Raw genomic sequence first — 107,185 nt, forward strand, 5'->3', positions numbered from 1 at the left:
CATCTAACTGCTCTGCCAGATCACTGATGAGTTTTAGGGTGTTTTGGGTCTAGACCCTTAATCACTGATGGCTTATAGGGAAAGATTTTTTTGTGCCCTTTTATGTGAAGTTGTCCACACATGCACAGTGCAGGGCCAAGGTGTGTCACTTCATCTGATTATTGTAACTGGGTTACGATTCTGTAAGTGAGTCTTAATTTTTACAAGAAAGGACTGGGACATATTTTCTTTTAACCTTAATAGATAAATTGCAGGCAACAGCAATACAGATTTTTTAATATACTAGCTGATGGAGTAGATTGCATTTGTATTTGCTTGGCCTTCTTCACTTCTTTAGTCCGCGTGCTGATGTCTCATTCACTGTTCTCTCTGAAACAGGAAGCCAGATTTATCCTCCTGTTCAGAAACTCTGTCTCATAATGTGCCTGAAAATTCAAAGGAAGATGCATATTGGAAGTTGCTATTTTAGAGTTTATAGAAGATGACTTGCAATCATATGGAGTCTGCATGTTGCTGGAAGCTTCTGTGAAGCACACGAATACAGGATTCTGGACCTAAGACAGTGCTGTAACAGCATCCAATGTAACAGAGTTTGTACTGGAGAATCCTAAAATTCTAAATCCTAAAAACATGCTAAAAATCTTCTCCACTGATTGGTCCCCACACTTCCCCGTGTTTCAAACAGAAAATAGAGCAGAATAGAATAGAATAGTCTGGGTTGGAAGGGACATACAACAATCGTATAGCTGAACTGCCTGATCAAGGAGACTACTCAGTTTCTAGCATCTCCTTCCTCCTATCCGATAGACATGCTGAGTAGTAAGGGTGTCAGGATGGACTCTCAAGGACTTTTGAAAGCTGGCTTTCATAGCATTACAGGACAATCATTCAACAAAGTATGCTGATCCCATATCGTCCCTTTCTTTCATGATTATTAAGACCAGAGAGGCTTCTATAGCAGACTTCTATTACTGCCTGTGCCTCACATTCTCTCAGGGGTTTCATGACTAGGATCATGCAAATCAATTTAGACCTGGGCTAAAAGCAAACAACTCCTAGACAAATAGTAGAAATGGTGATAGTTTCAAAAGGATTTGTTGTTTTTTTAAGAACAACGCAACAAAAAGTTTTTGGCAGTTGGTTTCTCCCTCAGACATGCTATCCTCTTCTGTATTTTAATGTTTCTATCTAAAGCTAGCTTTTAAAAAGTCTGTTTGTATCTGTTAATATTTGCCCATATTAAAGATTTGCTTTTGTGTGAGACAAAAGCAAATTCTGTTCAAGACACAGGGCCAATGAATGAAAATAATGCTTTAAGGCTCTACTGGGCTTCTGGGCAAAGATCTTAGAAATGTAGCTTCAGTGTCTCTTAAGTCATAAAAATCTCAGTAGCAACAAGCTCTTTTCAATCCTACACCTAGGGTGCTGAATTGCTGGTGCAAATTCAATTAATTTCCTTCTCATGCTTTTAACACTGAAATGTTTGGCCAAGAGGCATTCCACAAGTGGAAGTTCATTACATTAATATGTAACTCCTCACAAGATAAAAACTTGAGGTGCTAATGTGTCTGTTTCTCTATTTAATTACAGCAAGAAATTAAATCAAGTTTTGTCTTGGAAGACCTTTTCTTGGTCTTTCCTTTAATTACAGTACATTCTTTATATAGAGAGATTGCATATAGATATGTATAAAACTTTAGGCTGAGTATTATTTAGAGACAGGGAATCTTAAAGCTAGCAGGATGACAGCCCCTGATGGCAGCCCGGCCATGGAAATACAGTTCCATTCAATACTTCTGCCAAGGCCTAGGGTCTGTACACGGTGTTCTAATCAGTAACTACTAGAACGGGTTATAAGAGGAGAATTTCTAGTGAATTGTCTCAGGTATCTTGTCAGCACAATTCTGTCAAATGCACAGACCTGAGACCAAAAGTCAGTAGCTGTAGAGGATGTTGGAGTGACTGCAGGTTATGGCCACTACAACAGAACTGGGTTAACTGATTGCCTGACCCTTACAAGTAACAGAGAGCTTGCATGGGGTCAGGAGTTGTCTTAAATACATCCCAGAGGTGGCTGGAGCTGATAAGAGGGGGCTTGCACTAAAAGAGATGAGGACCCCTCAGAATACTCATCTTGCTCAATAGCATGAGAACAGAAATCTTCAGCAGCAAACAGAGCAGCCTGGGAGAGCTACAATAGCAGAGTTTCCACAGTAAAGATCTAGCCACAGCCTTAGTTGTTTCACACTTTATGAGAAGGGGGATATTGGATTTCTATTTAGAAAGGGCCTAGAAAGGCCAGGATTTGTAGCAGTACCCTAAGACCCAGGATTTTAGCTCTGAAGCCGTTTATTTCAGAGTAAGAACTGAGCCATATGGACTGCATCAGAGACAATAATCAAGAGGATGACCAATGTTAAGTATCAAGGGATGTAAATCTCTTTCAGGTAGTAAGGCAGCATAAGTAACTCATACCATTTCTCCTTCTCCCACTTGGCTATGACAAGGAAGAAGTTAGTGATGTACTAACCAAGGCTTTTCTCAACATGGAATCAATACAAACTATTTCTGACCAAGAATACCATTCTACAAATAGCTTCTCATTGTATTTGACACAGTGGGTAGAACTCTTTATTTCCTATGCACAGAAAGACCAACGACTAGTGCTGAGGCGAGCGTGCAGTAGGAATTTGCTGAGGTGGTAAAGTTGCTAGACACTGCAGATTGGTGTGGTTGGGGAATTTACTGAAGTACCTTTTTCTCTCAAAAGTGCCAATATTCTGTTTTGCCTCAGTGTGAATTTAAAGCTAAATACTTCAGTGGGGAGAAGCAGCGATTCTGTTTGCTTCTCACAACAGTTATTTCTCCTTGGAATACAGGAAACTCCACAGAAGAACAAGTTGATAAAGCATCCTTACACCTGCCTTGTAGTCTTTTTGTCTTGTCCTTGAGCCTATTATCAAATCTGGGCCTGATGATCTCAGCCAACCCAGAGTCTTAACATCCATCTGTTAGCGCTAAAGCCAGTCTGCCTGGCTCAGTTATTAGGATTAGGGCAAAATATCTTGTGACTTCAAGTTATGTTCTCAAGTTAGTTGTCATGGGACCTGGCATAAACAATAACATGCCTTGCCCTTGCCCTTTCCTCCCACTCTAACCACCAGTTAGCCACATACTGGGACATTTCTGACCTGCAGGGCCAAATGTAGCTGCACGTCTTACCCACTCAGTAGCTGCGTTGCTGTTGGCTGGACAAAGTGGTGCATTAATTGTAGGCTTTACTGTCTTTTACTGGTAACAGTAAGGAAAGGTTATGAACCAACCTGCTGCAAAGGCTGAGCACAAACTAGTCCTTCATTTCAATTAACAGTGCTTCTGTAGTGAAAGGCCAAGAATTAAAGTCAACTTGAGACACTAGTCAAAATTCCAAATTTGTACCTTTGTTGTGGTTTAATTCCATCCGGCAACAAAGCACCACACAGGTGCTCACTCTCACCCCCCAGCCCCTACCCAGTGGGATAAGGGAGAGAATCAGAAAGTGAGAAAGCTTGTGGGTTGAGATAAAAGCAGTTTAATAATGGAAATAAATTAAAATAATAATAAATTGTAATGAAAAGGAAAATAACAAAGAGAGAGAAATAAAACCCAAGAAAGGCAATTGATGCAAATGAAGACAGTTTCTCACCACCAACCGACCAGTGGCCAGCCAGTCCCCAAGCCGTGCCCCTCTGCCAACCTTCCCCCTGGTTTTATTGCTGACCATGATGCCATATGGCATGGAATATCCCTTGGGTCAGTTGGGGTCAGCTGTCCTGGCTTTGTCCCCTCCCAACTTCTTGTGCACCCCCAGCCTCCTCGCTGGTGGGGTGTGGTGAGAGGCAGAAAAGGCCTTGACACTCTGGAAGCACCGCTCAGCAGTCACTAAAACATACCTGTCTTATCAATACTGTTTTCAGCACAAATCCAAAACACAGCTCCATACCAGCTACTGTGAAGAAAATTAACTACCCCAGGCAAATCCAGCACATACATGCATGTGCTATATAAGACACAAGGACATTAATCCTCTTAATTGAGCAGAACAAATATAAAGGCTGCACAGTTATTTTCCTGCCTGACGTTGTGGACACTCAGACAACGAGAAATGAGTGTCATTTCCCAGTGGAGCAAATCTCTACAGTAGATAATCTACTTCAAGATCCATATACTGGCCTATAGCTTCAGTGCCTCTGGATCAAGAAGGAATTGAAACCAAAAATGCAGTGTCTAACTTATTCTTGGCCTTTGGACTGGAATCTCAAAGCATGTCCTTGGTGCCTCTGCTGTGCATGCAGATGTACCTCTCTGATAGCTAGATGGATAGAGAAAGAGAGAGAGAGAGAGACAGAGAGATAGACAGAGCAAGCTATGCACTTAAGAGTGGGCTCCAAAACAGCTGATGTGCTGAGGGAGAAGGGCACTGCTACAGCTGGAAAAAAAAAAGTTGTTTTAAAGCCATCTCTTTCTGTAATTCCATCTCTTATTCCATGATTTAGGTGATATCCCTGATATACTTTTTCTTTAAAGTTAATCTTTCATATAAGAAGCTAGTTTACTTTGTGAGGCTGAGGCACTCCTTTCGTTTCTGTGCAAGCTAGGGCCACTGAACAGCACAGGTTTCCACAGCTGCCAGTCCACACAGACAGCACACAAAATGCACCCTGAGTCACTGGCCCTGGTGTTTCCACAAGTACTCTTTGTGAAGTTTTAATTTATAAATTAATTAATTTATAAATTAAGTTAATTAATAAAGCTGTTTCAGCAGCCATCGCAGCAAAGACTCGGGTTTTCCCCATCTTTCAGATTACATTTAAGCAAAAATGGATGTAAAAATAATAATAATATCCTTGGAAGCGATAACAGTCTTGTACAAGGATGTCTTCATCACAGTCTTCTCCAAAGCTCTTTTGATCTTCTTTCAGACTGTCGTTGCCATGTGACATCCACAAAGTGGGGCAAAGTGGGGCAAACACAGTTATTTAAAACATCGTCTTCTTTACAGAAGCTATCGGATTAGGCTGTTCGAGTTAATCCCATTTAATGTCTCTGGAGGCCCTGCTCAGAGCAGCAGGGCTGACAGGTGCTCTGCATCGCTGGGAGCAAGCGCTCCCACTCCAGCAGGGCACTTGGCACTTGCATAGCCAAACTCCATTCCCTGCTTTCAGCCCTTGCTTTTATACCCGAGGGTAATGGGATCTGCAGGGGGCTTTGGTCTACAGTGGGTGAATACAACACCTATTCCATATAGGTCACTACGTATGCTAAAGGTTATTTGCAGGAAGGGGAGCTCTGTCTTCAGGATGAGCGAGGCTCGAGTTAGTGAGCTCTTGCCTCAGAGATGACTTCCAGTGTTTTGCCCTCCGTGCTTCCTGGTGGGTGAGGCAGTGGTGGCACGTAGCTCCTGTGACAGGAAGAGATGATGACCCTGACAGGTACTGCTGGCCCGGTGGGTACGTGAAGCTGCCCAGTGCATGAGGTCAGTGCAGCAGTGAGCAAAGCATTTATAATGACAGTGCTGCACTGCCCCATGCTGCGTTCCTCAGCGGGCGCTCAGCAGGCCTCCAACATCGCAGCCATGAGCCAGGCGGGTGAGTAAACTCGTCCCGAGTGGCTCCTCTGAAACTGAGGGGGCGGGGGCGGCAGTGGGGGGCCAAGATGGCGGGGGGGGGCACCTCACAACTCCCCCATCGAGACACGGAGACCAGGGCAGGAAAGCATACTTAACGCTTCCTCAGCAGTGCAGTGAACAGAGATGGGCACAGTCGCCCTGAGGCTGCCCCGTTACCCGCCGAGCACAGGCGCCGTGCCCCGCACCCCCCGACTCTGCCGCTGTCCCCGTCCCTGAGGCGGCGCGGGGGGCGGGGCTGGCGCGGGGAAGGGGCGGGGCCCTCCCGGGCCGACGGGGCCCTTCCGTAAACACCACCCAGCTCTTCCCCTGCCTCCCCCCGTGCGCCGGCACGGCCCATTGCCAGCGCGGGGGAGTCCGCGGGAGCGTCTTCTCGTGTCGCCTCATGTTTCTCCATACTTAGTGCCCGGGCCTGGGTAGAACGAAGAGACGTGGATAGTTCCTGCCGGGATAGGCGGAGGTTGACCTACGTCCCTCGGGCTAGCTCGCCGCTGGCAGGCAGGAAGAGGTGGCGCGCCTCCCCCCCGCCGCTGGCAGCGATGGGCGTGCCCGAGGAAGACACTAATAGTCCGGGCTGGGTCTTTAAACCCGGGGGGGCTGTTCGGGGCCCCGGCGAGCGCCGCGCAGGACGGCAGGAGGGACGGCGGGCAGTGACCGACCGGGGTGAGCAGGGCAGGGCAGGGCTGCGCCGGCCGGCGGCCGTGCCACGCGGTGGGGTGTCCGGGCACTCACGGGCGCTGAGCCGCGGGGTGAGCCCGGGTCAGGGCTGGCCCGGGGGCTGCCGCCCACCTGTGCGGTGCGGGTGACTGGGGGGCGGCGGGCTGGCCACTCGCTCTGCTGCCCCTGTAGGGCACCCGCTGCAGCAGGTGGGTCCCGCAGTCCCTGCCCTGGGTCGGTAGTGCTCCTTTTGTCCCGTTTCTCATGGGATATCGCCGTCCGCTGGTGCCAGCCGGCACAGGGCACATCCGCGGGGTTCCCCCCCTGCAACCCCGGTCCAAGGGCCCCCGGCATCTCACCGGGACACTGAGGGGCGGGCGGCCGGGCTCTCCTTCGCTGGGGCTGACAGAGAGTTCTCGCTCTCCGCTTCTGCCCTCCCCCCCCCGGGCCTGCCCTTGGAAACGTTGTTTGTTTTGGTCGAGGAGTGCCAAACTCCTGCCTCTGGTAACTATTAAAAACATGGGGCCGGGGGAGGAGACAGGCAGTGAAACAGATGGAGGAAGAGGAGGAGCCGCCGGCTGCCCTCGGTGCTGCTCCCCCCGTCCCGCACAGGGAGCGGAGCGGGCAGGGCAGACACGGGCTGCTCTCGGGACCGCGGGCAGGGCTCGGGGACACGAACTCATCCCGCTCCTACCGACAGTTTTTAAGCCTTCCTGAAGAGAAGTCGCTGTTCAGAGGGAAGGGCTGCGGAACTAAAAAGCTAGAGGGGAGAAACGCCGGCTGTAAGCTGTGGAAAAACAAGCAAGTAACTCTTAACAAAGGCTCTTTTCTGCTCCTGTGCCGCAAGTGCTGGCAAAGGTGGAGTCAGTGAAAGGGAAACTCGAGCCCAGATGAGATTCAGTCGGTGCCAGCTTGAAGACAGTAAGAATGTGAGCCCAGCAGGATAAACAAAGTTAAGACCTTTATAGTGGTAAAACTAGACTGTGCACTCGTAAGTCCCTGCGTACATTCACACTTTCTTTGAACAAAGCAGGGCTGTGGAAAACCTTTTCTTGAAGATGGCATCTGCAGGAAAAAACCCAAACTGTTCCGAACAGTCTTTCCCCCCCCCCCCCCCCCAGGTGCTTCATAAAGTAACTTCAAATGCAATTCTTCAGGAATAAAAAATGTATGTCCTCTAAAACTAATCTGATTTTGCAGTCTTGATTGGTTCTAAGTGATCAGTTGGGTGAAGTGGTGACCATATGAGAGCAGGATGCCTTCAAGCATCTACAATTTTGTATTCATTGTATTTTTAGTAAAAGAATAATTCACAACTGTCTAAACAGCAGCAGAAACATGAGAATTTAGTTCTTCATTGTTAACTAGAATCTTGGTGTTGGTACATTTAGAAGATACTTGTAGCTTGGTCTCCCATTTAGAGTTTATCATTAAAAAACCTGCAATATAGTAACGAAGGCCTCTATGAAGATACCACCCAACCTAATAAGAATGTAAACATCAGTAGCTTTTAATGCAGAAGAGTAAAGCAGGTTGAAAACAGAGGTAGGATATTAAGCTTTGCATTAAAACAACAGCCTAATATGTAATACCTAATGAACAACTAAAAAAAAAAAAGTATTGTCTATTCAAGATGATGAGTTACAAAGAGATATTAAAAGGCTAAAGAGCTTTCTGAAATATTTTACATGGCCATTTTACTATTTTAAACTTAAAATTACTTATGAAGTTGGCCATTACTAATTAATGAGAAGCTCTATACTGTCTACAAAAGTGTAAGCAAAATCAACTCTTCCAGTGTATGCTATAAAGAAAGGACTGACTCAGTTGTCTGTTGTTGTAACTAATTAGAAATGCCTTTTTTGGTTTGTACTTGCCTTTGATATGCTCAACAGCTCTATTTTACCTAAGTGCTTTAGCTGTTAGGCAGCATATAGAAAAAAACCTGCAGTTGGCACGTCCAGATTCTGCTTGTATATTCATGTATGTTTAGTTTGGTGTGTTTATCTTTTAAGCTTAGAATTTAGCAATAATGTTCTGAATTTGCAGCATACACCCATTCTTCCTTCCCACTGTGTTTGAGGCATCCTCCTAGGAAATGTATTTACTGTGGCAAAAGATTGCAATAATTTTTGTGTGTCATCCCCTATTGCAGTGTTGAAACTTCTTATTTAAGTTAATCCTTCTGAATTCTGTCAGCTCTGCTATCTGTATGTGTGTGTGTATTGTATATGTATATACATATATATACACGTATATACTTATACATATGCAGCTATGGTCCTGTACATCAAGATATGTCTTGGGCCTCTTTGAAATGCAAGTATTCATTGCCAAAAAAAATCCTTTTCTGGGACTAATGTGTAAGGGCTTAATGTATGTAGACTTCTAATTTCTACCTTAACCATTTGCCCTTCTTGGGAATCAAGATTTGAGTGGAAGATGGCAATGCTGACTTGCCTTCATGGCTGGTTTAGTACTTCTCTTAGGAGCACCTTGTAAATCTGAATATTTGTTAGCGTTATTCCAGTTTTTAGGAAGTTTATGGAATGATGATGTATAAATTGTGTGAGAATTCGGGGGGTTTAATGGTCATTTAACTTTTTCCATGTACTTAACACCGGGACTGAAGCAGTAGACTCCTCTTGAAGTGCTCATACTAGGCGAGTGATTTACAAGACTCTTTGTGCCACTTCACTGCTACCAACGTTAATCAAATCTTTCGATGGACCACATGCAACATTAACCTTTTGGAGGTTAGTTATTTATGTGTAAATAAAGGGGTGTTATACATGATTGAAGCCTGGAAATATTGTGTTCTCATAATGATCCAGAAAAAAACAGTGGGAGGTTAGAGTGAACTTTGCAGGTTCTGTGGGGTTACTGAGTGATTCCACATCAAGAACCTGGAGTGTGTTCGACAGATGAGTTACTTGTCACAACTAGTCTCTGGTCAGCACTGACTTTGAGACCTGTAACACACATTTTAATTGAAGAAATAGTCTCTCTTCTGTAGCATTAACTAGTGATGACTCATTTCTAATTGTACCATAATACAATTCACAAGCCAAAATATCTCAGCCTCCTGGGTTTTTTAGGTTCCCTTGCAGCTCAGTCCTGTTTTAAATATCTGCTTCTTTTCAGTTGCTTGGTAGAAATTACAGAATTGCTGTTCTAATAAGAGTTATGATGTTAAGGATCACAGGTAATGCTTCAAGTCTTGAATGCATGACCTCTGTGTCCTAGTCTGTCCTCTGTATCCTACTGGCTTCTCCAGCAGGGTAATAAACTATTAGCTGTATTCTTGCTAACAGGATCAGTTCTTTTCACAAAGAAACAGCAAGAAGTATGACATAAATAAGGGGCTCAAGTGCATCCTCTTTCCTCTTGGGAGAGTAGGAAGAGTAAACATGCAGTTAAGAATTGTTAATCATCTCAATTAACAGGGAAGTGCTCATCACTGTAATAGCTTGTCAAGTTACAAAGGCCTGTTCAGGATGAGCTGGTACCCAAGAAGTCAAATGCTCTAAGCTGTAACTAGGTGCCAGCATAAAGAGATCTTCATTCTTACTACCTTTTGTCTATCCCAGGACCCCACAATATGTTGACTCACATAAGTACACACAAAGATCATCCTTTTATGGCCAAAAGTGACTTTTTCCAAGTTCAGCAGATGCAGAGTGCAGTATTCTCTGCTACTGGAGTTGATGCAGTTTAATCATAAATGAAATTATATTAGTTAAATTTGCTGGTGGAAGCCATTGTCGGCTATGTCTCTTCATAAAGTTTACTACAGAATGCTTCCTGGCCATAATTAGAGATGGACTGCTACTTTTGGTATCTGGGCCAAATTCCTTTGGTAGTAATTACATATGACTTCCAGCTTCTCATTTTAATAATATAATGAACATATTTTTCACTTCCTGTCATACAGCTGTTAATCATCTGTATGACACTGTGCAACTGTCCAAATTTTCTGCTATTGCAGATTATATGCCTGGAAGGCAGTTTCTTTACATAGACAGAAGCACTATGAAGTGTTACACTTCAGTGGTGGTTGTCTATGCTAAATATAACGTTAGAGGCTCAGAGTTGCCATTTGACTGAAAACAGAAAACTTATCCACCCTCACCCCTAGGAGGAGAGCTTTTTGGGTCTATGCCATTGTTGATCTGATTCTGAGCACAGACCCACCTAAAGCAGCAGACCAGACCTTCAGCTACACCCCGTCAGAAATGCAGTATTCTAAATTACTTGCAAATTCTCCCCCTGCAACTTCTGTGTTTGCTTCACAAATGTTACACTCGGTGCTGTCTGTGGAAGGAAGCTCATTGCTAAACATCACTTGGTGAAGTCAGATGGGGGATGGTAACATCATGAGATGCCTTTATGGACATTGAAAACTTAGAAAATTCTTGTAACAAGCAGCTTCAGGGGTTACTGTGGGTAGTCTTTAATTTTTTTAAATATAACCAATTTACAGACTATCTCTAACATAATCATTAAGGTATGAAACAGCTGAAGGTACAAAACTTTCTTACAGAACAGGTACAGTTTGCTGATAGCTGTAGGACTATGCATGTCAAAACAGATCCTTTCTGTAACATTATTCACAATATAGTGATGAGCATCTGACTGTTTTGAAAAACAAACAAAAAAATTAAGTGCTGGTTTTATGGGAATTGTATTTGTCTTTCCAGGTCTCGTTTACTGTTGCAGCTAAAGGGAATCAGAATGCCTCTCAATGATGACCAGAACAGTGATTCAGACTCTTCACGCCTCTCAGAAAGCACAGCAGCTTCTAGCGACTCGGAATATTCAAGGCAGAGCTTTAACAGTGATTCTTCCAGCAAACCCAGTTCCCCAGCGTGTAAGCCTATTTCAACCTTAGCTGCACTGTGCATAGACCAATAAGGCTAACTTATCTTGTTTCTCTTTGCTGTCATGGGTAGAACCTGGGATTCTGAATCTGTTTAAGAGTATTAAGAGAAAGGCACGGCTTTCTCTCTGCTGTGAAGCAGTGCATCTCCTTGTGTGTGGAACACCACCAGCAGCAGTATCCATGGGGGTCTCCCTGGGCACTCCTACCCTTCAGAAAGTGTAAGAAAAGTGTGCCACCATGAACATCCTATTCTTGAGCTAACCTTGGCTTTGATAGCAGTCTCCCACTCAAACAGATATTGCTTTGTGCAAAGGGTGGGTTTCCTCTGTTTGATCCCTGTGCTTAAAAATTAATTCTGTAACTTACAGATTTGTAATACTATATCAAGTTATATGAATTAATCTCTAATTCACATTTTTCTTTCATAAATATTAGAATCAAATGGAAAACGTACATTTGCACAAAGAAGATAATTTGAGTAATGATAAATAAAACCTTGGTTAAGATGTGGTTCATGTTTGTGTCTGTAAGCATTCTCAGACCATGCAAACTTTTTACATCTGTGTAAGTGAATCTTACATTAAAACAAGTCTTGTTAGTGGAGCTGCAGTTGGCAGCTGGCTCTTTGTTACCAGTCTTCCAAATACTAAAGTTAAGTGATAGAATTTTGGGCTTTAGAAACTTTGGGAATTTTCCCTTGCTTTCCAATGTAGTGTTTGTTTTGTTGTTACTGCTTGTTTGTAAAAAATGAGTGTAACTTAGGTTCAACAGAAGGTGAAAGATCTGCTGATCATAAGTGAGGGGTTCTCAAGTCAGTAACTTCAGAACCTTCTCAACAGGCGCAATAAAACCACAATATAGCCATTATGTGCTGAGAATTATAATGGACATCTGATATCTGTTATCGACCATACTTTTGATCTGGTAGATTTTACACAACAGTTAGTAGGAAATTTTCGGAATGCAAGATCCTGTTTTAAAGGGGAAATAAAGATACCTTAGTTCAAATGTGTAAATACGAAATTGCTTCACAAAATGTTTTGAGGTTTTTGTGGTGTTACCCCTACACACACCCCTGATAAGCTGGGAGTTTCCTGAATTAGTGTTCTAAGAAGATATAAAGACCTGGTAATCTTAGGTTGTGTCTTCTAGAGTCCTAGATTTCAATTAGCAAGCAGTAAAATTTCTGCGTTTCAGTATTTTTCAATTGCACTTATCAACTACAGATACTTGGCTTGAATTGATCTTGTTTATTCCAGCAGCAAGCCCTCCCAAGGTTATTACATTTGATGAACTGATGGCAGCTACAAGAAATTTGTCAAACTGGACTCTAGCTCATGAAATTGCTGTAAATGCAAATTTTTGCATAAAACATGAAGACTTCCCACAAAACAGGTAGGAACCTGAATTTTGCAAAAAGCAGCACTGGTATTGGGAAGAGAAATGAAGGGAGCATGTTTTGGGAGCTGTGATCCACAGCCCAAGAAAGATGTGGTTGCAGGGCATAATATCTGGTGAGGTGTTTCCCAACAAGTGAAGCATCTAAAATAGTTACCAAGGATGAAAGCTAATTGGGAATCTTTTCTGTATCTAATTGCCTTACTCCACAGCTTTGCAGGCACGGTGAAACAAATTGTACACAAGGCATTTTGGGATCATTTGGAATCGGAACTGAATGAAGATCCTCCAGAATATGAACATGCTATCAAGCTCTTTGAGGAAATTAAGGAGGTAATCCTCCTTCTCCATATTGTTTTGTCAGCTTAAGTCTGAGATCTCTTAGTTCACTGAAGGGTCTGCTTAACTTAGTCAAGCCAACACCTTCAAGTTTTTCCTTTTAAGATAAGCCATGGCTTGCATTTGATAGTGTATTTATATTAACCAGGAATATGTCCACAAACACACAGTGGCGTGTTCACTCAGCTTTCACTGCATGATGAGGAGTTAAAAATTACCTCTTTCCACAAAGCTTCACACCTCTGCTAGCCTATTTCCAGAAACATACTGTGAGCTTAGGGCATGAACAGAAGTATAAACGTGACTGCACCTGCCTGCTTAGACTTCATTGTTTGATTATCACACAGGTGAGCATACAAACCTTCAATCCTGGCACAATGCTAAATCTTCCAGAGTTTTAACTTAGTAAATGTTTGTTTTACAGGCAGCCTCTCAGCTTTTAAAGGAGTCTAGTTGTGCATTTGCTTTCTGTTTTACTGACTTTGAGCATTTTTGGAGAACTGTACTGTGTAACAGTCCTTTTACCCCTGCTACCTTAGATAATGTTCAGTCTTAAAATGTGTGGCTATAGTCTACATATACTTGACATTAGTATTAAAATCTCGCTTTTGTGTGTTTACTAAGTGATTTGGTTTTTATTAATAAGCTTTTCCTTTTCCCCCCCCCCCTCTAATTTAGATTCTTCTTTCCTTCCTGACTCCTGGAGCAAATAGGATTCACAATCAAATTTGTGAAGTTCTGGATACGGATCTTATAAGACAGCAGGCAGAACATAATGCTGTTGATATTCCTGGGCTAGCCAACTATATCATCAACACTATGGGAAAGTTGTGTGCTCCAGTAAGAGACAACGATATAAAACAGTTAAAAGCAACTGACAATATCGTAGAATTACTGAGGTTGGTATTGGGATGAGGTTTGAGGGCTTTTTAGAGGAAAAACCTCCTTCCTGAAAAAGTTCTGGGCAGTGGAAATGGGGGGTAAAGCCTTAAGTTTTAAATTGTATCAGTTTACATAACACCTGTTCTGACACCCTGGCCAGATTATGTATCTTACTTTGTAATGAAATGGGTAGGATACCTCTATGAGATTAGTCAGCTTTGAATATCTAAGCTAACAACTCTTGCAATAATCTGTGTTTCAGAAACTGTTTTTTTCTGTCTTGTTCATCCTTACAAAATGAAAGCAGCACATTTGTACTGTTCCTTCTTGAAGTGGTTGTTGCATTCTTTCTCTGGCAGGCCAAACTTCAGATTAAAAGCTCTTTAGTTAAGATCTTATTACTTGAATTTGAGTAAAACATTTGCATAAAAGGGCATAAGCCACTTTACTGCTCCTTAGGTACACGGAAATATTAAGAGTAAATGCTGGTTGTTCTTCTGTGGATGTGTAAGGACCAGGGCAACTGGTTCAGAAGGATTATTTATCTTGGTGCAATCAGGGTGACTAAAGGGTTAAAATATCTTTGTTTGGACTGGAATTGATGTAGTTTCTGAAAACCTTTCTCTTACAGTTACAGGGTTTTAGCTACATTTGTCCTGTCTCTGTAACTTAGACCAATCCCTATATACACTGCTCCTTCATGTATTCCAGATGATAGGTAACATCTGTTACTCTGAAATACCAATGAAGGAGTTTACTTCTCTCAGAAGTTAAAGTGCCAACGTACATATACTTCACATGTGCTGGTTAAAATCAATAGACTAAATTAAACTCTGAGATTTTAAATTCTTCCTTTCAGACAAATATTCCATGTTTTGGATCTGATGAAAGTGGATATGGCAAACTACACAATTAAAAGCCTTAGGCCATACCTCTGGCATAATTTGGTGGACTACGAAAGAACAAAATTCCAGGAAATTCTTGAAGAAACACCAAGTATGTATCGTGCTATATTTAATTCAAACTTTTCTCTAAAAAGAGGACCATTTAAAGACATACTGTGGAAATCTATAAGTTGCAGTTAACTGAGAGGAAAACTTCAATTTCTTGTCTCAAACTAATGCAAAAATTTTTTGACAAGCAAGCTACCACTGGGTGATTGCTTAACTTGCTATAACGTTTATTTTTCTGTAGTCTGGGGTATTTTCAGACAAACTTATATTTGCTAGACTGGTTGGTATCTGAAAAACAGTGACTCTTGCTGTCTGGATGCAGAAGCCCTACATAAGGATGACACTTTTCTCTCTTTCATGTGCAGCAATTCTGTTGTTAGTCTGAAGTAAACATGCAAAACCAGTTAGCGTGTCTGAAAATTGGATGGGGTAAGATCGTTTTTTAATAAACAAAAGGCTGGCTCTGAACAAAACTTCTTGGATGATGCAAAGTCAACTTGATCCACTATTGTAGGTTTTGTGTCATATGGTTAAATAGTGTTCAGAAATACATCTTCCAAGAAGAATAAGTAAGCTTGCTAAAATCTGGAGCAGGGGCTTCTAAAATGCGCTGAGCCACTGACGGGGCCTGCAGTGTTTGTATACACAGCCTGAGGAAAAACTCTATTAGCAAATTAAATGCTTTAAAGGGTTCTATTTCCTTTCACCTCTACTTTTCTGTCCTATGTCCCAACTTAAGTGGCTTCTGAAAAACAATGATTTGGGACCTCAAACTTTGATACTTTTTCTACCTAAAAATCTTGTTTGAAATCTAATAATTTATTGCTGGGTTTCTACAAACTAGCTGGAGTATTCAGGTGACCAGTGGAACATGATCAGTGGAAAAAAGTGAGGGAAGGAATTGACTCAGCTGTCGACTATATTTGAGTCTTCAGAAGTTCAGTTCTCTAATGTGTACAACTCTCTTTTTTTCTCAAGGTAGTGCTTATTTTGATGAAGGCATGCAGTAAATCTGTGCTATTTGCAATGCTTAGGTGCCCTGAATCTCACAACAGAATGGATAAAGGAATCCATAGAAGATGAATTGTCATCTATTTCTGATGAGTCTTCATCGTCCCCTGGTGCTGACAGTAGTTCAAAACCAATTATTAGTCCTACACTGGTGCTAAACAATGGCTACTTGAAACTGTTACAATGGGATTATTGCAAAACAATTCCAGAGGTAAGTGTATTTTGGTGTCTACAAATTGCCAGGTATACGAAATAATTGGTGTAAATAATAATCCCACTATTGAGTGACAATAAGTGGATGTTCTCTTGCACTCCTTAAATTTCTGCACAGTAAATTTGAAATTTGGAGATTATATGCTAGTTCAGTTTCTGAAATTTGAGACAGGCAAGTTAACAACTAGAAAAGAACAAGGTAAAGGTCGTTTTCCCTCTCTCCAATCATAGCTCACTAGCTCCAACCTTAGAGCAGTCTTGGCTGTGGTCAAAGGCCGGGCCTTATAGTCATGGTACTTGGCTCTCTGTATCTTCAAAAGAACTGACTGTAGCATCCTGTTTTCCTACCAGCAGCAGGAATTTGTGGGATTGCTCTTTAGAACAGAATAAGGAAAAACTTGAAGCCCTCTAAAGCAGATATTCATCCTTTCTCAGCACGTGTTTCAAGAACCAGTGTTCAGTTTTTCCCTTCAAGTCCTGATTACTGACCTCTGCAACTTTCCATAACTTTCCATAAAGCCAGTGTGAAATTTGCCATCAGTCAGGGCTAAAATTTGCATTTGCAGGGAGGGCTTTAGCTACACTTAGGATGGCTTGGCAGAGAATTTACTAAATACTTGGGGATGCTCTTGATGCTCTCAGTCCATGGTTAGAAGGGAAGCCACCTTATTCTTACCTTTCTGTGAACAGTTTTGAATAAGAGATGCACACAGGTGTCCTCTGGTGGATCTAATTTGCCAGACTATGAAATTGCTACCAGCTACAGTTGGATGTTAATGTCCTTGCTGCTCAGTGGAGGGATATGATTAGGATGAACTTTTTTTAACCTAAAATAAGTCACTGCAGCCACATCTCGCTGTGGGAATTACTTATGTTCTTGGTATGATTAACTGGCTTTTTGCCTGTAGCAGGTTATAATATCATTTGCAGAACCTGCTCTGGTTGTCAAGCACAGTTGTTCATCATTATCTGCCAGTTACAAATCCTGGCATTTTTCAAAGGACAGAAGTCCAGAAGACTGTTCTGTTTGTAACCCTGGTCACTGCAATGTCTTCTGGATCCTCTGAGCAGTCCACATCATGGGCTGAATTGCTGGTTGCAGGCTTATCAGCAGTGGTGAGGAATGAGATGCAATGGCCTCAGTTTGCTCTGCACTGAAGGCATTACTTTTCTTCCCACCACAGGGTTACTTCTGGTATTGTATATAATGCCACTTCATACTATACTACATATTTAGGGTATCTCACCTGCTGTCTCTTCTGGCTTTGCATATCTGTGATTAAAAAGAGTAATGCTTCATGACTACATCCTAGATCTGTCCTTTTCCTGTCTCTCTCCCTCGTTGTTCCTAAATGAGTATTATTGTTTCAATTCCAGACTCTAATAACAGATGAAGTTCGTCTTCAGGAGTTGAGAGAAAAGCTCAATCAATTAAAAATCATAGCCTGTATTTCTCTCATAACAAACAATATGGTGGGTGCAGCAATTGTAGATGTGCCTGATTTTGCAGACCAACTGAAAAGGATCTCTGTTCCTCTTCTTGAAGGCATGAACAAGAAGTAAGGCCTTGTTTTTATCACTCTTATTTTTTTAACAGGAAATAGTTGGAAACAATTCTGATGTCATAGCTTGTTATTAGTAGAAAGTTACCAAATTTTAATAATTTATGTATTCCCTTTATAATATAAGTCCACTGTATGTTAGACACATGTTTTCAAAGTTAGATTTTAATAATCTTAATCTTGATGTTGGTGTACAGAATTTGGAGCCTAGTAATAAAGTTAATTCAACACTCCTAATATTGGAGAGACTGTGGCAATACATTCACTAAATTGTCTTGCCAATTGCTTCAAACTTGTAGATAGTTCAAGTTACCTGGTTGCCTGTTTCTGCTGCTGCTTGCACTACAAGCAAGTCTGATGTTATAAAATAGTTTTCCACTCTGCTTTTTTTCATTAAATGCTATGCACGTGGCCCAGAAAAACACACAGGCACAAGGGCAAGGTGAACTGGTGCCACTGCTTGCACATTTGGTATTATTTTTCCCCACCATTTGAATCACAATTGGGTCCTTATTTTATTTTCCACATAGAGATTTTCCTGTATCTGTAGATGTACATAAATCTGCAACAGTAAAAGATAACTTCTCAAAATTCTCTCATTGCAGAGAGCAAGTTGAAAATAAAATGGAAAGGAGACAATTGAGGTCACCTTACAAGCTATGCCACAGAAACTGCAGAAGTTAATGCTTTTCTGTTTCTTCCAGATCTTTTGATTTGAAGGAGGCTCTGAATGCTATTGGTGTCCAGATTTGCAGCAAAGTGAACAAGTCTCTAAATGAAAGAGGTCTTCCCACTCTTAGTGAGGAAATGCAGAGTAATTTAATGGGTCAAATCGCTCATATTGTTGAGAAGAATAATCCTGTCTGTTCCTTGATTGGTTAGTAAGATACTACATAACTGTGTGTTAACTTACTCCTAGCAAGCTTAATCAGCTGTCTATCTTTTAAAAGCACTTTCTTACTGCATTAAAATACTGGCTCAACTAAGACTAAGGAAATGTTGTTCACCTATAGATGCTGTTCTTGGTGTGCTGCAGAGCATTTCTAGTTGCAGCTAGAAATAATTCTAAAAATGCTTGTACAGACAAGCCTAGACAGCCTGGTATTTTGGAGAAGAATTTGGGAAAATGAATGCTATTCAGTATCGTTTCTGTCCGTTCTGGGTTTACCTAATATAGAATAGACTCAAAGGAAAAAAACCCACTAGGTTTAATGTAACTTGTTGCAGTAGATTTATGCTGTGTCCATCTTGTAGTAGCCAAATTTAAGAAGCTTTCATTATTGTTTCCCATGCCAACATAGTCTTGGGAAAGAGTTATTGCTTACATTGTTGGATTTTTTTTTTTGCTGTGTTGATGTGCTTACAAAGCAACTATGGCTTCATCTTGCATTTACATTTGTTCTGAGCATACTTTCTATTCCATTTCAGACAAACGAATCCAGCTCTTCTTGAGAAGCTTGCTTGCTCTTCCAAGTGTCCAGAAGTGTATGCCTACTATGCCAGGAGGCCTTTCTGTAATTCAGACAGAGATGGAGTTTGTTGGATCTCAGTATGCAAGCATTGTAAACTTCAATAAAAAAGTGTATGGACCATTCTATGCAAACATACTTAGAAAACTACTTTTTCCTGAGGCACCAATAGAGAAAGCAGCAGCAGAAACAGCTGGCAATTAAAAAATGTACCCCTTTTTTTATTTTCCAAGACAGAGTAGGGAAGTCAGATCTCTAAGAACAGCCTACGCCGGTGACTGTTGATGAAAAAGGTCTTGTAAAGTGTATACAGATAGTTTCTGAGATTCACTGTAACAAAAATTAATTTCAAGCTCATATATATATATTTTAAGAGAAAAAAGTTTGTTTAATGGATTGTCACTTGTAATAACCAGCGATTTATTAATTTTCATGGCAAACATTTATTAGGATTTGCAGTGGGAAAGAGCTGGCAAAGTACTTACTGTTTTGCCACCAATAAAACAAAGTTATTTTTCAACTCAAATATATTTACATATAGCAGTGCATATTATGCAATGACAAAACAACTGTAGATAAAATGTACTGTGCTTACATTGTATTTTTGTAGAGTAACATCAAAGACAACAATTATGTTTCTGAAAATACTTCGAAGAAGAAAGTATAGCATAACTGCTTCAACCAAACCCAGGTTCATACTAGGCCAAGTTTGGGTACTCCTGCAGTTACTGGAACCAGAACTTTGCCTCTGTTACATTAAGGAATGCCAGTGTTATAAGCTGTTTGCAGTATAGCAGTTACAGAAGCAGCATTCACCACTTCAAGCAGGAATCATTGAGAACTTCTCAACTGTATTGAGGTTAATGATAAACACATAAGAAACATGATGTTGGGGGGGTGAAGTAAATTTCTGTATATAATGTTTATAAGCATTTTGTTTATTCAGTGGAGGTCATACAGATCTTTAATATGTGTATGTACTGATCTTTGATCTTAATGGATGGGTATTAAGTATTTTTAAGTTAGGTCTTTCTGACCTTTATTCCCAGAAGCACTTAAGGCTGACCTTACAATGTACCACAGAACACCTCTCCCTTTTATGCCCTCATCCAACAGAATATTAGTCTTTCGCAACAGATTCTTAGGTCTGAAAGGAAGAACCCAAATAAATAGTCATTCTTGAAAATGTGATTAGATTCACTTTTATGGAGTCTCTGAGAAATGCTGCTGTTTTCTTCAAATTCCTTTGGAATAGGCCCCAATACTTAGTTCCCATTTAAGGCATTGGGAATCTTGCATACAGAAAATTAATAGGCTTGAAATTGAGAAATGTGGAAGTGAACTTCTCCAAGTTTACACAGGCTTTATTTTGCATATTTCAGATTACTGGGATTAGACACTGCTGGAATACATAATATAGACATGTTCTTGTCTATAAAATTGAATAATTTACTTGAAAATGATATTTTAATATATTACCATATAATAGTCATTTTAAGATGTCGTATATAAAAAACCTCAATGTGGTACAGGTTATAGCTTGTTTTTAATATTTTATATTACAATCTATTTTTTATGAAGAGACGAAAAAATAACCTGTAAAAGCTTAATGTGTCACACAAATTGTATGTGTACATTACTATGTCTATCATAGAGGTCTAAAAAAAAACTGGGCATTATTAGCACTGTGGTTTTGTAGTCTGTTTTTACAGGATTCTGTACCCTTTATAGTAAGGGAAATTAATTCTAGTCAGTTGTTTCTCAGTGTCCAAGGACGTTGGTCACATGTACATGATATGGAAAACTTTCTTCAAAATGCCTTTTTAGAAAAATTTCACTAGTGCACTTCTGTTCTAACCCTTGTAAAAACATTGCACAAAATAAAGATGAATACATATTTTAAAGGGAACTGTCTCCTGGAAAACCTGAGAGAAAGGAACTCTTAGAATATAATAATTGTGCCACTAGTTAAGTCAGGCTTGCTCACGTGAATATGGAATTTTGATATGCAATTCACGATCACCAAGAGAAAAATGCATTTCAAAAGCAGTTAGGAGGAATTAAATCTTAGCGATTTGCTACATCTTGAGAAATACCTAAATGATTCTGAGCTTAGTCAAAAGCGGATTTTGTAACATTTGAAGATGATTGCTAACGTGATTATGAACTTTTTATCATAATACTTCATATATATTGTATTGTACAAATTAATATCAAACTATAGATCTTTAAGGAACTGGGAAAGCTGTCGTACTAGTTTTTACCAGTAAATACTCAAAAAGTAGGGTTCATCTGTGGGTTTTGGTGATTAAGATGACTTGCAAAGGGCATTTTATAGCATGGCCTATGTTTCAAGTGATTGTTTATTGTTTTTTAATGTTTCAAACATGGACATTGCATCTGTTTAGTGTCATATGTTGCATGCTGTTTCCGCTGCTGTGGCTGAAATGCACTTGCTTCTGCTCTGAAGTTGTTCTTGTGAAACAAGATACCATTCTGTAGCAGCTTTCTTTATTAAAAAAACCAAATATTTGAGGGTTTGGATGCATTAAATTTTGTTTGTGATACCATCAGTGGTGAGAAGTTATTTATATAAACTTTCTTAAATGCTGTGGATTGTTAAATGTCAAAGGTAAATGACTGCACTAATAATATGTTGTGACCCTTTTTCTGTAGCTTCTCGGGAGCGGCTCAGAGGTAGAGGAGTGACTTTAATCCAGCTGCACAAATAACATTCAAAACAGCTGCTTGCTTAAATCTGACTAATTGGAAGAAGAATGTATTTGGTTTGCATGGCAAAGTTGGAGGGGTTGTGCTACAGGGGTGGCTTCTGTGAGAAGCTTTCCCTGTGCCTGACAGAAGACTTGCCACGTACTAAACAAATTTTCCAGACTGTGCACTTTAGGCAGGAAACCAAATAGAATTGGTCTCAAATATTGCCATGCTTTATGTTTAACCTGTGCCTTTATGTCTGAGATGCACAGAGTGCAGACCCAACTCCGTGAATGTTACTCATGTAGAAACTGAGCCAGAGCAGACATCTGTAAGCACTGTTTTCACACTGCTTTTAAAGCGTATTTAGCAATTACTATATGTGAACTGGCAAAAACTTACTGCCATGGGAACTTGCAGAAATCACTGATGTTTCTCGTTAATCTTAAACTTGGAAAGAGGAGTAGTCCCCTATTTGGGATTTTGGTTTCTCCATAGCACTGGAGAGAAAGCAAAAGAGCTTGTAGGTGATCCAGCTACAGCATTCAACATTAAGATAAGAAAAAAGGCAATAATAATGATGATTATAATAATAATAATGCTAAAAGCATCATATGTGTTGCTTTACATGATAAAAATTGCAAGAAATGAGTTTGTACCCCAACTGCTCTGTGCTCCCTCTGGCCCTGCCGCCTCCTGGATCCCCGGCTGCGGCGCCGAGGGGGGCGGTGGCCGGCTCAGGGATTCAGGGAGGACCCCCCCGAACGCTGCCAGGCGCTAAAGCCCCGCAGGAGGAGCCCGGGCAGTGGGAGGGGGGCTCTGGAGAACCCTCACTGCTCTCAGGCATCGCCCTGCCCGGGCTCCGCGGGGCCGGAACCTTCGGGCGCGGCGCCGGTGCGCGGGGGGACGCGCTGGGGTGGAGCGCCGCGGTCCGTGGGCGGTGATGGAGGCGCTGGGTCTGGGGGCGCTCAGCCCGGAGCAGGCGGCGGCCCCGGTCAACACGGTGGAGGTCAGCGCGGGGTGGGGGGCGGGGAAAGGGGCGGCGGGCGCTCCCGGAGCGCGGCTGGGCCGGGCCGGGCCGGGGTGAGGTGGGGTGAGGGGGAAGGAGCCCGCCTGCCCACCGTGCGGGACCTGCGCTCGGCTGCTGAGGTGCCGCCCCGTCCTCAGCCTTTGCCCGGCTCGTGTCCTGCAAACGCGGGCACAGAGGTTTCAGCCCTTTAAAAATCCAGCCGATTGCCTCACGTGGGCACGGAGAGGAGATGAGGGCCGAATTTCGAGTCCCTTTGGTTCCACGGGGCTTTTCCTGTAGGAAGAGCACTCCAGGCGTGGAGCCTCCGTGTCCAGGGTGCCTGGCGCTGTGTTTTGCCATGAATTCCTCTACGTGCTCCTGCACCGTGAGCTACAGTGTCACATCACAGCCACGCCGTGGCCGCGTGCTCCTAAATGCTGGGTGTCGGAATTATGAGGTGTGGATATTACAGTGTACCCTCTGCAGGAGCTGAGTGATACGACCTCATTCTATGCTGTCTGGGTATCTCTTTTCCCAAATCTGGGATGGGCATCCCCATGATTTAAAGAGGTGTTCCCTGTGATCACTGAAGAATAGAAATAGGGGAAAGTCTGTAGGAACCTTGATACGCTTTGCACTTGTCAGCCTTGCTGAATCTTTGTAGGAGCCAGGGTTCTGGTGGGTTTTACAGAGACTTGTGTCTACAAGTGCTGCTGCCAGGACTGACATTCTTGCTTATATCTTGTAAAGTAAAAGTCATAGGAAGTCTTCCCTTCCTAGGAATATAATTTACAGTGTTGACAAAAAAAATGCTAGTTGATCTTAAATGAGGACATAGTAGTAAGGAATTTTCTAAGAAATATGTATTCTCACAGAAGTTGCCCTTGGAAAAGGCAGTGTGCTGAATAAATATTACTCAGTGCATCCTGAGTAAATATTGCATAGCACATATGGCTTACTAAGATGATCCAGGTAATTTTTATCCATCTATGTTGGCTTTAGAGAGTCTTCTTTTTTTTTTTTTTCTAAATGGATCTGATTTGAAATAATGTTAGTGACTAAAACCCAACAATAATAATAAAACAAACAGATAAAAAAGGTCAAGCATCTGAGGTGTTTGGTTACTCTTTGGAAAGATATTTCAAACTGTTTTTTGTTTTCAGGAAAAATGGAGACTTCTTCCAGCATTTCTAAAGGTTAGTGATACACACTCATTTTGTGGCATGAGTGTTTCACCTCCATTCTAACTTTACCTTTCCCTCTTCTAGCTTTTGCTGTTTTTTGCTATTCCCAGAATATCTGTTCTCACCTTTTGTGTGGATTTCACAATTATTATTTTTTTTTAGTTCTCTGCAGTTATGGATAAACTCATTCCATAGATCAGTTTCCTTGATAATTTACTGATTATTTTGTGGACACATCCTCTTAGAGCTTTGCATATTTATATGGCTGTTCTCAATGAACAGTGTATATGTGTAATAGTTCCAGATTATTTTACTGTTTTACTGGCACTCAGAGACCCAATTCATGGTCTTTACACGAGACTGTGGTGTCAGGTTCATGGCTGTGTTTGTAATAGGCAGTGTATAGCCACAGACGTGGATTCTGCAAGGCTTGAACACATGTTTGTCATCTGAAAGAATTTAGCACACATCCAAAAGTACCTATAAATGCTTATATCTTAATTTCTGCCCTGTATGATTAACTTTATTGAAGCTGATTTTATTTGCTGCATGCATGTATTTTTCAGGTGAAAGGTCTGGTAAAACAGCACATAGACTCATTCAACTATTTCATCAACGTAGAGGTATGTGCTTAGCTGGTGGGAGGAGAGGAGCTTGCAGTACTCAGAAAAGGCACATGGTTCTATTTTATTTTTTTTCCCCTCCAGATAAAGAAAATCATGAAGGCCAATGAAAAAGTTACAAGTGATGCTGACCCAATGTGGTACCTGAAGTAAGCATGAAATGATTTCCCTATGAGTAGCAACATGCATACTATCTCCTGGGTTTGTTGTTGGTTATAAAATGTTTGTAGGCACTTGTGTAGGTATAAATCAGAGAGTAAATTCAGTGGCTTATCTCTTATTTGATGCAATGAACAATGAGAGACTTAAAGAAGACTCATGTGAAACAGACTTAATAACCAGCTGTTAAAAATACCTTATGTCACCATTATTCTGTAGTTCAATAATCTCAGATGACAGATTGGAGTTTCTCTTTGTCTATTTGCAAAGGTAACTTGGGGTTTATTGCTTATGCAGGTTAAATTTTAACTAACTAGACCACAACTCAAATACAGTGAGTTACTTTGGGAAGAATCATTGCTCATGATTAATCAGCCTGTACATCAGAAGTTACATCAAAGTAACTTCGTTTTTCCGTATATGTAAAATTTTTCTCCCTTCAGGTTACCTGAAAAACATTTGGCTCATTTTGAAACTGTCTGTATTACAGGTACCTCAATATCTATGTAGGTACTCCAGATGTGGAAGAAAGCTTCAATGTGACACGACCTGTATCACCTCATGAGGTATTAATGTTTGCATCTGTCTTATTTGTTTGTTTGATCTTGGGAATGTCGTGGATAGTAGCTGCATATCATTTTATTTTGAGTACATGCATGCTATGTTAGGTGATACAATGCCTGCCACTGTAGGAAGAAGCCTCAGCAATTTAAACATCGTGTAATAAAGTTTTTTGATTTAATTTTTTAATTATATTTTTTTCTGACAGGTGAATATAGCCGTATTCTGTAGTTCATAGTAGGTGAATTTGAGTGGGTTTCCATGAAAGTAATGAAAAGTACTTTGCTTGCTTAATCTTGTGACACTCCTTATGACAAAGCTTAAGTCCTCACACTACAATGTAGTGTTCTTTGATATTAACTTCTTTTTAATATTAGCCTTGCTGTTGTCTACACTCTAAGTCACTTCAGTCTCCCTTTTCCTTGTGGTCTTCTTTGGGAACATGTATCTGATTTTTTCCTCATATTTTTTAAGTCTGGGTCAGAAAACAAATATGGAAACTTTGAGCAGAAACAGATGAAAGTTGATAACATTATAAGAAGCTGCAGAAGAACATTAGCCTTATGGGGAGTATATTTAATTTCTTTGCACTGCTATAAGCATGTAGGTTAGCAAATGGACTGTGTACTTCTGGAATAAAGATGCATGTTGGAGAACAAATGCTGCTCTGACTGAAATTAGAAAGTCTGTTGGTTTTGACCAACAGGATATAAGGTAGCTTCTGTATGTGCAAGAAAACCATAAACTGACATAAACTTTGGACCTTTTAGGATTGTTTTTAGGTACCTTTCAGTTCTCTTGAGAGATTGCTCAGGAACACAGTATTTCTCTCCAGGTACTGTGCTTTGAGATTTATACCACTGCAGCAGAGGTGATGACAACCTCTTTTTGGCCTCAGAATGGGAACTGAGCTTGGGACTTGCTCTCATTTACCAGCGTACAGCCTGTTGTTAATCTCATAAATCAGCTCATATATAAGATGCTTTTTTCCTTGCTATATCCACTTGATACTTGAAGTTGAATTTTTTGGGGCTTTTTTTAATGTAATCTCAACTACCATGGAATACATTCTGTACTTTGGAGGAGTTCTGTAAAAACAGGTCGTTTAGTGGCTGCTGCAGGATCTGTCTCCAGTGACCTGACTCAGATCTCTTTGGTTCAATGGAAAGCTTTTAGGGCCAGTAACTCAGCCATTGACAGTGCAGTCAGATGTAACACATGACAGTTCATGCATCTCACAAATGTGTAGCTAATGTTAAATCAGTAGATATGAATGTGCTCAATGCAATGGGGAAGATTTATATGAATGAAATTGCATGCAAAATATTATTTGTGGTCAACAACTCATATCCAAGAACCCAGGTATTACAATGTTTGATTACTTTAGAACTAAAGTGACTGTACATGCAGAAGAAGGCAAAATAAATGCTTCATAGGTCAGATTGACCTTGAGTTTAGAATAACCTACTCTTGCATCTCAGATACATCCTCATTGATACCTAATGTAGTGCATCTTTTCTCTTTATTTTTCAGAGTGCTATACACACATGAAGGCCACAGTTATTTTCTTAAATAGGATGCTGTTTAGGTCAGGTCAGAGGTACAATTTAAAAAAAAAAGAGCATTGGATACGTATGAGTGTGCCTTTAAAATTTTCTTTTGAAGGCTTTTAAAATTCCTTCCCAAAGACACCTAAAATGATCAGATTTTCGTGAGGGTCTGAGTCTGTATCAAGTCAGGCCTATCTTTTACCTTGAGGTGCCTGTAGTAAGAAGGAAGGTGATACAAAAATGCAAGTGGTGGAATATTACACTGTAGTTCATAGTTCATATTTTATGTCTTGTGTCAAAAAAGCACACACAGAATCCCAAGGCCCTTTTTTGTTTTCCCTAAGTAGTACTAATGAGGCTGTCTAACTCTCCCTCTCTTGCAGTCCTTATGGGATTTTCATGAACTATTCATACAGATGAATTTAAAGTAATTAGAAAATGGAAATATTCTCAGTTACTTTTAAATTTTATGAAGTTGCTGTGAGCACAGTGGGACCTAGTTTCCTGCAAGTCACAGTTTGAAAACTGCTGGTGCAGTCAGTATTTTATTACCAGAGAAGTGGTTTACTTCTTAATGTGGAGAGAAGGAGCATCCAGTTTGCGACGATTCTTGGGGCATATTTTTCCATACAGTTGCATCTTCAATGCACAGCACAATCTTAGTTGCCTTTTATTACTGCATAATCAACACACTGAAGGACTACAGAACCATAAATGTGCAAGTCTGAACACTGATAAACCTATAATCCTGGAACTGAAAAGTATAAAATGCTCAGTGAGGTCATGAATGAGCTGCTGTGAGTGCTCTGTTGTGTTCAGCAGATGCAATAAGGCTGGTCTTGCATGAAGATATACAATACCTTAAGGGCTGACAACAGAGTCTTAGAGTGAGACTGGGGAACAGAAAGATCAGATTAGAAATGACTGAGCCTTGAGCTATATAATGTCCTAGATATGTATATCCTGCTTCTCTTGCTCTCTGAGGAACTGGCAAACAGATTCTGCGAATCTTTACAGGAAGTGATTCTCTATTGAGCCTTCTGTAAGTCATCTTTAGAAATGGTACTATATAGTGACATTTGCTCATTCTATTAGTAAGGTTACATCATGTCTCTCTTACTCTTCCACTCTGTCAAACTTCATGTGACAGCACAACTCTTCAGCTGTTGAGAGTCCTCATATAGAAATGTCCCTGAGCTGAGCACTGCTCAGACATTGTATGGTCTTTGTGCTGATTAGACCTGTTTGTTTAATTAAGCAGTTTGGAAGTCATGCTCTGCAGTGTTGTCTGCTGAGGACACAGATCTACTGGCTGCTTTTGAAACATCATACTAGTTGTGTTTGGATTTTCTTGGGGGTTGTTTTAAAAAAGAGAGTCTGTCAAACATAGTGCAGGTTCATGGTCTTGGTCAAGCTTTGCTTTGCTTGATTTCTTTGTGAGGACTTAGAGGACACAGGACAAACACAGGATGTTTTAAAAGAGATTCTTCAGCTTGTAAGTCAACAGATAACAATATGACTGTTCTCCTTTTAGTGCCGCCTGAGAGACATGACCTATTCTGCCCCGATTACCGTGGATATTGAATATACACGAGGTAGCCAGAGGATCATCCGCAATGCGTTACCCATTGGCAGGTAAGATACCATATATTGAGCTTCTGGTATTAGTTTTCCTTTTGTGTCATACTGGGAAGAGTTTTTACTGCAAAATACACGTAGGCTAACCTTACTTCCTTGTTAAAAGAATCACTGAGCAGGTAAATCTTGATAAACAGCTGTAGAGGATGTGATTTTTAGGTTCTAAGATTTTGTTTTGCAAAAGCGTCTGATAGTCTGTCTCCTTCCAAAGATGTTGTCTATGATTCTATTGATATAAAAGCAAGGAGGGAAATACCTGAAAGAGTACTGGAGCTTCAAGTTGCATTATTGTAAAATGAAATCAAACATGTTTGCTTTATAGCCAAATTACTCAGTCTTTCATACTTAATATGTAGAGATACATCTGTGGAAGTTGGATGGTAAAATCAGTAAAGCAAGCATTAGTCCTGCTGTACAAGGTTAAGCTCTCATTTAAAATTGGTTTAGTTAAAAACTATAGTTGTGTCATCAGGATGGTTTTAAGGGCATACATGCAAGAAGTCTTTTTGCTGTTAAAAACTGTTAATATCCAGTTATTATTTCCATGGGAAATAATTTTCCTCATCTGTCCCTAGTATTATGCTGATTTCCTTTTGCCAGGTGAGTATATACAATGCTTGTTTGCCATACAGTTCACACTGGGACAGGAAAGCTGTATGTTCTTTACACTCTTATTTCTATTGTTTGGCAGAGTCACTGATAACCTGTGTGTTTTAGAAACAAAACAAATTTAAAAAAGAAAGCAAAAAAGGCAGTATCTTTGGACCTTTGTGCCTTTAAAAAGGAATATTTCATTTGAATGCTTAGTAGCATTCCAAATTTTCTGTGCTTTTATGCACAGTGACTCAGTAACTATTTTTCTTTTTTTAGTTTTCTTCCTGATAACTTCTGATATTTTAAAAAAAATTAAAATATCCCCATAAAGAGAATAAATTGCTATTCTCTGTAATGTAGCATTAAAATATTTTATTGTGTGCAAGTGAAATAAATAAGATACTTTAAGACATCTGTTTCATTGGAGTTTTCAGTAATGGCATGTGAGTACTCCGTTTTGCAGTACCTTGTACTAACTGGTTCCTGCTTCTGATATAAGTAGCCAATGCACTGTGTGTGATAAAAGATTTTGCTTGTTATATGAAGCTTCTTGTCTCTAGGAAATACTTTCTCAGTGAAATGATTGGAGCAAGTAGGTTATCTGCATAGAGCACTGTAGTGACAAGATAGCTTTTTATACTCTGCAAAAATACAAAATTTGAGTTCATCAGGTTTTTTTTAATGTATAAGAATATGAGTATAGTAAAGAAATTAAAATAATTTATAAGATTTGAATACAAGAAATGTAGCCTAATCTTATATTTTATTGAAGTAAAATTGAATTAATTATCTCAGAGATTGCAGACAGTAGAACTCATGAATAAATTTTGTCAACATATGTCTTAGAAAAAAACCACCTGGAACGTAGATCTTATAAAGGCTGTCCAAGAAGTGAAATTCTGTAAGGTGGATCGAAAGTCAACTTTTTTGTAGAAGAGACTGAAGGGCATGGAGGTCTTTTGGTAGATGTAGTGATAAACTGTTTTTATCTTTTGCAAAATACAGCTTTCTCTTTGGAAGTAAACTATGATCTCTTTCAAAAGTTGTAATGAAAATCTGAGAGTGGAAAGGTACGCTATGAAGCTGACTATAAAAGTACACTTTTTAATAATAACTGCAAAATCATTGCTAGTTATTTGTTGAATAAGCCAAATTGAAAGTGAACATTCCCTGATTTATCTCAGGGTGGTAGAATAATTTGAATTGAAAGAGACCTCTAGTACAGGCTCCTGCTCAGAAAGGGGTCAGCTCTGTGATCAAACTGGGTTGCTCAGTGCTTTATCCTGTCAGGTCTTCATGACCTCCATGAATGGAGACTTCCTAGCTTCCCTGTGCAACTTTTCCACTGCTTGACTGCCCTCATGGTGAAGAAGTTTTGCCTCATATCCAGTCTGTGCATCTTTAGTTTCTCTTCTTTTTTAATTCCCTAAGCATTGAATTAGTTTTTAATTTCTTGGAATGTTTTTCCACCACATGTTGCGTCACAAAATACTTACTGCAGACTTCTGTGCTAAGACACCAGAGAAATCAAAGCTGCTACTGGGGAAACTTCATGCTTAGGTTATGTATTAGAGGCACTATCTGTCTGCAGCCAGAAGGTGTAATTCCTGTATGGGAAATGAGATATGAACTGGCTTTATGTAATTAAAGCTGGATCTGCAGGGGCACGTTCTTCACTGCAGCCTGTTTTCGGAGACCAGGAGTTTTTGCATGAGTTATCATTGGCCTTGGTGACTCTGCTTGTCACAATGCCTGTAGTAGCTGCATAACCTTTAAGTAGGAAGTCTGTGGTTTCTGCTAGTTGGTGTCCAGTTTCAGGTCTCTTTTCAATTACATGTTCAATGAAATAAGGTGGGTTTAAAGGAAAAACCTGTTGGTTATACCATACATGTGTTCTAATTACCTTAAACATGTTTTCTCCAGTTTGTTCAGTGTGATTTTTGTTCTGAATTTGACTCTTCTCTTTTACTCTGAATCTAGAGTAAAATTGTAACTGGTTTTCTTGCAGAATGCCTATAATGCTGCGTAGCTCCAATTGTGTTCTTACTGGGAAAACTCCAGCAGAATTTGCCAAGCTTAATGAATGTCCTTTAGATCCAGGTACATTTTCACTCCTGTTCTTTTTTTTTTTTTTTTTTGCTGTCTGTGTTTTTGTTTTAAATTATTTTCAGCAAACAAATACCCCTTTGGTATGTTTCCTGCCACCATGAAGTCATTGCAGAAACTTCTCAAGTGTATACTTGTAATGAACAGAAATCATCAGGCTTTTGAAAACAGTAAGACATGGTTGAGAGCATGGATAGTTTGTATTTCTAGATGAAGTTTTCAACCACAAAAACAATATACAAAAACTTTTAATATTGTATTTTGAATTTTGTGTATAGTATTGTATAGTGATTTGTGATATGGGAACAGAGATGGAGTTCATTCATGAAATCTGAGTGGATCAGGGAAGAGTGGAGTATAATGGTGTCCTCCAGAGGGGGAACTCTTCATTTGCTGCCTTTTGTAAATCAGGAATAAAGTGTTACATGGTAATATTTGATATGTACAGAGGAGATGAAGGTTTGATTTTTATCTACTACTTTTGAAGCATGCACTGGACCTGTGCTGGGCTTGCTTGTGGTGCTAAGCTACAGTGACATGTGCTAGAGGAGCGTTAATAGATACAGTTTAAGAGAGGAATCTAACATGGCTCATGTGCAGATTCCTTATATTGTCTTAGATACAACAAGGGTATTAAAATACATTTTTAAAAATAATACAAAAGTTTCTCCCTGGAGTGCTGAAGAGACCAAGTCAATAATTATGGAAGACTTATTCTCCTTATTCGATGTCCTTATGATATACTCTTCTGACAGGCAGTATTTTTACCTAATTTATCAAACTAACAATTCTGTTATGTCTTTTAATAATTATGATTACATTACAGTTTGGAGGTTTTTTACAGCTTTACTCTGTCTGTGCCTGTGAGTTCTTTTTGTCTGAGTACTTCCCAAATGAAGTCTTAGATCTCAAATACTATATGTGAGCCTACCAAAAGTCCTGTTTTGTCTAGTGAAACATATTTGTAGTAATCATAAGTTCCACACCAAGTTTGTTCATTACTCTTTTAAGGGAGAATTTACTCTTCTGTTTTGCACTTTGTGTATTTACTGTTTACTTTTTAGTAATTTATATTCAAAGACATATTGAAGGAGGCAAGTAAGGCACAATGGTACTGACATGTCAGGTCTTTCTTTTCTGTTGCCTAGGTGGCTATTTCATTGTTAAAGGTGTAGAGAAAGTCATTCTTATTCAAGAACAGTTATCCAAAAACAGGATCATTGTGGAAGCTGATAGAAAGGGCACAGTTGGCGCTTCTGTTACCAGGTATGGTAAATGCCTGCAATTACATAAAGGAGGTAAACTCAAAGCTTTAGAACTTCATTGTTGTAGTTGAAATAGCTGTGTAGGTTTCTTCCATGTATAGCTGAACAGGAAAAAGGTGTAGATATTCAATGTCCCTCTTTTGCTACTGTCATTTTGTTTGCTAAACATCAATCCCAAAATCACTTAGTACAGTATTCCCGCAAAAATCAGTGAGAGTTGCTCATGTGCTTCAGGATTTACCCCAGATTAGGAAAAGCAAGTTTGAATTTTTAACAAAGTGCACTTCCTAATTGATGGTGTTTGGTCTCATTTTGCAGCAAGTAACATGAAGTTGCTGCAGTGGGAATTGGGTGTAACCTTTTGTCTGCCTCTCTGCATCAAATTGACATAAAAACTTTTAAAGGCAAAGACAGTGGAGAAGGAAACAAATATTTTTGTACTGCACAAATTACTGAAAATAGCAAGGTAGTTTAAATTTGACCTTTCCTCCATGATTAAGTTTTATTTATATTTTGTTTGCCTTCTGGTTGGTTTCTTTTTAAGCTGCATCTGGTATAATATGGTGCTTGTCACTCGAATGTGAGGGCTGTTTTTTCTTCTCCAGAGGCCTCTCACACATCTCTCCTAACTACTTTACTGTTTCACAGTAAACCTAGATGAGGTTAACATACAACAGAGTACGGTTACCTCATTACTGTTGTTGCAGCAGTACTTGTGCACAGTTTGACCTTGCTGGTTACATCAAAATTGATGATAAAAGCATGCAAAGATGATTTTGAAAAGTGCAGACTTCTACTTGCCTAAGTAAGTATCTACTTACCTAAGATATTACTTAGGTAAGTATCTACTTACCTAAGATATTCCAAATAGTCCCCATCACAGGTGATAGTACTCTATTTCCTTGGAAATACAGGCTGATGTCTGGCTGTTTTAATATAATTTTTTAAAGAGGAGAGAGTGGGATTAATTCAGCTGAAAGATTGTTCAAGCCTGCTAAGTTTTCTATAAAAGATTTTAGGAGTCAGTGCAAACATTCTGTTGGACATAATATTATTTTTTTTATCTTCAGTTCCACTCATGAGAAGAAGAGCAGAACAAATATGATTGTGAAACAAGGAAGATTTTATCTGAGGCATAACACTCTATCCGAAGATATTCCCATTGCTATCATATTTAAGGTAATACAGCTGTTAGTTTGGGGGAAAAAAAAGGCAGAAAAAAGCTGTGCCACAGCTCAAGAAGGAAGATCGGCAGCAGCTCTCAAGTTAACGTGTACAGAAGGACTTGGCAGGGCTTAGAGATTGGTTTTTTTTCCCCCTGGAAAGTCCTCTTTATTGTACAGCAAAAAGGAGAAAAAGTGCCGCGTTTTTCTGCGAGGAGAGCACTGCTGTGCCAAGACAAATGCCTGCCACCCCCTCACTGCCTTGTAAGGTCCCTCTGTTGCTGCAGAAGGTCAGAAGGGTTTTGGTTTGTTACGATTTATGTTGCAAGCTCATGTTAAGGGTCTTTGGTTTTGGTCCCAGCTTGTTCCCAGCTGTGACTTGTGTAATGCTGAGTAGTTAAACACCCTTTGATTCGGATTCAGGGATATGGCATAGCCATGAGCTCATTTATACATGACTTCCAGTCATAGCTGTAAACAAAACTGATAGCCTGTGGGGCAGTCCTGCAATCCTTAGACCTATTCCTAAATCCGATAAGATGACTAGAGTGGCTGCATTTCCTGAGCAGTTTACTTCACCTGTGAATGAGCCTTGCCTCGATCCCAATACCTCAGAATCCCTGCCTTTTCAGGGAGACTCACCAGTATCTTCAGGGCAGTGAATGCATGGACAGGCATTGTAGCTTTGAGGTGATTTCTGGTGGGACTGACAAAGGGCTGTGAGAGGCATCCTATTCTAATTCTGGGCAAGAACTGGGGAGTATTTGCCCCTCCAGCTGAGCTGGTGACAAGGCTGTGCCTTGACCCTGATTGCCTGTGAAACTGCCAGAACTGCTTTCTTTCACTCTCTACTTCTCCCTTTCATTTTAATTCACTCAAGGGTGCACATACTGAATGTGTGATCAGTGTGACATAACGATGACTTTTCCCTAGCTGCCTAGCAGGACCAGGAGCAGGCTGGTAGCTCATCTGTCTGTGGAGTCAAATGCACAGACTGCAGCCACGGAGGTTTTGGGTGGACATGCACTGTCCAGCTGCTGGAGAAAAAAGGAGGGCATGGCTCATGGGACTTGTCCTGCCAACAGCTGGGAACTCCTTCCTGTCCTATGATGCTCTGCTACTGCCTGTGGGTTTGCAGCCTGATACACTGTGTGTGCAGAAGGAAATTGGGCAACAGCCTTAGAGTCACTGTTCGCAGGGAAGGTGGCTTAGGGCACAAAAATACCGCTGCTTGGATCTAGGAAAAGCCCTCTTTTTGTCTTCACTGTAGTGTTTTACAGCACAGGTTTGTAGCGGTAGTATCAGCTCGAGAAAATGATTTGCCAGGAGAGGGCAGTACGTGCTCACGGCATCCGAACAGTCTGTGCCCGCAGCGCTGATGTGTTGGCATCGGCAAGTGCAGGCTTGTCAATGTGACCACAGCTCTTGGGCTGGGTGAGAGCTGTAAGAGTCGGTTTTCACGTAGAAAGTGCTTTGGTACTAGAAAATAGTTTAATAATTGAGTTTAGACTTGAGAAATAAATATCTATTATCTCTGATGAAGCAAATCTCTTCGAGTTGGAGGATGTTTTAGTGACAGTGTTAAAGGAGGTTGAGAAATTATTTATGGACAGAAATGCATGTAAAAGTGCCAGAATTAAGTTAAAACCTTTTGTGTTTCATCAAAGTGTTAATGTGGCTCTTAATCCATTTGCTCCAGTACCAAACAACTGGATTCCACCTTCACTTACAGACTTTTATTATATTTTGTCACCCCATGCTGGTACAGACAAATACCTGCTCATGTAGAGTAACTGGTCTAGGTTATTAAGTCTGAGGAGATTGTTATTGGGTTATTTTTCTGAAGCAGGATTCTTCTGACTATTTGATCACCTTCTGACAGTGCTTGCTATAATTATCTATATATGTATCTTTTATATTTTAAATAATCTTGCATAGTTTTTCATCTATTGAATAAGAGGTTACAGTTTTTAGGAGCTCTTGGCTGTACTGCTTTTTAATTGTTTATGTTGATTTAATGTAGTAGCAAATTAGCTGAGTGTTCCATTCTTGACTGGTACTTAACTGTTCTCATGAGCAGTCATTTTCCTTACCTTCCCTTTAATGACATGAAATTCGTGGATCTTCTATCCACTTTCTGTGAGTCTCCATCTGGAACCTATAGCAGTCACGAGTCTCTGATCTTTCTTTCTTGGGCATTGCTGTGTTGTGGTATTGCTTTGTTCTATTTAACTACTAAAAGCAAGGTTACAAACACAATAGCCCTGAAACTGGAGAATCCCTAAGTTGGGGATCCCTGTCCAACCTCAGCTCTCTCGTATTGGCGGTATTGTAAACAAGAGATTTGTTGGAAAACCTAGGAAAATAATTCCTTTCTGCTGACACCAAGCCTTGGGCATAAAGCCTGTGTCTTGTTTTACTAGTAGATATTCTGCTTCTTGTCATGTAGAGATCCACATCTGCAAGGGCAGAGTTAAGCTGCACAGACAATCTTAAGTGCTGAAGTTTTGATTACCTTTGAATCCTTGCCTTTTACTGTAGCCAACTTCATGTATAATTTCTAATTAAAAATAAACTGAGAAAGCAGTGGCAAATACTGCTCTGCATTTCCTCCCAGACCAGCATCCAGGCTCCGAACAAGTTCCACAGACCTCTGCGTTTTGACTAAGAAAACAAATAGTTATTGGTAGAGGGCTGCTATGCAGTGCATGGGCCACCTAGAGGGGACAGTGTTGTCAGGGACTCCCTGAGAGTCAGTGGGAGAAAGCTGAGCAATTTTAAATTGCCTTTCTAGTCCCAATAGCTTTAATTGACCTGGTGTTCCTGCAAATCACTTAAGAAATAGATCAGGTGCAGAAAACCATTGTAATATTAGAGAAAAGAAAGCAAGTATTGGAGATCTGTCATCTACTGTGGATTTAAAGCTACTGCAACTGTAAAGTGGAGGTGCACTAATATATCCCTTAGACATATTTGTCAAAAACAAGGGCTGTGAAATACAGAGCATTAGAAACACCATCTACTGACAGAGCTGACACCTAAAATTCCTAAAGAGCTCCCTAGACTGCAGCATAAGATCACCCTCATGTTCCAGGCATAAAGTCAGGGAAGACTTAAGGCAAGACCTGAACATAGTATTCCCTGGCCTTTCTTTTGGTGAGGAAGCTGTGGGGAGGCGTGGAAATAGGGTGGATCTAAAGATCCCTTGATCTGGATATGTAGGGGGACTGGATCATGTAGGATCACCCTGAAGTTCATCCTTATCTGTAACTGCAAGCCTGAATGACCTTGTTCTGCTGCTTTGATTTGCTACCATCCAGACCTGTAAGGATCTTTGGGGTTGGCACATTCAAATGTTTTACAGCCAGTTGTGCCAAACACATATGAGTTGTGGTTTTGTGAAGTTTAGCACATTGACCACAACTAACTGAAATTTGATGGGCTACAAAAGGTATAGTGTCTGTTGTAGGACAGACTTGGAGGATCTGCTCTTCAGATGTGGAGTTGTTAGAGACTTGTAGCTGTGCTAGCTTAAGCAATCTTCCCTAACCTTTCTTCTTAGGAGTGACAAAAGCATTTGTGCAGTCCCTATATATGTAAATGCAATCTTTGGTTTGAAGTAGTGATATAAATTGGACAGTTTTGTCCCCAAAGTATGTATTCATTGAGGTTTGAAAGGGCTATTAACTGCCTTGTAATGGGAAACAGACACAGCTAATTTGCTTCCTGCTTACTTTGTAACACTTCTTCATTAGTTAATATAAATACACAACCGCAGTGCTATTTAGGATGTCCTGAGTTGACTTGCAACCCGGGGAGACCTTTGTTTTAGCTGTGCCAGTTGTGCACAGCTCCTGGGGCTGTGTGAGCTGTGCATAGTGGCTTTTTGAATATGTCAGGCTGTGAGATACACATGCTTTACCTGGGGGGCTTGAACAGGTAACAGTGAACATTAGGGGACATATGGAATATTTGTGTAGTATGTAAGGGTGTTTCTGTCCTGAAAAACATCAGGATTACAGGTGAGATGGTGTTGCTGGTTTTGCAGGGAGCTCACTACATTGCAGTGAGTTAGAGCTTCTCGAAGGTAAGGGCTGTTTTTCTCTTGTGTTCATGCTCTTGATTTGGTAGACTTGAGTGAGTCCTGGGAGCTGAAGTAAGTGAAGGTTGCATGCTGCACCAAAACTGGTGAGAGAAGGAAGAGAATTATAAGTAACCTAGAGGGACTTGAATGTTGAATTTTACGACCTGAGTCACTAGATGAAGTATCTTTAGTTCATGTTGGAGCTATAAGGAGCTGCTCTAGGACCTGCGGCAAAAGATTTGAATAGCAGGTCGAGTTTCATTTTTACAAACCTGTGTTAGTCTTGGAGCTGTTTAAGTGCAGCTCTAGAGGAACAGCTGAATGGTGGTCTTACTGAATCTGCAGGATTATGAGTTCCCATGGCTGTAGTTTCATAGCTCGTATCTTCTGAATTATGAAAGCTCCAAACCAATTCTGTCTGTGATTTCAACCTTGAACTTCCCTGACATCTTTTTAATCCAGTCATCTGCCTGTCTCCATTCTGTAATTTAGCCTGATGGACTGCAGAACTACATTCTAGGGAAGTGCCATGGAAACGCCTAGACATCATCATTAAGACACCAGCTGGGGGAGGAAGAGCTGGGCTCACACTCTCTCATGCAGCGCTCTCCTGTGTACGTGTGTGTGCACACACAAATATCGATGTGCACGCGTTTTGGTCAGTGGGAAGCTCTCTAGTCCTAAGAAGTGATTGGCCCTATTTGGACCACTTTCCCACTTGAACTCAGGATGATCTGAATATTCTGAGTGCTTGCTTTGACCTGTCTGTTTTATGTCCGTTGACGACTGGCCTTCAACCACGCTCTTCAGCAGCCTGCTGCCATCTCCCTCCTCATCCTTTGGCTGCCACTGTCAACTTATGCCTTTACAATGACTCCTTCTCCCCTCCTCTGTAAAATTGTCCCTATGTGGCATTGCCTTCCAATCAAAAAGAAACAAGACATCTTGTCTCCTGGTTTGCTTTTATGTTGATTCCCTTTCCCTCAGCTTTGTTCTGGGACCGTAAGTGCTTTAAGCTTAGGGCCCATTCCCACATTGCACGTCCTCAGTGTTTCTGTAACACAAGCAACAACCAAGGAATATTTTGTTGCTTGTTGCTAATGTTTTGTTGCTAATGAGGTTACAGGCTAATTCTGAAGTAACTTTTTTGTTTTAGTTTGGTTTTTTAGTTGTTGGATTTTTTGGGGTTGGTTTTTTTTTTTTTTTTAGAAGTGTAACATCAGGGCCAAATTTACTGAAAAACTAAGTGTTAACATTACAAACTGTCTGATAGCAGCATGGGCCTGTTGCTTGCCCTGTTAGTTTTGCAGGTAGGTGTATTTTTGCATGCAAGTTTGCTCAGGATTGTTGAGATTATAGAGGAGAATAAATAGGTCTACTTTTAGGCTGTTGTATCAGCACATCATCTTCAATCATTTGCCTAAGTTTTTAGTCATTACTCATAAATTAATTTCTCCCCATTTGCACATATCTAACATATATATTTGGTGGCAGATCCTAGCCTTTCCCACTCAGAAATTCAGAATTCTCAAGTGAATTTGCTGCTACACAGTTCAGCTAGAAAATCTGTGCTGGTGTAATGAAACATCCTATTCTCATCTTTTGATCAGCGAATCATCAAGTTAGAAAAAATTATCAATCCTCTTTAATTTACTGTGCCTTTCTGTTTTTTAGTGGACAAAAGAGCATAGTAAAAATGAAGACTGACTTTTTTTTCCACTTGTTTTTTTCACTTATTTTATGGCACTGTCTGGTTGCCATCCCATAATTAACCTGATGGACAGAAATAGGGTGATATCAGCTTGCAGTTGATGTGCTTTAGATAAATACATTCGTGGTATATGTGCCTAGAATGGCACAAGAATTTTGTTCTTCTGTAGGCTAAGTGCAATAATTTTATGAATCCAGTTGTCTTTCTAAACTAGTTTGCTGGTCAGCTATTAAGTCCTAGACACATGGAAAAACTACTGTTGTGAAGCTTCCATGCTTTTGTAGACTTTCTTACGAGTCTAGCTCTCGGGCAACAAGGGATTTTGTTAACTTCTCTGCTGAGGTTTTTTAACTACTGTGTGACCTTATTTAAAAGGGTGAGGAAGTGTAGTAATACTTGAAAAACAGAGATCTCAACTGCAGTAATATCACATGGGCAAATGCTGGTTCTGAAAAGAGCCTTGAGATCAGAGGGGTAACTACTCAGTGGGAACAAATTGTGATAAAACACACTTACCCAGTGAAGTAATGGTGTCTTGATTTGGCACTCAGCTCTGTCTGAGATGGTGGAATTGTGATCTGTGCTTTGCACTAAAAGAAGAGTGTCCTTACCCTGTTATGAGCGTATGGTACTTTTTCACTCCTTTTAATTTCTAATAAACCACAAGGTGAAAAGACAGAGTTTGAGTTTAAAGGAACTTCAGCCAATCACTTCTTTGTTGAAAAAGAAAGAAGTGAAAGAAAAAAAGAAAAAAAGGAAGCTGGATACTTCACAATTAGAGCAACAGTTTTGCAAGGGAATAGCATTAGCTAGGTGTTAAGCAAAGTGACACTCAATGAAGGCAAAAAGAAGAGAAGGTATTTCTGCATTTTTGAGGAGAATGTGACTTTTTGGGATACTGCCAGTTTTTAATGAGAACCAGAATACTAGGATCTACATAGGCCATTATTTACAATGGTCTTTGTGGCAGGCAGTTTGGAGAATAATGTGAATGCAAACGTAACTTCCTCACAAAGTTCTGAGAAACATATTATAACTCAGCCAGAAGAGGTTTAGTGAGATTATTCCATTTCTTGGTATGGCAGTGCTCCAGGCAAATGTGTGAAGGGGGGAGCTTTAGCACCATCTGGAATCCACAAAAGCCTTCACTGCTGGCTGCCACCTTGAAACACTTACTGATAGAGAGATTTTTCTAAACCTGTTAAGAGCTTTCTTAGTTTATTAAGCTCTTTTCCGCGGTATAAAGTCTAACAAGGTGTCCAAGGATCAGTGAAATAACAGAATGTCTTTCAAGTGGAATTGTGAAGTCATCTTCTAAATGCAGAGAGCTGCAAAGGAGGTAAATTGTAAACGTTTCTCAAATATGATGTGCTACATCACAGTCAGCTGAGTTTGCAGAATTGCTTGTGGTAAGAGACTGTGTGTACTCTTTCAACAAATTTCATCTTCCTTTCTTTATTCTGACTTGGTTTTCATTGTTACACACGTTGGATTGTTATTACCTAGTTTCTTTTTTTCTTAAGAAAAAAACCATAGAATTTAACTCTTATCAGTGAAGGAAAAAATGGTTCCCCAAAAAGTCTGTGTGTTCCTGCTGCTTATCAAGATTTCCATTTAACTTTCTTCCATAGCTAGAATATGTGCTGCCAGTGCCAGATGGCACAGTTTCTTAGAGAAGAGCTAGCTCTTGCTTAGTAGTAATGCAGACAAACAATACCAAATTAGCATAAGCAAATGTCAGTGAGTTAACATAAAGCCTTGTTATTTCTGTCTTTTCTTCTTTTCCTAGGCCATGGGTGTTGAGAGTGACCAGGAGATTGTACAAATGATTGGCACAGAGGAACATGTGATGGCTGCATTTGCTCCTAGCCTGGAAGAATGCCAAAAAGCTCAGATCTTTACACAGATGCAGGTGTGTCTTTTCACATGGCCAGAGGCCATAAAAATCCAAAGACAGTGGGTATTGACCACTTTGCTGTGTCAGCAGTGGACATACACTTTTGTTTTAAGGTTTGTTTTGGGGGGTTATTTTAAGCTGTGGCTTTTTAAGGGGTCAGGACTTGTCAAACATGAGACTTTGCTCTCATTACTTAACTGGGGAAAAAAAAGTCAAAGTGAAGAAAGGCTTTGTTTTCAGAAGCCTGGTGTTATGTTTTAATGGCATAAGCCTATATATGACAAGTAGCAATGTCCGTAAAATTAGGGGTTTTTTCCTGAGGACTATTCCCATTTTTAAATAGGAATTGCACACCCCATTTCTCAGAAGCCCTATTAATGTGGGTATGACCATTTCATTATGAGTAGATGTTCTCCTCCAATTCTAATCTCTTGTATGAAGCCCATAATAGTAGCCACCCTCTGTCCTGCTAAAGACTAAGCAGAGTTCTCTTAGCTCATGTACTTTTTTAAGCAGCTGGAACATGGGCCATTTTTCTGGGAGCATTTCCATCATGTACATATTAATCTGCTAGAAGAAGCTTTTGAAGATTAATCTTAGTTTGCTCTTTTGTTGTAAACTTTGCCAAATCTTTCCCTGTGTGATGCTGAGTGTTGTAAAGTGAACATCTTTCTGGGTTTCATCTTCTGGGGCTTTTGAGGGTTAGAGGTAGCTTAAAGAGCTCCTAATTCAGAGTCAGAAGAGTGAAATGGTGATGCTAGAGGAACACAGATGAATGTGAAGCATCCAGGAGGGTAGAAAAACAGAAATACAGAAGTTACTCTGTGCCAGAAATGTCAGATGAAATTAATAGAGAGTTAGCTATTTGTGGAGGAAGGTAAGAGATGGAAAGGATAGTCTGTCATTTAGTAGAGAGGGTAATTCTTTTGCACAGCTTCATGGCTTCGTTTCCAGGCAGGAACTTCCTGTGTGGGCTTGGATAGTTTCTTGACTCTGAATTCTGCAGATTGATTGACAACTGGTAAGAGTAAGAATCCATTAATCACTGTAGAGTACTCCAGGAGACAGATGTGGATGCCACACAGTAGCTTTTGTGGATATTAAACAGTGAGTGCTACCTCATGGTTTAATATCTGAATGAAACTTAGCAAGTACACAAAAGAACCAGAGGTTAAAATTCTAATAAATTAACTAGGTATCTTTTGCATTTATAGAATTCTTATTTCTGTATCTCTACAATATTCTTTTAATATTGTAGTATTTATGTATATTCACCACTTTCCATTCCATATGTCATCAACCTATGATAAATATGTTGTATATTTAATTATAGTAAATTGTGTGAATTTTCAAGAGGTTTTTTTTATTAGCATCACTTACATCTTTGCTGGTTTGCAGGTTGCTTGGAGTTTGTATCATCTGTGGCTGGTGGGATTGCACATGTTGAGGAATACATACAGATCTCCGTATGTGCATATTTGTGTAGGTTATAATTCTGATATTAACTCAGGTTAATTCTGTTTCTTGACAGGCATTGAAGTACATTGGAAACAAAGTAAGAAGGCAAAGGATGTGGGGAGGCCCAAAGAAAACAAAGATGGAAGAAGCCCGAGAGCTGTTGGCTTCAACTATTCTGACCCATGTTCTTGTATGTAACGTTCTAGTTTTTTTCTAAACTGGGATACGGTCGTGTAATTATTTATGCTGTGAGCTTTGTTGGCAGAGAAAAATGTCTTTGATGTCTTTGTAGCTGAGATAAAGTAAATCATCCTCAAAATAAAGGGGAAGACTTGGATTGAGTCAAAGAAATCTTTATGAAATCCTGTACCACTGAACTACTTATCATACTATGCATTTTTTTTCTGCACTGCCAGGCAGTATCAGCTCTTAGTTCAGGACCTTCATGTCATGACCTATACCTTTATTCTGATTTACTTTCATTTGCTATCTGTTTCAAAGTCACTAATGTATTTTTTTTTGCATTTTTTAAGAAAATAAAGCTCACAAATCCCTTTTGTAACTCCTCAGTCTGCCCAGATTACCAGTGATTTAAATGGATGTGTTTGTCTGAATACGAACTAAGGAATTGATCCTGAAACATTGGTATATTTTTGTTTTGTGAGGGTTTTTTTGATTTTTTTGTTTACAGGTGAAAGAATTCAATTTTCGTGCCAAGTGCATATACACAGCAGTGATGGTACGCAGAGTAATTTTGGCTCAAGGAGAAAATAAAGTAGATGACAGAGACTACTATGGAAATAAACGTTTGGAGTTAGCAGGGCAGGTGAGTTTTTACTTCAGAGCAAAATGTTGTTTTGGGGTTTTGTTATTATCTACTTTTAAAAATGCAGGATAGGGAGCATTTGTGTCTTCTCAGTTGAAGTGTTTTTCCTCTCATTTTATTTTTGTTGGCTTTTCTGTGTTGACTCACAGATATGCTTCCCCAATTGAGACTAATAAATTATATCCTCACTTCTGTATTGCCTCTTTATACCAGATAAAAGGACAGAGCAGTGCAAACAAGGCATCACTTCTAGTTCTGTTGTAACACTGTTAGTGCTAAGAAGACAGCATTAAGATCCATCTTCCAGTGTTCCCCTCTAAGCAGCTGGGTAAGGGAATAAACTGGGAACAAGGAAGTGCCTGCATGTCAGGTCCAGGCTGTGGAGAACCCAGCTTGTGTAGCAGCTCACAGAACAGGCACTCAAGCCTCCTGTAATTTGGAGCCCATAAGATTGCTTATTTGTTGTCAGCTGCTTTTCTGGCCTCTAGAGTAGCATGAATTAACAAAGTAAGTGGTTCAAGGTTAACTGGAGCAACTAATGAAAGTGGATTGTGTGGACTTCTCTGCTTGCAAAATTTTGGCACTGGAAGTGGTGGAATCAGTAACAAATGGCTGTGAAGGAGGGGAGTGGTTTGAGGTCTCTGACTGGCACCATTCTTCTGCAGAGAGGGTGGCAGTTCTCAGCTATTGGCCAAACTACATTCCCCTAACGCTGTGGGAATTTGCTTATCAGATGAAGGAACTGCATGGATTTTTCCTTGCCATGTGTGGTTATTTGGTTAAACAGTTTGTATTAGGATTGGACTTACTTGCTGTGCTCAGTGTTAATGTAAGTTGGAGTTTTGGTATCATCCCTAGTTGTTGATCATGATCAGAAATTCAGACCATATACTAAATGTACCAGATTGCAGAAACTCTGCGTCTCTGCTGCCCACACCATTTGTATTGGGTTTTCTGTTGCAGCACATGTAAAAATATCTGTTGCTTTTTGTTCATATCCCATGAAAATTCTCATTTTATTGTACTTTTTAAGATGTGTGCTTGCATGTTGTCTCACACTCTTCCTTCCCACCCTGCCCTGTCCTCCATGCACACATGTGAACACACACACAGAGGGCATGCAGTAATTTTAGAGTAAGAAACATGTGCTTTGCTTCCTAGTTTTCTGAAGAAACTAAGATGACACTCTTGAATGCATTGAAAGCGCAAATATAAGGGAAAAAAGTCTTCCTAAGCTGTTAGGAAAAGAAATTAATTCTTCAAATTAGTATGTTTACTGTAAATCAAATTTTTAATCTTCTGCTAAGGCAGAATATATTTCTAAAGTGTAAGGGGTAGTAAGTGGATATTAGGGCAATATTCTAATGGGATAAATATTTTAAGCTGTAATGGATTTATTTGGTTTCAGGTGTAATGTTGTTGCTGTAGTTCAGTATGACTGTAATCAATAAAATTAGTTGTTCCTATGTCATTGTATTGTTCTTACTTAACTGGATTAAAGGATTAAAGGAGTTTTTCCCTGAGATTTTTAGGGGCAGAAAGTAGAACAGGTAAAAAAGTTTTCTACAAGCTGTAAGAAGAATGCTTCTGCTCACACAGGTGTTAACAACCAAAATAGTTTTAAATTAACTGGGAAGAGGTTTTAAATGTAGAGGGTCATCTTAAGGAAGCCAATATATTTCTTTTCTACATCAAGAGGAACTATTCAGGGGTTGTAACATTTGATTAAGAGTAGTTTTTTCTCTCTTGTCGTATTTTAAACTCTAATTTCAAGCTGAACACTTGAATTCCTCTTTGCCACATTATTGGTGAAATATTAATTTGATTGGATTACAGACTAAAAAGTGTGGAGATTTTTTTCCAGTTTCTAAATGTTTATGTTTAGCTAAAATTTCTGTGGATAAAATGGTTGGTGGTGGTTTGTTTGTTTTGGGCTTTTTTTTTTTTTAATGCCAACATGTTCCTGGCATAAAAATCCTGTTGATTTACAATTTGAATAAAGAAAAAAAAAAAAAGAAAGTATTCCCATGCGAGAAGAAAAACATAGCGGTCTAAACAATGTAAAGACATAAAAGGCATTGTGTTTATAAAAATGTGTGAAAACAATAGCTGCTAATTTCACACCCCATGGGACAAGAGAATACGAAATGTGCTTTAGCTTTAGATAACAGAGTTGTATCCACTCGCCAAGCTGGTTTACAGAGCTTTCTCTTAGTCTTTCTGTCACTAGAGGCTCTGTAGGCCAGGTGCCAGCTGAGGTGTTAGCAAAACCTACCGATTTCAGGCTTAATCTTTTCACCTACCTTTTCTCTTTCCTTAATGTGTTCATTATTTGCTAAGCATTACTCTGTTCTTTGTCCTCATTTTTTTTTTGTTTCTAATGCAGCTTGCTTTGTATGGGTGAGATATGGAACAGCACCAAAATCCGGCACCCTGGAAAGCAAGGGATTTCTACCCTGTGACAAAAGAATACCGCCTTGACTTCAGAGATTGCCTAATCCCAGCTGTTCTGATAATATAATTAAGGCTGCCTAATGTCTTTAATTTTGCAACCAGTTTGTGTGAAAGGGAGAATTTGGCACTCTAAGGGCTTAAACGCTAAATAGCAATCTCAAGGCGCCTAATTAGAATTCTCTGACATTAAGCTAATTGCTGAAACTGTATTTCAGCAGCTTAACTTCTTTATTAATTTTTCTTAGGATTTTCAATGAAAATCAATTGATGAGCTGTCAGTATTTTTTTTCCTTAAATATAATTTGCTCTTTCGTGCTCCTTTCTGAAGCAGGCTGAAAGACCTTGGACTAACTATGAAATCCACTGAATATTATCAGTGGCATTCCATCCTTTTTCTTTAATCTCTTGCTCTTGACCTAGATAATGTGGTTATTGTGAGATTCTTCTTTGCCAGATAGTCAGAGCTCTTACAGAGCAAGAATCTGTGAGTGAAATTGGAAAAGTATGACACTTAGCAAATAGTAGCAAGTTGCTGTACTTGGGGTATAACTCACGTTATTAGTTCAGGGAATGGGAAGGATAGTGTGGCTTTATAATCCCGATGGCATATGGAATTATGACATTTTTGCAATTTTGTGATCAAGGAAACAAATATGTAGACACTTTCTCAGTGATTTTTAAGTGTTCCATTAAATGTTTTGTTAAATGTTTAAAGCTTACTCAAACTTGTGGAGATCAAATGGATGCCATGGTTTATTTCAAAGGAGTCTAGTTCTTATTTAACAAGACTAACGGACATCTTAAAACTGTGCAGGTTCCTTCCTTTTACTTTTTCTCTACTTTTGAAATTCTTCCCTCATAATCTAGTTTTTGGAGACTCCAGTGGGTTCTCCTTCCTAATACAATGCTTCATAAAAGATGCTTTTATTTCTGATGGAAATCTTACTTAAATTAACTGTGATATCACAGATGAGTTGCAAGTGACTGGATTTCTTTTGACAGTGGTGACAGTATAACTTTTTAGCTGTTAAGGGTATTACAAACATCAGAAGGGAAAGAAGGTCTGGGACAACTTCCTTTAATGCCAAGATCAGCACTAAAAACCCCATTTTTCAAGCAAAATGTCTCTGTTCAGAGTGGTAATAGAATTCCATTTTTGTCAAGGGTTAGCATACAGCGTGTGTTGTCAATGGTTTTACAATTTAAGTGTTTCTTGTGTCTTAAAAAGTAGACTGTCAAAGATAATCCAGTCTTGCTCTCTGAGAAGGCCAGTGGGAGCATTTTGTTGCAAATCAAGGATCTGTCTTGAGTTTCCCAGTGTTATTTGCTGTACTTATATTCTTAACTGCATTTGTGATGCCAGTGAGGTAGCTTATAATTTAAGTTAGCTGCTTTACAGTGTCATTTGCCAAATGCTTTGGTCAGCCCAGCTGGGGAATGTAGGTAGAGGAAAGCAAATGAAAGCTAGTGGACAATCCCAATGATAGGGGAATGAGTGGTTTGCTTCCTTGTCTCCAGAAGGTGAGGAACTGTGGTGACTATGTCTGACAGAGACAGTTACAATTCAGTTTTAATTCTGCATATACAGAAGTTAAATGGTACAATTGATTCCAGAATGTCTTAGCTGTGATGGATGAATACATGGATTGTTCAACACTACAGTATTTGTACGCTGGGAACTACCCTTTCTGGCTTTGGTAGCTACTGTGTTTTTAGTTCTTCTGGCACTTGGAGCTGCTGCAGAGTTGAGTCCCAGGACAGGACTGCTAGGCTTTCGAATTTACCCTGTTTGTTTGCAAAGCTAAGCATTGCGAACACTTAAAATGTATCATGTAATGCAGATTTAAGTGTTTTGAAAAGCTGTTAATGTCTGCAAGGATAGGCTGAGCAAACTGAAGAAGCAAAGCAAATTGGAGAGTGAAAAAACTCAGATCACAAACTTTGGTAGCCTTTTCTTTTCATGGCTATTTTCACAACTAGAAGTTATTAATATACATATACAGGAAATAATTGGTTTAAAAAGCAGCACTTTTAAATGGTTCTATTGCTGGGTTGTTTTATTTTAACTGACAAGAAGGATAAAGGCAGAAGTATTAAATGTGTTTCCCCTCCCTTTCTCCATTTCCCTTAATCCAGCTGTTTTGTATTTCCAGCTTCTTTCTCTTCTGTTTGAAGATTTGTTCAAAAAATTTAACTCTGAACTGAAGAAGATTGCTGACCAGGTAATCCCCAAGCAACGTGCAGCTCAGTTTGATGTCGTGAAGCATATGCGTCAAGACCAGATCACCAATGGCATGGTCAATGCCATCTCCACAGTAAGTGGTTTTGTTCTCATTTTGGTATGTGAAGTTTTTTCACCCTAGTGGAAAACGTTATGGAAATGTGCAAATTCTCTTCTGATGAATCTACTGGTTTTTGTTTGAAGAGGGCATCTATTTAACATCCTTTATAGATTAAAGTTACAAAACTCTGTCACGGGCAGGGCTTTTGGAATTCACTGAAGAATAAATAATCATCAAGCCACTTTTATTTCAAAGTGATGTTTTTGTGTTTGTGAAGGAATGGTAGAAACAAGCAAATTTAGAATAGTGATCATTGTATTTATCCAAGGTGCTGTCTTCTAGGTTCTACTTGACTGTGGTATGTTTTTTTATTATTGTCTGAATTTAGCTAGAGTCTGGTTACATCATTTGTCCACAAGATGGTTGGAAAACAGCGTGAAAACAAACAGAACCAACCGACCAACCAAAAACAAATAAACAAAATAAAAACCCAAACAACACCAAAACCCAAAACCAAAAAAAAACCCCACACCAAACAAACCAAAAATCACAACCTTAAATTTGAGCTCTTTAAGGGCAGTGCCTTTTTATTTTAAAGTTGCTACTATGAACAAATTTTCAACTTACAAGTTAGTATTTCTCTGCTAATGATACTGAACTATTTAACAGGGAAATCTGCTGCATGCTATAGTATTGAAAAAAAACCCCTGATAATTAGCCTTTTAAATATTTTTCTTAGTTGGATTTTAGCCTGTGTCTGCCTTCTGCTGGAATGGATATTTTCATTCATGCCAGTGGACAAGAACAATAATAGTTACTAACTTTGTATTTTACCTCAGACATCTACTAGAGCAATTTGTGAGATTGTTCCTGAAACCTGTCTACTCACTTGTAAATTACTTTGAAATCCATGATTTTTTAAAAGAAATTAGATTAGACTTAAGTATTTTAAGAGCTGGTAAAAATTGTGGAACCTAATTTTTAATCTTTGGAGCTCTTGAGAAGGCTTTCCTGCCTAGCATGAAATTAAAGTTTTTCTTTTTTGGTTCTTGTGAACAAAATTAACTCCACGAATTGCATCCAAAGCCACCAGCAGTCTGTAACTTACAAATCCTGGTGTTAAAGCTTATCACTGTTTAATTTTATGAGTGCCTCAAATGTAGTTAAATCTCTACAGTGCACGTAACCAAAACAATTGACAGATTTGTTTCTCTAAATGCTGGGGCTTTCTTCTAGCTGTTGCCAGTTTTTCCATTTGGACTGACAGAGATAAATCTGCAAATATTCAGTACATATTCAGTAAAGTCTTCCTTCTTCCACTGTCTTTGGACTTTTTTTTACTGCCACATAAGCAGTTAAACACCATCTGCTCTTAAGCATTGAAAAATAATTTATCAGGAACAATGCCCAGTGCATACTATTCAAGAGATTAAGCAAATACCGTAAAAATCATTCTTGGAAATGACAATCTCCAATCTCACCAGAATGCTTCGATGATATTCTCCAGGAGCATGAAATAACTCAGCAGATTCATAATTACACCAGTAACATGCAAAAGAATTCATAGCCCTGCTGCATCAACTACAGTGATGTTCAGTGATATTTCCTACAGGTTGTCTTCTTACCTTGGAAAATACCAGAAGAGAGGGTAGGTCAGGCAATAACGCCACAGACCTGATAGAAATTTCAGCATCTGAAGAATCATCTGATGCTACTGGGGGAGCAACTTCCCGTTCACAGGAGTTCTTGATAGGGAGTTCTCAACTGAGGGTGGTCTCACAACTGCCCTGGGCCCATTTTGATTTGGGATTTTGGGCAAGTTTTAAAGGATTCAGCACAAAGAATTTTTCGTAATGTTTCTTCAGGCATCATTTTTACCTCCTTTTTCCTCTAGTCTTTTTGATTTCAGATTCTTGTGGGCAGTGAAGAAGAAACCACATGGTAATTGAAACTACAGATGCAATAATTTCTAGTGTGAGGAAAAAAATACTCATTTATTTTGGTCTTCCACTTATATTCCCATAATTCCTAGTCTTTAAAGAATGAAATGGTCAGTGAGTGAACCCTTCCCAAGAATGCTGAGGGAATGAACAGGTTTCTTTTGACTGCCTTACCGTTGGGCATTTCGTCTTCCCATTTTCTGTTACAAATTTGAGACTATTTGATAGTCTCTTCAGTAGAAGAAAACAGCAAAATCAGTTGTATCGGTGGTGGTTTCTCGCTGTTCATCACTAAATGGGATTGTGCTGTTAATGTGTAAATAAAGAAGCCAAGGAAATCACCTTCTAAAAGGGTTTGGTGTAGTATAGCAAGCAAGCTTCAAATTATTTGATAGTATTGGGTAGCTGAGTTTGTCAAAAAGGCTACAGGAATTAGTAGAAGGCAATCCCTGGGGAAATGTTGTCTTTGGACTGGCCAGTAACATGGTGCCTGGAGTAAGTAGTTGTATTTCAGACAGAAACTTTCTGTGCCCAGTGACTCAGGTGCTGAGAACTGTATCTGGCATAGATGTCATGAAGGCAAAACTTGTAATGCCAAATTTCAAGATTACAGTAGAAATTATTAAATCTGCTTGGCATTGAAACATATTTGTGTCCTAGAACATTGTCTGAACTCTCTTTTCCTAATTAAAACCGCAAGTGATAGTACTTGTGACAGTCCTGAAACATGAAAACTCTGGTATATGCATGGATCTTGCATTTCATACTTGGTTTAATCCTACCAGGGAAGTTGGGTAGACCTACTCCACACACACACACACTCTCTTCTGTGAGAAGACACATCAGTGAGGTTTTTTTCTCTGGATTCTAAAAACAAAAGGCTTCAAGAAAGTACAGAGGGCTTTGATGTCAGACTTCTCTAGCATAAATGCCTGTGCTTCCTACCAAAATAACAAATCACGACAAAGGCAAAAGTGGAAGCTGGTGGGATCTATTGTAAAAGTGTTACTTCACCCAAAGACCTTTTTTTACAAAAAAAAAACCCAACAAACTATAAAACGGGAACAGAAAACTCAATTTAGCTAAATTTGAGTATAGATTTATCTGTAAGGGGCAGATGAAGAAGAATCTTTTGTGATTGACTATATAATAGCAAAAGTATCCTCTCATCTGAAAGAGCAGTTCTTTTGTTTCAACTTTTTTTTAATACTTAGTACAGATACACTGTAACTAGGAGTTTATATGCAGATACGTAATTAGAAAGTTGTTTTATATAAATGGGCAACATTTGCTTTGCAAAGCTCCTCAGCTATCATTCTGTCTAGATACTGGAAAAATTCAAGACAAGGATAAACTGAAATAATTTTTTTAAAACACTAATTTTGTTCTACAGGGAAATTGGTCTCTAAAGAGATTCAAAATGGACCGGCAGGGTGTGACGCAAGTATTGTCCCGCTTGTCTTATATATCTGCTCTGGGAATGATGACTAGAATCTCTTCTCAGTTTGAAAAAACAAGGAAAGTGAGTGGTCCTCGATCACTACAGCCATCTCAGTGGGGGATGCTCTGCCCTTCTGACACTCCTGAAGGAGAGGTGAGAAATTGCTATTTTGCTTTCTGTGTTTCTTATCCTGAGGAATGGAGACACCTGTTTATTTTGAAGCAGGTGATCCTCCATCAGAGGAAGAATTCTGATGAGGAGGTTTCTGGAGAGGTAGATTGTCCTCAGCCTGAAAATACAACTTGTCCATCTTCTGACAACCCTCTTTACATCCTGGTCTTCCTTACTGTATTGCCTTCTTTCTCCAGAGTGGAAACAGTTCTGAAATCATTTAGCTGTATGAGAACAACATGAGGACCCCCCCAATTTTGCTGCAGAACTACTTATTCTCTTTTGATCAGAGCAGAGGGAAGGAAGTCCTAAACTCCTGTCCCTTTGTTCTGTAATAAAAGTTCTGGTTTGAAGTTACACCATCAACCTGCAATTTTTCTAGAAACATGTACTGTTATTTCTTTAGCCATTAGCTTGAGGAACAAAACCACCTTTGTATATTTTACATTAAAGATATCATCCAGTTATTTGAGCCAAACAGTTGATGCTGACAGTCTTTGGTTTGTTTTCCTCTTTTTCTCTTTTTTTTTTTTTTTTTGTTTGAATATACTGGAGAGGGGGGAACTCTGAACTTCCTGTGTTAGTATGTAGTCAATATGAGCTAGTCTCATTAAGCAGCTGAAATATAATTGCACTGTATAACATATTTGGATCTTTTTTCATTTAAAAGCATCAATGTTTGTGTCAGAACTTACAGAATATTTGGAAAATTGATAGATAGACTGATTTTGTATTTCCATTATGCTGCTGAGTAGCTGTTGCTTTGAAGAGAGAAATACAGCATTATACATATTTGGATAACTTAAGAACTACAACTTCAGTGCCTATATTTTTTATTATTTTTATTATTTTGTAAATGCTAAAACACTGGAATAGAAGGAATAAAATATGTGTGATGTGTTGCTTTTTTCTTTTTTTTTTAGGCTTGTGGTTTGGTTAAAAATCTTGCCCTCATGACTCATATTACTACAGATATGGAAGATGGCCCAATTATTAAATTAGCCAGTAATCTTGGAGTTGAAGATGTCAACTTGCTCTGTGGTGAAGAACTTTCATATCCAAATGTGTTCCTTGTTTTCCTTAATGGTATGTTACTTCTCAGCAGTCTTGACTCTGATTTGTTGTTGAGGGAAAGTTAGGCTTCAGAAACCCTCCAGCAATTTTTGGAACACGGTAGATGCTGTTTTCCACGTGTGAATAATTTCCTCTAAATATTTCGATAGGGTTGGGCAAAGTGGACAGGCCAGATCATGACACTTAGCTGCATGAAGTTGGGTCTTCAGAACTCTGACTGCAGATGTCTGTAGCTGAGAAATTGAAACTTTTTTTCAAATATCAGCCCTGTTTTTAAGCCCGCTTGCAGAAATACGTACATTCGACTACAGATTTTTTTGCTTCTTCAGACATAGGCCAAGGGTGGTGCCATTCATAAAGTACTTTTAAAAGAAAATAACTGCTAAATTTGTAATACATTTATAAATTCAGAGCTTCATTTACAGAAAGTCTTTAGTAATCTGTAATCTCTATTTGTTTTTATATGTATTCATGCACTTTAAAGTGCCTTTAAGAACAGAAGCATCTATTGTTTGCAAAGTTTAGCAATGCTATTCTCTTTAAAATCACCTTTTAAGGGACATGTTGCTTTGTGAATGATTAGAAAAAAATTAGACTTTGGAAAACAGGCCTCTCTTCTTTGTTAAAGGGATGATTTGGCACATGTGCTTTGCCTCTGCACGTTTGTGTTTCTTTTACAACTGATCTTGTAGTGTTTCAAAAACAACAGGTACTATGATATTAGATTTCAAAGTACTGACATTTTTATAACTACAACTGTGATTTAAAAATAGCCTTTTGTCAACAGCATCCACTTCCAGGGACTAGTTTGTAATGTCTGTCACCATGAATAAGTTCTCCATTTACCTTTGAATTAAGCAGAATTTGTTCTTCAATCCTGCCTTTTTCCAATAACATAAAAGCAGCACTTGACCAAACTGCATTCCTTTACTCTGCTTTTCTATAGCAGTATGTTAAAGATAAGATTCAGTCAAACCACATGCACCCTCTTCTGTCTTGTTTTATGGTCCAAAGGAGAGTGCAGAGCCAAAGTATTGTACTCTTCCTTCACAAGCTCAGTCTGTGGTATGGAACAAGACAGTGTTTTGTCAAATGTAGATGAACTAATACTAAGTGAGGCAAAACAAGTTACTGTTCAATCTACTAGTTTGTGGGTTTAATCCATAATAAAATTTCAGACTTGTGAATGGATTACTTGATCCTGATTTAAACCTGTGACCTAAGAGGGCAGAAAATCTGTTAAGTACAAATCCTTTAAGCTATAGAGACCTTTGTATTGTCTTATAAACTCCCCGAACTATCATCCTTTGTCTTCTGTTTTGAAGTTTTGTTTAGAATGTGACCATGCTTTTGTTTATATATTGAGATTACTTTGGTCAGGTGACTCTCTAACTGAATTTCACTCTCTTGTTTGTTCATCATGCATCAAAATACTTAAGTATGAGCTAGAGTGCCCTGCTAAGATAGCTAAGTTGAGCAAACTACCTGAAGGAGGAATTGTGGTGATGTTGTGTGTGATCATATATATCAAAAATACCAGGACTTTCTAAAATTTCTAACAAGGCAGCAGGACAGTTCCTTGGTCTGTTCTTGGAGACTTTGGATTTGTCTCAGTACAAGTGAAATTACAGACTTCAGAATTGTTGTTTACTTGTATGCCAGCTGGTAAATGGCCACCGGAGCAGAAACATATTTGAAGAACACTGGATGAAGCACATCATTTGGTTTCTCAGGCTATTTGGAGATGAGCAGGTAGATGACTTGTGAAATTCTGACAATTTTTTACTTAGAGGAAAAAAGAGCCAATTCTTATACATGTAAGCAAAGAGAAATTTTACAACAACTCTTATTATTTGCAGGAAGCAGGAAGTACTTCTATGCATGCTACACGTGATCAGAATTTGTAAATAGAGTTTTAGATGTGCAAAGGATGCACCAGATATTTATTCTCTTTCTGAATAGGTAACATCCTTGGTGTCATACGTGATCATCAGAAATTAGTCAACACATTTCGGATAATGCGTCGAGCGGGTTATATCAATGAATTTGTTTCCATCTCTACCAATCTGTCTGACAGATGTGTCTACATTTCCTCTGATGGGGGCAGATTGTGCAGGTAAACATCCTGTCAGAATTATCTCACTACTGAACTTACTGTAAGCACTGTGTTATGCACTGTACAGATACAAGCAAATTCAGTAAGACTTGAGCATCTTTTTTCTCCTTAAATAGCCCTCTTTCAAAACAGACAGGTCTGAAAACGTGCTATATAGTCAAGGAACTTATAAAACAACAAAGTCCAAATATATCCATTTTACCTGTAACCAAAAGTCAAACCAAAATGTTTCTTCTGTCTTCTTAAAAAAAAAAAAAAAAAAAGAGGGAAAGTAAAATCAATCTGACTGACAACTCCAGTAATGTTCAGTGTCCTTGTTCAGTGTTCCTTGGAGGAACATTTTGTAACTTCCTGTAAAGTGAGAAACAAGCAGCCACTCGTCTGATATTCCATGAGTGTCATATCACATTTCAGACTGAGAAGCTGCTCTTTATCTTCAAGGGCAAAACTTCTGGTGCAAAACTTCCTCAGGCATGTATACTTGTTTGCTGTAATACGAAGAAGTATGTATCACAATTTTGGGTTATTTCATTGCTTACCCTTAAGTAGGTAGGGAATTCAATAAGCCTGTAAGAAAGGTCACCACCTTGAGGTGCTTGTGGTCTTTATTAGATAGAAAGAACGCCTGAGTAACAGTCATGTCACAGAGGAAAGCAAAAAGGAATTGGCTGGCTAAGATGAGAAGGAGTAGAACATAACAATATTTTGAGGCAGAAAATCATGTTGATTTATAGTAGCAGCTAGAGACCCCAGTCAGATTATGACAGCACTGTGCTAGGTTATTTACAAGTAAAACATCTCCAGGCCCAAATAATCAGCCTGAAGAACAAGGCATAAAAGTTGAACAAAGCAGAGATTGGGAGGCAGAAGGAGTTAATGAATATATACATATTTTAACATGGACTAGCTGTGTGCATATTTTGTGTGTACTTTAGTGAAGCAGTAGTCACAACTGTAGGTGGCATTCCACCTTATCCATTAATTGAACCTCAGAGTGTGCTGAATACAGTTTGAGGGATGCTAGAGGCTCTAAACTAATAAATGTACAAACCATCAATTTATCATACCGGGTCAAGAGATCCAGAGTAGGGGCATATTCAGTGGCAGAGAAGTCGTTTTGCAGTCAGGGTTCATATCAGCCATTCTGTGGTTTTGGAGATGCAGCAAAGCTTACAATGTGTAATATAAAGATAAGGGAAATCATGTAGATTTTCAGGAGTTTACCAAGCTTACTTTGTGGCACCCCTCACCCTGCAATTGTTCAAATACCCTTATTAACCATTTTAAAGTGCTTATGAGTCTTCTAACCTTATTTAGACTTTGGAGGGGACTCCACAAGTATCTTGTAGCTATTTGCTCCTCTTTATAAAAGCAACTTGTCCAAATAGCAACAGCCCTTGACGTTTCATTCTTGCATGCCATCCTTTGTGTCAATGTTTTTGTTTGGTAAAGAAGCCTTCAGAGATCCATGTGCTGTTGAAATTTATGGATTCATCTGAGATCACCCTTAGTAAATGCCTGTACTTTACACCATGTAAGTAACCACAAAATGCATTCTTGCATGTGGACACTTGAGCACTAACTGTTCACTCAGTGTTCTGTGAAGTCCGTGCAATAGCCGCAGTATTTAATGCTGTTCTTAGCTTTGTAGATTTGGAATTCTCAAGTCTTTAAAGCTGTCATTAAAATCTGTGGGTAAAACTTAAAAAAAGGTTAGTTTAAAGATTTAAAGGGGAAAAAACCAGCTTCCACCTCAACATTGAAATCTTAATTTTTCTGGTACTCTTTTTTTATGTACTTCATAGACAATATGTCAAACCAAGGTCTGAATAAATACTGATTGTATTTATGTGGATTTATGAGTTAAAGATGAATAAATTTTAAAAGTAATTTATATAATAGGTTGTGGATAGGTTTTTAATAGAAGTGTAAATTAAGTTACTTGCCGAAGTATTTGCGATGACAATCCTTTTTTTTTTATTTGCAGACCTTACATAATTGTCAAGAAGCAAAAACCTGCAGTTACAAACAAGCATATGGAAGAACTGGCTCAGGGATACAGGTACACAACTCAAGTAGACTATATTCATCTTCAATAAGTAAATACTGTGTGGAAATACTTCAGCCAGTCAGTATTTCAGTCTTAGGGTTAACTATGAAGAGAACAAGTCTACTCTCCTCTATATTAATCATTACTGTAATGGAGATTTTCTGTTTAAGTCAAATTAAGTCTGCTCTTCTTGTATTGTTACTATGATGAAATTTGGTGATTATACAGAATAAACACTTTTGACAGCCTCATCTTTCTGCAAGTGGAAGGCGTGAGGCAGTGTCATCCTTCTCCTGACTGAAAAATCAAATACCTTGAGAAAATATCAACTTGACCATCCTAAAACAGGCACATTCAGAATTAGTTTTAGAAGTCCTTTAAAATTCTTAGTTTGTGTGTTTGAAAAAAACACACAAAAGTATTTAAATTTAGCTCTAACTAAATTTTACAAAACCATCACAAAAATTTGCGTGATTACCCCTATATTTTCTTACATTTATAGAGATGATGAGTACATACAGGAAGATTTCATTGCTTGTTCATATAAGTAACATTCATCAGTCAGACTGTGTGAAGCAGTGAATGGGAAACAGGATTACTTTAAAAATACATTTTTCTTTTAATATGTAATATGCACAGAAATTTTCCTGTAGAAGTATTTATCTGGTTTAACTTTACATATTACGTTTCTTTAATAGATTTACTATGATTTTATGTTATAAGACAGTACTTCTAGTGTAATTTTTAATTTATCTGTAGGAATTTTGAAGACTTCTTGCACGAAGGCCTCGTTGAATATTTGGATGTGAATGAAGAAAATGATTGTAACATCGCACTATATGAAAATACAATTAATAAGTAAGTAAGTATGCATTCAGACACTGACACAGGAAAAACTTTCATAGGGTGACCCTCTGAAATGCAAGCATATAAATAATGTTACTGTTTTCACATGTACACACTGCTCCCTGCGAGTGGTTGAAACCACTCCAGGTGAAAGCTAAAGAAAGAAGTCTGTTCACACACATCCTAAATTATCTACAGGATAGTTACAATAAATGATTTTGGTTTTGGGAGATCTGTTCCTGCCAGTAACTCCTAAAACAGTGGAACAGTTCAAGGTTTATCCTTTTTTTCTCTGAATATGGCTTCTTTTTTTTTTTCATTCTAATCATTGGGCTGCTCATCGTAAGTAATTTTATACAAGAGGTACCCAGAAAGCAAATGGTTCCACATGTTAAATGATTATCTTAGCATGTCACAATCATTGTTTGGAAATCTCTCTTATGTCTGTACAGTGACTCTAGACAGCCACCTTACAAGAAAAGAGGTAAGGGAGTGAGACCTTCCCTTTGACTGTTGGATGTATAATAGGCCCTGATAAAAATGTCTGTATCATTCTGTGTATTCTTTACCACATGTGTTAAAAACATTTTTGGTACGTGGTTTTCATTCAGAAAGATTTCCAGATTTGTTGTATTTTCCACATACCTGAAGGACCTGGTGCTTTTTTCCCCCTCTGATTGTGATTAAAGAGCCCACGTTAAAGGAAGAATTTTTAAGGAATTTTTAGGTCCTATCTTTTTAATTATTTTTTTAATGTTTCTCTGGCAATATCCTGTAAACTGAAGGCTGTGTATGAGATGTTAGAACTTATCTCCTGAAATGTTTGATCAGCAGATTTATGCAGAAAATGCATTTTTCAAATAATCTCTCCTGGTCAAGTACTCCTGGAAACCAATAGGAATACATCATTGATTTCAGTGGAGGTGGATGAGACCTTCAATTATCTTTAACCTTTGCCAGATGAAATGCATTAACTCTGCTAATTAAATTGCATTGCTCCTGCCCAGGCTTATGAAGACTTTATCACTTTAAGAACTTACTCTTACATGCTCTTGACTGACTTTTATATACATGAGTAAAGACACATGAATAAAGCACACACAATTGCTGTCGTTTGTGCCAAAATTAAATAATTTCCACAGAGCACCAGAGCTGAAAAATATAAGTTACAGGACACCTGACTCAGCTTGGAAGGTTAATGGGAGTGTATCCCATGAAATCAGTGCTTAGGCAAAAATAAGAGGAGACAGTGAACTCCAGTGGACTAGTGTGAGGAAATGACTCCAAAACAACTGGCAAAAAGTTGGGAGATTCTTATATTGTCTATTTTGAGTTTAGCTTCAATGCTTGTGGCTAACGTGCCATGAGTATCTGAGCTTGCATTGTATGAGCACATTGCTCCTTGTGTTTGGTAATGATATTCCCTACATCCCGAGTAGTTGATTTGTCCTCCCTTTCCCCAGATGACCATCTTGCATATGAAATGGCATGACCATGTTGGTACAACTTGTTCTCCACTATTGTGAAGTATCCCGTTAACATTCCTGCTTTTGTAATGTGGGCTTTTTTTAGCTACAGTATCCTCTCTTTACTTATCCAATCTAATTAGGGGGCTTTTCTTTGAAGGATTTGACTCTATTTAATGCATTCAGTTTCTTCCTTACACATCTGTAGCTCTGATTTTAAAACTCACAAGGTTACCTTCCTTTCTTGGGCCCGTTTCCAGCAGTGGCATTTTTGACCTGCAGAAATTGAACTGCTCTGTAAAGTTTAAAGATCTCTCATTACCACTGTGGAATACTTCATAAGATACCAGAATCTGCATGTGTTACATCATCTTTGGTTGAAATAGGATTGACCTCAATGGGAAAAGACTTGTGTTGAATATCCTGTCTGAAATATGTAGTTCCATGCACTTGTACTTTCTGAAGAGATTGTTGAACTTCACTATCAGTAAGTCTTAATTAAGCCTCTTGTTTTATTGTTTGAGAAGTGTCAGCAGGTCTGTGAACTTCTACAGAATAGGGGAACAGTCTCTGCTTTTAAGTTTGCTACTGGCTCTTGAGACCATTTTACTATTACTTGACTGCAGTTGGGATTCTACCATTTGTATTTTCTTAAGACAGGCTCTAGTTAACAAGTGAAAGAAAATAGTGGCTATTTTCTGCTAGCAGGTGATTTTTAGGTTGCTCAAGCATATTTGTGATTTATAAAGATTTCTAGGACTGATAGAGGGTTTCATTGGCTTACTTCTCAGGGTTTCCAGATTTTTTTTTTCACTTTTCAGATGGCATTTTTTTTCCAGTAGTACATACATTGTTTATATAAGTTCCTGCTGGCACTTGTCTTAGGCCTGTATGTACTTGTGGGTAATTCCTCAGCCTTTGTGAGCTTATAGTGCTCTCATAATAAAGATTTTTCCAGTCATTTCCTTTGCAAGGTTTCAAAGTTTAGTAAAAAAATGAATGCGTTTAAATAATTAAGGGAAAGTCTTCCAAAAAACTTCCAAGAGAAGTCAAACATTAAAGATGGGATTTTCAGAATGCACTGGGTTTAGATGTGTGGGAGAAGCAATGTATGCCTAAACCCAAGCTCTGTGTAATAAATCCAGGACAGGAAAGATAGGCTTTGAATAGGTTTGGTTATAATTATCTGTGTTTCATAATTCCCCATTTCCTAGTTACTTATCTTGATTTAAATTCATATCTGCTGCAGCCAAGTTTTATTGTACACTTCATCCTTAGTTATTAGTCACTCCACTTGCATCCCAATGCTTGCTATGATTTAATTGTCTTTATTGAGCATGGACTTTCTCCCATGAACCTCATACCAGATAGAACAAATTTTGTCATCTCTCAGTCTTTACTCCTTTACCCTTGTCTTTTTACTTCTCATCACTACTGTCTTTTAACAATACAATCACTTCCAAAACATTTGCAGAGCTTTTCAAATAGTGTTTCATTATGCCATATCAGCTGTGGCACTAGGTCTGGTTTGGACACAGATGTTTTCCCTTTAACTGATGCTATATAACTAACCTTGGAAAACCAAAACTACACTTCTAGTGTTTTTCAATACTGCACTCTGTCTTGCTCTTCATTCCTCCATCTCCCCAGCGGATTTCTGGATCTCTGAGGTTAGTAATCTAACAGGGAAGACTCTCATTACATGAGGAGACATTCCTTAATGCATTTTAGGTCTTACTGTATAAACTGATGTTTTATTGTCTTACTGAGCTCCCTCAGATTGTTGTTATCTGGAGGCTTTTTTTCCCATGATGGAATAAACCCTCAGTTATTTCTCCTTCATTTCTTTTCATATGGAAACACTTAGTCAGAAGAAAGTTGCTGTTGGGTTTTTTTTTAAATAAAAATAAAAATCCCATTATGAATCCATATCTTAAGGTCCTACTGACTTACATGTTCCTGAACAGAACTGGAAGTCTTATGAGATTAAATTAAATAAATTCTACTTGTTTGTTCACAAGCCTGCCATAATTAGTACTCTTTTTTTTAAGAGATACAACACATTTGGAGATTGAGCCTTTCACGCTTCTTGGTGTCTGTGCTGGGCTGATTCCATATCCTCACCACAACCAGTCCCCGAGAAACACTTATCAATGTGCCATGGGGAAACAAGCCATGGGTAAGACTTTATTTTCTTATTCCTTTTTGAAATGTTATATAGTTTTTGAAGCTATGTAGCAAAAGTGACAAACAGAGAAATTGTTAACGTAAAAGCTATGCTAGAAAAAGTAAAAGAGCACTTCTTTAGCTTTGAGGAAAAAAGAGTTTACCTCTGAAAGTTGGAAAAATTAAAATGAAAAAAATGCCAGTTAGTTTTACTTTTTGAAGACCATATCTGCAGGTCTTAAGACTTAAAAGAAAAATTGGATAAACTGGGACACTTCTGCTTTTTTTGTTGGATTTTATTGATGATCGTCATGACTTTCGAGTTTTTGGCATGGCTGCAGGATTGGAATTTTTTCTCTTTATGCTGTGATGTACTGTGTGTTTCCAGACAAAAAGATTTAAAAAGTGTACTCACAAAGAGAGACAGAGCAGAGATTGGGGAGCATTTCCCTGAGTAGTTGAGTAGGTGACCTAAAAATAAATATATAAATAGTTAACATTGACATCAGAGAGTAAGAAGAATCGAAATGTGAAAGAGAGTGATTAGTTACTTGAGCACTTTCTGCAACTGTAGTTTAGATTTTGGACTTTTTCTGTTTTGGATGAAGAGGGCAACTAATGCCTCAGCAAAGTGATTGAAACAAAATTAATTTCCTCTCATGTAATCTGACAGTGTCATATCTGGTCACTCAAACCCAACTGTTCTGTAAATTTGCTGTTGTGGGTAATTGACACCAGGTAAGTTCTAATCCTTCCTTTAAAACACAGCTAAAGTAGCATTAAAGCATCCAAGTCATACAGCTCAGAATCAAGCCAGAGCAAGTACCACAAAGGACCTGAGCAGTCATACGTGGTTCACACAGCTGTATTCAGACTAGTGCTGTACTTGCTACTTTCATGTCTTGTATTGATGGTTTGCTTGCAAGTTGAGAGCTACAGTGGCACAACTTTGTGTCATGAAGAAATTAACACTTCAGTTGGGTTTACTAAACCTTTTGTTTTGTTCTGTGTGTTCAAAACTGAAACACTGCACCTTTTGTGAGGCTTCTTCAGCATAATTAATAGCGAAGTAACTGCCTTATGCTGAACTGTCATGTTCAACGCATCAAAACAGAAGAAAATAGCAACAGATGTATGTTCTCCCTTTAAATTAAAAAAAAAAAAAAAAGGGAGGAGGGGGGGAAGAGGAGCAAGGCAGTCTTTTTCCTTACAGTTCTTCCCCGTCCCATTATCTTTCCCCCACCCCCGAGTCTCTATTTTATGACTATTAGTCTCAGAAGGTTTGGTTAGTTACCACACACAGTTAAGCAGGATCAGTGTGTACAGAAAGCCAATTCAGTATCTGTGGAGTTCTTTTGTAGTTTTCTGTGTGAAGGTTTTTTTCCCCGTTTTGTTTTGAGTGTCATTTGCAATTCATTGTCTGTGTTTTCTGAGGTTGGTGTATTCAGCTGCTTTGACCCTAGGTCTTGCACATTTAGCTCCTTGGATACAATCCTCTGACGTTCCTGCTGACGCGAGGAACACAAAAGCCATTGAATATCTTGAGCAATAAAAAAAGCCTTTGTTTCAGTTTGTTATGACAAAACACCTGACTGAAAGAATAAGCAGCTAGATAAAAGTACATTTTAAAAGTTGGCACATGACTTGAGCTATATTTTGCTCTGTCTGAAGTATCTGCAAACACCTGAAGCTTTTTTAATAACTGTTTTAATAAAAGCCACCATAAGTGGCAATATATAGGGGCAGAAAAGATTTTCTCTACACTTACTGACCAAATGAGATCTAGGGGATATTCCTGAAACATTGCACATACTTTTTTCTCTTATTTTTATGAAGAGATGCTTCAAACGCTCACCTTTAAGTAACCATCCACCTTTTGTGCTTTCTTTCCCCACACTGAAATTGCAGAGCAGGTCTTGGTCCAACATGTGGAAATTGATATGTGAGACCTCTGTGTCACTCCCTCAGCTGTCAAAACCTGGGGGAATGGAAGGAACCCTGGGGTTCAGACTGGGAAAAGAGAGCCTTGAGCTTCTCAACACTGACCCACCCCCTCTGACTACATCACAGGGCTGTGCCAGCAGCTTTGGACAGTCTTTGCTCTTTTTTAAGCAACATTAAGCCAGGGAAAGGTGTGAAAGCACAAGTACATGGACAGTGGACATCAGAGCTTGCAATGGGGTCTGAAATCTGGTATCCCCGACAAGTCCTAAAATATTAATGTTTCTTTAGGGTAGCATTAAATGTCCTGAAAAATACCTCCCTTTCATGGGTAGATGAGTGATCATCTTGGATGCACTTAGTGAGAAAACTGGATTTCAGTAATATTAAATTGAAATTAAATCCCTCACTTATAGCATAGATAATTTATCATATGTTGCAGGTTGAACTGTATGACTGAGGGGAAGTTAGGTGGCAAATACAACAACAGCTTCAAGGACCTCAGTTGAGTGTTGACATTTCAGTACAAGATTAACAGTTGTAGCTTAAAATCTCAGAAGTATTTAAGATTAAAATACAAGATGCTGTACTGTTTGCATTCCATGTGTTGCTAGAATAATGCTTAAGAGGATCAAGGGCTTCTACAGTTAGGGAAATAGTTTTAAATTGATATTTTTAATTCCATAGAAAAATAGAAGGTTTTACACACTACCTCTGTGACTGTGAAGTGTTATGATATTACAAAAAAAAAAACAACTCTTACTGTATCATGTACATTCTGCTTTGCTTCTGTGAAGTAGTAGAGCCCTTTATATACGGCTTTGCCTTATGCAGAATGTGTTAAAATTGAGTGGAGAAGAATAATGTGCTTCAAGGAACTGAGGGCTGGTGGTTTTTTGGTCTTTGACACTTGTGAAAGGTTTGTTGATGGACTGAGAGCCAGGGTCCTCCCGAATTTTGTACAGCTATCCTATGGGCAGAGAATCTAAACAACCTCAAAGCAAAAACAGCTGTTGCTGGTCATCACAGCTGGATCTGGGTGCATTGTGGCCACAGCTCTGTTCTGCCACTGCTCTTTGAGGAGTGTTTGTGCTCTGTGACAGTCTCATTTTGACATCTCTCCCTGGTAGCAGGCACAGACATGCTGAGACACAAATCAGCCAAACTACTTCCCCCCATTTACCCGTAATCTTTTTAACTTACTTCTTAATTTTTATACAGTGAAAGGAGAATTACTGATGTTTAACATCCAGATCATTTAATACATGTACTGTGAAAATCTTTCTGAGCAGAGTTGGAGCTCCCTCCACAAGGTTTACTACAGCATTTAAAAAGTGTACTTCTTCCTCTCTTGGTTTGTGCTCATATAAAAGGACAGAATAGTAGAAAATCCATGGTGAAAACAGGGAAAATACAGAAATACAGCATTTCTTTTCTTGGCATGTGCAGTAATAGCCCTTTTGGCTCAAGTAGGTTGATTTCTGTATCCTTGTTGATTGTGACTGTACAGTTTAATGTTGCTGTAAATAATACACCAGAGAATTGGATTAACACTCATTTTAGCTGGCTGTTTGTTCTGGTGTGTTCTCAAAACTTTCTGCATCAGAATAACAATGCCTCATTTATGCTAAATATCAGTAGATAGCACTTTTATAGTGATTACTTCACACTGAAGAATGATCAAACACTACTTTAAAAGAAAGAGAAAATCTGACAGGAAATGGAAAAAAAGGAAGGAATGCACACGTGCATTCAGAATATGTCAAGTACTGAGAAAAGCAAGAAAATTATCTTTGTTGTATTCAGGTCAACCTTGTGTGTTTTGCTTTAACCAGGGCTAATTACCAATGAAAAAAATTGGTTCTTGCTGTTGGGATAATTATAAATGCAAGTCATTGTGAGCAGGGTTTGTTATGGTGAACTTTAATTATACTTTACTTTTCCTTGACTGTTTGGCTGGAGCAAACAAGGGCTCTGTTCTTTCAGAGAGAAAACAGAAATAAAGCTGGTGACATCCTTCATTTCAGTGCCCACACAGAGGTCTCGTCCCAACACACCAGTCCTCAGAAGAGAGCTGCTGCTTTATTTTAAATAAGCAGATTGTGGTTTAAGGCTGTGGTTTGTTAGCCCAGTTTAGAGAGAACATTATTTGTAAAACCATTAAATCCTAGCAATTAGGAATAATATATGGCATGCTTTTTTGGTTAATTTATTTTACTTGTACTCTTGAATCATTCTCTAACCAGTTTCTTTCCTGCTAGGATATCTGTCATAGATATATATGTTTATGTTTTCCATTTGATATGGTATTTGAGTCCTGAAGAATTGCCTGAATACAGTTTATTACTGAGTCTCAAAATCTCAGTAATGTCAGTCTCTCCTGTCTCCTGAACAGTAGCAGTTCTCTTAAACTTACCTGAACCTCTGATAAAAATACAAGCTTTGAAATATGTGAAACATCTGAAGAGAAATCATTTGCATTACCTGAAATATGTAAAGGTGTCATCTGAAATCCTTGGTTTGGAGGAGACTTACACAGATTGTTACGGGGGTGTAAAGGACAAGTGTAGCTATCTGGTGCTCCAGACTTCATCATGTTGTAGCATCCCCAACCAGTGAACCGTAGCAGGTGCCCCATATAACCATCTCAGAGGAGAGAAGAATTGCAAGGATTTCAAAAGTGAGGTTTGGCATGACTTGCTCTGGAAAAGATCTTTCTCAACATCAGGAAAACGTACCTATCTTTGAATCATTTAAGATGAGCTTTACAGTAGACAACCTGTACTGAAAGCACACAGATTATTCATTCTAGATGCAGAGGGAAAAATGGTCTAAACCTTTAAGTTCTTAATTTGGAAGTAGATTTTCCTATCTGTATACTGGGAAAACCAGGGTTTTTTAATCAAAGTACAACAAAAACAATGTCTAATTGAATTCTAAGAGAATATTAGAAATAGTAGAGCCTTCAGACAGTGGGGTGACTGCAAAGGTCTTCAGTGTTGATGAATCCAGGCCCTACCAACTTGTGTCTTACTGGAGACAAAAAATACTGTTCAAGGATGGTTAATTTTCTTATCCAAGACAAAGATAGAAAAGCAACTGCTGAAAAGCAAGAAACAAGTAAAGCCTGTCAACTCTACCAGATTTTTCTTGTCATTTGAAAAAGCTGTTCCTGTGGCTTCAAATCTACTTTCCAGAACTAAAAAAAAAACAGGTGTGGAAGAGCCTGCTGTAACAGTTCATTTTCAAACAGTATTTGTTGAGCTGTCTCTCCGTTCTCAACCTTGGGAAGGATAGACCTATTGTGATTTGGGAGAGAGAGCTTAGTAGCAAGGACAGGATAGGTCTTTGGAAATACTCATAATGCTGCCTGGTTTTAGAGATTTGATTTTCTAGACATTTCATGTAAATACAGGCATTTGGAAGTTGCAAGTAGATGCATATAAAATGTGAAGCTGACCTATTCTATGGACAGATTTGTGTTCAGATGTGCTCTTTTCTGGCTAAGTGAAGTCTTCGTTATACACTGACTACTGTGACCTTTCCAAGAAAGCAACCAGAGTCTGAAATTGCAGGAGAAAATAGAAAAGCCTTTGAAAGACTTACATCCTAAGCACAAGCACTGCAGAATATTTAGCGCTTAAAACTTTAAAACAACTTCTCAGACTATAATTTCTTAATTGCTCAGAGACATAGCATAGTTGTGGTACAGCAAACTCTCATAACATACGATTGCCTTAACTTTTGTTCTGCCACACAACGGTTTATGTTTCCCTGCTGGGTGTTAATTATTTTCTCCTCAGATTTCAGAAGACGTTTTGGCAGTCTGATGGGACAGGGCCAAAAATTTCAGTCTCAAGCTGGGAGGTCTATACAAAGGGTTGAATTCTGAACTGTAAATTTAAAATTAATTTCATGTAAAAAGACAAATTTATTATGAGTGAACTTCTACTGTAGTCCTTTTAGCAATGATGTTTCTAACTTCAGAAAGTAAATCAGTCTTGGCTACTGCTAATGGTATGCTTTGTTCATGCTTTGTCACATTCTAACATAGGCTACTGTTGAACTAATTATTGCCCAGAAAAAGGAAGGAAATATGATGTGGAAGACGCAGAACCTGATCCACAGTTCCTCTTGAACTCAGTGATAGTCTTTCTATTGATTCTCATGAAATTTTGGATCAGGTCTCTGAAACACAAGTTCAACTCCACAAAAAAAAACCCCTCTTGTGGATATGAGAACAATAAAAGCAAACTTCCTACTTGCAGTATTTGGTGTCATGATTAAAAAAAAGTCTTATTTGCATTCAGTCAAATGGCTTTTTTTTGTTGTAGCTCTTTCTGTATTGATGCTTAGGTTTTCCCTTTTCAAGAAAAACTAAATAATTCTTTCTGGAAGCTTAAATGAAGAAACTACTTACATGTTTATTTAAATATAATAATGTAAAGTTGTTTTGATTTGGTCTCTTTTATAAATTTTTCCCCTTCTTTTCTTGAAGAATTTCTGTGTGGTTTTAGTTAATTTGCACTTAGGTAATTTTTTGGCCAAAACATTTCTAGAAAACTCACTAATGTTCACATACTTTTGTTTTTCTCTTACATGCAGGTACTATTGGATACAATCAAAGAAACAGGATAGATACTCTTATGTATCTCCTAGCCTATCCACAAAAGCCAATGGTAAAAACAAAAACAATAGAACTGATAGATTTTGAGAAACTGCCTGCTGGACAGAATGCCACAGTCGCTGTGATGAGCTACAGTGGTTATGATATTGAAGATGCTCTTGTCTTAAATAAGGCCTCTTTGGACAGAGGTAAGAACCATCACTTCTTTCCCACTTCTCTAGTGTGTGCTCCAATACATATTCTGATAAACTTGTTGTCTTGTAGTGCTATCCTGTAATAACTCTTATTGCAGTTGTAAGCATTAGATCTCCAGTTAAGAAACTGAATTCCAAAACTCGTTCGAATGCTTGTGTTTGTTTTCTGTGTGAATAGTGATTGTAATTCCATGCTTGCAGTAGTGTGGTGAAGTTGCCAACACTCAAATAGACTTCTGAGCCCAGATAGTATAAGAAAGATTACTAACTTCTGACCTCAAATAAAAAAGTGTAAATACTTAGTTTACAAAAAACCATAAGGTATTAGTTAGTCTGTTCTGTTGGGGTTGCTTTTTAGATGGTTACCTGAACCTTTGTTCTTTACTAACAGAGAGGTCTCATTATTTTCGCCAGTAACAAGCAATAGATGAAGTTAGACTTGTGAATATATTTAGGAAAGGAATAGAACCCAAGGCAGTTTGTGTTGTTGTGAGCTTGCTGCTCTGAAGGAGCAATAGCAGTATTGCCTACTTTCTGAGAGAAAATAATAGGATTGTCCAAAGCAAAATAATTCAGCATTTATTCAGAGTTAAACTAATGACCCACTTCCTTAAAAAAATATCAACTCTGCAGCACAGTGTATTTTAAGTAAATGTACATAAGCACCAAAGAGAAGGTTAAGTGAAACCCATGTGTGCTCTCTCTCCACACTTTTTCAGGGCTTTATGTTAATGCTGCTGGGGGTTGGAGAAGAGTTGCCTGAAAACTTAGTCTCTCTTCTCTCTCTTTTCTAAATAAATTCCTTTGAGAGCAGACCCAGTGCAGTGATCAAATTGGTTTTAGTTTTGGGTGGCCAAAATCAGATTCTTCCATCACTTCATTCCCCCCCCTCCAGCTCCCTTCCTCCTAGTTGCTAGGCAGCAATAATAGTATTCCTAGACATGTATCTTTGGCATTAATGTCTGCTGCATTTAATTTATGCCTTCTTTTCTAAAACAACAACAGGCATGATTTAAAACTGAATGTTTTCTGGTAGACTGGTAACATTTACAGGGAGAGCTGTGGTGCTTGTCAGGAGTTGCTTGACATAATCTAAAAATATAGATGTACTGTATGTGACCATAACAATCTTTCAAATAAGCTGAATTAACGCAGAATTACTAGAAAGCCTTGCTCTTGATTGTCTGTAATTCTAAATGTGATTAAAGTCTTTGGTATCATGATTAGTTGCTGTACTTGGAGAGAAATTCCAGAGATGCTACTTTTCTCATCTGAAGCCAAAAAACCCCTTATTTTATAACAATATATGTAATTCAGAATTCTTTCACTTGGGAAAAAAACAAGTGAGTAATGGGATGCTTATGTTAAACACTCAATCAGTACTTTCCTGGTAGACTAGCTTGTGTCAGCCACAAACATGAGTAAAAGTTCAAGTTTCTTAGAACTCATGAAAGGAAGAGATGCTATTCTTGTCCTGTTACAGTCTCTTCTTCTATGTTTGGTCTCACTGGGGACCACCAAAGGTAAGAGAAATGATGTGTGCCTGTGTGTGCAGAGATACAGAAGCAGATGAGCACAATTCAGAATAGGACTGTAGTCCTGTGTCTAAAAAAAGTATCATATGTGGTCTGATGTTTAAATTGTGAACCACTAGGTATCCAGGTACAATGTTATGCATATTCAAGCCAATGAATAATCTAACTAATTAAAAAATATTTTATGTTCTGTAGCTCAGTAGGTGGATCAGCCTTCTTGTTTGTGTTACATTTTAGGTTTTGGAAGGTGTCTTGTATACAAGAACGCCAAGTGTACGCTGAAGCGCTACACAAACCAGACATTTGACAAAGTTATGGGTCCAATGTTGGATGCAGCTACCCGGAAACCAATCTGGCGCCACGAAATTTTAGATGCTGATGGTATCTGCTCTCCAGGTATGTCAAACTGCATGTTCGTTCATGGCATGTTCAGAATCTTAGTAGAAATTAATGCTCTGTTACTATTTCTTGTGCGCCTGGTTTTACACTTAGTGTTTTGGGGTTTTGTCGTGAAGGTTGACAGTATTGTAATGGAAAATAAAAAAAGGGTCCTGAAAGCAGCGTGGTACCAGTCATTGGGGGGGGGGGGTATGCATTAGAAAAGGAAGCTTTATATTTAAGTAGAAGAGTGACTCTTTAGCAGTGAGAATCTGTCGAAGCATTAGAGCTTGTATTCTTCTTATATCCCCAAACTGGCAAACTTTTAGTACCGTAGTTTTTTGCAAGTTGTCTCTCGTGTTCTGTTGGTTTTTTAAGGATATAAATAGATTCCTTGCTATTTTGATTTCACGCATCAAAATTTCCTAGCATGCTGTCAGTTAATGAAGTTGTTTGAGGAATTAAAATCGTGTGGTTTTAACACTTTAGAAAGATGTTTGGAGAGAGATAAGAAAATAAATACAACTACATTTACGTAGGAGGATAGGTGTATAACTTTCCAATGGTAATGGATTTGAGAAGGAATCCTCCCATACTGTCATCCTTCAGTTAGAAAATGGCTTAATAGATCTGCTGAGATCCAGTAAGAAAGGTGTTGTAAAAGGCACTAAACTTAATTCCATTATATCTACACTATTGGGTCAGTTTTGCTCTTTAGCATATCACAATGGAGCTTTCAAAGTTAATTAAGAAAAAAAAAGGCAAGAATCTTCCGAAGTATTAGGGTATATAGGACTGGGTTGGACTCCAGACTGAGACTGTTGTCAGCATGTGGGTAAAAACCTATTTGAGATGGTTCATATGGACAGAAGAGGCACACACTGAAGTTTAGTGTAATTTTGCGAAGAAAATGGGAGGTAGGTACTTGGTGTGCAGTTGTATCACTGTGCATGTTACTGATTTGTTTTCTATGTGAGGGGCAGGATAAGGGAATGGAGTGGGAAAAAGCTATGTATGACACCAGAATGAATAGAAATATGTAAATGCAGGGAGAGATTGATGTCAGAAATTTAGATGTGAATTTCTAAAATTTGTTCATTAAAGGGTTGCTTGTTAATATTCTCCATACTTAAAACAGATGACTTCAGGTATTTTTTGTGCAGTCTTTTGACCAGAGTATGTTGAATAGCTGTTCTCTCAGTGCACCCAACATGCAAGCTGTTCTGTTTTGATTTACTAAAGAAAGCTAGTTTAATGATTCCCTTACCATACAATATTTAGTAAAATAACATGGCATACTTCCTGGGCATGTTCCTCGCAGTTTGTTTTGTAGCTTACCATTTTTTTTAAAGCTTAAAATGTATTTCTAACACAGGTAGCCAGATAGGATTTCATGGTGCTTTTTTTTTCTTGATCTTTGTAGGTGAAAAAGTAGAAAATAAGCAAGTCCTTGTGAACAAATCTATGCCAACTGTGACCCAGACACCTCTGGAAGGAAGCGGTGTGCCTCAGCAGCCACAGTACAAAGATGTGCCAGTAACGTATGTTGCAACATAACTTTATAGTTGGGGAAGGTACACGGAGGAAAAGTATCTGGGAAAATAGTAACTTCTAGAAAACTCAAAGGAATAAACTTCCCTCTGCAAATTAGATCGAGTTCTCTGGGCCTTGATTTTTCAGGGCCTTGGTTATTCTCAGAAGTGTGTGGCCACTTACTTAATCACTAATAAGTTAGATTCTGACACTTGGAACACTGGAATTGTGAAGAGAGGGAGGAACTCTCCTTAAGATGGATGCACAGAGAGGCATCCCTGAGTAGGTTTGCAGGAGAAAGTGAGGAGAGAGGTAAAATAGTGGAAGAGGGAAGAGATGTCACTCATGATGAAATGATGGAGAAACAGGAGAAAAGCAGGATGAGTGGGAGGGCAGAGAACATGTGTGTACTTAGGGAGGTGGCACATGTCCTCCATACTGGCTCCCACAGAAAATGGCCAGTGCTGGCTGGTGCTCAGCCTTTGCCTTGCCAGGCAGGAGACCAGGAGATGGAAATCTTCCTATCTCAGGGGCTGACAGTCAGCTCATTATGGCTATTCCAATTGGAAAGGCACCAGTGAATGGGAAAGAACAATCAGTAAGAGGTTTTCCCATCTTGTCCTGAAAGAACCAGAAAGGGCTTCTGAAGTGTGAGATTAAAATTTTGTGTTAAATGTAAAAATAAATAAATAATGAAGGGCTTGTCACTGTTTCGTCAGGAATAGCCTTGACAGTTTGGTAAATTAGCAGAGAGAAAGGCAAGCAAGTGGTGCCCAGATCAGAAAGGCAGAAATCGCTTTGCTGTACATTTTTGTGTTTCATAAACAATAGAAAGCTCTAGGTTTACTGCACAAACTTATTACTAAGAAGTGAGGCAACAATATAATTTTGTTCTTAAATATTCAAGGTATATTTTTTAAACTCTCTTCTTCAATTATAACTCTATATTTAGCATTTTTTTGTTTAACTGAAGATCAAGAAATTTAAAATACATAAGGAAGCTTTTGCTGTCAAGAAGTGCCCATGTGACAAAAAAATATACCTTGTTCTTTACAGGCTCAGCTTAATTCTCCCTTAGTTTCTGTTGTATCTCTTGAACCTTTTATTTTCCAGAAATATACTATACTCTGGAACTTACATGTAAACTTATGTATGGGTAGCAAAGATTTTATATATATATATATATAAAAGTTCCAAGATTACAGTTTGGCCAGAAGCTTACCAATACACAGGTAGTTGTTTGCAACTTGTGTTTGGTTCATTGAAGTAAAACTAATGTTTTTGGCTTCTTCTACTAGCTACAAAGGCGCCACTGACTCTTACATTGAAAAAGTAATGATTTCATCAAATGCAGAGGATGCTTTCTTGATCAAAATGTTGCTGAGGCAAACTAGACGTCCAGAAATTGGAGATAAATTTAGCAGTCGTCATGGGCAGAAAGGTAAGCTACACATTTAATAAAAATAAATTCATGTTGTGTATGCCCACTATACATACACAATATCATCATCCATGTTTTCATTGATTGGTTCAGGTCTTTTATGAATACAGTGACAGAAAACCATATTCCTTTTTTTGTTTGAGTTCACCTCTCAGTGGACTTATGAATCTGGAAAATAGAAAAAATAAAATAAAATAAAAAAAGTAGGTTGAGGTTTGGTTGGGGTTTTTTTTCCAAGGTGATAATTTGGGTTTAGGTGATAGGTTTGTCAATGGGTTATCGAGAGAGAAACTGGAGAAAAGAGTGAAAAGGCCTATTCTGAACAGACAGAAAAGACCAGAGATTAAATGGAAGGTTTGCAGTCATCTGTGCAGACATACTGCTCTAAAGACTGAAGATAGATAGCTCAGAGCAGCGGTGTGAAAGGGAAGCAAATCAGGAACACAACTAGGAGTGTATCAGCAGAGACCGCAAAGAAAATGAAAATGTTTTTAAAAATACACCTGGGACATGATCTGGAGCACCTCTGGATCTTCAAACCAAAAACTGAAAATGGGTTCCTGCTAGGAAGCTGCTTGGTGACATGTAACTCTCAAATTTAATGTCAGTAGTAAGATGAAAATCGGTAGCTTGTTTTCTTATCTACATTGGACTCCCTTTGACCCTAATGTCAGAAAAAATGTTTCAGATCATTCTCTCTGAATCTCTAAGGGTTGGGAAGTGTGAGAGGGATGTTAAGAAAGAAGTAACTGAAAACAGTCTGACTGTTACTAATTTAAAAACATGTTTTAATCCTGTTGGTCTCAGTGTGGGGACAGGTTTTGCATGTTCTCATCTCTCTGTACACTTGGAAAATCTAGATTTTTAGTATTTGCAGCATGACTTTCTGCCTTACAGTATGTGCTGTGCTCTTACCTGAATGTTCTAATCTTGTTACATTTTTAGGTCTTATTTTGGTTTGAGAAGATTGATTGGTGTCTTGTCAAATGTGGTGGGGAGGTAAAGAGTTTGATATTACCAAATCCTTTTAATTGCAGCACATACACCCCTTGTGATCCTGCCTTAATAACTACTACAATAAAAACTTACTTCCTTGCTTTGACTTCTGAGGAACTGGAAGCAGAACATTGAGTGTGAAGCACACTAGCCTCTGACATTTAGTGACATAAGTATCTTCTAGGCCTGTGTGGAGAGCAGAGGGAGGGAACTGAGGAAATAATGGAGGACATTGTTTAGATTTGAAACACTAATACTTAAAACTAGTTGCAGGTAATGAACTTTGCAGAAATACATCAAATTGCAGTACTAGCTAAGGGACATCTTGCAAACCAGCTGGCCTTTTGTGAGCAGTGTTCTCTTTGTCAGAAGACACATGGGAGAGAGTGTTTTTGTTAGGAGGAACTTCCCCTAAAGCATCCCTTTCAGCACCTTGTGACACAGTCCCACTCTTCTCCCAGCATCATGTTGGGTTTGATCTTGTGCTGATTCACCAATTCATTTGTTATGATCCTGTATTCTTGGATCAGAACCAAAGAACTGTGTGAGCAAATATGCCCTGGAGTCAGCAGAGATCTGGTACTTGACAGCGTCCATATGTAGGTCTGAGGCAATGATAAGAGATGAAACTGCAGCATATGTCACTAGTAGACAGGCAGTATGCAGCTCTGGAGCTCTCTTAAGTGAAGCTTAAACAGAATCACCTCCAGCATATTTAGTGCTTGCGTGATTGAAAGAGGTAGGCAGAGTGGTTGCTCACAGCTGACCCCAGGCACAAGCAAGAAGTGATTCCTATGGAATGTGACATTTTTATAATGTTCCATGCCACTGTTCACTTCTTTACTCATGTCTGTAGCCTGAAGTCAAACTTGAACTCCTTTACGACTTTCCAGGGCTATGGAAGTACAAGAGCATCAGTGGCAATGAGATGGCCAGGTGTAACTGAAGTGAAAGACTGTGTCTCTGTCATGAGATGCAGAGCTAACCACAGGAATCCACATTTCTGCAGTCTCCAGGTTAGGTGATCAGGACATCTACCCAGAGCAAGCTTGTCAATTAGAAGAGATAAAATGGGTGCAGAAGGCAGTAGTTGGTCACAATGTCAGCTGTTACCAGGTGTTGCCTCAAGTTTGTGTGTTATCTATAAGACTAGTGAATGCAGTTTTTCTCCACCTCTCTCCAAGGTCACCTGTACTTCACAGTGTCTTTCCACAGGCCCACAAAACTGGTTCTTGAAACGCTGTATTCTCAAGAAATACTTCCATTGTTTCTGTTGTCATTAAGAAATAGAAACTCTTTTGATGCACATTGAAACATTTCTCCTAATTGTATTTTTAAGATGGCTTTTGATCTAAAAGCAGGAAGTTATTCTCACTGAGTGCCCAAGCGATTTGGAAACCAGTACTGTTAAAGGTTTAAAAAAATTAAAGAAGCAGCAGTACATTCTTGACTTTCCTTATAAAATCCAGTCTAGTTCTTAGCCTTATAGGATAGTTTCGGTAGGTGATGAGAGAAAGATCATTAGCTTCAGAGGCAAACAGAAAGAGCTGAACAGTTGCAATGATTCAACTGTCCTATTCCTTCCTTTTCTCAAGGAGGGTCCTCCTTCAGGAAGATTTTGTTTAGAGTCTCTTTTAAGTACTTCTTTAGTCTGATGCACAGTGAAGTTGTGCAGTGCTTAAAAGCCTATGACTGCTGTTAGAGCAAAGCCTATTTCTTGATATATTTTGAGCTTCGCCTAATTAGACCTTTCTCCTTAGAAGTGATAAGCAGCATTTTAGCAGCAAGTTATTATATAACAATACAGTTGGTACTCTGCAGGACAATTTTTCTTACTAGAATTAAAAAAATACCAAACCCCTACAAATTATATTAAAGAAGCTGCTTGGTTAATCATGATAAATATTTATGGGGATTTGCATGAAAAAATTAAGCAAGTTAAGTTTTTCTCCTCATTTGGGCTATTGATGTGCTCCTATTGAAATAGTTAGTTGAACAGAATTTAAATGGAACTGATTTTCATATCTCTTCAAAAAGTAAGAGAAAGGATGCTCCTCAAATCTAGAACCATCAGAGAAGAGAAAGTGGAAGAATGACAGAAGCAAAATGAATTGTGTCAGGCAGGCTGCAGTATTTCTTTAGGGTGCAGAGGGCCTTCTATACCACTAAATGTACATAAGGCAGTCTAGAGCAAACCAATACCTGTGGAAATCCCATGGTCATGAAAAACAATATCCGAAATGCTGTAGGGAACTTTGAGAGCACCCATGATTAGTCTGACATTGCATCAGGAACATTGCAGCTGTTGTGTTACAGAGTTTGCAGGCATGTGCTTGTAGCTGTGCAGTACATCAGTCTGTAGTAATCCCTTGTGAGCAGGGGAGTGATCATATTCTAAAGTATTACATTCTACTAGGACACATAGCCTTCCTGGTAGTAAACCTCCCAGTTCACTGGCTTGTATTGTGTTATGGGAAAAGATGTTACAGTAAATGGGAGAAAGGAGAAATAAAGATAAGATACCTTTGATAGATACTAAGAAAAAATACTGACAAGAACAGTTCCCTGTTTTGCGACTTAAGTATACAACGAAGAACCAAATACTGACAATGACAAAACTGGAGAAAAGGTATGAAAAGGAAAGAAAAAAATCTCCTTTGATAGCTGCTTAAAATTATATCTAGTCTCAGCCTTCTCTGACATCAAACCAGGGAAGGATCAGTCATAACAGAAGAATATAGACAATCATGAAACAGAAATCATAGTATTAACAGTTTAACTTTGAGAGAATTTTTAATTAGCCCTGGATTCTTCTCTCATCCTTGTCTTAATGCAGGTGATTACCACTCCAAGTTTAATTTGTGAGTGTTAGCTTTAAGCCTGTTATAGGGCCATTTAAACCTATGATGAGCTTAAGCTAACAAGTACCATGGTTCAGTGAGAAGGAGAGAAAGCATATTTCTGTCTGTATTGTCAATCTTTTTTGTGAAATATTTTTATTTTCTAGAAGGAATGCATGAAGATGATATTTGATTTTATGGAATTGTAGTAGTAGTAGTAGTTTGAAAATAATTAAATATATGCAAAACAAGAGATTGCACAAACCACGTCTCAAGTTTTTTTATGGTCTTTTTCCTGTATTCCAAATTGATTTGTATTTCAAAGCTGTGCTCTGTCACTGGGGCAGAAGGAAGCAGAGCAAGGGAATTAGAAAGTGTCTGGGATACAACAGATTAAATCTCACAAACCAGCTTTAGCCTTTTGTTACAGAAAAGCCTTTCGTTAAATATGTAGGTAGATTTTGTAGGCCTCTGTAATAATACAGATCTATGTCACTGCCTCTGTGTTTGCTACCTTCTTTGTGTCCTCTCACATGCCAACATGGTATTGGCAAGGGTCACCACTTCTGGCGTGTCCACCACACCCTCTTTTCGCACGAGTCCATGCTTTAAGTGCACGCCTTCCAAACTGCCTGTAAAAGGTTGCCTTTCCTTCAAGGCCTGTCAAGAAAGAAGTATATGGGGAGAAGGAAAAAAAACTCAAACAAATGAGGCCACCATGTTGTGTTGCATGTGAAATGCAAATATTTTGCTCTATTTCAATATTCATCTTCAAACTGGATGTTGCTGGAAGATCTTTGGACTGGGACTGTCCCTGTAGTCTGTAAGTCTTTAAGCTTCTACCATCTCACAAATGAACAGCTACCTACCAGAGACGATTTATCCTGAGCTGCAGGACTTTGTTTTAACTATATTGCATCACATATTTTCCAGAAGGATAAAGAAACCTTTTTTGTTAATTATTTTGTTGTTTTAATCTTGTATTCTTCAAGCAAACTCACTTTTCAAAGCACAGAAGGCTAAAGAGTTGTTAAGCTAAAGAAGCTTCATCTGAGTTCCATACAAACTAAATTATTATATTTCCAGATTTCCTCTTGCTTTGCTACAAGTCACAATGAGGAAAAAGTTGGGCTCCTTTGATGTGAAAAAAGCAATATAACACTTCTCTGAAAGAACATTTCTCAGTCTCTCATGTGAAAAAGGATTAACACCTCCAACAAAGGTCCTGTAGATCACAGAACTAAGCAGCAATACTGAACAGTATTCCTGAGGAGTGGAAAAACTGTATTTAAGCAAGAGATTGTTTGAACTGGCAAACAGAAGCTTTTTAATAGCTGAAGATCTAAGATAAAGGATTAAACCTTTCTGAAGTATCTGCACTTAAACAACTCTAAAGACAAGGAAGCAAGTTTAAATTCATGAAAGATGGTCTTTGTTTTCCTAAATGAACCATGTTCTTTAGTGTCAAAACAAAATCCATTCACAGCATTGTCAACTACATAAACTTCATGACAATACTACTTATCTAACAAAGTCAGACCTTGCTTACTTTCTGAAATTTTTTGCTAGTTTGAGCATCTGCTTTCTGCCTGCCCAATTTCATAGTTGAGAACAACTTAGCTTTCTCCTTTTAATGGGCACTTGTGCAGTGTGTATAAGCAGAACATGTAAAATAAGATGTTAGTTTTAAATGGCTACTTGTGTCATTTTCCCCCATGTTACAAGTCGGACTTAGTACTTTAATAGAACATCAGTGGGTTTATAGTAATTAAATGGTTGAAGTGGCATTAAGAAGAATTTGCTGTTATCGACTGCAGGAATGTGTGATGATTAGTAGTTACTAGGCATCAGGAAAGGTAGGGATTTCTTAGCTTATTTTTATCTTCAGAAGTTGAATATGAGAAAATGTAAGAATGCTACTAAAACTTCTCATACCGTTTTTTCTATTTATTTTTAACAAAACCACTGCTTGGCTTGCTGTCTTAAGAAAATCACAGCATTTTTTTTATCTCAAGCAGCAAACAGGTAACCTTCTGACCTTTTCAGTAAATCCTCAACTGAACCTCTGAAATTAGGGTGATTTAGCGTTTTATGGCACAGAATAAAAATCTCTAATTCTGTTTCCAAATAGTGTATCCTGAACACACATTTTATTAAGCTCCTGACTCATTCAGCCATGTGTATTTTGTAAAGTTCCTATGGTTATTGTTTTACAATAGCTGCTTCCAGAAGCATTGTAAGGGTTTCAATTAATCAGCTCTTTGTGTGCTTCAGACTATGCAAATTTATCACATCAGACCATTCAGCAGCTCATGGGAAAGCAGTGTACAAACTGTATTGTCTTCTAGCACCTCCTCTCATTTAGAGTGATGTTTTTAATAAGAAAACTAATCAAGTTTACTTATGCATTATTTATCTGTTAATTTTAATTCTGTTCTTTACCTCTTATGTCAAATGGGATGTAGCAAGTGATATGATAGATCAGTGAATGATTCAATATTGAACAAAGCTGATGCGATGCAGCACTTTTTTCTTCTAGACTTGTTTTATGCTTAGTTAGCCAACACAGTATGTAATTAGAGAGTTTTGAAGCAGCTGTACTTTTTTTGTTTAGCCTTACTAATTTTTGCAGATCTGTTTGTCACTTGTCCATAATATACAGCGCTGTGTTACAGCTACAACTTCACTTAATTATGTGACGTAGTCTTATTTCTCAGGAGTATTCCCAAATTCTGGCAGATCTGGTAAACCAAAAATAGATGCCTTCCAAGTTAGTTTTAGTTCTTTTGACACCATGTCATTAGAATAAGTAAACAAGTGCATTTAGTAATGCTCTTCTTTTTATCTTGCTGATAGAAGCTGGTATTACTACTGCTTCTATTCACTTCGTCTCCTTTGCTCTCTAATGTCCCTCCTGCTGGTAGTAATTAGTTTTCTATATTAGGTTGTTTTGACTTATTTGATGATTTTTTTTTTTCATTTGGCATGTGTGTGTATAGAAGGCATCTTATCATAGCCCGGTGAAAAACTTTCCCATACTGTTGTGTTTTGTCCCTGCCCCCTTCCATCCACCCCCCTTCCCCCTCTGCTAAACTGGGGTTTTACAAGTCTGGGTATGTTCGTGGCTGTCAGCAAACTGTAAAACCAACGACATGAAAGGCAGCAATTCTGGAAACCCAAGTTTCTCCTGATTAGGAAAAGAAACTCTTAAAGGACAAAAGTACAGGGGTGAGGGGATCTTTATGCTCTGTCAGGGCCTTGTGGAGGTACATGGGTTTGAGATGCTGTCGGCATTGATGCTGATAACATGTGTGGGGCTGGGGGCCATCATGCATAGTCAGGGGGCTGTCATTTACTGGCTGGCATACAATAGCATTGAAAAACGCTGCCAATGGCTGTTTTATACTTGCATGTTAAACCACTGTAGATGTCTGATTTAGGTTTATTCTAATTTAAACTGTTACCCTTGCATTAAGCTGCCATGCTTATTAATGCAATTTTTTTTCTTTTTGATGTTGTAAAAATTTCGTAGCATTTTCACTGATTTTCCCTCTTAAGGTGACATTATGAAATTGATGTGCAAAGTTTTTTTCTAGAATTTAATTTGGTTTTCGGTTGAAAAGAAATGAGATGTTGCAAGCTGCTAGATGCTTTTTTGCTCAAACATATAACCTTCTAGTTAATCCACATTAAAAAAAAATTTTGTTTTTTGCTTTGTCTACAGCCTTTTCTGGTTGTTAAAATTTGATTCTTGTACTAGATGAGTCTCCAGAATGTATAAGTGAGAGCCAATTCAGGCCCACTGCAGTATAGCACTTATTGCTCGATTTCAGATGCAGCATATAAAAACTGTGAGAGGAAGGGAAGTAAATGCAAGTCAATTATTTTGTATGTTCTCTGTGAACGCTGGGGATCAATTTTCATGTGATGTCTAAATCAGTAACAGTTAAGAAATACTAGCCTGTAGTAAAGCCACAGAGCAAAATTGCCCACTAGTTTTAGTGTGCCCTATTTATGAATGTTGTATGAGGAGTACTTGGGCATCTCAGTTGTGAAATGTAGTTCATACTTGAACAGGGCAATATTTGGAATTTGAGGCTGTTTTAAATCCAGCCTCTTCCTTTCTCTTTACTGTTTTATTAGCCAGTTGCAAGTGATAATTCCACTTACGTGGATTAATTCACTTGATCGCTTTTTTTTGCAGCTGTTGGCTTGCCTGGTACTCCCTTGCTGCAAACCCAGCTCAGTGATCAGGCATGAAAAAGAGTAGCAAATTCAGGAGCTTAAAGTGCAGACCTGCAAGCATTAGCCTCTCAAAGAGCTTCTGAAGGCAAGCGATCACAAAATAAAACCAGGTTTACATTTTAAAATGAATTGAAGTTATTTGCTTCTAGAAGTAGTGTTGTGCGTAGGAAAGGTACCTTTCAGCTTTTTTAACAGTTTTTAATGAGTAAAAATGAACTTTCTTAAATCAGAGGGGAGAAAGAAGCTTCTCTCTGTCCTCTAAATACACACAGACGGGCTATAGATCTGTTAAAAACTCAGCAATTTCTTAAAATACGGAAGCTTAGAATTGAGGCTTTTTAGCTTTCCCTTTTCTCTTTCTTCTTTTTTTTTTCTCCCTCTGTAAAACGGAAAACTTTATAAATGGCCTAGTGAGCTTCACATTGCTGGATTCTGTCTAAATATTTTGTTTTTAACTTCTAAGCTCATTATGCTGTCTTTGTGTTAACTTGTATTAAAATCTGTCAGCTATGACTGGTCTCATAACCACAGTCAGCGGACCAGAATAAGTTAATTATTTACTTGTGTCACTAGTGCTCTTCATCTAATGAAATGCACAGCTGTGTTAGATCTGCAGTTGGGTGTGTAGGTCCTATTGTTACACAAGTCAGCGGAGGGTAGAAGCCGCTATGATGGAGAGCCCTCAGTTCTTTCTGCTGTTCTGCCTTTCTGTGTCGATTTCATGGATCTTTTATCATTCACTTTCACACAAAACAAACAACACAGTGGCTGTCTGCTATGGGAACCAGCTTGGCATATAAAAGGTTTTCAGAGCCTAAAGTAATTTTAAGTTAGCTAAGATTTAATTTTTGGCTTACAGGTGCCGTGAAGTCCAGATGCAACCTAATGCTTTCTTAGAAGTAAATGCAAATAAGACAAAATGTTTGCACCATAATACATATACAAGAAAGTATGTATAAAATTTTAGGACAAAACAAAAAACTGTGCACACAAGAGATAGGGTGTTGGTGTGTTGTTTTGAGTTGGTTTGCTTTTTTTTTTTTTTTTTTCATTTTTAGCAAATGATTGCTGCTTGGCAAGGGAGGGATGGAAGGATGTTATTGATTTATCACAGTAGAACAATGAAAATTAGTTTCAGTAGGTTTAAAAACTAAATACAACAGCACGCACACACACTCCTTTGCCCCAGACTTTCCAATCTTTTTTTTTCCTGCTCCCTTCCCCCACACTTACCATTCTCATTCCATTAACTACTGTCCCATACACCTATCCCTGTCTTGCTTGGACAGTGGAAGAGGAGCTCCCTCCTGAGCAGACGCCAATATCCCCCTGTGAACTGGCTGGTCGGGGGATGCCTTTTTAGGGATGTAACCAGTACTCTCAGTCTTCCAGGAGCCCCCTCCACTCCAGGACTGTTCCCAAAGTGTGCTCTGGCACAGTTGCAGTAGGCTGATCTCAAATAGCTTGCAGACTTTTTCAGCTCTAAGGGCTTCTGGAAGAAATTGTCCAGCTGAAACAGTAGCTTTGGTTCAAAGGAGTATGGGCTTAAGCAGCTGCATTTTAGCACCTGAATTTGAATGTCAAATCTCTTGATCATTTATAGCTGCAATGCACTGATCTGTAGAATTTACTGTAGAAACAGTTGTAAGGGTTGTAAGGAAAATCTTGAGATGCATGATAGACCATTTTAAATGAGTTTGTGTGTTTCTGTTTACTCTTTCCTCAATAGTTGTAGAGTATGGAAGATTTTCTTTGTTTTACATCCAATACTGATAGAGACTAAAAAAAGCTTCCAAAACTTTTAAAGGAAAAATTTGTGTTCATGGACTGACAAAATCAAAACAATCTGTGGAGTGGATTGTACTTTGTAATTCTCAAAAGCAGTCTTTGCTCAGCAAATGAATGTTACCTGAAAAAATCATTGTTGGTTTTTTTATGTATTTTCCCCTGCTTATCTCCTCTCAGTCATTGTCAAAGTCCCAACTTGGTATGTTTTTATTGACAGTATTTAGCAAAGATACATCTGATAAACACATTTCAAATCAATAATAATTTTGTATGTCCAAAGACATATTGTAAGAGGCCACCTTTCTTAATATTTTTCCCAGGAAATTATAGCATCAGCTTTAAAAAACAGATCTCCCTTGAGGTGTTCCAATCTGACTGGACAGAAGTTTCTGATTGCCTCCGAAAACTGGACCTAAACTTTCTTTCCTAATTTGCTAACTCACAAACCACTGAGAGCTTTATGTAAGCCTATGCTAATTTTGCGATTCCTGTGACAAGGGCTCTCTTCTAGTCTGCAGGTTGGGAGCACTGGTCATGGTAATGAATCTGGGTAAAAAGTGATCCATGAGAAAGAGAGGAGGAGGAAAACACTAAAGAAAATCTGGTGATGAGCGTCAGCCCTGCTGGTGGTTTGCTGTTTTGTGAATTGAAATGTTTTCTCTTCTGCAGGGGTGTGTGGACTGATTGTTCCTCAGGAAGACATGCCATTTTGTGATACAGGAATCTGTCCAGATATCATAATGAACCCTCATGGCTTCCCATCGCGTATGACGGTCAGTGGTTATGTTACAATTAAAGAGACAGTGTCGCCCAAGAGGGAAAGAGAAGGAGGTTAACCAGCAGAGAAAAAAAAGCTTGAAGCATGATTTCACTGAGAGTATTCTCCAGTCATCATGCCACACGCTTGCCCTCCTATAAGTATCCAGCCCTATGTTTTCACATGTTTTGAAACATCCGACTGTAAAAGGAGTAGGGATGCAGGCTGTTTGTGCATCATTCTCATTTGGTTCTGTATCAAGCTAAGAGGAATGGAATTGAATACTTCACTTGTACCCTTTCTGTTTGAAAATGTCTTCCTCTCCCTCCTCCTTCCCTATTACCTGTGCCCACTAAGTTGGCTGGGGCTGACTGTGAGGTGAAGGTTGAAGAGGAGTTTCGATTACAGTTCTAGGCCTATTTATCTATATATCTAGACTTATTCATTATACCTACCTCACTGGAACTGATGCAAGTCTTGCACCTGTGCTGCGGGGTCACACTAAATACCTCACCACCTGGCCTTTATAGGGGACCTCACTGATTACTTGGTACAGCCTCTGATCTTTATTCCTTTGTTGGCATCTTCCCTTCTGTTCCCCCTGCTGCACTGCAACGTGTCAGTCCCTAAGGCCGTTTCCTACAGCACACGCTGGAGGATGCCCATTTTCCAGACAACTGAAAAAAGTGGAACTGCTTGACTCTGGATCTTAAGAGGTGTTCCCAGACCCTACCATGAGTCCAGTTTTCCCCCTTCACACAGGTTCTCCCTTGTTCTTGGGTTTCTTCCACTCCTCTTGTTGCCTGTAATAACCCAGGTTGCCATGTCGGTCACTTTGCCTGACAAACTTATGTGCCCATACTAATGACCAGGCTGTTAACTCTGCTTTTCTTTGCACAGGTAGGAAAGTTAATTGAACTCCTAGCTGGAAAGGCTGGGGTCCTCGATGGCAGATTTCACTATGGAACAGCTTTTGGCGGCAGTAAAGTTAAGGATGTGTGTGAAGATCTTATTCGCCATGGTTATAACTACCTAGGGAAGGACTACGTAACATCTGGTATCACTGGGTAAGAATCTGCTGTATAGATTTAGATTTTTCAGGAGAGGTGGGAAATCCTGTTGGGACACATCTGAAAAATCTTCTTATGTCTCAGAGCAGGGACTTTCTCTTATCTGCAAACTGCTCTGTGAGATGGAGAAAAGAGGATGAAGAATGGCATGAGTTTATTTTTTCTTAGAAGTATTTTGTGGTTCCACGTTTTAAGAATTACTAGTGTATATGTTGCATAATGGGAATGGCCCTTGTGGTACATATGAAAATTTTCCAGCTTTTACTGCCTGACAAAAAAGCTAAAATCAAGGTTTTCTTTCTGACAGATTGTAAGAAATTTCAGGTTTCTGTTGGCAGAAAGTCTTATGTGCTTGGAATGAGATAAGTATTTTCATGTTGACTTTAATAATGCTGTAAATATGGATTTGGAGGCAAGCATCTGTTCCTTGGGAATATTTTGTGTGCGCTCTTTTTTTTTTCTTTCTTTTTTTTTCTTTTTCTTCTTTCAATTGTACAATGTTTCAGTCTGGCATAATACTCTAGTCTGGAAACTTCCTGCTGTGTTGATCAGACTGGCTTCTGAGAACAGAGTTCAAAGAACGTAAGATAGTTTAGGAACAGGAAAAGGCCATATGGCTTCACGTGCCTGCCCTTCCAAAATGTATCTTAATCCTACCTTCCTGCTATTTTTATTATCCTTTCAGTCCCCTTCTTCTCAAGGAAGGAGTTTAGGTCTCTTTTGCAAGTTTTTTTTATATACTTTTTATTTTAATTGCCTTTCCTACCAACTTATTCCATATGTTGCTTCTCTTATTGTTTCAAAGATACGATTTTGTTTTCCTTATTCACTCCATATTCCATAAATTGTATATTAAATATTCTGCTGTTGAAACACTTTCTGTTGATGTATCATGGTAGCTTTTAAAAAAATCTGACTAATCATGTTTCCTAGGGAGAATAAAATCATTTAGCTCTAAAAATCCCCCATCCTAAAACTTCAACTTTGTAGTACCCTATTTAGAGACTTTACTTAAGGATACTGATATTTTTTTCCAAGAAAATTTCACAGGCTTAATCTGTTTGTTATGAAATTTGAAGGCAGATTTCATAACAATGTGAAAGTTTGCAAATTTCAGATGTCTAGTTAACTTTTATTATTTTCTTCAATAATCAGCTTTTGGAATAACACTGCGTAATGTCAATAATGACTCTGGAAGGGAGGTGCAGTACTGTTGTCTCCTGCTTGTTTTTACATTGTACAGACATTTATTTCTTTTTTTAGATGAACCAGTGGCCAAGCTGAGTCTATCTGTGTTAAATCTGGTCATTCCTAGTTCTGAAGGTGGTAGTTGGGCTGAATGTGGTGGCTGGGAAATGACTGAGCGCTTTTCACTGTTGCTTTCTGATCTTTAGGCGCTTACACAGTTCTTACAGTTGGGGGTGTTTTTAACACAGAAATCTTTAGCCATTACTCCAGCTCATAGAATGGAGTAACACCCTCTATTGCTTACAGATGTTCCCTTGCTGATGCAAGTACCTAAACACGATCCTCAAGAGCCCTTTACTCGGCTCATCTGAGCCCCCAGTGCCAGCCAGGGCAGCGGTTTTTGTCCTGTGGATGCTGAGCAGGGCTGAAGGGGCAGCTGTGCTCATGCACAGCCACTCCAGGAGGGCTTTCACCCATCTGGATCTTGGGTTGTGCAAGGGGTGGAGTGCAGGGAGAATCAGTGGATGAGTACTGTCAGGCTCATAGTGCACCAGTGCTAAGCTATTCTTGCAAATGCAAATTTCTTAAAGTATTCCTACAAAAAGGGTGTTTTGAGCATTTATGCTGCATATATTTGTTTACATATATGCTTACCTTTGTGAAGGAGTGTAAATAGAAATACCCTAAATCACCTTCAGGGTCTGATATATTTACAGTCAGTGTTGGTTACTGATGACACTGTTGAAACAGTCTTGTACAGGGAGAGGAGGGACTTACCATGGTACAGCTGAGACAGGCACCTGCAGCCGTAGCAGCATGTCTGCCCAGCACAGGACCAGAGTTCAGGAGCTTGTTCCTCTCTGGAGAGGATGCAGCAGCATATGGTGTTGGAAGTGCTCAGAAGGATTCCCTGGGAGTGGGGTTCAGACTGATTGCCCAAAAAGCCCAAACACATTTTTGTAGGACTCATGATTTCCAAATTGTTTTGAATTTCTCCTATGCACGACACTCTTGTCTCTCTTAAGTTGGTGTGTGATAACTGTGAATATTGGTTTTCTTTTGATTTTTATTCTTTCAGGGAACCTTTGGAAGCATATATCTATTTTGGCCCTGTGTATTACCAGAAACTAAAGCACATGGTGTTGGATAAAATGCATGCAAGAGCTCGAGGACCCAGAGCAGTGCTCACCAGGTATTGTCACAGGCTAAGCACAAAATTCTTGTGTACATTCAGAAGTGTGCCCAGCTGACTGATGCATATAAAACAAAGTTTGTTTACCTTCTCATACTTGACAAAAAATGCTATGACCTGTTATTACACTGTTGCAGACTGAAAACTCTCATAATAGTCTGTGGCAGGAGTTTGTTCTGAATGTCCAGAATGTGTGGTCCAAAACTAAGTCTGCTTCTCAGACTTGTTAGCAGTTGTTAAAAATACCACCTGCTGAATCACAGTACACACTGTGGCCCCTTTCTGTCAGATTGCCTGTATCATAGGTATCTTAGGAGGTTTGTTTTTTCTTTAATTTTGTACTTTTACAAAATCAGTTATGAGTAGAAGGAAGAAATTTTTTTCTAATATTTCAGCACCCTTTGGTAAACAGCAGGTTAATATTGATGCAGCCCCTGGCTTCGCCTGTCAAGACAAAGTAAATGGATTGGCCCTAGTGTAGTGCAAGCAAGCATTAGAATAATGTGCAGCCCTGGTGTACTGTACTTTGCCTTGCAGACTCTTCCATTCAATTCTAAAACTGAATTTAGGCTTGTATGTGCCAGTTCACCATTATCATTCAATACCCTGCTGGAGAATAGCACTTTCACACAAGTAAATGGCAAAAGTTACAGAGATTCCAACAGTGAACCTCCATTTTTATTTGCCCAGTTATAGACATGTCCTCAGTTCCTTTGCGCTAAGCCTGAACTTGGTTTTCTCTCCAGCAAAATGATTACTTACCGTGTTGGTGTCTTCTGGTGTCAAATTTTGAAGTCAAGCAGGTATACTCTGAGTAATAGGTAATATAAGCTCCTGAAGGTGGAGTGGACCCTTTGGGGAATTTGAAGCCTCCTGCTTTTACTGGTGCTGCTTACTTTTTCTTCTGAAAGCCAAGCTCTGTGGCTGCTTGCGCTCGTGTTCTAAATTGCTGATACTCCTTACTCACAAAAAAGAATTTAGTGGCACAGGCTTTGGGGATGCTTCTAGTGGGTCATTTAGTTCACCTCTCTTCATCACAGTAGGATTACTTGCCAAAACTTGCCAGAAAATTTATTTCCAGCTAATCTTGAATATTCTAGCAAAGACTATTCCAAATGTCCTTTGCCATTCTTTCTATACTGTTATGTACACCGTTGTACCTCACCTGCTTGCATGGTGGTACTCTTTGACCAGTCAAAATTTGTACTGATTCTGACAGTAGAAATCTCTGTACTGTTTTTAAGATGTAAGCACAGCCGTGTCTATCCTGCCCTTACTCTTCCCTATAACAATCATCATTCATATTCTTTAATTCTTAATTTATTTTTATGCCTCTTATCATATGCATGGATCCACTTCCCTTGCTCTGTCTGTCTGCACAATAAGTTAGCAAGTCTGTCCTCTTAATGGGTGCAGCTTCTACTTGTTGATGTGCTATTAGAGAATGGAGGTGCAGGTCTCTGCTGTACTTGATACAGAGGTGTCTTTATCTTTTGCTTTTCATTGCATATTTCCTATGCCTTTTTGCTTTCCAACCTCACACTGTCTGTAGGACAAACTGAAGTTGTCTCGCATTGTCCGTGGAAGTAAATACCAAGGAAAGAAATCATGACAAGTGCTCGTAGTTCTTGTCTGAACTTTTCCATCAGCCACACTGAGAAAAGCAAGTGTAGCACAACCATTATTTCCTACCACAACTGCTTGCTTATATGAACATAAATGATATTCCCAAATAATAGCCCATCTACCCCATTTTCTCTTCTTCAGCGTGTTAGGCATCTTATTGGTGCTTCACATGAAAATTAAAACTCTCTGTCTTAGCTAACAGTGCACAGGGTTTACTGGACCTCCTGGCTTACCCAACTCCCTTGCTCTGCTTTTGTACTGTTTCCCCAACTTGTCAGCTGTTTAGAGGTACTGAATTTAAATGAAATCTAAATTCCAAGTCAGCATAATGTTTATATGTAAAGATGAAAGTGGTGTTATTTCCCCCACCCCTTACTTTCTGCAAATTCTTTGTTCCAGTCAGTAGCATCATACTGTGTAACTCCAGCTCTTTATCTGACTTTCAGGAAAGCTAGTGGATGCTCAATTTATGCTGCCTCCTGACTAGTCTTTTAGGAATTTTCTTTTTTCTCCTCAACTAATTAAACATTTGTTATTGCTACTGCCTCTGCGGAGAAAGTCTGCTTTGCCAGCTTTCATACTCACTATTGTTTTATCATCCATTGCACTTCCTGGAGAGTAGATTGCATCTAACATTCTTTTTTGATTTCAGAAGTAATCCTGTAAGAGCTTCCAATGTGGAATTTGGCTGTCACTGTCTTGAAAAGCATTTTGTTATATATCAAATGTACCTTAACTGACAGAGCAAAGCTATATTTCCATCAAGACTTGAGCTTCTTGAACATCACTGATTCTAGTTATTGTCCTGATTAAAACAAGACTTTGTAGAATTACAAAGCAACACTTTTTGTCAACACAGTCAAAACCCACCAGGATGTTGCTCCTGAATTGGTACTTGTTAAATGAACCTCAATACTTAATTTCAATGCCATGAGTAGTTGACAATTAATTTATAACATAGTTCAATATATGGTGTTGCCCAGATACCCAGTCCTGCTAAACCTTTGTAATAGATAAGCTGGTTTTAATTTTTCTTACAAGAGAGCAATATAAGCTTTCTATACATGTATGGTTGTTCTGATGGACATTGTCAGAGCCAGTTCCTGTCATACTGCAGGGAAGCAATGTGATGACACTGGTCAGGGCTCCTCTCTGTGCTCTGGGGCTGGGAGAGGACAGTACTCCCTCCTGCTTCAGGCAGTGTTTTTTAGATAATACTCCACTTCTTGGACATCAGTGTTTCAGCCAACTACTCCATTTCGAATTAGCCGCTGGTTTTCCCTAACAGACACAAGGGAGATCTGCTGAGACCTACAAGGCCTACTTTTATTCATGGGGGTAGACTTATTTCTCTCCACTGGCCAATGAAATAAGGAACAAGACCATTAAGCTGAACGCACTGTTCTTGCAGAAAATGCAGAATTAGTGCAAATGAGTTCTTAGTGTGCTTAAAAACACTGAAATTAATTGTTTATGCTTTTTTCTAAAGGCAGCAGTTAAGTAGAATGAAGATCAATTGGCCTTATTTTTTATTTAAAGAGTCACTGTGGGTTTTTTAGCATTTAAGGATTTTACGAACTTACCTTTTTTTCTTAATATTAAAAATACCTCTTTTTAATGATATTCCCAATCTTGTTTTCAAGAGTCTGCTTTGTTTTCTGATGTTATATTTAGAATAAAGAAAGAAGTTAGTTGCCCAGGGCAACAGCTGCAGTGTACGTGTGTATAGAGGGAAATGGGAAGCTCAAATGCTTTATAAATACTGTTTAAACATAATCAACAACTTTTGGTTGTGAGGAATTTTCAAACTCATGTGAGCTGGAAGAAGAATCTAATAGACTTAGGAAGCAGAAGATAGACTTCTTTCAAAGGCCCAGTCTCAATACTGAAATTTTTGATACTTAAGAAAAAAATATTTTTTAGGTAGGGAGGTTTTTGTTTTCTTTTCTTTTAATGAGGTCATACTGACAGTGGGAGTGAAACATAAAAAAGCTTAAGGTTCGAGTTGTTTTTTTTGGGGGGGGGCTTTTTGTATTTTTTTAATGGGATTTCATCAGCCTTAGAAATCTTCATCCTGTATCTGTTGGAAAACCCATGGCATATCAACCCATGGAGTTGAGGCACCATAATTTTTCAAGAGGTTTTATCTTCCCACAGTTGGATTGAGGCTTTATTTGGGCTCATGTTTATATAGCTATTTTGCCATTTTATCCTGTGGAACAGCACCTGGTGAAACTTCTAAAAGTAGGCTAATGCATTAAATAATATTGTAAAAATCAGTTTGTAAAAAGAAGTCGGGCACTTCTAGCACTGTAGCAAATACCTGTATCATTGGAGGTCCAAACTGCTTTTAAAATCTGCCTCTTGGGACTTCAGAAGAGAAACTGCATTCACCACAGGGTTAGTCCTTTAAAACACATCTGAACAGTGATGGTGCCATCCTCTGGGGAGGGGGCCCTGCAGAGTTTAATCAGGATGTAAACAACTTCCATCCATTCTCCCAACAGTGGGAAAAACAGAAGGTTATATGAATGAAAAGGATGATTTGAATTACAAGCAGATTAGTTTTAAAGTTCCAGTGTGGTCAAAGTAAGAGAAACTACTTCTCCCTAAAAACAAATACAACTTATATCTTTAGAAGATATTTTGGTCTGGTAATTAGATGTATTTTTTACTTGTTACAAAAAATTATTAGATATTGAAAACTTTTATAAATCCGTTTCTCTGAGTTGCAATAAGTTGGCAAAGCCTTTTTTTTTAATGTCTTCAAAAATTCAGTTGTTTGAAATAGTATTAACAAAATATACTCCAAAAATTATAGGCCAGATCTGTCATTGAATATTCTAGGTGAAGTGCAGTGCTACAGGCATCGGAAACAGCCCGGAAACAGGAGGTTTCGTTGAGCAGTTAAGCCTCAGTAACATTTTTTAAATTTCTTCTCCTTGCTGTCACATTTCAGGAAATATATGAAGATTGAAATATTTAATAAATATATAATAAATGTGTTTAATATAATAGTGCTTCAGGAATTTAGGATTGGTTTTGCCTCATAGTTTGCTCTGATATTTACAACTTAAGTGTTACAGCATTGTGCTAGTACATGAGAGTAGAACTGATACTGTACAAAATTGCAGTAAATAATATATTGTACCTTACCTTTTTACCTCAACATCTTTAGTATGTACTTACATTGCTTTGTTAAAACTTTCCTCTAGCACTATAAGGACAGGGAATCTTCCCAAACAATAAATAAGAGTTTGACTTGTGTTGAGGAACTAGAAAACCAGGAACCTATACAACACAAAAATCAGTCTATTAGCCATCAGACATGAAAAAAACCCCAAAAACAACTAAATAAATGCTACTTAAAAAATAAAAAGAGTAGGATTTCATAATGAGTTAACAATATGTGTACTACTTGTTTGCTGATTTATTTTGGTATTCTCTCCCAGATCAGAAACATTTTTATTTTAAGAATTTAGGTTTAGCTGTAGTTCAGCTGAAACATTAGGTTGATGATTGATTTATTAACTGGTGAATATTGATTCATCATTCAGCTACGAACTATAATGAATATCAAAAAAGAATGCCAGATCTGTGTCCTGATTGTCTTGGATACTGTTCTATCTCTTCTTGTTCTCACTGACTCAGCTACATTCTGTGAGGTGGAGTTGGGGCCTGATGCTGCAGTTGCTGTTCACAGAACTAAACTACATCATATTGCTAGTGCAGGAGCAACACATTTGTGAGATCAGCAACTCTGGTTTGTAGACCGCAGTTGTCCATTGATCTTGTACTCTTCCTGCAGTTTGAAGACAGTCATTCCTAGAGTGATAGAATGTATGTTCTGGAATACTTACTGCTTTTTTTCAAATATTTATTTCAAAGGCAACCCACTGAAGGTCGATCCCGTGATGGTGGTTTACGTCTTGGGGAGATGGAACGGGATTGTTTGATAGGTTATGGAGCCAGCATGCTTCTGTTGGAGAGACTGATGATTTCAAGTGATGCCTTTGAAGTGGATGTTTGTGGACAGTGTGGCTTGCTGGGGTACTCTGGCTGGTAAGTTGTCAAGTAAATATGCCTCTGTGCAACAGAACTTTCTCCTTGGTCATAGTGCTACTCCATTTTCAGCTGCTCACATACACCAATTAACAGTCCTATGCATCTTAATCACAAGAGTGTCAATGTTCTAAATTGATATTTGGAAGATTTTTGACAGGGGATGGTTCTTTGTTGTGGTCTGATTGGAGTTAGTACTAATTTGAGTGTGTAATCAATGGCCCAGGGATCTCTCCTGTTGTGGGAGCACAGGTATTCCCATCCACAGCCATGGATCCAGCTGTGCTTGTGGAAAATGTTCCTTTCAGTCTGTCTGCTGATTTCCATCCCATCCTTGCAAGGGATTATCAAACGCCCAATTATATCATCTGTTTTTCATAAAGGGGAAAATCACTGTGTCAATGTACTTGACATTTCTGCCATCAGAAATGAGGTGACTAGCTAGGCTGGTTGTACACCTTCTTGGTACAATCACTTGTCAAACCTCACAAGGCTGAAGAGAGACGGTGGGCACAGAAGAATAGGAGAAGAAAGCAACATCCCCTGCTTTCTTGTTCTCTAGCTGTGGAGTTCATCATACCATGCATGTGTTCTGTCCCTCCCAAATGCCTTTTGCTTTGTAGTCTTGTAAAACAAGGAGTTCCTCTTCGAAGCATCAGACAAGTGCACCAATCCCATGTTGGAACTTGAGAGACAAGCATCTGTTTGAAAATTCAGATGGCTTTGCCCACCTGCATTGTCCCTAAGCAGCTTCTCTCTAGACTAGCTTATGGTTTTGCTGTCTTAATCTGAGACCTAAACCAGTACTGAGTTTGTCTCCAGCAATCAAACTTTTTTCATGTAAGGGAAACATAGAACTGGATGTCAAAGCTGTGTGGAGCTCATGATTTGTAGCACTGTGTGCTTTGCTTTAGCCATCTTTTCTCTTCAGGAGTTTTGAGATGCTAGATTTAAAGTTACCCTGTAGCATGCTGAAAATACACCACTATTATGAGAAGATAGGCAAACTTCTGGTTATGTTCTTTAGAGGTGAGGGAAACATTTTGCTTTAGCTTGGTTTTGTTTTAGCCAGGCAGAAAAACAGACTTATGAGACTGATGGGAATTTGAGATACAACGTTCTTACAAGCTTTGTGAAAACAGGTGACCTGGAATCCCATGACTAAGGGAGGAAAAAATAAATGGTGTGAGTTCAATTTACAAGTTACTCTAATATTTAGGGCAGGGAAAGATGGAGAGTTTGAAAGAGCAGGAGAAAGATTGATTTCTAAACACCTCAAAAGAACATTGTGTTGGAAACTTTCCACATCTTGGATATCAATATCAATCTATTGGGAGAGGCAGGAAATCGGACTTTATTCACTTTAGTGCTTCAAGAGTGATTTTTCCATGATATAATGAAGTAGGGAAGTAAGGTGTGTTCTCAGTTTGTAGGTGTGTAAAAGTGGCAGCTACTGTTTCTGCCCTTGATCAGTCTGTTCTTCTAAGCTTGTGGCTTCTGGCCAGAAATCATGCACCATATTTGTCTGCTAACAAGAGCAGTTCTGCTCCTTGTGGATCAGAAGTTCAGACAGAGGTAGGTAAACACGTGTAATCCAGAGGCAAGATGAGGCCTACTCTGTGCATCCTGTTGTGGTTGATGATTTTTAGTTGGGCGTGGCCCTGCTGGCTTTTGTACAGTAACTCTTTTTGAGAGTCCTGTTTTGCTTGAGTGTGTGTTCACTGCTTCTAAGAACTGAGGCCTTTTTCTGATCCAGGTCTCTTAAAACTACTACAATGCAAATAATAGTTGAAGGAAATTGTGTGAAAGGAGGGACATGCCATAAGTCAAACAACCAAACACTTCTAACAGTGTAAAGTATTGCCTTAAAAAGAAACTTGCGTGCAGATACAGCTCAATTATTTTTTTAATAAGACCTTGACTTTCAGAGCAGTCCTTGAAGATTTTCAGAGCCCACAGGAAGTGAGGGTGCCTTGAAGAAAATTAGGAATTTGAACTTTAGGAGTAATATTACATTTTATTTTTAAGATGTTGTCAATACATTTTGTTTCTTTGAAGTTCGCAGCAAACCTTAGTAACTCCTTAAATAACTGTGAAAGAAACTACTGTCTCAGACAGAGCCAGACATTCTTGCAATCTGACTCTGTGAAAAGCTGTCTGATGTGTGAGTAATCAATAAGAGAAAGTTTCTGCTAAATTATATGCTGTGTCTACCAGTAGCTGAAGCAAGTGGCCCTATAATGAGCATCACAGTAGAGACCAAGTCATTAAGAGAAACTTCCAAACAGGCCTTTTCAGTCACTCTGGCGTTAATAAGACATTGCTGCAAGAAACCTTTTAGAAACATTGTTTGGTGGCTAGCATTAAGAGTGCATTTCTTAAGGAAGATGAGCCTTTCTTCTCAGACAAGGACTTAGCCACTGGATATGTTTTTCTGCAAGACAGTAACGGCAGATCAGTGTTGGGGCCTGAACTGGTGTTTTTGCAGAGGAAGGAGGCTGTTGTGGCAGTGACAGAATTTGTCCCTGTAGAAAATGCAGTTGAAACTTACTATGATGTACTGGTTTTATGCAAATTTTCCAACTTTGCTGTTGTACAGATGCTCAGGGGCAGAACTCCACTGAATGCAACGAGCAGAATTTGGTCCTTTTTTGATGATACTTTGAGGAGTTACTCTGACTGTGAGCACTTTAACAAATACATGAAGAAAAATTTTGTTTCTGGTTCAGGTTCAGCCTTGATACAGTTGCCTTTTCCTAACCAGTTTAGTATCAATTCTAGTACCAAATGGTCTTTCCAGTACTTGTTTCTGGGATCTGTTTGACGAGAGTTTTGTGCTTACTGCACCTTAAACTTTCTGGGTGGTCCCCACCAAAGTACAAAGCAGGCCCAGAATGGTGTAGTGAGTAGTCTCTGCTCCTCAGTCTCTAGGAGCTCTAATCAGATGCCAAACATCTTGCAGCAGAAGAGTTGTATCTTGTCAGGCTTCCAAAGCTTGCAAGGCTGTTCCTGTTGAGAACAACTGCTTGCTTGTTGTCATCGGAGAACAGCTCCTGTTTAGATCACTTCCTCCCACCATAAAAATATACCTATCCCTATAAATATGGACTGGGAGAACAGTCCAGCAATAAACCTGCAGTTGAGGTCTATTCTGTTTTAAAGGCCTGCTAACATTTCCCTTACCTAACAGTGTCCGCAGGAGAGAGCATGTTCCAGGGAAACACCTAATTCAGTCTATTACCTTCTTACTGCCTATAGTCAGATTTAGACAAAGCTAAAGCAATTACTGGGAATAAATAAAGCTTAATTCCTCATCACAAACTGCAGAAATGTAATTTAGACTTCTGTACCATTGGCTAAAAGTTTTCTTGGTTTAGAAAAAAAAGAAAAAAAACGCATGTGAAAGTCAAGGCAACTACAGTTTTCTTGGAAAATAACCAGCTCTTTGACATGCTCCTAAAGTCTGTTTGTACAAGAACTAGCAGACTCTGAAAAAGTAACTGGAAGACTAATGCCAACCCTCATAACCAAGAACTTTACCATTGGACCTGACCCCACTGACTTCCACATGCTGTAGGTCAGGTTGTTCATTGGTAACAGAAACAAGACTAAGCACTGGCTTTATTGTAGATGCTGACTCTCAGCCTCATTCTGTACCTCAGAAACTTGTAGAAGTTTTGCTAATTCTTCCTTAATTGGATCTTCAGACTAGTCACTCTCTGTTCCCAAAGAACTGGTTTTTGCAACTCTCCAAAACCAGAAGATGGAATATACAGAAGAATGAGGAACTAGGGAGGTTGGAAAATTATAAGAAATATATTTAATTTTCATTGTGTATACACAGAGTAAGAAATTAAATAATTTAAACAGTTTCTACCACCACTGAACTTGAGTCCCAATACTGGAAAGATGGCTGAGTGACTAGCCTATATATTCCTTATGTAGTCAAGTTTATATGACAAAAAATTCCTTCCCTCCAGAATTTTAAGATCATTATTTGAGCAGAGAACACAAAGAATGTGTGTTAAAGCAGTTATACTGGTTTTCTAACTTGACTAAAGCTTTGGCTATTCACACAGATGTAAGATGAGAGGTGCCTCTTTTCTAGAAAGTGAAATTATTTGAGATATTATAGGGTGAAACTGCGTATAAAGAACCTTCTTTCTTCCTGCATCTTTATTTTGTGACCTATATATAAGACAGAAACCAGACCATTAACCATTTTTTGAGAAACACTTAGCTTTGTTCACCTCCTTTCTGTTGTTAAGCAGTGCTGAATTTGTGTTGGCAGTTATGTGAGTGGTGAAGAAGTAGAAGTCAGTCCTGCTCAGCTCCTGAGCATTGTGATTGTCCTCCAAGAAAAGTGCAAGTTTAACATTAAGCTCCTATTGGCTTCAGTCAGATTATTTAAGGGCTTAAAGTTATGACTTACTTAAGTGCTAAAATGTGTCTCAAGCACTTTGCGCTTCCTAGGACTGAGGCCACTGTTTAAATGCAGGTAGACAAAGAAACCAGTGGCTAATGGCAGTTGTTTGCTGCAGAAATTAATTTATGGACCAACTCTGACTTTCTTTTTATTTGTTTCCCTAGGTGCCACTACTGCAAATCGTCGTGTCATGTGTCTTCCCTGCGCATACCTTATGCCTGTAAACTTTTATTCCAAGAACTGCAGTCAATGAACATCATACCTAGGCTAAAACTAGCTAAGTACAATGAATGAACAAGATGAAAAAGATAGAAAAACATACCTTAAGAATTGAAATCCAGCATATACAACTGGGAGGTTTTTTGGTGAACGGGAATACCTCTAAAACCGGAGTGGGTAGAAGGGAGGTGCAAGACAGTAAGAAATCTTTCTTACGTATCCTCCCCATTTTTAAATTGACATGAAAGAGTATGTCAGCAAAATACGCTGGGAGCAGTTCCAAAAGCCTTGATTAGTCGTGAACAGGACATGTGGGAATTGTGGAATAAGACCATGATCCAGCAAAGCATTTGGATTACTTCAGACAATCCCATGCTTGCTTTTGAAAAGTTCTTTGCTGGACTAGGGCTCAAGCTGAGCTAAATACACATCTTATTCATAGAGGTTAAAAATGTTTTCCAGAACAGTGTAATATGAAAGATTAATAAATGTTTTAAATAATACTGGGTGAATATGTTGATAGTTGTGTGAGGATGGTAAAGCCTTGTCATGTCTAAACCATTTTCCTCTTCCTATAGCGTTTTGTTAAAGCGTTGAAATTTTCTTAAGTAGTGTCAAGCTTAGAGAAATTAAACTGCTTTCTCAAGAACTTGATATCAGACATTTTGAGTGAAATTTCAATGTGCAGGTGCATTTCTCTGCAAGCAATGGTGTGATTGTGCAGGTAATCTGCTTTCAGCTGAATGTGCTCAGTTTGCATGAAGTTCAAGGGAGGAGGTGACTGCACACATAGCAAGTGCATAATACAGCTTACAGATACCCATTCAGTTTCTACTGAGTGTAGTAGATTTGATAATACACTGGCTCAAAGCCCTGAAAAGATAGGCTGCAAACACTGGTAATGATATTTGCTGTCATAGGACTGTAGAACTTTTTTAATATATGGGCATAACTACTTTTTAGGAACAAAACTAGGCATACAAAGAACAAGAAATCCTTCACTGACAGTGAAGCAGGTTTGAATGACCTGAAAGGATTTAGAAAGGGAACAGCTGAATTTTTTCATGAGATCTAAGGCCTAGAACTAAAGCAGTGGATGAACTAAGAGTAACTTAGTACCCTAAACTCACCTGAGCCCTTACTCAGCAAAGCATGGTGTTAACTCTTTAAGCAAAGGAGTAGTCCCACTGAAGTCCACATGAGGTCTGTTCATGTCCATGTGCTTCAGTGCAAAGCAGCACTCTGGATCAGTGAGGATACAGAACACTGCCTATCATGTGAAAGTCCTGAGTTGCTCTTTGTCTCCTCATATGGCTGAATTGTGCATGCTGATCCTGCTGATCCTGTTGATCCTGACACTGTTCATGCAGTCATGTTGCTTCTGTTCTCTTAGCTGCTTAAGGAGCACAGATGAGCATCAACCTGAGTAGGCTTGCTTTTTAAGCTTCCACCAAAATGCTTGAAATAGTAGTTTTGTGTTTTGGCCTAAAAGTCAAGTCTGAAGAAACAGATTCTACTTTTCTTCACTTTTTTCCTTTTTTTTTTTTCCTTTTTATTTGCAATTGGACTAATGACAACACAGATGTCAACACAGCACATTTGGATTGGAAAAGCTCTTGAAGCACTTCTACCAGAATCTGAATAGCTCGGGGTTATTTACAAAGAGTTATAGAAGAGTGACTGCTTCGAACTGGAGGAAGAGGTTAACCAAAAGCCCCAACCAAATGAACAACCTGTGCTTTGGTGCCTGAGATGGCCCAGCTGCCGCTCGGGAGCACCAGCAGAGGGAGTGAGCCTCTAAGGCTACGTGCTGGCCTGTACCAGGGAAACCTCGCGGAGGATTCTTGCTTGCAAGTCCTCTCTTAAATGGTCTCCCACGTTGAGTGGCTGGAGCTGCAGGACATGAAAGACTGTGCAGTGTGAACAATTACACTTGTGAAAATTTAAGCAGATACAGCAGAGATAGAGGAGGAGCAAAGGAGTGTGCTCATGAGTAACCCCATTGAGAGAACAGGTCTGTGTGTGGACTTGAGGGGGAACCTTGCAGCTGATTTACCTCAAGCCAGTGAAAGCGTGGGAATGAATGGTTTTGTGAGGCTGAAGGAAATCCTCTGAAGGAAATCCTCTGTAATAGCTGAAGTTTAGGAAGAAAGGGACAACTTTAAGAATGATGGATCCAGTAGAACGTAGAAATGAGACATGTCTGGCAGTAAATGGGGGTCACCCACTATCAACTAATCTTATAATAACTACATCAGTTCGATTTACACATCACTGCTGCCTAACCTAAGCCTGTACATACACAGGAGGCTTATTTGAGTGCAAATTTGAGTTGAAACTCTGATTTTCAAGTTTTATCTTTCTCTAAGAGGCTGCCTAAGTTCCCTCATAATAGACACCTGCAAATAATCTCTTGGCAGTGGAATAAGCATTACAAAACCAGCAGCAGAAACGGAACAAACCGCTATGGATTCCTAGAATATGGTTGGTCAAAGTGGCAATTGGAGGATGGAATCTTACTGCAGTCAGGAAAAATTACGTTGCATGGACTGATGAGGTAAAATACATTCTCAGAACTCCAGAGCTGTCACACTACTTTCCTCTGGTGAGCCTCATCTTTGCAGCCCTTTGAATTATCTTCCCAGACAATCTCCCCTCCCCCCCTTTTTATACCATGAATGCTTTCACAAAGAGGTCTTATGTCAGCTCGCGGCTGTACGACCGTAGCTACACTTGCCCAAATCAACCCTGCCATGACTCTGGCTAACTGCTGAATTACATACAATATTCTGAACAACACTTGACAAAATCTGAAGGCGCTAGCATAAGGAGCTGTGACTAGAAAACTACCATGAAGTTTTAATTCCATTGCAACTTCTTTATTCCCTGGATATAGCGTCCAGGACAAGCTTTCTAGAAATGCTGTTCGGCATGAAGGTCACGAGCGTTAGTCCCAGCTGAAATGCTGAATACAGTCCACTTTCTGATATGAGCTAGAGGTGTGTGCTGCGATAGAAAAGATACCTAACTCCACATGGTATGTTTAAGTTGCCATTTACTTTGCAGATAAAGGATTAGAAGCTGTGTACCCTGTTGAATACTGTACATGTCCAGCCCTACTGTTTGGCTGTGAGAAACAGAATGAAGCTGAGGCTGGGCTGCAGGATGCAATGGTGCAGAGCAAAGTACAGGGCTTTTGGCCTGTTCTGGAACTGTGAGCAAGGTAGGTCATTTGTTTAGGGTTCAGGAAAACAGCTTCACTTCAAATCATTTACATAACCCTTACTATTTTTTTACTTTTTTTTTTCTGTAAGGTAAATGTATCTAAACATAGAAACTAGAAAAACAAACTATAAAGAAAAATGAAACCAGACTGGCCAATTTTGGCTTTCGAAGAGGATATATTATGAAATTTGGGCATACTGAGATGTAATAATTTTAAGGTGTGGAAAGTAAAGAGCTCCCACTAACCATAATTGGTTTTGTTTGCAATGTCCATATTTTCATTACAAACAAGCTTCAGTGTGCAGCAAAGAGAGCTTTTAATTCTTTGGACTTCTGACTTGTTGCTTAAACAGGGAGGAAAACAAAGGGAAAATACAGACCCATGATGATGAGAAATCACTGTCTTTTCTCATGTTTTCTAATGGTAAATAGAAAAATATCTGTGGTTTATAGCAAAATGGGAGTACATCATAATTAAAAGCCTATGAAGACTGGAGCTTATTTCACTGGTTAGTGATAACAATGTAATGAATAGTGCTGTGTGTCTGAAAGTGGATTTGGAAGCCCTGCTCAGACCACACCTGTAAAGCCTGATGGCAAGAATAGCTGGCATCACACAGCTGTAAAACCAAACTAGAGGGGCTGAAAATGTATCTGTACTTTCTCTACCTTGAGGCTCCTGAGTACAAGGATGTCCCTAATGTGATGGAGCACAAGCCTTGAAACAACCTGCCTGGCTTGCAGCCCTCCCACGTGATCCACAGGACCCTCCTCAGCCGTGTCCCAGCACAGGCACCTCTGGAGCTGTGGCACTGAGCTGGCTGAACGCTGCTGAGAGCCCCCTCCAGCCAGGCCTCTCCTCCCATTGGAGCTGAGGATTGTTTTACAGCCCATTGCCATTTCAGCAGGGCCACGGGGCACTTGATGAATTCCCGCCTCTGAAGAGGACGTGACTTGCCCAGGGCCACAGAAGGACTGTGCCAGAACTGGGATCAGGGCTCCATGGTCCCCAGGTGCCAGACACGTGCTTGCCTTAAAACTGAGCACTTCATCAAACCGTAAAATCCAGCCAGATGGTGACTCTTTGCTATTATCTGGATCAGTGCTGGGAGGCTTAACGTGTGCAAGGCACGGTGAGGATGCAGATTCCAGTTTCTGTGTCTAAGGCTCAGAAGCCTAGAAAATGGATCCATTATTTAGACCTAAATCGTGCTAGAAACTTGAACATATTGGAACACAAGTTCTGACTTCAGTCCATTCTCCTCATGAAGTGTTTCCATCTCAGCATGGACCCACCAGTTTCAGTGGGTGAGCTCTTTCTCTGGAAAGTTCTTTCAGTGGAGTTCTTTCTTTGGGAAGGGGTAGAGAAGTGCAGGAGTAAGGAAAACTGCTTTGTTGGTCTTACTCTGTCCTGGATATGTGGCCCCAGTCAGACTCTGTGCTTTCAGGTAGCAAAGACTGCATGAATTTAGTTTTGCGTCTCAGCAGTTATTGAAGAACTCACTGTGTGAGTCTAGGAGGCAAAATACACCCTCCTTGCCTTCCATACTTATGAAAATACATCCCAGAACACGAGTACTCTCAGTTAAACACTCCAAACCAAGGTCAGAGCCAATACAGAGAATTTTTAAAGATCCAGTTTTTGAAAAGCAGTTTATATGGCTTTATTCCTGTCCCAAAATCAACAGCAAAGATTTTGTGGTCCACCCAGCAAATGGACTTAGGTCTTTGTTCCATCTTCAAAAAAATCATTCCAAGCTCATGAGCTGCCCATTGCTCTTCGCATCTCACTGCTAGGGGGAAAAAAGAAAAAAAAACCCAACAGCTATATATTTCTCCTAATTGCAGTTATCCCTTTACTTGTTTATGTCCTGAGGCAGGTACCTCTAAGGTGGTTCCAGTGACCACGTATTTTTTCCAATAACTTGGTTGTGCATGTCCTTGTCCCCTCCTCCCAGTCAGTATATAAGCAGAATGTTAGTTCCAAATCAAAAGCAATTCCCTGCTGGTAACTGCAGCAGAGCCTTTGTCTTTCACTAGCATGAGTTTTGGGGAGCTACTGTGACCTATGCATATGCTTTACCATTCCAGACGGTGCATGGTAGTTATTGTCTACTTGACAATAAAACATTATAAACAGAAAAATAACTCAAAAACTAAGAAAGGAATCGGTGTGCTAAATAGCAAAGTTCTAATTTCTTGCTAAAATTGTGTTCTAATAATGGAAACAGTTTTCCCTTGAACTCCTAGTGAATTGCAAACAAACTCTGCATTCAGGCCTCCCCCTGCCAGTCAGAGGCAGGCACTGAAGGTAATTCTCCGTGCTCCAGGCGGATCAAAAGAAGCTTATTATCAGTCTATCATCTAAAAGGATATGACAGCTTCACATCCAGTTGTTCGGCAGCTGAGATGCAGTCTGGAATGGATCTTTTCTGTGTCTGTTGTCTGCAACAGCTTTTAGGGCTGGCTCTTCTTCCAACACACAGTACAAATCCTCTGGTAACTGGTACCAGCCACACACAACAAAAGCCTGCTAAATCTGGTGCAAGCTCAGAAATCGATGACTGCTTGCCCTTTTCTCATACTCGAGTCAGCAAGTGTCTCCCAGACTGAGCATTCTAGGCAGCAGCCCTTGGGACAGGGGTTCTCGACTCCCCTGGATATTGATACTACCCAGAAGAGTGAATTCCCTCCCTCAGTGCGGACTGACCAGTGACCAGTGTGGACAAGATCATTTTGGCAACACTGGCACTGCACTGCTTCATAAACCTGAGAAAACTCGGGCTGAGCAAAGTTCCTTTCACAAGCATTAATAAGAGGAGATCATTTAAGACTGACCTTTGCTCATCTTCAACAAAACTTGGCTTCAGACATGTCTACAGTTACAGCAAGCCAGCCACAATTCAGGTTACTTTTCTTTCAAGCTAAAAGGAAGGTGCCCCCTGCCCAGTCCATGTACAATCCATCATTTGCATGCCTCTGCTCTTCTGCTGCTTTTTCTCCCACATACCTGCATATGTGCCTGCCTTAGCCACTTTCGTGTGGTGCTTGTGTCAGTTAAAGCCTTTTGAAGGAATCGGTGCACGTGTTTACATAGGCAGCCTTTTGATGTTCCTCTTCCAGTTCCTGCATCTGTCAGCATCATGTTCCCCAAGCACATACACAGAGTTGATTCCAGAAGTCATCTGTCAGCTTACTCCGTATCCTGTCCTTCACCTATACGAATAGCTTCCTCAGGGGTGTTAATATATGTAAAATAAAGTTAACATTTCCTGTTCTGGTAATAAAGATGAGTAAGTGGGAAAGAGAAGCCAACACAGAAACAAGATCCTTCTCTCTTTCTTCCACGGGATTTGCCCAGTAGATGAAGATAGCAGAAACAGAGGAACAGGGCTGGGAAGGAGGATGGACAGAAGCATGGGTTCATACTGAGAGGAGGCTGCTGGCTCAGGCAAGAAAATATGGAAGCATTCACAGACCAGAACCACTGCTAAAATAATGAAGTGTCGCTGTGTGTTTGGCTGTTGCCAGCAATCTTACAGCCTGCACAGAGATACATTGGATCCAGAGGGATCCCCTGAGTCACTGAAGTCAGATCCCTGGTATTGCAGAGAACCATTTTACGTGACTCCTTTCACAAGCAATTTATATCCGTTCCTAAAATTAATGCAGGCTCTTGTCCCTGATAGTCTATGGGAAAACTTCTGTAGAACTTCAGCCTAAAGTTGCATTTAAATAGAATTAGCTAAATTAGTAGATAACAGTTTATACTTTTTTGTTCCTGTGCCAGAAGTTTTCTTTTGTTGAAAATGCTTTTCTTGGGTTTTTCCCGCAAAATATTTGTTACAGTTTCATACAGGTATTCAGAGTCTAGTACCAGCATAAGAGGCTTTTTATGGCAAAAAAAGTTTGTGTGGTTACAGCCTACTGGCACAGTCAGCTGCAGAGTGGTAGATGAGAAACTTGCTTTTCTGAAAGATCTCAAATTATCTGAGTGATAAATTGATACGAACTGTCATACTTCCACTCTGCTCTGCTTTGCTAAACCATCAAAAGAAACTCACTATCAGTTGGTCACCTAAAAGGGTATGTCAGCTTTGCCTCCAGTTGTTCAGCAACCTGTAATGTGTCTTCTGTTCCCTTGATGACCCTGTTCTTACCTCCATGCACCAGGACAAGTTTGTATTCTTATCAGAGTCCCTCTCCACTAAAAATACATCATCTGATGCAGTGTAGGGTTAGTGTCTGTATATTTTATGGCTTGTAGATGATCTATGTAGGCGAGAACTTGGAGTGAAAATTCCCAGTTGTGTACTTTTTGCATCCTTACTGAGACCTGCCCGTTGTATCAAATCGAATCCTGGAGCATATATGTTAAAAACAAACAAACAAACAATCAAACTGGTGACTTGCAATGCTTCCATCTGAAAACCATCATCCTGCAGCACAGGAGATGCTCCATGCTTTCAGAAGAATCAAGCATGTGATTCTTTTTAATCAGGTAAGCGAAGTCCAAACAAGAAACAATAATGGAGATATGGAAGTGCACCGAGGTGATCTGAGACACTGAGGGGGGATTAGGTAAGCAGGAAGGCAACATCATCGACATATTCCACAAGGATATGGGGACAGGAACTAACCTGGAAAGGCAGGGGGTAAACACATTGCAACAGTACCTCTGGTCTAACAGAAGTGCTACTGCCCACACATCATCCTCTATAGCAAACATGGCAAAGAACAGCCCAAGCCTGTAGATATCCAGGCTGCACTAAATCCCACCCTTCTCAGCACCCCCAGAAAGAACATAACCCTGTGTTCACAAATCCTGTATTTTTATTTTGCTCATCCCTGGAACATCACAACACGGGAGCAGCTCTCTGAAGGTTTACACCGGTGAAGGCCGAATTTCCACAAGCAGGTGTTCCACGCTCCCAGTAGCCAGGCCACTCCCTGCCGCTGCCCTCCTGCAGCGGGAGCGGGCACCTCCCCGTGCCCGGGAGCGATGGCGAGTGCCCTCGGGCTCCTGCCGGCCCAGGGCTGGGAGCCTCAGTCCCCGGGGCTGCCGAGGGCTGTGACCACCCCTTGGAAGCCATGCAGGCACCAGGTAACTCCCCGCGTACCGGCAGCGCCGGCAGCATCTCCTGGTTTTTAAAACTAACGCTAGTTCCAAAACTCCTCCGAGACGAGCCCTGCTCAAAGATAAAAATATCCCTCACGTTTTCGTGGGGCTTCTGCCTCCCCACATGGCCCGGGGCTCTCCCAAAAAGGGCAGGCCCCTTACCCACGGGCTTCCCTCGGGGCTTGCACCATCCGCGGTAAAGCCTTGGGAGAAAGAGAAAAGGGGGAAAACCATAAAAAGGTGGGGAAATGTCCCTGTTTTAGAGGTGGCAATTAAAAATATCCTCACCCACACCGTAAGGCCCACAGGGCGTTTAGCGGTGGGGCTGAGCGTGTCCCCCTCGCTGTGCGAGCGGGATGCCGGTCCCGATGCCGGCGGGTGTGAGGGAGGCGAGCGGGTCAGGGCCCCGCGGGGGCGGCAGCAGGTGGCCGAGAAGCCCCGAGGAGGCCGGGGCGGGGGTGATGGGACCTGGCGGAGAAGGCCGGAGCAGCAGCAGGAGCCGCGGGCCGCGCCGTCGAAGGGAGGCGGCAGCACAGGGCCCGTCGTGCCTGTCCCGCCTGGGCCCCGGTGCGGTGCCACCTGGGACAGGGCCAGCCCCGGCGGCACAGGGGTGGTGGAGGGAAGGGAGGTATGGAAATCCGCCGTCGAGAAAGCACAGAACCCTTTCTTTGGGTTGGAGTTGGTTTTTGGCAGAGAAGGGGGCAGAGGGAGGAGAAACATCAGCCTCCCCGCGCCTTGCTCCCGCCTCGCCCGACAAATACCCGCGGCGGGCAAAGCCGGCCGGCCACCGCGAGAGCTTCTCCGCCGGCCCTGCACTCGGTTTTCGCACTGTGTCTCTCCGGTATTATTTTTACCGGCTTCCTCTCCGTGCACACTGGGCTCCCCGCGCCAAAACTCAGCCAGGGGGTGCGCACCGGCCGCCCCCCGCTGCCCGCCCGCCTGCCTCGCCGGGGCCGAGGTGCCCCGCGTCTCCCCCGCCGCCGGCCCGCCTGGGGATGAGAAGGCACTGCGGAGCGCCAGGCTTCCCCTTTAACAACCTCGCCGCTTGTTTTGCTGTGTGGGGTTGGTGGTTTTGTTGTTTTCCTTTTTTTTTTTTTTTTCCCCGAAGGGGAGAGGGAAGGGGGGTAGTCTGGGTGTAGGGAGGGGAGAGGGGGAGAAGAGTGGAAAACGTTGGCTCTGTCCATGGTCAAAGTAATTCAGCTATAA

The 107,185-nt window shown here is 39.4% G+C and overlaps 2 protein-coding genes across 3 annotated transcripts; both read left to right on the forward strand.

Moving 5' to 3' along the window:
* The first annotated feature begins 5,997 nt into the window (after positions 1 to 5,997).
* On the forward strand, positions 5,998 to 21,601 carry TCP11L2 (t-complex 11 like 2). Its single transcript, XM_027661794.1, is given in 11 exon segments — positions 5,998 to 6,253; positions 6,256 to 6,328; positions 11,023 to 11,192; positions 12,464 to 12,599; positions 12,815 to 12,935; positions 13,620 to 13,840; positions 14,683 to 14,819; positions 15,811 to 15,998; positions 17,378 to 17,559; positions 18,267 to 18,439; positions 18,991 to 21,601. Coding segments are annotated over 11 exon segments (1,695 nt in total). The 5' UTR covers positions 5,998 to 6,204; the 3' UTR covers positions 19,236 to 21,601.
* A 1,067-nt stretch (positions 21,602 to 22,668) lies between these two features.
* Positions 22,669 to 98,138, forward strand: POLR3B (RNA polymerase III subunit B). Of its 2 annotated transcripts, XM_027664939.1 has the most exons (28): positions 22,669 to 22,752; positions 23,916 to 23,948; positions 24,503 to 24,559; positions 24,644 to 24,708; positions 25,209 to 25,284; positions 28,364 to 28,464; positions 31,070 to 31,161; positions 32,316 to 32,433; positions 33,503 to 33,611; positions 41,180 to 41,302; positions 42,819 to 42,935; positions 43,437 to 43,571; positions 48,179 to 48,340; positions 51,641 to 51,841; positions 52,783 to 52,945; positions 54,896 to 55,049; positions 57,037 to 57,111; positions 57,859 to 57,957; positions 61,463 to 61,590; positions 68,124 to 68,333; positions 70,112 to 70,270; positions 71,676 to 71,793; positions 73,084 to 73,226; positions 83,765 to 83,868; positions 84,753 to 84,919; positions 87,189 to 87,302; positions 92,817 to 92,990; positions 97,581 to 98,138. In XM_027664939.1, the coding sequence occupies exons 1-28, from the start codon at positions 22,687 to 22,689 to the stop codon at positions 97,708 to 97,710; spliced, it is 3,393 nt and encodes a 1,130-aa protein (XP_027520740.1). In that variant the 5' UTR covers positions 22,669 to 22,686; the 3' UTR covers positions 97,711 to 98,138. The 2 variants fall into 2 exon arrangements, with proteins under 2 accessions (XP_027520740.1, XP_027520750.1); XM_027664949.1 differs by lacking the exons at positions 22,669 to 22,752; positions 23,916 to 23,948; positions 24,503 to 24,559; ... (3 more) ...; positions 31,070 to 31,161; positions 32,316 to 32,433 and adding an exon at positions 32,788 to 32,898.
* The last annotated feature ends 9,047 nt before the right edge of the window (positions 98,139 to 107,185 follow it).

The sequence above is a fragment of the Corapipo altera genome, unplaced genomic scaffold, assembly GCF_003945725.1.
Source record: "Corapipo altera isolate COAL_440 unplaced genomic scaffold, ASM394572v1 1, whole genome shotgun sequence".
Classification (NCBI taxonomy): domain Eukaryota; kingdom Metazoa; phylum Chordata; class Aves; order Passeriformes; family Pipridae; genus Corapipo; species Corapipo altera.

Bases quoted from the DNA above. Each gene is read 5' to 3' on its own strand.
- POLR3B (XM_027664939.1), top strand. From the start codon at position 22,687: ATGGAGGCGCTGGGTCTGGGGGCGCTCAGCCCGGAGCAGGCGGCGGCC. The intron at 23,949-24,502 runs GTTAGTGATACA...TGTATTTTTCAG, and splicing joins TTCTTCCAGCATTTCTAAAG to GTGAAAGGTCTGGTAAAACA. The intron at 55,050-57,036 runs GTAAACATCCTG...TTTTATTTGCAG, and splicing joins GATGGGGGCAGATTGTGCAG to ACCTTACATAATTGTCAAGA.